The sequence below is a fragment of the Capra hircus genome, chromosome 8 (assembly GCF_001704415.2).
Source record: "Capra hircus breed San Clemente chromosome 8, ASM170441v1, whole genome shotgun sequence".
Classification (NCBI taxonomy): Eukaryota; Metazoa; Chordata; class Mammalia; order Artiodactyla; family Bovidae; genus Capra; species Capra hircus.
The window spans coordinates 59,648,948-59,766,688 of NC_030815.1; the positions used below are offsets into that span (position 1 = coordinate 59,648,948).

General features: G+C 50.1%; 9 protein-coding genes across 24 annotated transcripts; 4 read left to right on the forward strand and 5 right to left on the reverse strand.

Moving 5' to 3' along the window:
• Positions 540-3,082, forward strand: CCDC107 (coiled-coil domain containing 107). Of its 2 annotated transcripts, none has more exons than XM_005683836.3 (6): positions 540-726; positions 816-970; positions 2,298-2,358; positions 2,446-2,536; positions 2,634-2,746; positions 2,830-3,082. In XM_005683836.3, exons 1-6 carry the CDS (start codon positions 621-623, stop codon positions 3,075-3,077), a joined length of 774 nt encoding a protein of 257 aa, XP_005683893.2. In that variant the 5' UTR covers positions 540-620; the 3' UTR covers positions 3,078-3,082. The 2 variants fall into 2 exon arrangements, with proteins under 2 accessions (XP_005683893.2, XP_005683894.2); XM_005683837.3 differs by having other exon boundaries at positions 2,301-2,358.
• On the reverse strand, positions 3,236-17,329 carry ARHGEF39 (Rho guanine nucleotide exchange factor 39). 3 transcript variants are annotated; one of them, XM_018052135.1, is made up of 9 exons: positions 6,774-6,999; positions 6,539-6,633; positions 6,034-6,154; positions 5,663-5,781; positions 5,024-5,094; positions 4,646-4,774; positions 4,244-4,473; positions 3,904-3,992; positions 3,236-3,717 (listed from the first exon to the last, which is right to left on the reverse strand). In XM_018052135.1, the coding sequence occupies exons 1-9, from the start codon at positions 6,909-6,911 to the stop codon at positions 3,705-3,707; spliced, it is 1,005 nt and encodes a 334-aa protein (XP_017907624.1). In that variant the 5' UTR covers positions 6,912-6,999; the 3' UTR covers positions 3,236-3,704. The 3 variants fall into 3 exon arrangements, with proteins under 3 accessions (XP_017907624.1, XP_005683895.2, XP_017907625.1); XM_005683838.3 differs by having other exon boundaries at positions 3,236-3,720; positions 6,774-6,997; XM_018052136.1 differs by lacking the exon at positions 6,774-6,999 and adding an exon at positions 17,209-17,329 and having other exon boundaries at positions 3,333-3,720.
• CA9 (carbonic anhydrase 9) lies at positions 15,295-21,717 on the forward strand. Of its 3 annotated transcripts, none has more exons than XM_018052132.1 (12): positions 15,295-16,252; positions 16,388-16,462; positions 17,050-17,079; positions 17,323-17,493; positions 17,618-17,760; positions 17,842-17,934; positions 18,976-19,042; positions 20,257-20,414; positions 20,569-20,713; positions 20,842-20,868; positions 21,277-21,358; positions 21,486-21,717. In XM_018052132.1, the coding sequence occupies exons 1-12, from the start codon at positions 15,622-15,624 to the stop codon at positions 21,550-21,552; spliced, it is 1,689 nt and encodes a 562-aa protein (XP_017907621.1). In that variant the 5' UTR covers positions 15,295-15,621; the 3' UTR covers positions 21,553-21,717. The 3 variants fall into 3 exon arrangements, with proteins under 3 accessions (XP_017907621.1, XP_017907622.1, XP_005683896.1); XM_018052133.1 differs by having other exon boundaries at positions 16,424-16,462; XM_005683839.3 differs by lacking the exon at positions 16,388-16,462.
• Positions 22,671-30,226, reverse strand: TPM2 (tropomyosin 2 (beta)). Of its 4 annotated transcripts, none has more exons than XM_018052138.1 (9): positions 29,880-30,226; positions 29,314-29,439; positions 26,263-26,396; positions 26,047-26,164; positions 25,882-25,952; positions 25,345-25,420; positions 25,103-25,165; positions 24,866-24,935; positions 22,671-22,817 (listed from the first exon to the last, which is right to left on the reverse strand). In XM_018052138.1, the coding sequence occupies exons 1-9, from the start codon at positions 29,991-29,993 to the stop codon at positions 22,735-22,737; spliced, it is 855 nt and encodes a 284-aa protein (XP_017907627.1). In that variant the 5' UTR covers positions 29,994-30,226; the 3' UTR covers positions 22,671-22,734. The 4 variants fall into 4 exon arrangements, with proteins under 4 accessions (XP_017907627.1, XP_017907628.1, XP_005683899.1 ...); XM_018052139.1 differs by lacking the exon at positions 25,345-25,420 and adding an exon at positions 25,667-25,742; XM_005683842.3 differs by lacking the exon at positions 25,345-25,420 and adding an exon at positions 25,667-25,742 and having other exon boundaries at positions 22,671-23,906.
• TLN1 (talin 1) lies at positions 35,800-67,343 on the reverse strand. 2 transcript variants are annotated; one of them, XM_018052141.1, is made up of 58 exons: positions 67,024-67,315; positions 61,003-61,165; positions 60,662-60,759; positions 60,290-60,419; positions 60,055-60,207; positions 59,657-59,799; positions 59,423-59,550; positions 58,643-58,703; positions 57,918-58,022; positions 57,447-57,602; positions 56,593-56,694; positions 56,342-56,418; positions 55,938-56,118; positions 55,683-55,796; positions 55,463-55,571; positions 55,055-55,263; positions 54,836-54,934; positions 54,377-54,427; positions 53,670-53,837; positions 53,181-53,475; positions 52,447-52,613; positions 51,498-51,626; positions 51,179-51,295; positions 50,965-51,078; positions 50,627-50,761; positions 50,333-50,461; positions 50,075-50,177; positions 49,722-49,930; positions 49,281-49,400; positions 48,878-49,075; positions 48,552-48,691; positions 48,273-48,366; positions 48,063-48,152; positions 47,823-47,945; positions 46,470-46,613; positions 45,837-45,998; positions 45,453-45,593; positions 45,182-45,363; positions 44,851-44,983; positions 44,581-44,682; positions 44,328-44,498; positions 44,095-44,244; positions 43,886-43,987; positions 43,681-43,800; positions 42,807-42,953; positions 42,510-42,676; positions 42,237-42,420; positions 42,021-42,146; positions 41,804-41,920; positions 38,598-38,783; positions 38,366-38,473; positions 37,761-37,866; positions 37,441-37,565; positions 37,213-37,338; positions 37,042-37,104; positions 36,750-36,932; positions 36,469-36,597; positions 35,800-36,357 (listed from the first exon to the last, which is right to left on the reverse strand). In XM_018052141.1, the coding sequence occupies exons 2-58, from the start codon at positions 61,130-61,132 to the stop codon at positions 36,232-36,234; spliced, it is 7,677 nt and encodes a 2,558-aa protein (XP_017907630.1). In that variant the 5' UTR covers positions 61,133-61,165; positions 67,024-67,315; the 3' UTR covers positions 35,800-36,231. The 2 variants fall into 2 exon arrangements, with proteins under 2 accessions (XP_017907630.1, XP_017907632.1); XM_018052143.1 differs by lacking the exon at positions 54,377-54,427 and having other exon boundaries at positions 35,803-36,357; positions 67,024-67,343.
• Positions 67,414-71,774, forward strand: CREB3 (cAMP responsive element binding protein 3). Of its 2 annotated transcripts, XM_018052145.1 has the most exons (9): positions 67,414-67,866; positions 67,982-68,129; positions 68,205-68,272; positions 68,389-68,478; positions 69,946-70,052; positions 70,161-70,229; positions 70,833-70,917; positions 71,015-71,099; positions 71,181-71,774. In XM_018052145.1, the coding sequence occupies exons 1-9, from the start codon at positions 67,729-67,731 to the stop codon at positions 71,495-71,497; spliced, it is 1,107 nt and encodes a 368-aa protein (XP_017907634.1). In that variant the 5' UTR covers positions 67,414-67,728; the 3' UTR covers positions 71,498-71,774. The 2 variants fall into 2 exon arrangements, with proteins under 2 accessions (XP_017907634.1, XP_017907633.1); XM_018052144.1 differs by having other exon boundaries at positions 67,982-68,272; positions 71,181-71,771.
• GBA2 (glucosylceramidase beta 2) lies at positions 71,634-82,818 on the reverse strand. The gene is made up of 17 exons (XM_005683846.3): positions 81,947-82,818; positions 78,423-78,514; positions 77,996-78,111; positions 76,117-76,335; positions 75,577-75,816; positions 75,247-75,349; positions 74,942-75,095; positions 74,729-74,854; positions 74,360-74,532; positions 74,043-74,147; positions 73,738-73,845; positions 73,487-73,638; positions 73,255-73,361; positions 72,976-73,118; positions 72,786-72,901; positions 72,496-72,687; positions 71,634-72,221 (listed from the first exon to the last, which is right to left on the reverse strand). Exons 1-17 carry the CDS (start codon positions 82,273-82,275, stop codon positions 71,940-71,942), a joined length of 2,757 nt encoding a protein of 918 aa, XP_005683903.1. The 5' UTR covers positions 82,276-82,818; the 3' UTR covers positions 71,634-71,939.
• RGP1 (RGP1 homolog, RAB6A GEF complex partner 1) lies at positions 82,868-88,458 on the forward strand. 6 transcript variants are annotated; one of them, XM_018052152.1, is made up of 11 exons: positions 82,885-83,005; positions 83,159-83,234; positions 83,334-83,468; positions 83,837-83,973; positions 84,254-84,337; positions 84,439-84,588; positions 84,851-84,997; positions 85,180-85,307; positions 85,510-85,699; positions 86,233-86,384; positions 87,803-88,458. In XM_018052152.1, the coding sequence occupies exons 3-11, from the start codon at positions 83,353-83,355 to the stop codon at positions 87,818-87,820; spliced, it is 1,122 nt and encodes a 373-aa protein (XP_017907641.1). In that variant the 5' UTR covers positions 82,885-83,005; positions 83,159-83,234; positions 83,334-83,352; the 3' UTR covers positions 87,821-88,458. The 6 variants fall into 6 exon arrangements, with proteins under 6 accessions (XP_017907637.1, XP_017907638.1, XP_017907641.1 ...); XM_018052150.1 differs by having other exon boundaries at positions 82,886-83,005; positions 87,104-88,121; XM_018052148.1 differs by having other exon boundaries at positions 82,868-82,984; positions 86,233-88,092.
• MSMP (microseminoprotein, prostate associated) lies at positions 86,680-87,663 on the reverse strand. The gene is made up of 3 exons (XM_005683848.3): positions 87,514-87,663; positions 87,224-87,332; positions 86,680-86,860 (listed from the first exon to the last, which is right to left on the reverse strand). The coding sequence occupies exons 1-3, from the start codon at positions 87,641-87,643 to the stop codon at positions 86,680-86,682; spliced, it is 420 nt and encodes a 139-aa protein (XP_005683905.1). The 5' UTR covers positions 87,644-87,663.

Consider the following 117,741-nt stretch of genomic DNA (forward strand, 5'->3'; position numbering starts at 1 on the left):
GCGCGTGGAGGCGCACTGCCTGCGTAACTGTTAGAAGCTGACGGATGACACACCCGCAACACGCCGCTCGGCTTCCCTACCCCCAGGGTAGGATCGCTTCTTGGCGGACTTAGTCGTGAGAAGCGGGGGAAGTCTACGTGCAGGGTAGGCACGTGGCACTCTCTGCCCAAGGTCCGGGGACTTTCCCCTAGGCGCAAACAAGGAACTAGTCCTCCGTGTGTAGCCTAGGAAACAGGCCTTCAGCACGAACCTCGCTTTCAACGGAGCGTTCAAGCCCTTTATAGCTCGAGGAGGAAATTTATATTCTAGTTAGGGTGAGGAGATTGGTGGCGTGGCACATAAAAACCACTTCCCTGTATAACCTTCTAAGAATGTAGTCTTCTGGAGACATTTGGCTAACAGAATACCTATATAGAGATAAGAAATGAACTAGTTTCACAAATGAACTCAGCTAAACCCACAGTCCTATGCAAATAAGACCTGGCCCCGCCCACACGCTAGGTGGGCGTGACCTCCCTGGGAGGCCCGGAGTGGGAGTAGCTGGGGGACGCGCCTGCGTGCGCGTGCACCGGTGCGTCCGGAAACGCGGGCGCCTAGCGTTCTCCCGGTGTTGGCCTGCTATGGCGAGCGTGGTGTCGCTCGCGGGTACGGTGGGGCTGCTGCTTGTGTCTGCGCTGCCCGAGGTGCTCGGAGACGGCCGCAGCCCCGATCACCGGGCACACCCAGGTACCAGCGAGGGCTGCTGGAGGGAGGCTGGGACTGCCCCTGGGCCCCAAACGCCAGCTGTACTGACTCGCCTCTGCCCTCCTCCTCAGGCGACGCCGGCCAGGTCGGCCCTGGGGCCGCGGAACCCCGGCGGCAGTCGCCGCCGTCCAAGAACCAGCGCGAGCGGGCTCGGTCCGGGGCGCTGCCCTTGGGGGCGCTCTACACCGCGGCCGCCGTGGCTTTTGTGCTGTACAAGTGTTTGCAGGTGCGGGACGACCAGAGGTGGGGATGCCCCGGCCCTGAATCTCGATGAGGGCGCCATGGTACCAAGAACAAGACACGTTTTCCCGACATTCTGTTAAAATGAAGACAGGAGTTCCCTGACTTTCCAACATGATGGGGTTAGTTAAAGCATCCAGCGAGGTAATGGATGTGAAGGGCCCTTGGTTAATTTTAAATAGTAACCATCACATTTAATCCTTCCAACAATCTAGTGAAGAGGTCACTTGCTCAAGGTCACTCAGAGATAGTAACTGGTGGCCCTAAGATTTGAACCCAGCAAATGTGTATACTATAGTAAGGGTGGTTCATAGTGAGTTTCCAGGCTTGGCACGAGCAGTTGATTACTGTAGCCAGAGTTTTTAAGAGTTCAAGGAACTAGGGAGTCTCAAGTTATCCTCGGGAAGGAGGCCCTGAAATGTGAACTAACAGTACATTTTGTTGGATTAAAACTGTTGAAATGGAAAGTAGTACCTCCCAGGGCTTTCTCTTGCCCTATCACTCACGTTGGGAAATAGAGGACTGAGCCAATTTAGAGACGACATGAAACTAGGAGGGCTAGCTAATCATGATCCATAGTAGACTTAACAGGCTAGGATGAGGGGCTGAATTTAATGGTGAAATTTAACAAGGATTGATAAATTTATTCTTGGACCCAAGTATAGCTTGAAAGAAACTTAATTCTCAAGGGCACTGTTTTAAGAGGATTGTTGTGGTTCAGTCACTAAGTTGTGTCTGACTCTGCGACCTCATGGACTGCAGCGTGTCAGGCTTCCCTGTCTTTCACCGTCTCCCAGAGTTTGCTTAAACTCATGACCATTGAGTCGGTAATGCCATCTCTTAAACCAGAGTAAAGCACCCAGAGAAAACCATGTCAAATGAGCACTGACTGAAAAACATTGGTGCTATTAAATCAGAGAAGACAGGGAGTACGACCGTTGCCTTCAAATTCCTGAGGGGCTGTCATGTTGAAAAGATGATTTGGGAAGGCTCTGCTCAGCACCATGGAAAGAAGATAGCGATGGACTGTGTCTGGATTTGTGTATAAACTAAACCAGAGATTTATCAAACAATAGAGCTTCTCCTTCCTGGAGGTGTTTTAGTAGATTGAACAGCAACCACTCATGGGGTGTACCGACATTGCTTCCTGTCCTGAGTGAGGAGCTGTAATAGGTATGATTGTGATTCTCTGAGAGTATAAAAAACCCACTAGTTTTGTCTATCTGAAATTATCCTTGGCCTTTATCTGGCTTTGGAGACTGAGGTTATTGAGGTCCTTGTTGCTGCAGTATCCCCCTTGCCTTTTTCCACAGCAGGGGAAAGATGAGGCTGCTGTTCTCCAAGAGGAGGCAGGCAAGGATTCATTGCAGTCAGGTGGGTTTTGCAGAGGTCTGTGCTTGGTTGGGGATTAAGGGACAGCAGAAAGTAAGTAACCGTTGCTCTTTTCTCCCATATCCCCAGAGCAACAGCTGGCGCAGCTGACACAACAGCTTGTCCAGACAGAGCAACACCTGAACAGTCTGATGGCCCAGCTGGACCCCCTTTTTGAGTGGTAAGGAGAGCAATGACCCTGTGGCTAGAGAGAGCTTGTGGTAGGTGGAAGAGGTGGGGACAGAGATTGGGCAGCCTCTGAATGGACATATCTGCAGTGTGACTACCCTGGCTGGAGCCCAGCAGGAGCTTCTGCACATGAAGCTACAGACCATCCACCAGCTGTTACAAGACAGTAAACCGAAAAAGGGTGTGGAGGTTCCAGAACCAGGTACAGGGTTGGGAGGTGAGAGTCTGCTGGAGGTAGAGACAAAGCCTCTGAAACTTGAATATGCCTGATCTCCCCCTTCACAGAGGCCAGCATACCCTTTCCCGAGGACTTCTGTATAGAGGAGGATGAGGAAGAGGCTGGTGACAATCAGGCCTGGGAGGAGCCCCTAAATTGGAACACAGGGACAAGGAACTTAACTCCTCCCAGGGAAATGGAGCCCGCGCTAAGGAGAAGATGTAGGAAGTCTGCAGCACAGGGCCTCAGTCACAGCCTCCATTGGAAAGAAGGAAAAACAGTGGATGGTTTAGTAAAACAGAGTCTGTTCCTGTGACTGGATACTCCTGTGTGCTTTTTCCATTCCAGCTGGACACACACACCCACCCCCCCTTACTAGGTGCCTAAGAACAACCAGGCCTTCTTGAAAAGCTTCCCTTATTAGGACATAAAGAGGCCGCCTTCCAGTGAAGGAGCCAAGAAGATAGAGGGAGCTCCAGTTCTTCTATTTGTATTCCTGAGGCCACAGTGGTGCCAGCCTTAAGGGCACAAAAATCCCTTTTCTCATATTGCATAGCTAAGACAAAATGGCTTCTTCAAAAAAGAAAAAACTTTACTAAAATCCGGTGGGGAAATAAATTATAGAAACTATATACAACATAAAAACAGCCACACTTGCAAAGCTTCAAACTTGATAGATAAACAGCTGTCCACAGACACAGCACCATACCTATCAGTCCCAAATCCCCTCCTCTGTATTGGCAGAGCTGATTCAGCTGAGTCGGACTTGAAGTCCTGATTCTTTAAGAGCTGGTCAAAGGACATGGTGTGTCTTGGTCTCAGGCAAACACAAAATGATTCTTCTCAAACCGTGAAGAGTCTGTTTTGTTAGTAAGATTCCTTTGTACCCCTGATGCTGACCTATCCCCACAGTATCCTGGACTCTGGAATTTGTAAGATTCCTCTAGTTCTTCTGGCTGCTGTGGAGAGAAAACAGTTCAGGCACTGGCATGAGCACTCTATTCTGACAAAATCGCCTGGGGTGTTGGACAGGGGCGTGCTTGGGGGGTGGGGGTGGGTTCCAGACAGGAAATAGGCTCAGAAGTGCCATCTCCAGCTCCTGGGCCTCACCACAGCACTCTTCCTGAGGGAAAACAACTTACCTGATGGCCAAAGTCAGACTGTGGTACCAGTGCGACAGCTCCTCCTGGTCTGTGGACATAAGCAGTAGCTTCTCATGGGGAAAGGACAGCTAAAGAGAGATCACCTCTTAGCACATGGCTCAGAAAGGTCCAGCCTTAAGCCAAAGGCCTTTCTATTTCCATGGCAGTGATTTAGGGCTGAAGTGAGAACCAGGTATGAACCCCAAGCCCTGGTATGCTCTGAATGCAGGTGGCTCAGTTCCTATGAGGGGGGCTTAGGCCAAGGAGATGAGTGGTGCACAGGCACTTGGTATATCTTGGGCCCTTCCTACCCTGCCAAGGGCTCTTGCCTGTTACTTACGCTGAGCAGTCCACCACAAGGGCCTCCTGAGTGGCCAAAGACCCTGTGGAGTTGACACTCGGCCATTGGGTAGAGGGCCCGGCAGGCAAAGGTGCCACTCTGCAGCAGATGCAATGGGGGTCGAGGCTTGGCCATGAGGAGTGCATCAGAGAAGAGGAAGAACATTCGGGGCCGAGGCTCCCCTCGGGGAGGCACCACCAATAGCCATCCCTGGCATAGGAACCAGCGACCTGAGAGGTGGGAGATCCGTTATTCTGGTGCAGCTTCAGGACTACAACCCACAGAATAAAAGGAAAGGGAGGCTGAGAAAATGGGAGGCAGGTGGTATGTGCTGGCAATAGAGAGGATGGGGGTGAGAAAAGGGCAGTTTGCAGATTGAGGAGAAGCATGCCCATGGACTACCTGAGATAAGCCCCTTTGCTTGCCGTCCACTGAGCAGAGCCTGGATGCGCTGGAGATGCTGTTCATTCTTCTGTTTCTGACCGATGGTGTAAACTCTCTGGGCAGTCTCACTTATCAGCTGGGCAGCCCCTAGAATGATATTCCACGCCCCACTCCCAGCACAACTTTGACTTTGGGTGAATGGTAGTGGTGAAAGACAGGCTAATCCAGACAGGACTAGGGTCAGAGTCTAATTTCTTGAAGAGTAGAGGTAGGGCAATAGGAACATTGTATACACATCATTGGGAGATTGGGGCATATCATACATGGTTGGAGGTCAGAACCAGAAAGGGAACAGAAGCAATTTCCAAGAAATGCTGTGGAAGAGCAAGAACATACTTGTGAGCTGTTTGTGTTCAGGGCTGTTGGGGCCTGTGTTTTCAGCCAAAGCAACAGCAAGATTCTCATACCTGAAATTAGAAGTCTATGAGGGGAAAGAGCTGGGTACAATTTTCTCTGCCTGGCACAGATCACCCCCTGTACAAACTTCAGCTGGGGAACCAGGAAAGACCTGCCTGTGGCTGTTTTATCCCCCTCTTCCATCTGGGACTCAGATCCAGGTTCACTCCATATGGCCCTCTTCCATCCCACACTGAAGTCAGGGAGGCAGACCAGATCCCAAGGTGAAAGTTAATCAACCCAAGGAGGATGCTACAGACAACTGACTATAAGTTCTTAACTCATTCCCAGGGACAGAAATTCTAAGCCTTTCATCTTCAAAAACCTTATTACTAGCCTTATCACAGACCCCTCACTTCAGCTAAGTCAGTTAAACAATCCCAGCTAAGGGCCTGAGGCTGCACAGCCCAGGTACTCCAGTAGGTTCACATTTACACTGGCAGAAAACTTTGAGGAGCAATTTGTCCCAGGAGAGAGACAGTGGGACAGATCCCATGAAATCCCACAAAGATTGAGAGCAGCCATCGTACAGACGCAGAATTGTAAGGAAGTTAGCTGAGTCAGGGTGAGTTCACGCACTGCTGGAGCCTCTGCAGAGGCAGAGGGAGCAGGTCCTGGAGCTGAAGGCCCCCAAACTCAGGACGACCTTCCTGAAGTCGTACAAATCTCCGGAAATGTTTGTTCTTCTTTAGTTGCTCCTAGAATGATGAGGAAAGGGTTGGCAGCAGGGAGAGAAGCCGCCTCCTTATATTGCATTCTTCTGTGTATACATCCCAGGCCCTCAGGAAGCTGTATGCTCCTGAGAGAACCCCATCTCCCTACTAGAAACTTAAGATAGGGCTGGGCACCTACAGGGCTCTATAAATGCAGGAACAATATGAAGTTTGGGTCTCCAGATAAAGAGGAAATGTACAAAGGAGGAGGGGAAGGATTTGAAGTTACCAGGTTACCTGCAGGATGGTCCGGGACCTCTCAACATTGGCAGCAAATTGGGTGTAGAGCTCCAGGTGGTTGCAGAAGCCCTCCAACCCCTGTCCCCAGCGCCCTCCTTCGAGGTAGGGAAGCAGCTCTCTGTGTGGGTCAGGACAATAAAAGAGCAGCCCAGGAACTACTCAAACACCACCTCTCTTAATTCTCCTAACCCTGCTCCGGAGGTAGTACGGCCCCATTTTGTGGGAGGAGACTGTGGATATGAATCTGAGCAAACTCGGAGATGCTGAAGGAAGGGGAGCCTGGCCTGCTGTAGTCCGTGGGATCGCAAAGATTCCCACACGATTTAGCGACTGAACAGCAAGTGGCTGGAGAACTGGGGCAGATTAAGGCACTGGGCCAAGACCACAGGGGAGGTAACTGGCAGACTCTGGATGTGAATCTGGATCTCCTCTACACTGAGTTCTCTGCACTGCCAGAAACCAGGTCTCCCTCCTCCTCTCTCCCCACTTCCCTTCTACTCACTGGCTGGCGCCGTAAATGAGTTCCCAAGCACCAAAGAGGGCCTGGCGCTCTGGTGGTCGCAAGGTGCCTTTGGCTCTCAAAATTGCCACGAAGTACTGCGGAAGGAGAGAATACCGGTACGTAGTCCGCAGAGAGAGGAGGCTGGTGCCAAGGCGCCGCTAGGTCACCGACCTAGTAGGCACCCTCCCACTCCCTGGGGTCCCCGCCCCCCTACGGGAGACTGTGGGGTTCGCACCGTGGCCACCAGCCCCAGCTGTTCCTGGTAGCGCCGCTCTGTCTCCAGCAGCTCCCGGGCAGTGCAGGCGCGTTTCCGCTCCCAACGGGCACGCTGCTCTTGCACCGGGCACCGGGCACCAGGGGCCAGGCTCTCCATGCCGGACTGAGGGGTTCCCACTTCCGGACGCAGCCCGCCGGAGATTCAAATCCAAACGGACCCGGGGGCGGGGCTGCTGGGGCGGGCCCTTGAGGGGAGTGCGCCCCCTGGCGCCTGGAGGCTGTGCGCAGGCGAGGGCATGCGCAGCGGCTCGCTAAACCGCATCAGGTCGGCGCCAGCGAGGCGCTACAGGTAGGCGGCTCCGGCCAGGGCAGGACAGGGTGCGGCAAGTGGGTGGCCCTCCTTTGAGTGGCACTAAATTGGAGCAGAGACATTATTTTGCCAACAAAGGCCTGTCTAGTCAAGGCTATGGTTTTTCCAGTGGTCATGTATGGATGTGAGAGTTGGACTGTGAAGAAAGCTGAAAGAATTGATGCTTTTGAACTGTGGTGTTGGAGAAGACTCTTGAGAGTCCCTTGGACTGCAAGGAGATCCAACCAGTCCATTCTGAAGGAAATCAGCCCTGGGATTTCTTTGGAAGGACTGATGCTGAGGCTGAAACTCCAATACTTTGGCCACCTCATGCGAAGAGTTGACTCGTTGGAAAAGACTCTGATGCTGGGAGGAATTGGGGGCAGGAGGAAAAGGGGACAACAGAGGATGAGATGGCTGGATGGCATCACCGACTCGACGGATGTGAGTCTGAGTGAACTCTGGGAGTTGGTGATGGATAGGGAGGCCTGGCGTGCTGCAATTCATGGGGTCGCAAAGAGTTGGACACGACTGAGCGACTGAACTGAACTGAAGTTGGGACAGCAGCCTGGACTTTCAGTCAGGATACTTGGGGGTTTAGACACTGGCAAGGTCGCAGTGTCCCACCTGTAGAATTGAGCCTCTGTCGTGGACCCGTGCCAAATGCTGGGGTCCAGCTGTCCCCAGTCTTTCATCATTTAGAATCCTCACAGGTCACCAGGTTTTGAATATTTTGGCCGCTGGACAAAAGTTCCTCGGTTTTAAGTCACTAACTCGTTTTCTCCTTTCATACTGATCCAAAGCCCGATAGCCAGTTAGCTTCCCATCAGCAAATGTCAGTAACTAACGTGGTGGGTCGGAATTGCTGTAATTCTGGCCAAAGGTAAAAGCCTGGAGCTGATTAATCTGTGTTACCTAGTCAGAGTTAAAAGGTACTATATTTTCCTTACTTAGTTAGGTCTTTGGAAAACTGGCAATAGCCCTGGAGGGTAAATTAGCAGTGCCATTTTGTCAGTATGTATGAGATATCTTAAAATGTGCCTACTCTTATGACCCAGCAATTCCACTTCTAGTAATGCATCCTAAAAAGCAGATATGAGGACAAAAATATATATACTAGGATGGGTGGCAAAATGTTTGTAACAACAGAAAACTGGAAGTCACTTAAATGCCCAATGGTAGAGAATTAGCTAGGAAAATTATGGTACAGCCATTTGAAGGAATAATATGAAAGCATTGAAGATGATGTAAAAAAGCCATTAATTTTGGGAAACACATAGTATATTTCCAAGAGGAAAAAAGCAGGCTATAAAACTATAATACGATCTATTTAGGTATAATCAGGGAAGCCTGGCGTGCTGCAATCCATGGGGTCACAGAGTCAGACATGACTAAGCAACTGAACAACAACAAAATATATGACTGGAAGGATAAACAATTGAAAGGTAGTTGTGGTTTTTATCTCTGGGTGATGGGACCAAAGGTAATTCATTCAACAAATATTTATTAAGCACCTAAGCTGTAAGAGGTACTGGATCACTAAGGTTAAAGGGGTGAATGGGATTAAAAGGGTGATTTTTAAAATTTCCTTATACTTTTTTGCTTTTCCCAAGTTTTCTGCTTGAGCATGCATGTGTTACTATGTAAATTAGGGGGGAAAAAAGTGCTATTAAAAACCACAATGTTAGTTAGAAACCTTAGGCCCCATTACTACCACTGAGGACTCATAGGAATCCAGGCCCAAAGCCAAAGACCAGGGTATTGTCAGGGTTCTGAGGTCACCTCTAGCTCTCTGACATTCTAAGAATTCTGAGGAAAGAGAAATGCTGGACTTAGATCAGGGAAAAACAATGTGAAGGGCTTGGTGGAGGTAAGAGAGTTTGGGTCAGACTGTACCTTGGACAAGTCACAGGGGAGCTGGTGATACCATACAGGTGGAGCACTGGTTAGACTGCCTCAGGTGAATGTCGGACAGTCCACACCAAGAGCTGCAGGGTGGAAGGGGACAGGTCCTCTCATGATAACTGGCATCACCATGAGCCCAGGTGATGAGAAGAGAGCATAACCCCTGGGGGCGCAGTCGGTGATGAGGGTGTCTGGGTGTCCTGCCAGTGTGCGTGTACTTTAGGTGGATGGAAGAGGAGATGGGAATAGAGTCAACTGTGAGCTCAGGTGGGGAAATCATTCAACTGTTGAGGCAGAGGAGGGCAAAGCCAAGCAAGACACACTGAGGACACTTGGAGACAACTGATTCCCTGGGGACCAAGCGTCCCACAGAGCAAGTCAGGCACAGCATAGTCTGCCTGGAACTGATTCCACCCACAGTCTCCCCTAAAGCTAAAGGAAGGGGCAGGGGACAAAGAGGAGGATCAGAGGGCAGCCAACAACCTATCCTTTAAAATTTATTTTTAAAAATAAAATCCTGTGGCATGTGGGATCTTAGTTCCCAAACCAAGGATTGAACCCACATCCCCCTCATTGGAAGGTGGAGTCTTAACCACTAGACCACTGGGGAAGTCTATTCTTAAAAAAATATATATATATATTTCTTTATTTAAAAAAATAAAAGTAAAGGAGTGAAGGTGATTCTTTGGCAGTCCAGTGGTTAGGACTCAGCGCTTTTACTGCTGGAGCCTGGTTCAATCCTTGGTCAGGGAACTAAGATTCTGTAAGCTGTGTGGCACAGCCAAAAAAAAAAATTTTTTTTCCCCTCTATCATTTAATTACCCTTAACCTCTGCTTTCAACTAACTGGCTGCTAGAGAAGCTCTCAGGATGCTTTAAACAATAACCACCAGTCATTCCACAAAAATCAAATGCCTTGGGACTTCCCTGGTGGTCCAGTGGTTAAGAATCCACCATGCAATGCAGGAGACATGGGTTTGATCCCTGGTTGGGGAACTAAGATCCCACATGCTGCAGGGCAACTAAACCTGAGCACCGCAACTGCAAAGCCTGCACACCAAAACTAGAGAGTTCATGGATCCCAACGAAAGATCCTACAAGAGGCAACAAAGATCCCACGTGCTGCAACTGAGACCCAAAGGAGCCAAATAAATCAATATTTAAAAAATATTAAATGCCTCTCATGCCTCAGGTCCTATGCTAGGCATGAAGATGGGGAGTAAGAGAAATGTGACCCATGCCCTTATGAATGCTTTTAGTCCAGCACGACAGACAGGGAAGGAGTCACCATAAAGTGAGATACACATTACAAAGGAAATACAGGCTTCTAAGCATGCAAGAGGAAGGGACTGACCCTAATCTAGGGGTCAGGGAGGCTTCTCAGAGGAAGTAACATGTGAACTGAAGGATGCCAGGAGAATAAACAGAACAAAACTTGACTAGGCGGAGCTGGCAGTGTGGGTGAGGTAGACAGAAAAATAGCATGGATAAGGGATTAGAGATAAAACACACACACACACGTGATGCATTCAAGAAACTGCTAGAAGTTTAGTAAGACTGGAGCACAGATTGCAAAGGTACGTATGACGAGAAAGGAGACTGGAGACATAGACACAGGCTATAGAGGGAATTTATATCAGTAAGACTATGTCACAAATAATCAATTCAAAGTGGCTTAACAATAATTTATTGGCTCATGTAACTGAAAAGTCCAGATACAGGCTCTAGGGTTAGTTTAGCCCCAAGGACTGCTTTCCACAGTTCCTCTGTCTTTCATGGTTTTATCTTCATCTTAAGGCTGGCTTCCATTCGGGTTACAAGGTGGCTGCCCACAGTTTCAGAGGTTGTCTGCTTCCTTATCCATGTTTGGACAAAGTGAAAGTGAGTTCCCTCAGTCATCAAATACTGGAAACACAGAGCTTCATTCTGATTGGCCCCACCTAGGTTCAAACCCATCAAGGAAAACAAGGCAACGGCAGGCCTCTGAAGGCCATGTCAAATACTATGGACTTTATCCTAAGGGCAACGGGAGACATTCAAAGGTCTTAAGTAGAGAGTGAGATGATATGTGCATTTTAGAGAGATCACCCTGGCTAGCTGGACTCACCAAGACCCATTAGGAGGCAGCTGCAGTTATCCAGGTAAGAGGTGATCGAAGTGTAGATTAGGATGAAACACAAGGATGAAAAGTTTAGAAGGTAGAATCCGTAGGGCTTGATAACAATGTCAGAGGTGAAGGAAAAAATTAAAGAAAAGATGGTACCAGGTTTCTGACTCACACCACTTGGTAGAGGGTGGAAGAAGTAGTTTTGGGAACAGAGGAATTTGGCTAGAGGCCTGTTGAATTTGAGATACTTGTGGGAGATCCATGTGGGGACACACATTAGGTAGGTGGTTACATATCTGAAATGAGCAGAGTCCAACCTGGGGATACTTGGCTGTCATCAGTTTACAGAAGCCATGGGAATAGATGAAATTGCCTACAACATGAAGAGAGAGATAGGCAGAAGGCACGAAGGTCTCCAACACATCACCCTGTGTTCAGTTCCAAAACAGCTGATGGTACAGTGGGCTAAATGGTGACCCCCATAAAGATAAGTCCATGTCCTAACCCTTCAAACCTGTGGATGTCACCCTATTTGGAAAAAGGGTTTTTGTAGATGCAGTTAAATTAAGAATCTTAAGATCATCCTGGATTATCCTGGTGGGCCCTAAATCCAATGATAAGTGTTCCTATAAGAGACAGCCAGGGCTGCTTTCACGTTCTGAGACGGCCCACACTCCGTGGAGTGTGTTCCTTCTAAATAAATCTCCTTACCCGTCAAAAAAAAAAAAGCGACAGCCAGTAGAAGACGCACGGACAACAGAAGGCCATGTGAAGTCGGAAGCACAGATTGAAGTTAGGCAGCCACAAGCCAAGGAATGCCTGGAGCCACCAGAAGCTGAAAGAGGCCTTTGAACCTTCAGAAGGAACAGGGCCCTACCAACACCTTAATTTCAGACTCCTCACCGCCAGAACTGTGAGAGAATAATCTTGGTTGCTTTAAGCCACCCAGTTTGTGGAAATTTTTTACAGCAGTCCTAGGAAAATAATATAGATGGTGAGGTGGGCTCGAACTACAGGGCAGTCCCCAGCACCCCAGAAGGGCTATGATTTGTCTTTGCTTCCGGTCCATGTCTGGGGAATAGGGGGATTTTTCTTCTGCTTCCCTGGTACATAGCTCCCTTCTCTGCAGCCATGGGATAAGCAAGAGACATGGCTCTCGATGTCTTAAGACACAGACCCTAATGACAAAAGTCTTGGCCCTAAGCAACCACAGAGAAGTGTGTGCCAGGCCAAGACAGGAGAAGGGGGGTGACCTAGTCAATTAGCCCTGAGTACACTCTGTCCCAACCTAGGGAGACCCAGGAAACAAGACTCTGGGAGCTCAAACCTGTTCTAGAGTTTGGCAGACTCCCAGTTGCAAAGGCCAGATCAGAGTCCACATTCCCCACCCAGACCAGAGACATAGTCACACAGAGACGGAGAGCTCAAGAGACAGCACCCATGGAGAATGGCACTTGGGAAATTAGGGAGCCGGAGCACAGAGCTGCACCTCGATGTAGATCTGGACTCTGAAATACTGAGGAAAAGCAGCAGAGACAGAGGGGAGACGTGTGGAAACACCACAGAGAAGTGTTCAAGGAGACCCTGACAGAGATCTAAAACAGAAAAAGATGGAAACATTCAAAACATTTGGAAAGGGAATATGGAATAAAACTAGGATTGGTGTTGGAGAAAGTTCTGGACATGCAAACTCCAGACTTCAGGTAGCATGGTGTTCCTGTTTTCTGTCCTTCCCATGACCTCCCCCATCTCAATTAGATTAGTCATTATCTCCTTCTGTCTTATCCAGGCCTATCCAATTTAGATATTATCATGTACCTTCCATGTGTCTGGGTCCAACCAAGGTTCTGACAACACAGCTGCCCAAGGCAATGAGCTGACCATCAGGAGTGCCTGCTTGGATTGCCATGGATGGCTCTTAATTTAGCTCCAGAAATGGCAACCTAGACTGGTAGACTGACCGACTCCTAAGATGACTGCTTGGAGCACAGCTGTTGTTGAACCATACAAGTTTTGGCATACAGTATGACAGTCACTCTGACAAGGCACACAGTTTAGGGTGCTATATAAATGTGATGCCCTACTCCTGGAATAATTGTGGTTTGACATACACAGGTCATTGTCAATGGGCTCCCTGAAGGCAGGGAAGCTATCTTGGTCTGGTTTTTCTTAAGCCCTGGCACAGTGATCTGAAAAGAGAAAAATGATCAATAATAAAAGACAGTTGAATATAAGATGGACTCAGTCAAATACTGGACCCTGTCCTTATGAACCTCGAGGCTATTAGAGCAGATATAATGTCATAAATCACCTTAATATGAATTGGATGGTAAGCAAGATTATTAGGGCAGGCAAAGAACTGTGGTGGTTCAGTCACCAGATATCTCTTCCTGTGGTGTAGAGTTGGTCAAGCAAGACTTCCTGGAGATAGCCTTTGAGGTGAGTCTTTTTTTTAATATTTGGAGTATAGCTGATATACAATGTTTTGTTAGTTTCAGATGTACAGCAAAGTGAATCAGTTATATATACACATATATCCATCCTTTTCCATATAGTAGTGTTCATATGTTAATCCCAACCTCCTATTTTATCCCTCACCTCTACCTTTCCCCTTTGGTAACCATAAGTGTCTTTTCTAATTCTGTGAATCTGTTTCTGTTTTGTAAATAAGTTCATTTGTATCTTTTTTTTTTTTTTTGGATTCCACATATAAATGATATCATGGTATTTATTTCTCTGACTTACTTAACTATGACAATCTCTAGATCCACCCATGTTGCTGCAAATGTTATTGTTTCATTCTTTTTTATGGCTGTGTAGTATTACACACATACACACACACCCCACATCTTCTTTATCTACTCATCTATCAATGGATATTTGGGTTGCTTCCATGTCTTGGCTATTGTAAATAGTGCTTCAGTGAACACTGGGGTGGTGCATATATCTTTTTGAATTATGGTTTTCCCCAGACATATGCTCAGGTGTGAGACTGCTGGATCATATGATAGTTCTATTTAGTTTTTTAAGGAAGCTCCATACTGTTCTCCATAGTGGTTGTATGAGCTGAGTCTTGAATAATAAAAGGGATTTACACAGAGGAGATAGTAAAACTATATAACACAGTAATGGGTATATAAATACTGATCCAGAGTGGAAACTGGATGGGACACTCAAGTGGTGTCCAGAGCCTGTGTTGTGCTAAGCATTACTTCTTTAGATAAGAGGTCATAAGGCTAGGAGGGTCCCCAGAGGGGAGTGGGGTAGCAGGAGCACCCTGGAGTTAGGGGCTAGTTACAAACCAGATTATAAATGTTCAACGTATTTTATTAGCCTATACAACCGTAATGGTGTACATACCTACTGAATATGAGCCCCAGAGAAGAATCTCCTGAGATGGCCTTACTGTCTTCCGGTTTGTCGAAGCCACTGGGGCCTTCCTAGAATGTGAGCTACAGAACAGCAGAGGCTGTTCTCCAGGTGAGCGCTGCGTCCCTACGGCCTAGAACCATGCCTGGAGGACTGGAGGGGGCTCACCAAATGTTAAGTGAATAGGCAGACTGGGAACCCCCAGCCCATTCTTGGGGTCCTCTCACTCTTCACCTCTTTGCACCCACTTTCCCCCTCCAATCCGTGCTCCACACCACCCCTCAACATAACCTAGTGTGAGATACAAATTCTGTCACTCTCCTGCTCAAAGTATTTGATATCTCTCTTTTGCCCAGGATCCCATTTCCCCCACTTTTTTTTTTTTAACCAATTGAACTGCTACTTCTTTAAACCCTGACCAGATTTGCCAACTTCTGTGTTACTTTCTGAGGAAGAATTCATCTCTCTCCTCCAAATATTATGATAGTTTTGCCCTCACTCACCAGACAGTGAGCTCCTCACGACAGGGACTGTGTCTTGTTTCCATACCTCTAGCCTGACATATGGTAGATGCTAAATAAACAGAAGAGTGAAAGAAAGAAATAGATGAACAAAGGTTTGGATAAAAACGAATAGTTTAATTTTGCTAGAATATGAGGGAGAGTAGTAGGAGATAAGATGGAAAAGTCTCTTGGGTAAGATTTTGAAGGGACTTGAAGTCATCTGGAGGGAGAAGATAGGCAGATGGAAGATACTTTGCAGAGTGTGGGAAGCCAGTGTAGGTTTTTGAGCAGAGGTGTAATATGATGAATATTACATTCAGTTTTAACCCATCAGAGACTCATGAATATATGCAGCTGTCCATTCATATTCAAATTCACATCCCACCTATTCATCCATCCACTCTCCCACCCCCAGACTCCCCCAGGAGCCTTCCCTACCCCTTTACCTGCTCTCTGGCCCAGCCAGGAATGTATATATGGGCAGCTTCCCCTCTCAGCCAGAGGATGTGGGGGCCCCAGCTGCCTGGGGCTGGGAAGCAGGCCAGGGTTAGCTGAAGCTGGCTGACTAGCAGTCGGGCGGTGCCAGGGAGAACCTGTATAGTGCCAGGTGGTGCCTTGGGTTCCAGGCTGAGCCCATGACCCCGATAACCTTCTGGCTAGGCACATACCTGCCCCTCACTCCACCCCATTCCCACCTTGCTATCGGAGAGGGGGCACAGGGCCAGTTAGACCCACAGGACTTTGGCTCCATCTCCAAAAGGGCCTTCTGTGAGTCAGCCTGCTCCCCTCCAGGCTTGCTCCTCCCCCACCCACCTCCTGTTTCCGATGCACGTACAGCCCATGCACGTACAGCCCCAGCCCGTACACACCGTGTCCCAGGACATCCCACAGTCAGCCGCATGGCTCCCCTGGGCCCCAGCCCCCGGCTCCCTCTGTGGATTCCGACCCCTGCCCCAGGCCCAGCTGTGCAATTGCTGCTGTTACTGCTCCTTCTGGTGCCTGCCCATCCCCAGAGCCTGCTCTGGATGCAGGGTACTCCCACCACGGGAGGAGATTCATCTGGGGAAGATGATCCACTTGGTGAGGAGGACCTGCCCAGTGAAGAGGATATACCTGAAGAGGAGGACTCACCTGGAGAAGAGGACCTACCTGGATTGAAGACGGACCCAGGAGAAGAGAATTCTCTGAAGTTAGAGGATCTACCAACTATTGAGGCACCCAGGGACACTGAAGACCCCCAGAATAACGCCCACAGAGACGAAAAAGGTAAGTGGTCATCAGCTCTGCAAACCTAGGCTCCAGGAGGTTGGTGCTTCCCCCACATTAAACCCCAGCCCAGGGAGGGATTATTCAGGGAAGAAGAGGAGCCTGTGCTCTGACAGTGATTTTTCCCAACCCCAGGAGCTCCCTTGCCACTAGCCCCTTACCCTCTTTCAGAGCTAGACGAAGAGACGATAAAAAGGGACACGGAGAGAGGTAAGCAGGAAGAGACAGAAAAGAAAGGGGGAGGTTGGAGAGGAGAAGAGATCGGAATGTGGAGAGCAAAGTATGAAGAGACAGGAGAGGAAGGAAGGGGGCTGGTACCAGAGGAAGAGCAGGAAGGGTTTGTAGAAATCACCGCATCTTCAGTCTACAGATGAGGAAAGTGAGACCTAGGAAGAGGGAAACAGCAGGTAGAGGAACCTGGTATCTTGACCCTCAAGCCAGGAACTTTGGAAAAGGAGATGGAGATCAGAAAGGAATCAGGGAGAGTGGGGAGGAGGGATTTCTAAAGGAGAAAGATGGTCTACTAACCTGGGCCTGGGAACTGAGGTCTCCACCCACTTTACAGACCCTAAGACAGTGCAAGCGGGGCTAGTAGAATCTTTGTGTGGCCCATCAAGCTGTGGCGTTTTATTTGGCTGCAACCTCTTGTGCCTGTTTGTGGTGTTTCTGTTACCTGCTGTGCTTTTGTAAGAATCTGAGTTTGTGAACGCTGCTAGTGAGGATGACCCACCTCTTTTTGGCCGCCGGGGAGGAACTGGGCTCAAAGATCAGCCTCTTCATTCTTCTCATTTATGCAGGGGATGGCCACAGTCATTGGCGTTATGGAGGTGAGACACCCACCCACTAAAGAGACCCAATCTGGGCACCCGGCTCTGCTGATGCCCGTACACGCATCCCTCTCACCCCGCATCCACGTCTGCCAGTCCCCCGCCAACCCCGACCCCCGCATCCTTTACCTCTGTTTCCCTTCCGGATCCCTCCTGACTCGACAGCATCACCTTTTCTACTCCGCTTCCCTAAAAGTTCCTGATCTTGTCTTCAAACTTCCTGTACACACTTGCCCACTCCAGGCGCTCCGCCATGGCCCCAGGTGTCCCCAGCCTGCGCTGGCCGCTTTCAATCCCCGGTAGACATCCGCCCGGAGCTCACTGCGTTTTGTCCAGCCCTGCAACCCCTGGAACTCCTTGGCTTTGAGCTCCCGCCACAACCAAAACTGCGCCTGTGCAACAATGGCCACACCGGTGAGGCGGTCTCGGGGCGGAGCCTCAGGGAAGGGGCGGAGTCTACCTGGAGATGAGGGGACGGTCATTGGAAGTTAGGCTGAGGGTGGGGCGGGCCCTGGCTCACCTGCCTCTCACCACACAGTGCAGCTGAGTCTGCCTTCCGGGCTGAAGATGGCCTTGGGTCCCGGACAGGAGTACCGGGCCCTGCAGTTACATTTGCACTGGGGGGCCGCGGGTCGCCCGGGCTCGGAACACACGGTTGATGGTCACCGTTTTCCTGCCGAGGTGAGCGCGCAGCTGTCCGCGAAGTGTCAAAGTGGAGTGCCGGGTAAGGGACCTCGCCCACTCCTACCGTGTCTTCTCCAGATTCACGTGGTTCACCTCAGCACTGCATTTGAGGAATTTGACGAGGCCTTGGGGCGCCCAGGGGGCTTGGCCGTCTTGGCCGCCTTTCTGCAGGTACCAGCCCTGGACACCCCCCACCTCTGCTTTCTTACGCCCTCGGGCTCAGAGTATCTTGCCCCAGAAGCTCCCATCCCCGCACCTGACTGTCATCTTCATTCAGTTCTTTCGTTAACGCCCACTGTGAGCCAGGCTCTGGGCCACAAAAAAAAAAGATCCCGAAACAGTTGATCCTGTCTCCCCACAGCCAGTGAGGGAGGCTGACAGGGTAGACATATACACAGGACACATAGTCAAAGAGGTAGTCAAGGAAGGCCTCACAGAGGAAGTAAAACTTGAAGCCTTTGCTAGTGGGAAAGAAAAAGAGATATTCCATGCAGAGCAAACAGTACACGCAAAGACTCAGAATATGGCCCATTTGGGGAATGACAGGTGTGGGGAATGGTCAAAAGGAAGAGTCATTTCTTTAATACCTTTATAACCCATAATTTCCCCTTTGCAAAATGCACTGAGTCTAGAGAAGCATTTGACTTCTTTGTCCAAACACAATGATTAGAAGAGGCTAATAGGAAGGAAGGGTGGTGAGACACCTGTGGATGGTGAAACACCTGTTAGACTCACTGTCTCCCTGACTCATTAACACCAGCCTCACACAGCAGTGCAGAGAAGTACCTTGGAAATAGCATGTCCTGGATCCAAAAGTCAAACTCATGAATTATTAAGGTGAATGCAGAGGTACCATGGATACAAAGGTTATTGGGGTTGTCTGTGGCAGGACCATGGAATATGTATAGAGTTAGTGATAAGTGAGCCTGGGAAAGTAAGTAGAGCCCATTGTTGACAGCCTTGTATCCTAGTAAAATGGCCCAGCATCCTCCTCTTCCTCCAATTTGCCACTGAAAATGAGTCCACCTAGTTAGGTCAGTTTGCAAAGAAGAAGTAAATGGACCTTGAGTAATAATACGTAAGATTTTGTGTTTCCCCAGCATTCTCAGAGGTGGGAAATGGGAGAGGATTATGGGAATCCACATCACCTACAGGCCACCAGCCATGACTCTAGATACATGTATTCATCTGTCTTGCACGGTCATCTCCTAGGAAGGCCCAGAAGAAAACAGTGCCTATGAACAGCTGCTGTCACATTTGGGAGAAATCACTGAGGAAGGTCAGTTTGTTGGTCTGGCTCCTACCCTTGATACCCTTGTCATAAAGAACCATCCTTGGGGAGCCTCAGGTCTGAGGATGGAGAAGGGCTCCCTCCCACAGAAAAGGGGATTGCAGTGTGAACTGGCTTACTGTGACCTTGATAATAACTATGAAGCTGAACACAGCAAACAGGCAAAGCAAACTGCTGCCCACAGATTTTTTTGTTTAAAAACCAAACAGAAACCAAGATAAGATGAAAACCAAATAAAACCAAAAAACAGTGTTTGGAACTCCAGAGTCTGGAGAGCTAAAATTTTTCTGAGAACTATTACTCCTTCAAAGCATCAAATATTTGACTTAAAAAAATAATAATTTTATTTATTTTTGGCTGTGCTGGGTCTTCACTACTGTGCAGGCTTTTTCTAGTTGCAGCAAGAGGGGGCTCCTCTGTAGCTGCAGTATGCAGTCTTCTCATTGCAGTGGCTTCTCTTGTTGTGGAGCACAGGCTCTAGGGCATGTGGGCTTCAGTATTTGCAGTGTGCAGGTTCAGCAGTTGCGGTTCCAGGCTCTAGAGCACAGGCTCAGTAGTTGTGGTACACGGGCTTCGTTGCTCCACAGCATGTGGGATCTTTCCCTGGCAAGGGATTGAACCTATGTCCTCTGCATTGGCAGGCATTCTTTTACCACTGAGCCACCAGGAAGCCCAGCATCAAATATTTTAAATTTGTAAATAATGTTGGAAATCTTCTTTTCCTTCTTAGTCACTCTAGGTCATTTTAAACCTCACCCAGCTGGATCCTACATTTTGCTAAACTGAAGAGAACTATGCTTTTTGAGTTTTTGTGTCTTTTACAGTTATAGGTATTTACTTACAAATTATTATTCAAATTACAAGCTATTCAGAAAATTACTCATTTTCTCTTTTGATTCACTCTGGGCTTACATCTGCATTCCAGCATGTTATCACAGTATGCAAAGTAAGAGTGAAGACCCAGAAGAAGGGCCAGGGTAGCAGTTCTCTTACTCTGTGAGCCCCAAAACCTTTTACTTTCTACTGAGTCATGTCCTGTGCTGAGTTATGGGAAGGGATACACTCAGTGAATAAATAGTCTGAGGGAGTTGGGTCAACTTGGTTTCTGGGATTTAAAAATGTATCCCTCTACCCCTGAGCTTTGGTGTGTGTATGAGGGGAGGTCAAGATAGGTTGGACTTCAGGACACATCCTCTCCACAGACTCTGAGACTTGGGTCCCAGGATTGGATGTATCTGCACTGCTGCCCTCTGACCTCAGCCGCTACTTCCGATATGAGGGGTCTCTCACCACACCCCCCTGTGCCCAGGGGGTCATCTGGACTGTGTTCAACCAGACAGTAAAGCTGAGTGCTAAGCAGGTGACACTGGGGATGAGGAGGCAGAAAGAGATGAAGGGGCCGTGTGGGGGAAGTGGCGGACTTGGACAGTGGAGCCCTGAGGTGCTGGCTGTAAGCCTCTGACCCTTTTGCTTCTGTGTTGAGCCCACCCCCCACTCTCTGCTGTCCTCCCCAGCTCCACACCCTCTCTGACTCCCTGTGGGGACCTGATGACTCCCGGTTGCAGCTGAACTTCCGGGCTACACAGCCTTTGAATGGGCGAATAATTGAGGCCTCCTTCCCTGCTGGCGTGGATGGCAGCCCTAGGACTGTTGAACCAGGTGCCACTTTGTCTGCTGATGCTGGGACCCCCTCTCCAGCCACAGGGCCCTCATCCTCTCTTGTGTCCTCACTTGTCTGTCAGTGGTGGTCACAGTCCTCAGCTCTAACATCTGCTTTTTCTCTTCAGTCCACCTGAATTCCTGTCTCGCTGCTGGTGAGTCTGTGCCCCCACCCTTGGCACTGTTCAGCCAGGGGCTAGTCAGGACCACCATTGCTACCTCTGCGTTTCTGTAGAACAGACTCCAAGCCCAATAGGATAGTGTTGGATCAAGGTGGGGCTTACCCTGTCATCCCCAGAGCAAGAGTTGGTCAGAATGAAGCTCAAAAAAACTCCAATCCTCCTTCCCAAGCCACCTCTTTTGTCTTTAAGAAGGAAAAGGGTGCTTATCTTACCCCTCCTTGTGCCCCCCCCCCTTCCCTTAGCTGGCCCCTGCTGGGGACACAGGGAGTGGCAGAACTTCGGACAGAGCTGGTGGGGTGGGGTGCAGGTGGAAGCAGCTCTGAGGGAATCCTACAGGCTCCTATTCACTCCCTGAAGCAGTCTCTTTCTTCCTCCCTCCAGGCGACATCCTGGCCCTGGTTTTTGGCCTCCTCTTTGCTGTTACCAGCATCGCCTTCCTTGTGCAAATGAGAAGGCAGCAAAGGTATTATACTGACCCTCTCCCTCAGGCCCAGCCCCCACATCCCCAAGTCCAGAGCAGCTCCATGCAAATTGCATGCAAATGAGCTCATCCCTGGTGAGATTTCTGATTAGGCTTCCCTGTTGTGTAGACACCCAAGTGAGACCAAAGGGAGTGTTAGCTACCACCCAGCAGAGGTCACAGAGACTGTTGCCTAGAGGCCTGCCACTTGGAGAATACTTAGAGAAGCTGGTCAGAGGAATCTGAAGGGCAGCTGAAGACTGTCCTGTTCATTACACCACTTCCTTTTAAACCTCCAAAGATATTTTTAAAATTAAATATTTCTAATAAAACCTGTGGAAAGCAAATCCTTGTCTCCTAAATCAAAAGGATGGTGCGTTCATTTCCTATCACTGCTGTAACAAACTACCACAAACTTAATGGTAACGGAAATTTATTCTCTTAAGAGTTCTAGAGGTCAGATGTCCAAAATGAATCTTACGGGCTAAAGTCAGGGTGTCGTCAGGGATGGTTCCCTCTGGACACTCTTGAGGAGAGAATATTTTCCTGCCTTTTTCAGCTTCTAGAAGCCAAGCATTCCTTGGCTTGTGGCCCCTTCCCTGCATCACTCCAACCTCTTGCTTCCATTGTCACATCACCTACAACTGCGTGAAAGGGCTCTTGTGATTATGTTGGGCCCACGCAGATAACCTAGAATAATCTCCCCATCTCAGAATCCTCAACGTGACTGCAAAGTCCCTTTTCCCATGTAAGGTGATATTTCATAGGATTAGGATGTGGACATCTTTGATGAGGCAGCAGGAGTCTGCCTAACATAGATGTCTGACACTAAGCGGGCAGAAATGACCTATAGTGTTAGAATGACCGTGTGTGTGTGTCTGTGTCTGTCTATAGTGTTGGAATGACTTTGTGTCTGTCCCTCTGTCTATAGGGCAGGCTCAGCCTCTAGGCTTAAAATCAGTGAGGCTTTTGGGCTTTCACCCTGCTCAAGTGAAACCAATGTAGTTTTGTGGTTTTGCCTTCCAGTTGTGTTGTGCCCAGCCACTTGCTGGAATGGGGCAGTGCCGCTGACAGCAGTTCCTCTGCCCTGTGGGTAATAAGGGCCAGAATGCTCCTCCAGCCCTGCCAGGCTTCTCTGCTCCACACAGCCCATTCACAACCCCTCCTTGGTGACCCTAGTGCCCCCATCCCTCTGGCTCACTCAGAGCTCCTTCCAACTCTACTCTTCCCCTGAGGCATCCTCTCCGCCTTCTCCACTTTGGAAAATTACCACCACCACTGCCAATACCCAAGAAAGGCTTAACGGGCCCCATAATGCTGGTAACATCTGTTTTATTGGTTGGGGTGGCAGCTAGCCTGGCTGGGGGCAGGGCCAGCCCTCAGAGGTTGTTGAGCTCCAGCAGTGTCTGGTCGAGGGTCTGGTGGATCTCCACGTTCTCCTCCTTGGCACTGGCCAAGGTCTCTGTGAGGGGAAGCAACCCGTGAGCAGGGGTGGGGTGGGGAGGCATGGACAGGGGATGTAACAAACAGACACGGAGTGGGTTGGAGGCATACAAAGACACAAACATTCAAGGATCTGAGGACCCCTTGGGTGGGACAGACAGACAGACTGACCAAGACAGGGATGCCTCACTCAAGGCTTCGGGGTCATGGAGGTGTATGGGAAGGCCCAAGTCATAAACTAATTTACCCTCCTTCTTTAGAAGGTTCAAGAGAGTTGGAAACAGGAGGAAAGACAAAGACTGAGCCAGGAAAGGGAGTGTCAGACAGATAGACAAACTCGAGGCAGGAAACAGACCTGCAGCGAAAGCCCCCACGTTGCTGGCATCCAGTGTCATTCCAAACGTCATCCTGGACCTTTAACAACCTTGCACCCCTCCCCTACACCTTACCAGCCCACTCCCCTTCCAGTCATTCCTTTATATCCTGGAATCTCAGCTGAGCGCTCCAAGGGCAGTGACATGCCTGGGTTTGCAGAAGGGCGTGTATCTCAGAGGCACCAGAGGGCCTGTGGTGAATGACACAGTCATACGTGCCCACATGCGGCAGAGAGAGTCATGCAGAGGGGGTTCTAGGGTGGGCCTCAGTGTCCTGTGGGTGAGCTCAGTAGGGGAGGGAGTCACAAGATTAGGGGTGCCCATAGGAGCCGGGGTCTCAGCAGTGAACCAGTGCTCTGTGGGGGTGATGGCAGTGCTCTTTAGAGGGCAGGAAAACAGCATGGAGACCAAATGGAGTTTATTAAGCAGCAGAGAGTGGTGGAGGCCGGCGGGTAGAGGGAGGAGTGGATGGATATAGAAGGATGAAGCAAGTGCCAGGATGGGCAGCGGATGTGGCGGGGGCTCTCCTAGGCTGCACCCAGCCTGGCTGTGCAGTGTTGGCAATTTCTGCTCCTCCTGCTGGCCCTGCTTCCCATAGAGAAAATGGAAAGGAGAAGAGAGAGGGGGCCGAGGGCCACACTGGTAAGGGGCTCAGAGGGAGGTGATGTCATTGAGCGCGTTGTCCAGCTCCTCACTGATGGCCTTGTACTTCATCTTCTGTGCATAGACTTCATCTGGTGGGGGGTCCAGGAGAGGGGGGCCAGGTGGGAGTGTGGGGAGAAGGAATGGAGGGAAAGAGGAGTGGAAGGAGAGAGGGTAATAGAGAGAACAAGAATCAGAGAGAGGTGGATGAAGATGGAATGAGGGAGACAGGCCAGAGAACAGGCTGGACAGCCATCAGGGGCCCCTCGTCTCCTCTCTGTACCCCTATGTCTTTCATCCTTCTCTGTACCCCAAGTTGGTGCTTCCCCAAGGAGCTCCTGCCTCCCCCCAGGGACCTGGGGGCACAGTGGTTTGCCTAAGCAGAAGTGCTTGCTGCAAGGGGAGGACACTCAAACTAGAAAGGTCTAAAGTTGGAGAGAAAATTGAGGCTTGCCTGAGAGGGCTGGAAGCAAGAGATGTGGGAGTTATGAAAGTGAAATAAAAGGGAAAGACAGTTTTAGGCACAACGTTGTTGATAAGAGTGAGAAGCAGCTACAGACTAGCAAATACCTGGATATTTGTTTTCATCAAATCTAGCTTAGAATAGTATTTTCCATTAATGTTTTCATGAAAACCTAGATATTAAAGCAAACAGCTCTCTATTTAATAAAGAGGGTGCTGTACTTGGAGACAGTGTTATCAGATCAGTGCTACTCAGAGTCTGGTCTGAGGACCAGCAGCATCTGCATTGTCAGGGCGCTTGTTAGACACAGATTCAGTCCAAAGTCAGCAGTCACTTCAGAGCAGGACCCAGGAATTTGTATTTTTAAAAACTCTCTGAGGGGATTCTCAAGTTTGTGAAGCACTGGGGTTGATGGGGCTACATCATCTATCTACTTGGACAGGAGGCAGAGACTGCCAAAACCTGTGGAGTCCTAGGGGACCCAGTCCTAATTTACCGCTGGCAAGTCTCATGGGCTAGGAAGATAAGTCATGCGTAGTACAGATCTATTTCGAAAGTCTCGGGGGTACAGAGGAATATCCTTTTTACCTTCCAGGTCATCGATGGTTTTCTCCAACTTTGCCACCGACCTTTCAGCAAACTCTGCTCGGGTCTCAGCCTGGGTGTAAAGGCAAGATGGGGAAAAATAACAAAAATTTAGGCCCTCCCAGACACTATCACTTAAGTCAACCTTCTGTTCTGCCCCCGCTCCCAATTCCCTGCCACAGGAGGTCTCTGGTAGGGATTGTGGGGCTTGAGGGTCATTCAGACTGGAAGGACTCTCACCTCCTTTAGCTTCTCCTCCAGCAGTTTGATCTCCTCTTCATATTTATCTTCTTTGGTGGAATACTTTTAGGGACAGACACCAGTCATCAGTACACCACCCCCACAAAACCTTCATTTCTTCACGGAGCCCCACAGGCTACTCCTGATTTTGTCTCCATCAAACACTGCACCCCGCCCTGCCTGGGCCCATCGCCTCCCTCCCTGAAGGAACCCATCCTCACTGCCCCTCTGCCCCCCTCTACCTTGTCCGCTTGGGCTTCCAGGGATTTCAAGTTGTTGGTAACAATTTTCAGCTCCTCCTCTAGGTCCCCACATTTACTGCAGGGGGGTGTGTGGCAGGGTGGGATGTGAGGGCACAGTGGGGGAGACAGTGGAGGTGGCACAGTGGGGAAGGGGTGGAGGAGAGAAGAGAAGAGCAAAGTTGTGAGAGTGACAGCAGCCAGAGACTGGAAGCCCCAGGCCCCTCCCGACCCCCAGCAGGTTGAGAGAGGGCAGCCTGAGGTGGAGGGGAAGGTGAGCTGAGAGAAGGTGCCATTGGCCAGAAAGGTCCGGAGAGGTGACTACCTCCTCCTCTGAGGCCATCAGGGACTTGAGGGCCTGATCCATGGTTCGAAGCTCCTCCTCCAGCTGCCTGGCTCGGCTGGGGGCAGCAGGTAGGGGTCAGAGGCAGGACCTGTCCCTGGGGTCCCCTGCCTGGGGAAGCACCTCCCCACTGCACAGAGTGCCCCACAGCCATGGGCTCAGGCCGAGGTTCACTTGCTACCCTGGGGTGTCCTTACCTCTCAGCCACCTCAGCTCTCTCTTCTGAGCGCTCCAGCTCTCCTTCCAGGATCACCAGCTTCCTGGCCACCTGTGGGGATGGGGGAGCGAGGAGGAGATTCATGGTGAATGATTGGGGGTGCCTGGGGTTCAGGTATGAGAACAAAGTGGAGCAGGGCTGTCACCTCCTCATATTTGCGGTCTGAATCCTCGGCGATGTGCTTGGCCTCCTTCAGCTGCATCTCCTGCAGCTCCATCTTTTCCTCATCCTTCATAGCTCGGTTTTCGATGACCTTCATTCCTCTGAGAGGCAGGGCGAGTGGTGGGGGTGGGGTTAGGCCCAGCAGGGACAGGCTCCCGGCTCCCTCCCCGCCCCATCCTCTGAGGAACCCCCTGCCCACCTCTCGCTCTCATCAGCTGCCTTCTCAGCCTCCTCCAGCTTCTGCAGGGCTGTAGCCAGACGCTCCTGTGCCCGGTCCAGCTCCTCCTCTACCAGCTGAATGCGGCGGTTCAGGGAGGCCACATCTGCCTCAGCCTGTGAGTCAAAGGTCAGAGGTCAGAACGGCTGTGTCTGCCTTGGATGAGGATCAGAGAGGCATCAGAGGATGGTTAAGATGCTTGTCAGAACAAAGCTAAGCTTTCTGGCCTCCAGACATTCAACCTTTTTTTTTTTTTTTTTCACTAAACCATCTTCTTCACAGATTCTGTGTTCCAGCCCAAAACATGCACTCTTGGACAAGCTCCATTCCCCTGCTGCGGGGCCTCTTCTAGCACTGTGCAGAGTCTCCAGTGGATATCTGCACACAAATCCCCCCGCCACCCCCACCCCCCACCCCGTCCTGTCTGAGAGCGCTCCTACTGCTGGGATCAGGTCTGAGGTAGCCCTGACTCCTTGGCGGAGTCTGGCTCAGGCAAGGGGTGGGAAAGAATCAGGCCAACCAGGCCACAGTGCTGCGAAAATCCGCCAATCACAGAATCAAGCTCTGTGATGTCACTGGCGGCCAGGCAGACTCATAGCAGGAGGCTTAGGCGGCAAGCCAGGCTAAGGGACCCACGGCTGTAGCAAGAGGCTCTCTGCCAGTGCTGGATGCAAGTGGGGGCAGTGCAAGCGCAGTGTGAGTGGCAGATCCGCCACTGATCCTGCAATATAGAGGCAAAATCATGGAGGTTTTGGAGATGGTCCATAGAAAGGGATGATACCTTTAGAAAAAGAGGACGGAGCAAGAAAGATCCCAAAAAGGCAAAGCAGAGAAGCAGCGCAATTTGGTGTTAAGAGCATCCACTCTGAGTGAGAATGCTGTCTTTGAGCTACTTGTGTGACCTTGGGTAACTTATTTAGTTTCTCTAAGCCTTGGTTCTTCCTTTGTAGAATGTTCTGAGATAATGCAGTGCTTCTAATGCTGGATTAATAACAGACCATTGGGAGGTAAAACAAACAAACAAACAAAAATCCAGGTTCTTTAGCTCCATGCTGGAGCCACTGAACTGAGATCTCCAGGGCAGGGGCTTGGAAATTCTTCTTTTTTTTTTTCTTTTTAAAGCTTTCACGGGATTCTGAGGAGCCTGGCAGGGGGTTGCAGAGTCAGACATGACTGAGCGAGTATCACTCATTCACTCAGGGATTCTGATAATAAGCAATCTTGGGAAATAGTAAAATAACACACACAAAGCACTTGAGCATTTGCCTGCAGAGTCCCCATCCCATAAACATTAGCTCATCCCTTGTCTCTCCCTCAAAGACAAAACATAGAGACCCTGAGGTTCAGGACTGGAAAGGAGAAGGGTCCAGTGCAGGGGAAGAAGAGAGTGAGAGGGGAGAGACAGGGGGCAGCGCTGGGGGTAGGACAGGGGAAACAGCACCATGTGTAGAAAGCAGTGTTGCCTGTACACTCCAGGTGCTGAAGGCCACCTAGTGACAGGAACCCATCCTGGGCGCAGGGCTGGGTGACTCCACGTGGAAGGGTTCTGGGGACCGCACTGGGGGTTGGGAAGAATGACTCAGGAATCCTGGAGGTCTGGAGAGAGGTGAGACTCTGTAAAAGGGAACCTCTCTTCATGCTCATAGGGTAACAAGTGACTCTAGAGAACCTGGGAAGTCCTGGGGCCTGCATCACAGGACTGACTTTTGCCGTTTTGTGCTTCTCAAGTTTTTCCCAGTTATGGATGCTGCTCTCTTAACCACGGGACAGACAGTGCTGTCCCCATTGCACAAACGGGAAGCAAGAGAAGAAGGAGAGACTGAGGCAGTGCGTGAGTTAAGTGCTGTGTTCAAGGTCATACAACAAGTCTGGGCAGTGCTTCCTCTCTACTCCCTCCCTACTCTGCTGCCCCGCTTCCCCAGCTCTGTCCCTGTCCTCCCCTCCTCCTCTTCAGCCCCCACCCAGCTCCTTGGGTTTCCAGGCCTGCCTCCAGCTGCACTGGGCTGCAGTTATTTATAGAGTGTCAGATGCCCAGGGTCGCCTTCACCAGCAGCTGCAGGTCAGTTCCCTTCCAAGTGCCAGGGCGGGTGAAGAACCAAAACCAAAGACTGGAGGTCAGAGAAACCAACCTTGGTGGCAGAGGGGGATGGGGAACATGGATAATGGTCAACACAAACAGTAATGTCATCTCTGATCTCAGATGTTCAGACCATGCTTATGCTTATCCCCCCATCCATCCAAGTTGAAGCCTCATTTTAAACTTAATCCTGGGTGGAAGGCAAATAGGGAACAGGAGGCAGAGAAAGTACCAAGTCCAAAGTCTTATGGCCATTCTCCTACCTCAGGGTGGGGGTTGGGACTGCCAGGAGGTTGAGATGTCTGGTTAGGAGGTGTGGGGTGGGCAGAGAAATCTCAGAGTGAGCAGGACTTGCCAAGGTGGCTGCCCTGGCATTTGTGGCCTTGTCCCTCTGCCCTGTGGCCTGGCATGGTCTCAAGGCTGACAGCTTAATGAGGGTAAATAAGGGACCGACAGAACCTGAGCTGGGGCCCTAGTGCACAGCAGGGCCACTGGAGCCAGAGGTCAAGGCCAGGGAATTTCTAATGGACCCCAGGGGTGTAACTCAAGTCAGGGACCATCTTTGGATTCGTTTTCTCTCCCGCTGCCCACAGCACCTACACCCACAGCCCACACCCCCCAGAATGTAGCTGCAGTCTTCTCTGCATTTTCTTCAACTGGAGGATTAGTTGAGATGGAGGGTAAATTCTTGTACTACCCACCCCCACGATGACTCATTGTTTGATCACTGTACATTCTAAGAGCTGGAACCCAATGGAATTGCAATGCTATGTCCTCTGGGGGAAGTGGTAAGTGGTTTTGATTTACCCACTGTCTTGAATTATTTGTGCCAGCTTGCTCTAGCCTGGGTTCCTGCAAGGAAACCCTTTTAGTCCTGGTGAAGAAGCTCCCCTCCATCCCCATCTGGGATCCCTTCCAGTGCACTAATTCTCCCACACCCCCAGGTCCACACTCACGTCAGTGGCTTTCTTCTCAGCCTGCTCCAGTTTCTCCTGGGCATCCTTCACTGATTCAGAATACTTTTCCACCTCGTCCTCCGTCCCTTTTAGCTTCTTCTGGAGGGCCTGCTGCTCCTCTTCCAGCTGGGAGAGAAAAACCTCAGTCAGCCAGGCCCAGGCCCAGGCCAGAGTCAGGGGGTGTGTGAGGGGGTACTGAGATATTTAGAGGCTGTTAGGGAGGAGGAGGGACATCCGAGGACAGTGGGGGACAGTGTAGCTAGGGGTGTGTAGGGATCTGGTGGGAGTAGAGAGAAAGTTCCCAGCCCCAAGGAGAAGGCCCAACATGGCTCTGCAAGGGCAGCAGTGGAAATCTGGGGACTGGGGCTCCCCAGGCTAAGGTGGGTGGAATGAAGTGTGGCTCCGGTGATGGACCCCCCAGGGTACTGTGAAGGCCCAGCAGCCCCCACACTGGACGGTAGAGAGCATTGGAGAGCAGGCCAGTGGCTGGGGGGCACAGGGCAGGGCCGACCCTACCCTCATTGTGGGGTGGGGTGGGGGCTGCGCCGGGCCTGGGACCCCCCCACCTGCTTGCAGCGGTCCTCAGCTTGCTTCTTGTCGGCCTCGGCCTGCTCTGCGCGGTCGATGGCATTCTCCTTGTCCAGTTTTAACATCTGCATCTTCTTCTTGATGGCGTCCATGGTTGCGGTGGGGGACGGGCCGGCCGGCGGGCAGTGCGGACCGGGAGAACTGGGCTGGCCTCGCGGACTGGGCGCACGGGTGGCGGGCGAGGAGCACCAAGCGGGACTGGGATGTCCCTGCCGCGTGGGCGCCTAAAAGGCGGGGAGGGACCGGGCGGAGCCGGGGGCCAAGACCCTCCCCCACTGCGTCCCAAACCTTGTAGGGGCAGAAGAACTGCAGGGTCGGGGGGGCGCGGCCACCCCCTGCGCCCACCCCCTCGGGACCGCCCCCTCAGGGCCCCGCCTCTCCCCTCTATCCCACCCCTCTCCATCCCACCCCCACCCCGCCCGCAGCCGTCGGAAGGGAAAGTAGATGGATAGTCGGCTGGAAAAACTAGCGCCGCGGAGGGGAGGGGACCCTGGGGCTGGGGGCTCCGCACTTCTCCTGAGTGACAGCGCGGCCCTGTGGCAGCTGCGGCTGGGGCCCCTGGGGCTATTTCGGGGCTTGAGCTCACGGCAGCTGCCCGGGCACAAGGACCAGAGTGCAGAGTGTCCCCCCCTCAACTGCAGCAGCCGCTGCCCTTAATTTAGAAGTTTCCTGTAAATCCCCTCGGATTAAATGTCTCTTGGGAGGCGGGGCTCGTCTGCCGCTTTAGTGCCTCAGTTTACCCTGAGTTCCAGACTCTGGCTTTGTGTTACCGACACGGCAGTGAAAACGATGAGTCTCGCCAGGGACTTGGGGAAACTGAGGCAGGAGGGGAGCCCAGAAGCCCGGTCGCAGTGCAGATCGAGGCCGGGTTCGCTGCCCCCGAGGGCGGCCCTGACCTCTCTTCCCCTCGCTCCCCGCTTCCATCCCCTACCCCCGGAGCCAGGGCCCCTCCTCTACTGCCGACCAGCCTCGGATCCCAGCTCCGCGCCCGCCCGCCCCGCCCCCCACGTGCCCCGCATATTTTCCACGTGGCTTCTGCCAGGCAGGACGCTGCGCCTTCCCTACCCCCATCCCCACCTCCACTGGGACGCGTCCCTACGGTCCCTTCCCCGTCCCTCCTCGGGACTCCCCCACCCCCACCGCCCTCCGCTCACCCTCACCCACCCCCGTTTTCCCGTAGCTTCCGCGGCCGCCCTCCCTTCTCCTCCCCTTCTCCCGGCGGACTCTCCTCTCTTCCCTTATGAGCCAACTTTACGCTGAAATTTCTTTTCTGCCCTTTTTTGGGATGTTTCCCGTGGGGAGGCGGGGCCAGGCTGGGGCGAGGAAGGCAGGGGCAAGGGTAAGAGTTCTGAGCTGCTGGGCTGAGGGGCGGGGGAGGTGTCCCCCCTGACCGCGCGCGCCACAAACGGCTCTGGGAGCCGGGGCCCAGGGTCGGGAAATCTGGGGCACGGGCGTGAAGCTGTTTGTTTTTGTTTTCGTTTTTTCCTCGGGTTGGGGTGGGGGGGTGGGTGGAGAGGAAGCGGAGAGCTGCCTTGGAGGGGGGAAGGGGAGACCAGGCGGAGGAAGCCTTGTTCCCGAGGGGCAGGCGGGTGGGAGGCCTGGCTTTTACTGGTGGGGTGGAAACCGTGGGAATCCTGGGTCCTCGGCTTGGGCGAGGTCGGGGCGGGGAGGTAGGGGGCGGGGAAATGTATAGATCTGCTTAGCCGACTGCTGCTACATATGGACAAAACTGACTCCGTTTCCCCCAAACTCTTAAAAAGTCGCTTCTAGCCACCCTGTAGCCAGGGTCAAATCCAGGGGAGTCATTAATAGCTCCCCTGTCCCTCACTCCCCACATCCCCTTAATCCTGTAGGAGGTACTTCCTCCAGATAAGGAAGACTTCTCAAACTTCTCTGGGGTTGCCTTGGGCAGTTCCTTATATTACCTCCTGCCTGAGTCTGTTGTGGTCTTGCTCCTGGTTCCCCAACTCTCCTTGACAGAAAAATCTTTTTTAAAGTTGATGCGAGTGGGACCCTAAAATCCTTGCCAATGCCTCCCTTAGCTCTCCCTCTTTTGATGTTAAGAATCCACATCTCTTAATATGGTATACAAGGCCCTTTGCTTTGGCGCCTGCCTGCTTCAGCTCTAGCCTACCTTCTTTCACTTCCAAACTCACCCCCAGTGCGCAGACTTGTACTGGTGTAGCACTCATACTGAGCTCAGTGCAGGAGCAGGACATCACCATACTTTTCTTAAAGCTTCCACCTTTTATGCATTCTGTTCTCCCTCCCTTCCCTTGGCTGATTCCTGGTGGCTGTAAAGACAGACCAGGTGTCAGCTTTTCTGAGAAGTCTTCTCTATCGACTCCTCCTTCCCACCCTCTCCACCTCATAGGTGCATGTTTTTCCTGCAGGCTCCTAACTAACATTCTCATCATAGTCCCCCTTAAGTATAAGGGTACTGTTCTTGTACCTGTTTGCTTCTCCACCAGTCTGTGAACCCTCCAGAGAAGGGACTCTGTTTCAGTTCTGAATGCCCACTGTAGCATAGCATCAGGCATAAAGTTGGCACTGATCAACATTTGCCAGGTGAATTTTTTGTGTGCCAGGTTCAGAATACATGCAGATACTTTGTGGATAACTCATGGTCTAGTGGGGCAATTCTCAAACCTTTTCATTTTGGAACCCTATACACTCTTAAAAATTGAGAGTGGGGTTTGAAGATTCAAAAAGCTTTTGTTGGAGTAGGTTATATCTAACAATACTTATCATGTTAAAACAAAAAATTCAATGTTTATTAATTCATTAAAAATAAAACAAACCCATTACACATTACTGTGTTAACATACTTTTAATGAAAAGTATATTCACATCCCCAAATTAGAGCATGGCAGTTGTTTTACATTTTTGCAAGTCTCTTTAATATCTGCCATAATAGACAGCTGGATTCTCAAAACCTACTTGTGCTTTCTGTCTGTTGCTATGTGCTGGTTGTTTGAAGTACTCTATATGAAGAAAATCTAGTCTCGCACAGATACGTAGTTGGAAAAAAGAATATAATTCACTGACCCTTGAACGTGACAGGGGTCTGTGGAGTTGAAAATCCATAGCTTAACCCTCTGCTTGCTTCCTCCATATACATGATTCTGCATCCCTGGATTCAACTAACCACTGATCATGTAGTACTGTAAATATCTAGTGATCCCCATACAAATGTAACAACCCATGTTGTTCAAGTCTCAGTGGCATGTGTAGCTTTTGGGGGGCAGTTGTGGATAGTCTTCTTTGATACTACATCAACACTTGACTATTCTCTTAAAGGTTAGCTGCAGGGAAGAACCTGACCATATCAATAACCTTCCTGTACAATGTTTCAGTAAAATCCATTGGTCTGTATTGACTTTGGTTGGATCATTTTTTTTTACTCAGGGATAATTTTGTAAGCATGCATGCATTGGTCATTTGGAAAATGATTCACTGAGCTATGCAGGTGTTCCAAATGTCAACATATTTCATTATATATTATTTTAAAAGTCATGGTTTCAACAGAAAAGCTTGTTTTAAGTTTGGGGAAGCCCTAAAGCTCATGGTGGCAAATACAAGTTTTCTAAAATTTTAGTTGTCACTTGAAACCTTGAATTGTATCATTGGCAACAAGTATTGGCAGGTTTTTCCTTGAAGTGACACTTTGTTTTTGAGAAAAAAGTCTGCCAGCTACCCAAGTCTGATAACTGTGGTTTGTCTGTCAGTCATTCCTGCAGGTAAATGTGGCCTATGAAAAAAGCAGCTAGTTCAGCTCAAAGAACTGTCTAGGTGCGTTCCTTGAGACACCATCATACTTTGGTGTGCACCAGCAAAGTTCTACACGCACTCCCCAGTTCATCACAAGGAATATTGAAACACTTGTTACTACAGGACTAAGACTTAACAAAACGAATAATTTTTGCTGCTTCATCAAGGACATTCTTCAGGAAGAAGCCAGAATTTGTATCGTACAGTTAGTGGATGGTGGTGAAGCGTACAGTGACTACAGTGCAGTTTGGGCTACTGCCTTGATTTGCACTAAGGCAGCTTACCCGCCAAATGTTCTTTCACTGTCAGTGCAAATGCTGACACTCTGAAAAAGGAAAATAGTGTCTTAGTATTACTATGAAAGTAGTCTTTTTTCTATTTATTTTTGGCTGTGCTGGGTCTCCATTGCTGCATGGCTTTTCTTTAGCTGTGGCAAGCGAGGGCTGCTCTTCCTTGCAGTGTGTGGGCTGCTCACTGCAGTCAGTGGCTTCTCCTGTTGTGGAGCGTGGGCTCTAGGGTGCATGGGCTTCATTAGTTGTGATGTGTGGGCTCAGTGGCTGTGGCTTGTGGACTCCAGGGCACAGGCTTAACCGTTGTGGTGCAGGGGCTTAGGTGCTCTGCAGCATGTGGGATCTTCCCTGACCAGGGCTCGAACCTGTGTCATCTGCATTGGCCGGCAGACTTCACCACTGAGCCACCAGGGAAACCCATATGAAAATAATCTTGACCTTATGGACCCCTAGAGGCCTGAGGGTCAACTGCATTGTAAGAACTGCTGGTCTAATAGGTATTTGAGTCTCTCCCCAGAAGACTCCCTGAGGCATCAGTATCAAGAGGAACGTGATTGGTCACAGTTCCTGAGGATATGGCAGGGAAGTGGTAGCAGGGGTCAGCAGCTGTCTGGGCTCATAGCTGGAGTTCAAACGGTCTGGACTACCACTTGTTGGGGAAGTGGTAAAAGGGATTTGATCTCTAAGGTCCTCAACGATGCCAGGACATGGAATCTGGGGTTAGGGGGCCAGAGCCACATGGACTGCAGTTGCCAGTCTGTGTCAGAGAGGTGATAATACATCTGTTTTCCAGTGCTTAGCCTGGGCCTGGCTTAGTAAATATTGAATGAATTAATCACAGGTGACACGAGCGATAGTAGGAAGCTGGCACCTCCCCTGATGGGCTGCCCTGGGGAGGACAAAGTCATTCTACATTACACCTACTTTAATGGGCTAGGAGTAGAAGATGTCATGCCTTTAAGGAGGTGACAAGAATAGCAGCAGATTGGGTGGTGTTTGTGTTCTACTTGGAGGGAGAAGCAAGGAAGTAACATACTGAGCAATAGGGCTGGTTGAAGAATCATACATGAAAACAGTGGCAGATCTGAGAGGGCTGCCAGGTGGTCCAGGCAGCGTGGGCCATGTGGGCAGATGTGGGAGGAAGTGGAAGCACATGGCAATCCCCACCTCCCCCACTCAACCTTCAGGTGAGCGGGGCAGCTGGCACAGGGCTCCTGGCACCCGCCTGGCCATTAGGGGAGCTCTGGCCCCTGATGATGCGGCCTCACGCTTGGGTCTGGCTTTTTCAGTTGCTTCTCTTCTAGTGCTGTTCTGGGCAGGAGTGGCAGCAAGGCCAGGGAGGGGCTGGAAGTGCCCAACCCAGTCAACAGTTGAGCCTACCTGAGGCAGCCTCAGGCTGGATTTTTGGCTTGTTAACTGCCTCAACCAAATCTGGCCGTAGTTCTCTTAGGCTCAGATACTTGTATCCATAGGCTTGTTTCAGCAAAGCTGCTTCTTGAAAATTCGGACTTGGTGAGGGACTAGGTTTGTTCACATGAATGGTGATGAACAGAGTGTGTCCCTGATAGCCACAAAGAGCACTGGCAGCTGCTGTCCCAGGAACAGAAGAATGACATTTGGTGTGGCGTGGGAGCTGGCTGGAGAGGCAAGGGACAGCAGCAGCATGCCTGCTCAGGGACAGCTTCCTGACTAGGATGACTTACGGCTCTGCGTGTAGTGGGAGCAAGGGGCCTCGGGGCAGACTTCTGAGCCCATCAAGCTGGGCCACAGTACTCCATCCCATTCTCTCCCCGCCTGCCCTCGGGGCGGGTATCTCCTCATGAAGCCAGGCTGAGGCTGCAGGCAGAATCACCTTTATTGGAGCATGACCTGTTTGGGGCTTACACCCCCGGCCCCCACAGGTAGTTGGGGGTGGGGGGTGGATAGTATAAAAAAGGATGAGTAGAGCGGAGGCTGTGGGGACTGGCTGGAAGCTGCTGGCAGGGTGGAGCGGGCTGGGGCCCTGGCAGGTTCAGACTGAGGTACAGCAGCGTTAATAATACTCTGGGAACGTTAATATTCTGGGGAGGGGCAGGCACTTAGGGGGCCCTAGGGCATGAAGGCACTTGGAGTCCGGGAAGGGCCAGGGAACGTGCGGCAGGACCAGGCCCAGGGTCTGGCAGGCACTTGGGGGTGCTGGGGTTGGGCAGGCTGGGCCCGACAGCCCAGGAGGCTTTGGTAGTGAGGCACAGTCTCTGGGCTGGGTCTGTGATACACACAAGCGGCTGCCCTAGTGCTCGTCTCGAAGCTCTGAAGGTAAGAACTTGTACTGCTGCTGCCGGATCTGCGCCAGCTTCTTCCGTGCCTCCTCCAGCTCTCGTTCCTTCCGAAGCATCTCTTCCTGGGCGGCAATGATCTGAGGGACAGAGATCAGGGACTCAGTCAGTGAGTATGTGCATCAAGGTCTGGGGGAGTGGGAACGAGTGCAGGCATCGTGACTGCCCCGCTGATGTCCCTCAGAGCTTACCTGGGCAATGCCCCCGACCATCTTCTCCTTCACCACCACGGTCTCATTCTCCTGTTCTTCAAAGGCTGCAGCCTTCTGGGCTGCCTTCACCAGGTTGTCTGAGGCTCGCTTCACTGCGTTGCCGGCAGCCTTGGCAGAGAGAGAGAGCAGGCAGTGTGAGATGAGAACTTGGGAAGGTCCCAGCTGAGCAAGGCCCCTGTCTCCCTCGCAGAAAGCATGTCAGGGATGACAGTTGAAAGCAGCTCAGCTCAAGGCACATGAGATGGGCCAGGGGGCCTCACCTGAAGCCTCTTCATTGCCTCAGAATCCTGGTCGGCCTTGACCTTGCAGGCTACAAGGAGCTGGGCTGTGGAGGCGGCGACCTGCTTGGCCGATGAGATGAGCTTCTCCTGGCTGGCGTGGCCTTGGACAGCTGCATTGGCCGCCTCACACAGGTTGTTGGTGGCCGCGGCCACCATCCGGGCCTGAAGCAGGGAGATTAGGTTAGAACGTGCCTCCTGCCCTGGTCCATCCCCTCTCCAGCCTCTCAAGTCCCTGAAGTGCAGAGGGGCACAGGGGCAGTTGTACACTCACAGCAGAGATGAGGCCCTGGGACCACTGTCCATCATCCAGTGCGTTGGCTGGAATGGCGCCCACCTGTGGAGGAGGGCAGGAGTCTGCTGAGACTTGTGCCCTCCTGAGAGCCTCCTGGAGGAGACCATCATGCCATGTGGAAGGCAAAGCTGCTGGTATCCAAGTCCTTACCTTCCCCTGGGCCACCAGTTCCCTCTGCGCAGCTGAGGCAGCCTTCACCAGGGCGCTGGTGGCTGCTGCGATGGACTTGGCAGCTTCCAGTATCTGCTCCTCAAAGTTCAAGGACTCGTCCGCCTCCTGCAAAAAAGAGACAGAAGTGGCAGACAGAGATGCAGGGTAAGGGGAGGCTGAAGGTGCAGACACTCTGAGCAGAGGGGAGAAGAAGGGAGCAGGGCTGACCTTGGGTTTGGCCCGGGGCTTCAGCTGCTCCAGCTTCTTGGCCGCAGCCTCAATGGCGGCCGCGGCTCCCAGGAGTTCATTCTCAGCAATGACTGTGGGGTCCTCTGGGTCCACCCATTCTGTTCCTGGTGGACAAAGCAAGGAGGGAAGGGGCTAAGGCAGAGCAGGGAGATCAGGAGCACCGGGCAGTGTGCTTACTGTCACCAGGCCCTGGCATCTGTGAAGACTCTGCAGAGGCCATCTCTGAGCAGCCTCCCAGAAGCAGAGTTCTCCCCAGAACAAGGGTTTCCCTTCCCTCCCTGCCCCTGGTCACCCCTTACCCTTCATGGCCTCAGCAGCCTGGATGAGTTCAGTGACTGATCCAGCCACACGCTTTGAGTGCACCGTCAATTGCTGCTTCAATTCTGGGCTTGGCTTCTGCAGGGTCTGGGGAAGAGGGAGCAGGGGGCAGAGAGCATCAGATCTCAACTTCTACCTTGACCCTTGAAACAGGGGAGAGCCCACCCCCTCCCGCCACCCCTACCCCAGGCCTCTCCACACCACAGCCTTAAACAGTACACAGTCTATCCAGGAGCACGCCAGACATCACATTGCATGCATGGTGAAGACAGTGAGGCTATGTGTCACTCACCGGCTGACAAGGAGCCAGGAGAAGGATGAAATGAGAAGAAAGAAGAGATGAGGAGGTAGAGGAGGGGGAGGGCAGGCGGGAAGAGAGGAGACAAGAGAAAGAGGAGGAGGTGAGTGGGAGAACCAAAGATGCTCAAACTGATGGAGCCCCAGAGGAAGGGAGATATGGAAACAAGGACACACTCGGGGAACAGATGGGGGGTGGGGAGGAGATCTGAACCAAAGATTAGAGTGCAGGCCTGCGGCCTGTGTATTCAGGGAGGCCGCTGTGAGGAACAGACACCTCCCGCCTTACCAGCAGCACGTGGTCCAGCAGTTCCAGGTAGCCATTGGCACATTCCTGGCCAAAGTGTAGGGCTCGGAGCCGCACGTCTGGAGCCACTTCCGGGTGGTAGGCGGCTTCCTGTAGCACAGAGTATACATTAGCCTTAGGATCCCAAAGAGCTCCCAAGTCCCTGCAGGTTCTCCCCTACCATGTGCTGCCCTCAAGCTGCCTTACACTCCTGCCTCACCGCCGGGATTTCTACCTTGCAAGCCCGGAGCATATCTGCAATAGCACGGCGACTCAGATTGGCTGTGGCAATGACATCCTCCTGGCGACAGGAGTTCCCAGCGGCAACGGCCTTGGCGGTTGCCATGGTGATACCCTTGGTCATGCGGATGAAATCTTCAGGGGTAGAGGTCTTGGCAGGTGGCTCTGGGGAGCAGAAGACCTGTTGGGGTAGAGCAAGAAGAAAAACTCCACGGTGAGGGAGGCTGTGAGATGGTGCAGCACTTGTGTGACTGGTTCATTCATCTGCGTACTCAGTCAACAAGCAGCCACTGAGTAGTTACTGTAGATCAGCGCTAGGAGACTTTCACACGTTCACAGCTAATACAACAGAAGGCAGTTGGTCCTCATTTCTGACTAAAGTGATTGGGGAAAGTGTATTTGAAATTAAGCAAGTACCTTTGTGCTGGCTTTTCATTCCTAAAGAGAAGTCTTAATGTGGCAAGTCGTGAAGGTGGGTAAGGAGCTGGGTCTTAAGGATACAGATAACAGGAGTGCACTGACATAGTGGCAGAGCACAAATAACCAGGATGTCAAGTGTGAGAGAGTATTAAGAAATGTTCTAGAGCACAGGGATGGCAGAGCAAAGGCTGTTGGGACCTTGGATATCAGAACAAGGAACTTAGAATTTTACACAGTATGTAAAAGTCATAAAAATATTTTGCTGTATGTGTTCACCCAACAAATTCAATCCCACTAAAGATCAGCTAGGTGGGAGACTACGTGAGGTGCTGAGGGTGCAGCGGGGAATAAGCTAGACAAGGTCCTGTCCTCATGGACCTTACATTCTGGTTTTGGGTACAAATGATAAATAGGTGAATGAGCAGGGAAACTACACTGTGAAGGGGAAAAAGGGTGCTGTGATGAGAAAAAAAAGGAAGTTCTTTTTTAGAAAGGTGGTCAAGGAAGCCTCTGGCAGAGGGGATGTTTAAGCTGAAGCCTGAAGGATCAGAAGGGGCCAGATGTTCAAAAAACTGGTAAAGAGTAAGAACAAGGGTCTGCAGTGGGTGGAGCTGAGACTGCAGGGGCCTGGCCCCTGGCCCGGAGGAGAGAAGGGTGAGGAGAGACTGGGGAAGGCAGCAGGGGCCCTGGAGCCTGGAAGGCCCTGGTGTGGAGAGCGGACTTTACCAAAGATGCCAGGGCAGTCACTGGAGGATTGTAAGCACTGAAGTGACATAACCTGATTTATATTTTTAAGAGATTATTCTGGGAATTCCCTGGTGGTCCAGAGGTTAGGACTCAGCACTTTCACTGCCATGGCCCTGGGTTGAATCCCTGGTTGAAGAGCTAAGATCCCACAAGCTGCATGGTGAGGCGCCCCCCCACCCCCCAAAAAATTATCCTGTGTTGAGAGGATTGACTGGGGAGGGGGAGGTAAGTGGAGAAGCAGGGAGTTTACACAGATGCTGTCACATAAACACAGCTAAGGCCTGATGATGGTTTTGACAAGGTGCTGGTAGCAGAGATGGGAAATGAGAAATTGAGGTCTATTTGGAGGGAACACTAAAAGAACTGCTGATGAGCTCAGATGTGGGGAACAATGAGAGAAAGATGTTAAAACGGAGTTTCTGGCTTAATAGGAACTGAGTTACTGAAAGGTGCTATTTAGCAATATGGGAAAGAGGAGGGAATGAATGATCAAGTTTGGTAAGTAGAAAGGAATTTCAATTTGAACATCTCTGAGGAGAAGTGAAAACAGAGGATGAGAAAGATAAATTTAGAAGTGAGAAAGATAAATTTAGAAGTGAGAAAGATAAATTTAGAAGTTAGAAAGATGGGGACTGCCCCAGTGGTCCAGTGGTTAAGAATCTGCCTGCCAGTGGAACAAAGGTTTGATCCCTGGTCTGGGAAGATCCCATATGCGGGGGAGGAACTAAGCCTGTGCACACAACTACTGAGCATAAGCGAAGCCCACGCGCCTAGAGCCCGTGCCCCACAGCAAGACACGCCACTGCAGTGAGCATAAGCAAAGCCCACGCGCCTAGAGCCCGTGCCCCACAGCAAGACACGCCACTGCAGTGAGCATAAGCGAAGCCCACATGCCTAGAGCCCGTGCCCCACAGCAAGACACGCCACTGCAGTGAGCATAAGCAAAGCCCACGCGCCTAGAGCCCGTGCCCCACAGCAAGAGACGCCACTGCAGTGAGCATAAGCGAAGCCCACGCGCCTAGAGCCCGTGCCCCACAGCAAGACACGCCACTGCAGTGAGCATAAGCAAAGCCCACGCGCCTAGAGCCCGTGCCCCACAGCAAGAGACGCCACTGCAATGAGAAGCCTGTGCACCACAAGGAAGGGTAGCCCTGGCTCGCCACAACTGGAGAAGGCCCACGTGCAGCAAAGAAGACCCAATGTAGCCAAAAAATAAGTCAAAAAAAAAAAAAAAAAAAGATGAAAATGACAAAGACTGAAGGCAAGGAGACCAGGTCAAAACCTGGCACAGCAGTCACAGTGAGGGGGAGTGCTGCCTGTGGGCTGGGAGGGAAGGAAGGAGAGGGAGAGACTGGAGGAGGGCGGCACAGGACCTGGCGATGGCCTGCAGGTTGTAAGCGAGGCTGTGAAGTCACAGGCAATGGGGAGGGAGCCTGCTGCAATGGCAGGCTGTGGCCATGCTTAGTAGGAAGAGTAGCTGGTGGGAAGGCACTGTGGCTCAGTGCTAAGGTCAACCAGGAGGCTGAAAATGACTAAGCGCAGAACTGGAAGTCTGCTTGTCAGAGAACAATGATGAGAGGGTTGAACCTGCCAAAGAGGAGTACGAAGGCGATCGGTGCAGTTTCAGGAAGGCCTCTAAGATTTATCTGGTTGAAGGTGAGTGCAACTATAGAGGAGATGTGGGGGGCAACAGAAAAGCGAGTGTCACAAAGGCCAAAGGAAGAAAGGCTTTCAAAGAGAGGCTTGTTAGGGGGTCCGCTGTTTTGGAAATGACTGAAGAAGGTGAAGGCTAAGAAGTGACCCCTGAATGTGGCAACTGAGAGGCCAGAGAAAGTAGAGGCGGGGATGAAGAGGGTAGGTGTCAAACGCCAAGGAGGAAACAGGTGAGGAAGGGGAGACGGCGCAGCATGCACAGGAAGTCTGGCAGGGGGAGGAGGCTGAGCGGCAGCGTCTTTGTGCATGCGTGGGCGGCGCACATTCACAATCCACCCAGACCCCGCTCTCCAGCCCAGGCCCGGCTGCAGACGGGCTCACCGCCAGCTCCTGCCGAATGTGCTCTGTGGTGGCCTCCAGGGCGCGCGTGCCTTTGGTGGCCTCATCCTCCACCGCCTTCACGGTCTTGAGCAGTGATGTCACATTGGTTACCATGACCTGTGGGCATCAGAGGAGGGAGGGCAACATCATTTGACGGGGCGGGCAGAAGCACACTGGTCTACTCCCCGCCTGGGGAGCTTCTCTCTTTTCCTCCCACCTTGGCAGAGTTCTTGAGCTGCCACACAGCAGGGTCGTCACCGACTTTGCCAGCTGCAGCCTTGGTGGCACTGATGAGGTCTCCCAGGGCCTTGGCCACATCTTTAACTGCATTGATCAGCACCACCTGTGTGCGAGAGCAGAGGCTCTGGTCTGTGGGAGGAAAGGGGGGATCAGGAAGTGGTTCTGGCCAGAGTGAGGTGTGTGGGGCAGATACCTGGGTCTCTGGGTCCTCAGCTCCCAGGCTGGCTGCACCCAGCTTGACCACATCGGCAAGGCGGGTGATGGTGGCCACGGAGGACTGGGCTGCCTGTGCCAACTTTTCCTGGCTGCCAGCTGCATTCTGCACCAGGACCTTGGTGTCTTCCACCAGCACCTTGGCAGTCTTCAGAATGCCCTCCCTGGGGGACAGCCCAGCCCAGTCAGCTCTTCTCAGGCCTCCCCCAACCCCTCTGGCCCCCCACAGCTCAAGGCCCAGTTCCCTCCTCACCGGTGGTCAGCGAAGGTTTCAGCCCCCTCACGGTTGAGCGTGCCGGCAGTGGCGAACATGATGGTGGTGTCCAGGTCGGCGATGATGCCGGACACAGCGCTGGCAGCTGTGATGCAGGCCTGGGTGCCACGATTCCCAGCCTGGAGCGCAGCCAGCACGTGGGAGACCTGCGGGAGGAGAGTCACGTGGTGACTGTGGTAGGGGCCCCGTAAGAGGATAGGTCCTGGGTCTGGGAGAAGGGACAGAGGAAAGGGCTGAGGAGCGCAGCCCCCAGGCCATGGGGACGGGCTCAGTCACCTTTTCAGAGACTCTCCGGGCACACTCTATGAGCTCCTTTTTGGTGTAGGCGTCACTGGGGCTGCACTGCAGAGCGCCTGCCTTGGTGACCAGAGCTGCGCAGCCGTGTCCCAGCTCCTGAACCCGGTGCTTGATGTGGGCGCCTATCTGTGAGTAGATGAAACAGGGAGATGGATTTTACAAGAGGATTCGGGGATGTCCACTGCACTTAGAGGAGGCACTAAGGACCGAAAAAAACACTCACTGAGCACTAAATAGGTAGTGAGAAGTACTCTGCACAGACTTGTCCTGTTTCACAGCCTTTAGTCAGGAGGTCTCCTCCCACACATGGAAAATACTAGCCTGTGGGCACCAGCTGTGAGGACCGTGCTAATAAGCACAGCGAGGAGGAGGGGGAGAAGCCCTCATGCTGGGGTATCTGAAGCAGAGGCCACGGCTTACAGTTTGGCGTGTGTGGCTGTGGAGGGGTTTGGGCTGGGGATTAGGTGTGTCATGCTAAGATCCAATTACTTGCTTTCTTGGAAAGCCAGGAGCTTAGGGAAGGAAGCGCTTCAGGGCTTTGCAACATGGAAGAACTAGGAAGGGAAGAAAGGCTTGCAGCACAGCCGAGAAGCAGCCACAGGCAATCAGGGCCAGCAGGGGAAATAGTGGCAGCCCAGGCAATCTCTAGACCCTGGGCTACTCCTTACCCCTGTGATGGAGGCTTTGATCCCACCCTTTATGGAGCCCTGATCACTCTTTCATGGAGCAGCCCTGAGGACGAGTTCCCCTTTCTATGAAAGACCCGAGTGGCCGAGGGTAGGACAGCCTCAGAGCTGACATCATGGGACAAGGGGCACGCCTTGAGTTTTCTGTCAGGGGCAGGGGAAGTTACCTCTTCATTTTCAGCAGCCACAGCTGCAGGCTTGGCCTGGGAGGCGAGACGCCCATAGTCACTAGTCAGCTGGTTAGCGAGAGGGCCCAGCTCCTCAGGGCTGGTGTTTGACTTGGTTACCTGGTGACAGGAGGAAGTGAATTGATATCCAAACTCAATGTCCAAACTCTCCAAGAGCAGGCCTCTTGTATGCTCCCAATCTCACCATCTCCTGAACGGTGACAGCAATGGCCTTGGCTGTCCGCACCATGGTGGTCTGGTAATCCACGAAGGAACCCTCTGGTTCACCCATTGGTCCTTCATCTAGCTGAGGGGGGAGAATGGCAGAAGGGGAAAGACTGGGCTCAGGGACACTGGTCCACAGGCACCTCTGTCCACAGGCACCTCCATCCACACACTTCCCAAGACTCCAACCTGGTTGATGGCCTGGGTGATGGAGTCCACCATGCCACCGACGACCCCGGCAGCACTGGCTGCCTCGTTGAGGGTGGTTGTCAGGTCCTCCACGGCCTCTGTCATCATCTGCACAGCCTCCTCCAGGGCTTCCTGGGTGTGAGCTGCTTGCTGTGGGGCAGAGCAAGTGAGCTGGGGCAGGGAGTAGTGGTTCCTGCTTCTCTTACTATAGTAGCAGCGCCTTAGCTCAGTACCTTGGGGTTACCGCCAGCTTCCTTGGCTGTGTACAGCAGCTGCAGGGCAGACTCAGCCAAGGTTTTGGTCTGGTCCAGGAGCGCCATCTGCTGTGGGTGGCTCAGGGTTTTGGAGGCAGCACCCACGGCAGCCAGAGTGAGTGGCTCAAAGTACTGGGCCATCTGGGACACCTGTGGCAAGGGGTTAGGATGGTGGTCAGCCTGGCCAGGTACCCTGGTTCAGCCTACAAAGCCCATGTGTTGCCCCAGGTACCTTGTGTCCCAGCTGGGAGGCTTCAGCCCGGGCAGCGCTGGCCAGCGGCTCAATAAGATGGGAGATTTCCTGCACCGCAGTGAGCATCTGGGTGTGCAAAGCCTGGGGAGGAAGTGGACTTTAGCCCTGACTGTGACCTGCACAGGACCCCACTCTTCCTTCCACACCCAACCGACCCAGTACCCAGCATGTTCCATACCCTCTATGTGTCTATGAGCTCACTCCCAGATCCCCCACCTTCCTTAAGCCTGCCCTCCCTCCTCCCCTTACCTCCTGAGAGATCCCCTCACGGGGAGCGAGCTGCTGGCTGACCGCAGCCAGAGAAGCCTGGTCAAGGTCCCGCAGACAGCTGTTCAGAGCTGCAATGGCTGTCTCACACTCCAACTGCCCTGGAGCCTTGTCCCTGCAGACGTATCACAGTCTCCAACATCAAGTACACCTCTTGAGCACAAGGCTGGCCCACCTTTCCCTGTACCCCGAATCTTGGACCACAGCTGCCCTCCAACACTAGCCCATCTCACTGCACCACAGTGCCCATCCCTCTGTTCTGTCAGAGGGATATGCATCCCTCAGGCACAAGGTTTTCCACCCTGCCTCCTACCTCATGCTTGTAATCAGCTTCTTGATGGAGTCCGAGACAGTACGGGAGTGGCCAGCCAGCACGGACCAGCGTGGTGGGTCCCGCGGATTGACCGCCAGGGCTCGGGCTGTCTGGATGAGGCCCCCAGCACTCTCCAACATTGTCTTGGCAGAGATCACAATGGGCTCCATGGCAGCCCGGCCCTGGGGAGAGGGGAGGCCGAGGGGTGAGTCTCAAGACTCCTGGAAACAAGATGAGGTGGCCAGCAGTTCATGCCTTCACCCTGCCTCACCTCAGGGCTGATTTGGGCAGGAACACTGGAGAACTCAGGGTTGGATGCAAAGGCGCTCAGATTGTCCACAGCCTCCAGCAAAGGGGCTGTTGCTGCTCGGCACTGGGCACGGTTCTCCTCTGTGAAGGCCCCATCCAGCGCCTGAAGTGGGAGTGACAAGGAGGAGCTCAGGATGGACTGTAGACAAAGGCAGTGAAGCCCAGGTCTCCCTCCTGAGCTCAAAGGGCACGGGGCAGGGCTGGTGGTGACCAGTGCAGACAGGAAAGACCTTGGGCTTAGGCAGGTGGGACTGGGTGAAGGCCTCAGGGAATGACGGGGTGTAGGGGTCGGGGGAGAGAAGACTGAACAGGTCAGGGAGAGGTTGAGAATTCAAACACTGGGAACCTTGATGGTCTTGACAAGATTGGCCGTGCTGTTGGCCACCTCCTTGGCTGATTGTACAAACTGGCGCTTGGCGGTGGGATTGCTGGTTCGGGCAGAAGCTAGGCGGCAGCTGTTACACAGTGCAGACGTGTGTTTGGCCACAATGGTGGCTGCAGAGAGCACCTGAGGAGGCAGAGATGTGGAAGAGCCATGTGAGGGCAGGAGGGCCGTGTCTACACCGGGGAGCAGCCCCTTCAGCTTGGGGGATGGACAGCAATCCTTTGGAAGCCTCATTAGGAAAAACAGAGTCACCTGAAAGTCAAGATCTGGGAGACAGATACCCAAAGATGCGCAGGGTGTAGGAGAAAGGAAAATGAAAAGCCGGCACACTAATGGAGAAATCGCTCACAGGCTCAGAAGGAGAGAGAACTCAAACCTCCATAGAGAAGTCATGGAAATAAAGGCAGTAACGGCAGGAATGATGAGAAACACAGCCAGAGAAGACCGTGGCCCAGAGAAGCTATGGGCAGGAGGCCAGCACTGGGGCGCCACCCAGCGCTGCACGTCCTGCACCTTCTCCCACCACGGGGGCGGCCTGTCCTGGCTCAGCAGCCTTTCCCAGGCTTGCTCACAGTGACTGCACCCCCGAGTTACCTGGGCCTGGGTGCAGCCAGGCTCCCCCAAACTCTGACAGGCCATCTGAATTGCCTGGTTTGCTCGGGCAAACTGTGTGGGCTCCACCAGCCCTTGTTGTCCAGCTTGGCTGTTGGGGTCAGACACGCCAACCAGGTATGCAGCCTGTAGAGAGAGAAGAGTGGGGTGAGGAATAAGGAATATTCCTGAGGTAGGACTGGAATAGCCACAGTGGGGACAAGGGAGCAGGGGTAAGTTCAGTGGCCAGGGTTCTACGTGAGTGGAGATACATTAGCAAACTGCAATTATAGTATAAAAGAGGGAAAAACCTCTCTTGTTTTGTTAAATGTGTTCAAACATCTCAGATTAAAAAATGAAAAAAAAAAAAAAAAAAAAAAGAAGCACAGTAAGCTTTTTATCAAAATTCAGTTCACCTGTTTCTGTGTTTGTATGTTGGGCCTTAAGGTAAAAAGTAGTGCTTATTCTAAGTGCTGGTAAAAAAAAAGTTTGAAAGACACACACACACACAGCCTCTTTTAGAGGCTAATAAAACTGTGGGTGGTGTTAGGCTAATTAACACATAACGCCTCCAAGCTTCAGAGATTTAGAAAGAGGGAAGGGATGGTTGCCAAAAACTGTTTCTGCTTGGAAGATCATCGTAAGGTTTGATTCTTACTTCACCCAACACATGATAGCTTTGCATTTTCTTCCTCATGCTTCTCCAGAAATATGTCAAACCATATACAGCAGCCCACCCAACAGAACAGGGCACAGGGAAGCAGGGAGATTGAAGGAAACAGGCTGAAAGGATGAGCTCTCAAGTCAGTTTGTTTTAAGGATTCATAAATAAAAGCAAAATACTCTGAGCTGATGGATTGTTTTATACTTCATAATGCAGAAAATGGCAAGTTAGGTGGTGACTCAAGTAACTGGGAATTTAGTGTAATAATTATGTGTGGACTTCCCTGGGGGTCCAGTGGTTGAGACAGCACTTCCAAACTCAGGGTGCATGAGTTCGATCCCTGATCACGAAACTAAGAGCCAGCTTGCCGTGTGGCTCAGCACAAAAAAAAAGTACTAATTATATGAAAATAATTTGCATATGCTAGGCAGAATATACCAGGCAAGCTGGGGCCAGATTCAGTGGTTGTTCAGTGTAATCACAACTGAAAGCACCAGGGCTCAGCGGTGACAGTGATCAGAACTGTTGGTGTTCTATGCTTGCTGACCAACACCTCTACTTTAGGTGGGGAAAGATCCCCATCGTCCACACAGCTGGCTTTATAACTTTGTCTTCTGTGCATGTGGGTCAGAGTCCGAGGAGGTGGGCTAGAGACAACAGGGGAGTTCCAGGGACCATCCCAGGAGGATAACCTGTGCAGCTGCCTCGGTGAAGCCGCAGAGGGCCTTGGAGGCTGTGGCGACAGCCTCCCCAAACTCTGGCAGGTTTCCGTTCTTGGCATTTTGGGAGATGCCGGTCATGGCCTCACCCAGCACCTGGGGAACAGAGGGTATAGGGAGAGTCAGATCTTGTCCTCAGGGGGAGAGGGAAGCCCCTGGCTGGCTCATTTTCCTACCCTCTCCCCTCCTTGGGAGGGGACTGGGTACACCTACCTTTGAGTTTTCCATGACGCTGTCCAGACAGCCGAAGTAGGACATGTCATTGATGGGCTGGACTGGGTTCTCAAGGAGTTCCCGGACAGTCTGTCGGGTGGGGGAAGGGGGTGCAGTTGGTGGTGAATTGAGATCAAGACGCCCCATCACTGCCCTTTAGCCAAGAACCCTTTCCTCAACTTCAACCCCATTTAGCCTGCCAAGGCCCACCTCCAATTCCCGCAGGGCATTGTCACACTCCTTCTGGCCTGGCGCCTGCTGGGTGCACATGCTGATGAGCTGATTGATGCTGTCGGTCACTGCCCTGGGAGGAACAGGAAGTTGAGTGAATGAGTGCAGAGGTCATCACTTCTACATCCTGCTCACGTAGCAAGTCTCTAGCCATTTCTTTTTTGTCTGGAACAATTCCTGAGCCAGAGACTTCTTACGAAACGTCCCCTCCCCAGTCTGCTTAACATGCAAGGGCTTGGTTTCCCAACTCCCACTTACCGGGCAGCTGCAGCCAGCTGACTCTTGAGGGTTGGGGCTGCAGGGTCTGTGGACAGGGCCTTGGCAGCGAGAAGAAGTTTGCTTGAAGACATGGAGATGCCCTTCAAGTTGGACACAACCTGGGCACGATCCTCCTGGCTCTGTTGAGGGCAAGAAGGGCAATGCATTGTTCAATCTTTTCTTGTCTGTCTCTAAAAGGGATTCTCTGTCTCAGACACCCAAGTACTGCTAGAGACTGGGGAGGGGAGGGGGCCAGGAGCAGGTCAGGACTCCTTGGTCACAGAGACACCCCTGACCCTTGAACCGTACCCAGCTTCCCTTCATACCGGAGCCTGGCCTGCCATCTCCACGCCAGCTTCCAGGAAGGTGCTAAAGTCCTGTCCAAATCGACCTGAGGCTCGGGCCAGGTCCTGAGGGGTTCCCCGAGAGGCCTGCACCAGCTCTGTGGCTGCCTGATTCAGCCCGGCAGCGGCTTCATTCAGCCGGCTCTGAGCCTCCTGAAAGGTCCCAGTGCTGGGGGGAAGCTGCAGGATCAGAGAGAGAGTCAGGAGCAAGGATGGGAGATGACATGAGAGGGAGCCTGGTGAGGGAGCTTGGGGAGGTGGGCACAGGCCTGGGGGAGCAGTGAGGGGAGAGGGTGCATCTGGGGAGTTAGGGTGATGGATAGGTCTAGAGGTAGATACTTGGAGTCCTTTGTCCCCATGTCCCCTCACACCCCTGTCCTCCTACCGAGTCACTCAGGAGTCGCTTGCTGGCATCTCCCACTGCCCTCAGGGCATTGTCCACATCACGCTGGCCAGGTAGGCAGCTGACGCAGCGGTTCAGGGCCTGGGTCACAGCTTTAGCCACCTGAGGTGGGAAGGGAGACGGGTTGCCAAAGCAGAAACAACTGCAAGATCCCCGCCTCCACCCATGGGAGCCTCTGAAAGTGAAAGCAGAAAGGGGGTGCTATAGCTGAACAGCCAGAGTATCGAGTTAGGGTATCAAACTTCCCCAAATGTGGTGTTTGGCTAGGCCCAGGCCCCGCTTTCGCTGAGACTCTTCTACTCAGACTGAGAAGGAAGGGTGGAATCCAGAGAGGAGCCACAGTGCCGATGAGACACCCCCTCGAGGCAGCCTTCTGAGGGGGTCGGGGGAGAGGGAGGAAGCAGCCTCAGCCCAAAACCGAACCTGGGCAAGCCGCTGCTGGCTCTCAGGGTCCCCAGGATGGCCGGCTGCTTTCTTCGCCTCCTCGATGAGGCTGCTGGCCTTGTCCAGGACATCGCTGGCTGTGTCGAGCACAATGGCTTGCACTGCAGGATCTGACGTCAGGGCAGCTACGCCCCTAGCAGCTTGGGCCAGTGACCGCAGCCCACCTGCCACATCCCGAGCTGCAATGCCTGGGGAGACAACGAGAGAGAAAGGAGGAAAAAAGGTACCTTCACTGCCAAGCCCTGATGCTGGGGGCTTCCTGTGTTGCCCCACGCCTCCTACAGCTCCCATTCCTTCTCCCTACAGGCCCCATCCTGGCCCTAACCGCGTACCTGCGTAATTCTCATTGCCCTGGGCAACCTCCCCCAGCAGCTGGGCAATGGCGGAGCTCACGGCTTTGGTGCTGTTGCCCAGGTCCTGGGCACATTTCTCCATCTAGGGATGACAGGGAGACTCGGACTCAGCCACAGGAGAAACAGGGAAGAGAGAGCTTGAGAAGCTACTGAGAGTCAGCAGGCAGTTTCAACCAAGGTTCAGGGCAGCTCTGGGACACAGGTGAGAAGGAGACTTCAGATCTCACAAGTACTTACCGTCTCCCCAGGCAAGGGCTTCAGCTTGCCGTCTCGAGCAGCTGCCTTCACTTCCTGCAGGTCTCTCTCCAGATTCTGCACCACACTCAGAGCAGAATCCATTTCCAAAGGCCCACACGCTTCCTGAGCCTACAAACACACGGGGTGAAGGGGGAGAGTTCGAGGGGTAGGAGGTACACAGGGTCTCACTTGTGGCTCAGGTTACAGTTATCCATTTTAGGATAGCCTGGAACAGATTCTCCATCATCCCAGGATACCCCCTTCATCTTCCAAAAATATAGCCAGCTTCCATACCTTCTGGGCAGCAGTACGGAGTTCAGCCAATGCGGTGCCAAGGTTTTTAGCACACTGACTCAGCTGCATGGCCGATGCCTGGTCCTGAATTGTTGGCACGGAGGCCTTTGCGGCCGCCACCATCTTCCCACCTGGCTGTTGGGGAATAGGTGGGCAGATGAAGCACACCATATGCCCTCTGGGCTTGGGTACAGGGATGGATGAGGGTCAGGATGTGGTGAGCACTAGGGTTCAGTACAGGGAGAGCGACTAAGGGCAGAGACTTAAACTGATGAGATCTAGAGACCCTAAGAGGAGTGGGAAGGGTGTGGTCTGAGTGGTCAACAAGGGGGCCTTGCCTGCAGGAAGCTTTGGCTGGCGGCGATGAGGGCTAGCTGAGCACTGGGGCTGTCAGGCTGTGCTTGGCTCCCTCGGACACCCTGCACCAGCAGTGGAATCTGCTCTGCCACAGCCTGTGGGTAAAAATGTCATGAGCACCACCTTCCCACAGGCTGGGGGAAGTCCCCACCTCCCGTGCCTCCTCCGGCCCCCATGTGCTTCCTGGCGTCTCACCTTGCAGCTCTGCACCAGCAGGGGCTGGGGGCCAGCAGAGGCCTTGGGGGTGGAGGTTGCATGTTGGGCTGCTGCGATGGTCTGTGTAGCCGAGGCTGCAGCTTGTTTGGCTGCATGCTTTAAGGACAGAACATTAAGGACAAGGCTCAGACGTTCCTGTTCCCCGTCCCTGGCTTACCCTGCCCCTGCTATTCCCTGAGGAAATAACCGTTGGCACTGAGGATGCCAACATGCACCAAGGACACGAGCATGTCCCCGCACATGCTTCCTGATTCCATTCCTCCCATAGCACCTACACATGCCAGTTTCCCAGCCTTACCTCAAGGCGCTGCACCAGCTTTTTCTTGATGGCGTTCTGTGCAGCGGCATTAGTTGCCATGCGGAGACCCTCTGCTGCCTCCCGCAGCCGCTGCTGTTGCTCTTCACTGTCAGGATTGGCGGCTGCTCCCTGAGAGGTGGTGACAGAGACAGTGACCACCCATAATCCCTGCGAATCCTAAGTAAGCACTTCTCTATGTCTCCATACTCACACTTCTTTTCTTAAAGTCACTTCTAACCATTCCTGCTGAAAGGTAATCATGGTTGAGACAAATTCCCTCAGGTGGGTAAATGGGGAGTCGTGTGGGCCCTAGCTTCCTTCTGGGATGCTGAAAGCCCTTCCTTAGGCAGGACTGTTTCTGCTTCCCCTCCACGGAAGTAGCCTTCTTTCTTTCCCCACTCCCCAAAAAATGCCACCAGCAAAGGGGAGTGAGGGGCTCTTGGGGACAAGGAGGACACAGTTTAGAGCAGGGATCTCAGAACACCAGAGCAGGGGCCCTGGTTACTATGCAAAGTGAAGAGCCCAGTGTCCAGGGACCCAAGAATCTTTTGGCTTCTTCCTGCTGCCTTCTACACCTGGTGTTTCTGTGTCCCACTGCCTGGTCCTTCTCTGTGCTGCTAGCAACGGACCCCCTGGGACTGAACGCCCATGTGCAAGCATTCAGGGAGCAGGCAAGCAGTAGCCACATAGTAGGGAACAGCTGGAACCATGGACCCTAGACTTAGAGGAAGCAGAGGGGCATGGTCTCCTGTCTGTAAGAACTCTGCGAGTCACACTGGCTGAAAGTCGGGTGCCATCCGCTCACTGCCAAGGGGTGCGTCTACTTCCTCAGTGCTCCTGTATTTGTTCTCTTGTATCTTCCGCTTTTCCCAGGTTGCTCCCATAGATGAGTGATTATCTGGACCCTTCTCAGGGCCCAGTCTGGGAGTCTGCACAGAAGGCTCCCTACCTTGGCGGCCTCCACCATTTTGGCTGTGGCATCAGCCAGGATCTTGGCGGCACTTAAGAGCTTGCGGGAATTCTCCAGATCACTCTCCCCCTCGGCATCAGCCTTGATGGCGTTCACCAGGTCAGAGGTGGCTTGGGCAAGGATGCGGGCCTGTCGCACCATCTCACCTGAGAGCATAGGCACAGTCAGCAAACAGAGCCAGAGATGCTCAGAGGGTGTCAGGGTGGAGAAAGAGATGCAGACAAGGTAGATGAGGCTTTTAGGGGCAGTAAGCAGACGCAAAAGTTCTTGATTTCCCTGAAGTTATTGTTTTCTGGGTTCAGGATCTTGGAAAGGGACAGATCTCTTGGTGGGTTTTGATGGGGGCAGGGGTGACGGGGGTGGGGTGACAGTGGGAAGACAGTCTCCAATGAGTATTTTCCACAGTCTTAAGTGGAAGAGGCTCTTTGTGAAGGATTTTGGGAGTGACGAAGTGGAGGTGGGACAGCTCTCTCTTATAATGCCACTTTCCATCTATTTTTGTGTATACTTTCGTATGCTCTTTAACTGCACCAAGGAAGGCAGGGCAGTGATTCTATTCTTGCCTAACAAATGGGCAACTGGCGATTTCAAAGACTGAACACTCAGCCCTGTGCTGAGTGCTCAGGGGTGTGGTGGCAGGTCTGCAAGAAAGAGTCCAGCAGGCTCAGAGAACCTCATTGGGGTTCTTTGTCTTCCCAGGGGGGTGTCCTTACCAGCATCACCCATGGAGCTGAAGATGTTCTCGGTGACAGTGAGGATGGTGTCAGTGGCCTGGTCGTAGCGGCCAGCAGGCCCAGCCCCTGTGGCATGGGCCCTCACGTGCTGCAGCAGCTCATTCAGGGCCTGGGTGACAGCTGTGGCCGCCGCACCTACCCCCCGCAACAGCTGTGCGTCCTCTGTGGCGGCCTGGGAGGCGGACACACAGCCCTCCACAGCCTTGGCCACCAGTCGCCCAGCCTCCACCAGCTGTTCTTGGCAGACTGGGGAGCTGATAGTAGGAGCCACCACCTGTGGGCAAAGTGAGTGTCAGAGAGGCAGGCGAGGGAAAGGAGTCATGAGGTGTGGTGTCTGTGGTTCTGCGGTATTCACAACAGTGGTGAGGTTGGACAATGAGGCCTTGGGGGCCAAAGAGACTAGATGAGACGCTCTTGTGTGTGGAAGCATCACCTCTTGGCGCAGGCTGGCGCACCGTTGGGGCTCACCTTGGTGCAGGCCACCAGCTGGGAGGTGGACAGGGCACACTGTGTTGCTGCAGCGATGACCTGGGTCTGAAGCCCTGAGTCCTCTGTTCGCTGGGCCACACTCTTGGCCTTGAGGACCAGGGCAGCTGCAGCGCTTGCCACGGCCTTGGCTAGCTGCATGAGCACATCCTGTGAGAAACCAGCGGTCAGCGTGGCCCGAGATCCAGCTTGGGGTCCAAGGGCCCTTCTCAGAGGCGTAAGCTGTTTCATTAGTCCCACTGCCTCCAATCACAGAACGGTGTGCAGAAGCAACCAGAACCTACCCAAGCCCCTGCCTCGAGCACCAAGTACGACAGAACCCCCACCAAAGAACAAACCCACACCGAGAGATACAGTGTACACCGAAGGGAGGCGGATACACCCGGACGGCAATGGGGAGGGAGGGCGGGCGGGCAGTGCCTTTACAACAGGATGGTGGGGGGGATCCCTCCCACCCCCAGCATTTTTCCTCTATTTCTTCTCCGCCTTTGGTTGGAAGCAGTCACCCTGGAGTCTCGGGAGCAAGTCCCTTTATGACCCTCTGGATCCCATTTTCTCAGGTCCTGCCTGTGCCACGCCTCCCCAGCTCCCGTCGTGCTCTGCTCCCCGGAGGCCAGGGCAGGGGGCAGAGCGAGTGTATGCGGCTCAGAGAGGACAAAGCTGGGAAGGCCCAGGCCAGAGGCCATTACCGTGGGGGGGTCGGGGGGAGATGGAAACCCAGCCCCGCTGGGTGCACAGATCTGCATGGGAAATCCAGGATGACAAGTCAGCTGAGGAAACTGGCATGGGGTGGGGAGGGGGCAGCATCCTCTGGGTATGAGGTTAAAGGATTAGAAGGGCCCTCAAGAGGCCCTCAAGTTGGGGTGAGGGCTACATATGGGGAGGCCTGGGAAAGATGATAGTGGCCAAAAAAAAAAAATTTCACCAATAAGGGCCAAGGGTGAACTAATAGGTTAAGTTGGGATTCAGGAGTTCTGAATTCTTAGCCCCCCAGAAAGGGACTGGGAGGGGGTTCCCAGTGTGATTCCTGGAAAGAGGCTCAGGTTGGTTCTGAGGGGTCAGTTTATAGTAGCTGGACTAGAGCTGGATTCAGGATCAGAGGTCACCTCCTAGAAGCTGGGGTTCTGGGGGCTGGGGGAGTCACCAACCTGGAAGTGGGGGTCAGTATCACTTTCCCCAATTTGTTGCAACAGCTCCCCACTGGCCTGGCCCACGTTCCCAGCTGCTTGCAGCAGGTTCTGACGGGGCTGTGGAGAGTGAACACCGGTCAGAAGCTGCCCAGTCTCCACCAAGATGTCCAGGGGTCCTACACACCCATGGTTCCGTTTCCACCCTGCGATCCCTGGGCTGGGACCCTGGCCCCTGACCTCGGCACTGGCTGGCTGGGCGCTGCGCAGCAGCTCTGACACTGCCCCCGCCAGGCCCTTGGCCGCCTGCAGCAGGGGCCGGCCGCTGCCGCCTTCATCCTCCAGCAGGGCGGCAAGCAGCTTCACGCCACGGGACATCTCCGTCAGGTTGGAGGAGATGGTGGTGACTGCACAGCCCACTGCCGTGTAGTCTGTCTCAGCAGGGTCCCCTTGCGGGAGGAGGAAGACGAGATCAGTCACAGGCAGTTAGTCTCACACACACACACAGACACAGACACCCACCCCCACCCCCACGCTGAGGGAGACGCCCACACAGTCCCTTCCGTGAGTCAAGGTGCAGTCACATTCCTGCTTGCACACACCCGCCCTCCCACCCCCACTGCCCAGAGAGCTGGGCATCCAGCCTACCTGCAGTCAGGTTCACCACAGAGGCGGTGCCAGCGGTGATGGCGTCTACCTGGGAGTGGATTTCATGCTTGGATTCATCCATCTTGTTCTTACGCCAGGCCTTTGAGGCCTGAGGGGAAGAGAAACCAACCTCAGGATTGGCTCTGCTCCAATTCACCCCAACCCTGGTCCTTGGAGTTCTAGCTTCAGCACCACTGGCCCTCCTCCATCCCACACTCACAGCGTCCTGGCCCAGAGGGGGCAGAGTGTCAAAGTCATCCAGTGTGGCCTGGGCAGCCTGCACAGCCTGCATGCTGGAGTTGATGGTCCCAGTGAGCGCCTGCTGGGCTGACGTCTACAAGACAAGGAGGAGTAACAGGGAACATTTACAGGGAGAAGATAAAGGAGAGCCTGAGGCCAAGGAGAGGAATATGAGTAGCTACCTAACTCCCAGGTGGGCCCAGCAGAGTCATGGCAGCAGTAGGGGCACTCTTACCAAAGGAGGCATGTGTCCTCGGTGCATCTGGCCACTGGTAATCTGCTGCTGGGCAGGTGGCATGCTGCCCACCTGGAAATTTTCAGGACCCGAGGCTCCGGAGCGCATGATGGCAGGCAGGGCCACGGAGCCATGCTCCACCTTCCCCACCCGGTTATACTGCTGCTGAAGCACAGTGGACCTGAAGAGGAGACGATCAGGGAGCATGTCGAGGACCTCCTCCTCTCATCCCCTTCCTACCTGCTCTACTGCCCCTGCTTGTCCTGTGCTCTGGGGGGGTGCGTGAGGCCTCATCACAGCCTGAGACTTGACAGAGAGACATCCTAAGGACCCCCCACCCTTCCAGTCCTTGGGGTCATGCCGTGCCTTCCCTGCCCGAGGAATGGGCCCAGCTTCCTTCGTACTTTTTGGGGGACACAGAGTCTTCCAGCATAGTAGACTCCTCGTCTCCCTCCAGCCCGAAGTGATCCTTGCTTTTTTTCTGTAGGAGAAAAAAGGAACAAGCATCAAAGAAGAGGGAAGTGGAAAAGGCAGCCTCTAATCTTTCCCCAGCCAGCCATCTTCCAGAACCTGGGTCTCAGTTTCTAAAGGACCTGCACGCGGGCAAGGTACAGGAAGAGATGGAGGAGGTGCGGGTCGGGGAGCCAGTGCTCACCTTCTTAAGGATGATGTCGATGTAGCCAGCGATGAGCTGAGCGATCTGCTCCCCCTCAGTCGTCTGCACCGAGTAGTAGCCATCTTGGTAGTCCCCGAAATCCTAGGGGGACAATGGGGAAGGGGCTCAGTGGGGAAGCCTGAGACAACCTGGGACAGGAACTGGTGGGGCAAGAGCCCAAGGCCGAGCTGTTGAGGGTGCCCTCCCGTGCGAGCAGCCTCTGGGACAACAGCCTTTCTTCGTCTCCTAGTTCTCTATTTCCCTTGGAGGGAAATACTTTATTTCTAAGGAGTATCCTTTACACTACACATTTTCAAATACATGGCATTTAGGAAGTCTCTCTTCTGTCACCCTGATGATAAAATTGGGAGGACACATTCATCATTAAATGACCAGAGTTAAGGATGAGCACTAGTATCCAAAATGGAAAAATCGCCTTTACTAATTTCCCTTCTCAGTGGGGCACTTCCTCAAGGTGGGATCAGTCTTCAATTAGTAATGCCGAAACACAAAGCTAGAGGCGGGCTACTGTAAGGAGTTGCTGCTGAAAGAAGGGAGGCTTATTTTTCTATCATCTTTTTCTTCCCTCACTCCAAGTGGCCTGTGATCTCAGCTTGCTGGTTACAGTTTGGTTCTGCTGATTTTTAAATGTTTCATTTTAGCTTCTCTCATTCTCCAGTACAGAGTTTCTCCTCTATTCTAAACTCCAAGTTCCTGCAGTAGCTCCAAAGTTCTCCTTTTTTCTGGAATCATTTTCAGGGTACCTACCTCTGCACAGAGGGGTTGGGGAGACCCTGCGGCTGCCCCTTCTTTGAAAACTACACAGCTCTTTCTCCCCCAAGACCCCAGCTCACCAGGGTGAAGCTCTTGGGAGACGCAGCCCAGCGTTTGATGTTGGTGAGGTTCCATTCCTGGATCACCTCCTTGGTCTTCTCATCCACTCGCATCACACACTCCTTAGTGATGCCCAGAAGCCTGGGCACCAACTTGTTCTTTCCTTTCATCTTTTCCTATGAGGCAGAGGTCGTGGATGTTATTAGTCAGGGGATCAGATCCAGACCACAAAGGGGTGCTGATGGTGGCAGGAGAGCTAAACTGGGTTGTCTATGGATGGACCTGGACAAGGCTACATTAGGATAAAGGGAAAGGGAGGAAAAACGCAGGGCAGGGAGGGATGTGCTGACAAGGGGGCAAGTTTTCACAAGGAACAAAATGAAACTCTTGGGGAATGGCAGAAAATGTGACTCAGGGCAGGGCAAGAGACTCAGAGAGGAAAGGGTAAGAGCAGAGATAAGGGTGGGCAGGGAGAAGGGTCAGTAACCCACCTTGACCAGGAAGAAGGAGACGCCATATGTCTTGAGGGAACGGGCCAGCTTCACGTAGCGTACTTTGGCCTCAATCTCACTCATCTGTCCACAGTTCTTGTGCGCCTTCGAGTATGATATGGGGAAACTTTTAGCAAAATCTGAGTAAGATGACATTGCAGACTAGAACTTAAGGTGGGATGTGAACTATGGTAGGAGAGTATTATGGGAACACAGAAAAAGTTAGGGGATGCAGGCTATGAGAAATGAGAAGGTGAAGGGATGGGCTGATATAGAATATGCTGAAGCCATGGTTCAAGAAGCGAAGGATACAGTTAAGGGACTTGGACATGTTCTATAGATGTGAAGGGATAGTTAGGAAGTAGAAGGTCAAACAGAAGGCCTTTTGGGCTGAGGATTCAAAGAGCAGAGATAACACCTTCCGTCTATACAAAGATCTACTCTTCACAGTGATTCCCTATCAGTCCTCTTCAGGGGAGACAGCTATCCCATGTTAGAGGGAAAGGAAAGGAAACAAGATTATTGAACTGAGTTCCACAGCAGATGCAGTGATGCAGCGCAGGCCAGAAGCCCAGGTCTTTTGCTTTCTTGGCACAGGAGAGGTAGGAGAACAGCTTGGTGGGCGGAAGCAGGGTAGGGGTGACGAGGAGGGGGTCCATTCAGTCAGTAGGATTAGGCAGCAAAGCTCCCAGGTCATCCCAAACATGTCCCTTGCCCCCATTCACCTGGAAGATCTTACGCTCTCCCTTCTGCTTCACATACTCCTTGGGCAGGAAGTCCTTCAGGCTACACCAGAAAAGGGAGGGTCAGCATGTAGTGGACAGCATCAGGGCTATGTGGGCCATGGACTGTGGGCCTGGGGGTGTGAGGAGATGTCTAGGAGAGTGTTATCTTTGGGGAGAAGGAAGATTCAAGGCATGAGAGTCTAGATTGTCCCTGAAATTGAAGTGACTTAGTACTAACTCTTGAATGCAGCCTGCATCTCTCTCTGCAGGGAAAGAGACTGTGGGAACTTGAGTTGGAGGCTCATTTCCTGGGGAAAATAAAGACTAGATCACAATTTTAGGGACACAAGAGCAGAAGGGGCTCACTAGAACGATGACCATGCTTGTAGGAAGCTGAGAAAGCCACATCAAACTCTATATATTCTGAGAAATATCAGTGGATGAGACCTATGAGACTTCTGAAATCTGATGTTTCCTGTGACAAAAATGTACCCTGTTTGCCTCTGGCTATTGCAGCACAATTCTTCAGAGACTCTCAAAAAAGTGACATGCTTGCTTCAGAGGTAGGGGGCAGGGGCAGAGTCTGGACTACTTTCACATTCCACATGGAAAGAGACACGTGGAGGACGGAAGTTGAAAAGGCCCCCGTGGGGGTCAGGCCCTGGGAACTCAGAGGAGGAAGCAGGGGAGAAGGCCTGGGACGGAGACAGGCGCACTATGCTAGGGCCGCAGTGGCAGGGAGTCCTGGGCCCTGACAGGTATGGGACGAGGGTCACTCACTCAAGGAAGCCGGCCTTGTGCTTCTGCTCATTGTGGGGTCCGAACTGGATCTGGCATTGGAAGCCAGCAAACTCACAGGCCTTGTCGAAGGAGACGGGGTGGGAGCCATTCAGGATGTCATCTCGTGCCTGGAAGCACACAGAGAGAAACAAATGCTGTGTGGGGAGCAGGGGCGCCCCACCGCACTCCTGCTTCTCTCCCTGCCGCCCACCACCCGGCCCATCCTCTCCCTACCTGCACGTAGAGAAGGTTCAGCTGGACGGGGTCCCGGGAGTCCACGTTCTGGTCTGAGTAGAAAAACTTCCTCCGGAGCAGAAGCGTTTCATGCTCCTCTACTCCCTGCTCCCTCAGGGTCCGGCCATGGTCCAGCCAGTTCACTGGGGCACAGAGGGTCCCCTCAGTGCCAAGTCCCTGCAGCCCTTACACCGTCAGTCTTTGATTTTTTGTTTCTTCATGTCCCACCCTCTCAGTAATACGTTCCATTCCATGAGCATAGGACTTTGTTTTACCACAGATGCAGCCCCAGTGTTTAAACAGTACCTTGCAAAAGAAAACTCAGAAAATAATGCAGAAATGGCTGCCCCCGACACCCCAGTTGTTTCAAATGCCCTCGCCAGTCCCCTTCTGCTTACACTCATCATCTGTGTGCAACTTCTGCTTCAGTTTCTCCATCTTCTTTTCATCTCGCAGCAGTGTCTTGTCCTTTCGTAAGGTCCCTGTCACCTCCTCCTTCTTCTCTTCCATAATTTCTCGAACCAGTGAATATTCATCATGGTTGGTGATGCCTGGGGGAGGGGGTGGGTTGGTAGCATCCCCAGCAGAGTTTTTAGGCCTCCTTCTGAGCCCCCAGCCCCGCACGCCCCTTACCAATGCGGGCACAGATGGTCATGAGCATGTCGGTGACAGTCTTCGAGTCGTCCACCATGACAGTCTTCACGGTGCCATCCAGCATGCGGATCTTCAAGGGCCTCTGTTTCTTCCTGTACTCCATGGTGTCCTATTGGGTCAGGAACAGGAGAGGCCCACTTTAAGCTAAAGATATTACTTTCTTTTTAGGCAGCCAGAGAGGGAAGGAAAGTAGATTACTAAAAGGAAGACCGTGTGAAAACAGTCTTATGACTGCCTATTATTAGAAAGCATGGGAGAGCTCAAAGACAACAGATATGGGTGCTGAATAGGAGGCAGAAGGAGGGAAGTGATGGCAGAGGATATTGGTGGTCCTTGTGAAGTGATACTCACCCCATTTCGGAGCATGTAGTAATCCAAAGCCTTCCCGGCCTCCAGCCATATACCCTTTTTGGGGTCATCATCTGACAGAAACAGCCCAAAGTCGCTGGCTAAAAGAGAAGATGGGTCAGCTTAGGCTTAAAGAAAAACCCCAATGTAGCTGAATGGCTACTCCACTACCCCTTATTATCTTCCCAGTGATCCTGGGCCTAAAGAGGAGGGCGGGGCCCAAGGAACACAGACCTGAGAGATGAGAGGCCTTGGGGCCAACAGAGTCATCTCCCAAGGCCAAGAGCCTGGGAACAAGAAGCGTCCAGGGCTCCCGCCCCAGCCACCTGGGCAGTCAGACTCACGAGGGCCAGACAGGGCCTCTGGGATCCGTTCACGGATGATCCGACAGGCGTCATACACCATGGTAGACGGCTCGAATTGCATCGTCTTCACCACATTTCCAATGCTGATCTTCAGCGAAAGCGCAACCATGGTGGCGGCTTCTTCTCTCCAGCCTGGCTATACCTGGCCCATGGCATCAGGGCATTAGAATACACCCTCACTGGAGGAAAGGAGGCCCACCACATGGAGAACCGGGAAAGGGAGTCACCAAAGCAGAAAACAGTGAGTGTGTTCTTGTTTTATTTAATGATATTAAAGAGTGAAAGATAAGCTGTATCAAAAGGACTAGTCTTAGGTGTCTGAGACCTCTGAAGGAGAGGTTGGTCTGCAAGGTACAAAGGCAGGTCTGAAACAGTGTTACCTGAGGACACCACCCCACCCCCAGCACTGGAATCTGGGCCTCCCTTCTTTCTTCCAAGTGTTTCTCTCTTACCCTTGTCTCTGCTCACCTCCTTTCCCAGTCCTGTCTCTGCCCTATTTTCACCCTTCCTGGTTCAGTCTTTTTCTCTTTGTCTCTTACTATATCCTTCTGACTTCTCCCTGTCTGGGATTTCCAGAGCGCTGCCCTGACTCATCACGTGATCTTTCCTCTCACAGCTTTATTCTCCTTCTTTGCAGAATGAAGACGTTATATTAGATAATCCCCAAGGGCTCTTGAGCCCTGCAAACACTGACTTGAGCTAGTCTGGCAGGGAGGCCCAACACTGCTGTTCAAGCCATCCTGGCTTACGTGTCTCAGCTCTCCAGTAACTTGACATGCTGGGGGCCTCCCAGAGCAGCTCGGTCCACATTTGGCTCCCCCAGCAGTCAAGCCAGAATCATGGTTTTTCTAATCCAAGGGGATCTCAAAAGTGATCTAGCCAACTCTTTAATTTTGCAGAAGGGGAATCAAACTGGATATGTGTGTGTTTCAAGGCAGCTCAGAGAGAGAGCCCAGTCCCTCTTAACTCCTCAGGCCTTGCTCCTTCTAAGATAGCAGGCTAATACCCAGTTCTCACCATAACTCCTCCTATGCTCTGTCCTCTTCAGTAAGTCCTTCTCAAACACTGCCCTCCAGCTCAGCTGCCTCTCCTGACAGTGTCTTAGTCCCACCCAGCTTTCCCCCGCCCTCCAGGCTCCACCCTCCATGGAGGTGGCACACAGAGCACCAGACAGCAAGTCTGCCTGGCAGCTGATGATGTGACCAGCTCCGTCCAGGGATTGGTGCCTCCTACCTAAGAGAGGTGCGCACACCCAGGCAGCCCATTCCCCTCTCTGCAAACTGCTAGCCCCAAGGGGGAGAAAGTACAGCTAGAGGGAAGCTTGGAAGCGGAGGTTGGGGTCTTAGAAGCAGAAGGTGGGAAACAGAGGCAGCAGCTGAGAACCAGGGAAGCTGGGGAGGGGTGTGTTTTTGGAGGGTGAAGAGATGAGGAGAGATTGAAAATCTAGGTAGAAACAGGAGACAGGAGGCAGATGTGGCAAAGGTCTGGATCAGGAGTCTGACAGACAATTTCTGACCTTATAAATAATCTCGAGTCTCCAAAAAGAAGAAACCATAGCTCGCCCTCAATCCTTACTCCCAACAAGAGGGGACCCTCCCACTCTCCCCAGTTCTAGGTCTCTGCCCCCCTCCCCATCCCTGGCACACCTCTCCCGAGAGCTGGACAGACCTGGCTGTAGGGTCGCTGGAAGGCTGGAAGGTCTGTCAAGCCAAGGACACACTGAAAAGACCTTCCACCCTCAGCTGAAACTGCACATCTCCCCCAATTTCCTCCGGATATATGGACACCCCCCTTCCTCCTTAAGCACGGAAACCTCTGTTGAGCCCCCGATAAGGGAGTTGACTCATGGCTACCATCACTTTCAAGCTGGTCCTGAGTGGACACCCACACAGCTACAAGTGGGTGAAGGAGCAAAAGGAATCAAATGAGTTGGGGGCAATGAGAGCACAGAAGCAGGCCCCTGGAAGTAAGGGGAGAAGCTATCCAGTTCCTGTTCCGGCTGGAGAACTTTGCTCCCCTTTCTACTTTCTGTCATGTTTTATGGAACAGCAACAATTCCCCCCCACCATGTCCCCCTCCCAGAGAGCTCCTCCTCCCTCAAGACATTCCTGAGATGCATTCCAGAGGAGTTGGGCAATTGGGGGGGGTGGGGGTGGGGGGGAGGATAGAGGACAGAGGTCAAATCCCAGCAAGGAATGGAATGTAAGTGTACTGGGGGTAAGGAATTTGGGGGACATAGAGAATATAGTCAGAGCAGATACCTACAGAGGGAGCTGCCAAGAGACAGGGAGTTATAGAGAGGGACAGAGGGAGAGAAAAAGCTGAAGACAGACTCAGAATGTAAGAGGGTTGGGGGGAGTAACACTCAAGTCTGTTACCAAATTTGGCCTCTGAGTCTGTAACCGCGGGGAGGAGGGGAGGGCTGTGGGTGAGACTGACATATCCGGCCTCAGGCTGCGGCAGGCTCATTTAGGGCTGGACTGGGCAGCTGAAGGGCTGGACCTGACCTCCCCCAGCATAACCCTTGCCTACCTCCATCCTGATCCATGAATATTCATTCTCCCTAAATGTACCCCAGCCTATGCACTGAGCTCTTTCCTACAAAGTTACTTATAGTCTCTACATACATACACATTATCTCAAGCACACAGCCCCTACACAGCTCCATCACAACAATGCTATCTTCCCATAAAGACTCCACCTCTGTCGTCAAGCACACAACACTCAGCCCCAATGTCTCTCTTGTGGGCTTTCTCCTTCCAGTCTTCCAGTTAGCAGTTCTGAGGGTCTGTTGTGGGGAAGGCCCTGGTTCTCAGTGGCTGGGAACCAAGAAGGGTAAGCACTCACGTCTGCCCTCAGCAGAGTGGATAGCTACATACAGAGTTATAATAGAAGGCAGGATGAGGTAAGAACCAAACAGTACGCGCTCATAGAAGAGATCCCTTTCAGGTCAGGCAAAGGGGACTAAAATGTCTCCATGAAAAGTGTCATTTGAAGTGAAGATTTAAACAAAAAAAGATAATAAGAAAAAACAATGATCTATCTTTTATTGACGATATGTCAATTGCTTTGTGTACACAATTTCATTTAATCCTTACAACAACCCTGCAAGGTAGGTGTCATTATTTCCATTTTTACAGATTAGGAAACTCAGGCTCAGAGAAGTTAAACACTTGCTCAAGGTGCTTGTCCAAAGTCACACAGCTAATAAGTTGTGAAGCCAGGATCCAAACCCAGGTCTTTCTGACTCCAAAGCCCAAGCTCTCTCCACTATTCCAGCCAGCCGGAGATGAGTCAGGGGTGGCATTCCAGGCAGAGAGAATAGCATAAGCAAAGGTGGAAAAGCAGGAAATCACGGAGGAGCATTCAGGGAAGTGAGGAGCAGGCTGGTTGAAGCACAGGGTACCTGCAAGTAAGCAGTGATGGGGAAGTCAAGGTTAGGATGGAAAGGCAGGGGTGGACTCAGGAGGAAGATGCGGGATTTCACCTACAAGAGGGCAACAGGAGGCCAAGGGAGGCGATGATCAGAAAAGGGGCACAACCAGAACTAGACTTCAGGAAACTCACTCTGGCAGCTACCTGGGAGGTTAGTTATAAAGACCCTGCACTGGCACAAGTCGGAGGTAATGAAGCCAGAATTAGAATGGAGGAGAGGATGCCACTCATCAGAAATTTGAACAGGTAGAACCAACAGGATCTGATGGCAAGCTTAACTCAGGAACCAGGGCCCAAAGTGAGGCTGGAAGCCCACAGCTTCCAGTCATCAGCAGGTACTTCAAAGTGCCTGAATTTAGGTAAGGTACTGGGGAGAGGGGAAAGAAAGGACAGGAGGAGGTAAGAATGCAAACATGAGGCTGCCTTAGGGGATGCAGTTAGCAGTCAGGTAGGGGCAGAAAGGATGGGCTTAGTGACTACTACCAGACTGGAAATGGGGGAAGAGAAAAATGCAAGGACAAGCTAGGGAAGATAACAGTAGGAAAAAATATAGATATAATAAGTTACTGAATCAGCCTGGGGGAAGAGGAAGAACAATTACGTGAATCCAGGCTAAGACAGGGAATGAGGTCAGAGGCCAGGTCAGGCGGTAGGAGGTTGAGAAGAGATGTGTGGTCAGTGGCTAAATCAGGTAAAATGAGTGGAACAGGGGGACAGGGAAGAGATGCTGGCAGTGTCTAAGTAAAAATGGAGTTGAGGGGGATGGGCTGACGCCAGTGGCTGGGTCAAGCTGGGTAGGGGACAGTGTTGTGGTCAGCGGCAGGGTCAGGCTGGGAGTGAAAGGGGGTGTGGTCAGTGGCCTGGTTGGGCGTGGGATCAGCAAGACCCAGTTTCCTCTTTGGGTCTCATTTCCTCTTTTCTGTTGGGGGAGTGGGGGAAGGGGATCTATAACTGGACCAAGAAATTAGGAGGCTTAGAATCAGGGAATGGTATATAGCAGGGACTGTGAGGGCTTGGCAGCAGTGTTGAGCTGGTGGTGGGGTATTTAGCAGATAAACAGGAGATATGTAGGTGAATGAGCAGGTAACTATATGGTGGGAGAGTGCTTTAAAATGATGGGAAAGCTCAGATGTGGATGAGGGTAAATGAAGGTGGGATGTGTGGATTATGAGGTGGGAAGGGAGGCAGAACTGAGCTGAGAAGGTAACGTGGACCGCATGGGAAAGCTAAAGGCAAGGGAAGTGTTCTGTCAGTGGGTACGCCTGAGGGTGTGAAACGCAGCACCAGGGAGCAGAGTTGGAGAGGAAGGCTTAATTTCGAGGGACTGGGGAAAATGGAGGCAGTAGGGCTGAACTTTCAGAGAATTAAGCCATCCTCTTCTTGCATGGTAACAGTGTCCTTGGTCTGCTTCCCCCTTAATTACCAGTCCCTTCTCCCCTAGGCAGTCCGCCACGATTACTAAGCCCTGTACATGTCCTGGGTCCCTAACTCTTTTCTAACTCCTACCTTGTAAACAACAGGATCCAAGAACCCTCGCCCTCAACTGTGGTGGTCACAGCAAGAGCCTGAGGCTTAGAAAATAGAATTAAGCTGGAATCCCTGATGCCAGCAATTCCAGCTAGCCCAGAACCCTAGCCTGAAATTAGTCTGTCATTTCCCTGGGCCAAAGAAGCCTTCCCCACAAAACAAGGGCATCTACCTACTGCCAGTCTCTTAAATTTCACCTGCCTGAGGTCAACTACCCTGATCTCAACTACAGCACAGAAAACTGCCTGAAATTTCTAACATTAATGCTGACCATAATTTGTCTCCTGATTCCCAGTACTGGATTTGACAGGCATCCCTGTCCTACCACATACCTGAATCCAATCCCTGATCCCTAATTTTGATCTAATTTTTACCTGTAGCATCAACTCTGGACCTTTACCCCTGAATCTTCATCCCTAAACCTAAAGTTCATTTGTCACTTGATTCCTGATTCACCCCTTTCTTGTTTATCCCCTGTACTGGCTATGCTAACCTTCTCTAATCCCTAAATGTGGACTTCTAACTTAGTTTCTGTTGTTGACCCTTAACCTGAACTCTGACATACGTTAACCTGAACTCTAACGTTGGTCGTTATAGAAAACAAAATAATGCCCTTAATCCAAACCTCACCTACACAAAACGCACCTCACACTAATAAATCTAAATTTTAACCCCAGCTGTACACTCCTAAAGCTAACCTTAACTCCTAAAACCCAACTCCACTTAATCTCCAACTCACCCGTTCCTGCTCACGTACCCGCTATCAGCTAACCTCAAAGCCGATCCCCGCCCTGCGTCACACTGCCACCCACTCCTCACCCTCCCTCAAAACTATCCTAGGCCGAGGACTGCTCCAGGAAGGGCCTGGCTGCCGAAAAACGGCCTATTTAACTCAGAGCACAAGCAGAGATACACCGGACGCGAACCTCTCCAACATGACCCGAAACAGACGCAGAAGTCAGGGGCCCTGCCCGCCCGCCTCCCAGGCCTGGTGTCGCGGCCCCACCCTGAGGCCCCAGTTCGCCCGGTCCGGCCTACCTGTGCTGCCCGGCTCTGTGCCCCGCCCGCCGGCCCGCTAACCCGCTCGTTCTCCCGGTGGCTCTCGGGCTGCGGCCTCGCCCTCCCTTCGACACTCTCGGCCACTTCCGTCCCGGGAACGTCCCCCACCCGCGGGCGGCGCCCTGGGCCCGCGCTCTATGGTCGCGGGCACTGCAGGAAGCTGCTCTGGCCCCAGCTCTCGATGCTCGGGAGCCCGCTGACGACCGGCAGCCCCTCCCCAGCCGGAAACGAGGGTGCGGTGCAGTCCCGAGGAAGCGCCAGAACTGCGCCCTAGTTCCCTTTTAGGCTCTAATCCTTCCTTTTTCTAGCCCGGGGCGGAGCCGCTTCCTCAGAATGCCCGCCCTCAGGGACTGCGGGGGCGGAAGGCACGTCCCCTCTATTTGCATCGCGCGCTGGACGTGGCGCGTACAGCGGCAGCCTCCGCGTCGGGGTGGGGTGGGGGACTCCAACTCCCGGCATGCCTCGCGGGTAGGTGCGTCACTTGTGTTCTGTTGGAAGTCTAGCGGGGAGCGGAGTCTGGAAGGCGGGTCCCGGTTTCAGAGCCTTCGCCAGCAGCTAGGAGGAAAACGCCGCTGGAGAGCCGATAGGTGGGGCCGACTGACAGTCCGTCGCGGTTACGCCTGGTTGGGGATAGGGTCCGGGTGGCGAGGTGAACTCCTGTGTTTCTGCGCATCTTTTCCATAAATGTCTCATATGGAGCTGGCGTTGGACCCGGGTGACCGTGACCTGCTAGGCTTTCTGCTAGAGGAAAGCGGTGGTTTGGGTGCGGCGCCCGACGAGGCCTTGGCGTCTCCGCCGGATTGGGAGCTGCCACTTTCTGAGGCGAGTGGCGGGCTCTGAGTCGGGGAGGCGTGAGGCGGGTTTGTGGGCGGGGTGGGGGTGTCCCTGAGGCAGGGGGTGGTGATGGTCAAAGCCTGTTAATTTGAACCCTGTGTAGTCTCTGAGCGATTGGGACGTGGAGGATTTCCTGAGCTGCCTGCCGAGTCCCCCATCATCGTTGAACGTTTTCAGCAGCTCTAACTCCTGTCTTGTCCAGCATGACCACACCTATTCTCTCTCACAAGAGCATGTCTCCATAGATCTAGGTAAGCCTGAAATAAGTGAAGTTTGGGAAAGGAGAGGACTCCGAGGCCTGACTACTCATATTTTCCCTTTTGCAGATAATGAGAGCTATGGAAAAGAGGGGGCTCAGATGACTCCACTGTGTGTGGAGGAGCCGGCAGATCAGGTACTTGACTTGATTTATAGGAGGGTTATTTCCGTATTGCGCGGGTCGGGGCAGTATTCCGCGTTACTTTCTGAAATCCCTTTGCAACTCTGCTGCCCATCTCTCCGGAACCGCAGGAGATTGCTAGGCTGATACTGACTGAGGAGGAGAAAAGGCTGTTGGAGAAGGAGGGGCTTACTTTGCCTGGGATGCTTCCACTCACTAAGGTAAGTCTCCCATTGTGGGGACGGGGGTTGTGAGTTCCAAGTAGGCCAGTTCTGTTAATTTTGTATCAGTAACTTGAAAAAGAATTGAGGTGAGAGATTAGCACAATTTTGAGTAGGAAGCTGGGGCATGTGGTTAGTATACTGCTTGCAAGGACAGATCCTGGTTGGTAGTGCTTTTATAAATTTTGGTGTTCTTTTTAACTAAGAATTCAAAATTATCAGGGTAATGTTAGTAAAGGGATTTGGAAAGTACTGTACAAGCGCGGGGCTCTGATACTTATATTTCACTGGTTTCATGCTACTTTACTTGTAGCTGAGTAGTAGATCAAGTATTAGAGTAGTATAACAAGTAGTATAACAATTAAGTAGTATAACAAGAGTAAATGTGAAATTTAGAGTTTCAAGCAATGAGTGGCAGCTTCACATGCACGGTATTGTGATACTATGATGAAATCAATGTCTGTTAACAGAAAGGTTAACAATTTTAATTTCTCAAAAATATAAGTTGAGGCAATCCCCTGGCAATCCAGTGGTTAGGACTCTGTGCTTTCACTGCTCAGGGTCAGGGTGCAATCCTGGTCTGCACCAGGGTGCAGTCCCCTGGTCTGGGAACTGAGATCCCACAAGTGCGAGGTGTGGCCAAAAAAAAGTACAAGTTGAGTCAACAGTGTGATATGGCTACTAAGGAAGAGAGTGGGGTTTAGAAGCTGTATCATCAGATTTAGTTGTTGTTTGGTCGCTAAGTCATGTCCAACTCTTTGCAATTCCATGGACTATGGCCCCCAAACTCCTCTGTCCATGGGATTTCCCAGACAAGAATACTGGAGTACGTTGCAATTTCCTTCTCCAGGGGATCATCCCAACCCAGGGATGGAACCTGTGTTTCCTGAGTCGCCTGCATTGTAGGCAGATTCTTTACTGCTGAGGCACTGGGGAAGCCCAGTTGTATCATCAGATACCAGTTATCTAATAGTGTTGCCACTAGAAGGGCAGTAACTATCTTGTTTTCTTTTACATTGGCCAAAAAGCTTCTTAAGTTTTGAGCCTATTATCTTTGACAGATATTAAGAAGATGCAGTCCATCCTGAGAAGAGATAAGATGATGAGTTAAAATTTTTGCCCAGTTTTTTTTTTTTTTAAACTCTGAAGAAATGCCAAGTGCTTTAAAATAGCTGAAGACCTTTGTTCTATTATGGCCCCAGAGATTAGGTGCTAGGTAAGTCCAACAGGTAGAAATAACAGAGGCAGATGTTGGCTCATAAGGAAGGTTTTTTAAAAAAATTATCTAACAAAATTGTTACAATGGTTTGGCTTGTGAGGACAGAAGCATTCAGACAGAAGCAGAGTGCCTATTGGTCAGGGAAATTGTAGAAGGAATCTCTGCTTTGAGAAGATTGAACTCGGTTGCCTTCAAACTCTTTGGTCTAATGTTCCTCTGATGGGATCCCTTTTCCTGTCTTCTCCCAGATGGAGGAACAAGTCCTGAAACGAGTGCGGAGGAAGATTCGAAACAAAAAGTCTGCTCAAGAGAGCCGTAGGAAGAAGAAGGTGTATGTGGGGGGTTTAGAAAGCAGGTATGAAAGGGAGCTGGACTCGGGGGTGGGAGAAACAGGTAATTGGAAGTGTGAGGTTTTTGAAGGGAGGATACAGGCCATGTCCCCACATCCCTGTTATTCCTCCAGGGTCCTGAAATACACAGCCCAGAATCTGGAGCTGCAGAACAAAGTACAGCTCCTGGAGGAACAGAATCTGTAAGCAGCTCTTTCACATCAGGGTTTGCTCATCCCTCCCGCTTACTACTGTCTCAGTCTTTCTCCTGCTCCATATTTGATTTGTCACCGGGCATCTCTCACATATGTCTGATGCTTGGTCTTTAGTGGGTCTCTGATTCCATGAAGCTCATAGTAATGGGGAATAAATTCACAAGTATAAGTATCAAGGAGGAAGAGAGGGAGTAAGACCTCATGTGGCAGATGGCATTTGATAGAAGATATGATTCTGGGATGGGGGTGGGGAGCATTCTAGGCAGAGAGGACACAGCCTAGTCCAGTCTGGCTGGAACCCTAAAATAGGTGAGTTGGGCCAGAAGATAGAGAATATAATCCCTGGTGAGGATTGTATACAGAGTTGATCAGGCAGTGGAGAACCACTGAAGGGGTTTGCAAAAGAAGTTTAAGTCAGGGCAGAGACGTGTGTGTTTGTGTTCATGAGGTCTGGTATTTTGGTCACAGAAGGGATCACTTGCAAAAAGTAAGAGAGGATCCAGTGCACACATGGAGGGGATGGCCTTAACAGGAGGGTTTTGTTGTATGGCAAGGTGCCAGGCTGGGGGTGCTCACTGTCCCCTCTTCTAGGTCCCTTTTGGATCAGCTGAGGAGACTCCAGGCCATGGTGATTCAGACAGCCAACAAAGCCAGCAGCGGCAGCACCTGTGTCTTGGTGAGGATGGTGATGGAAGGAGATATTCTTTTCTCAGGTGGCAGGGAGAGGGGTGCAACGCAGAGCCCTTCTTCATCTCTTTTCTCCTGTGCTCCAGGTTCTACTGTTCTCCTTCTGTCTCCTCCTCGTACCTGCTATGTACTCCTCGGACACAAGGGGGAGCCTGCCGGCTGAGCACAGAGGTGAGAGCACCTTGAGGATACCACTAAGGAGGGGCTAGGGGAGAGCCCCAGCCTGCCCCTGAATAGGCTTTGTCTCCTCAGTGTTGTCCCGTCAGCTTCGTGCCCTCCCCAGCGAGGACCCCTCACAGCTGGAGCCACCTGCCCTGCAGTCAGAGGTACCAAAGGACAGCTTGGACCATGAGCTCCAGGCTGCTAGCAACTCTTGCTGCCTCTTCCATCTCATGCCCCAGGCTCCTAGAGCAGTGCCTCCCCTGCAATTGCCACTGCCTGATAGTTTCTCAGAGTGCTCCTGCCCAGAGTCCATTTCTCCCCTGCATGCAAATCTCACAAGAGAGGAAGGATGGCTCCCTACTCCCAGGCCCACATCTGTTATCTTGCAAGGCAGATACTCAGGCTAGATGTGAGGATGTGGGGGCCCTCTGTCAGTGTCTGGTGCCCCCTAGTCTGTGTGTGGAGGAAAGGGAATGGGAGAGGGCTAGCCTCAGGTCCTGTGCCCTGTCAGGAAGCCTGAGGACTCAAACACACCACACTCACTGGTTTTCTGGGTCTTTTATTTGAACCTGTGTATGTCTGTCACCCCATGAAAGGGCCTAGGAGAATCAGATGACCTCCCTGAACACGTCATGCAGTGAGGGGATGGGGTGAAGAAAGAAATAAATAAGTGATTCTGATACATGGTTCACCCTCAACCCCTCTTTACTGGCACGGTGGGTAGGTAGAAGGGAGGGCATGATTGTCCTGGTGGCTCAGGGTTGCAGGAGACTGGAGGTGGGGTGGTGGCAGAGGAAAAGTCAGGCTAAAGGCTGGGCTGTGAGCGCCTCCTTCCCCGGTTCACACGACTCACTCTGGGCTCGGGTTTGCCATGGCTTCCTTTGGTCCATGTTTGGGCCTGGTGCATAGTCCTGTGCCCCGTTTGGATATTGGCCCAGAGGCCTTTATATGTTGCTGCTGCTGCTGCAGGGCCAGCTGCATGGCCCAGATGCTCAGTGGCCGCATGTAGGCCAGTGAGCGGAACACCCGCCGCTGGCAGTACGCCTCAGGGGTCTGGAAGGCCAGGCCCAGGCGCTCCCACACAGTACGATAGCAGCCTTCAGCTGTCCGGAAGCCCTCCCAAGTCAGGCCCTGTAGGGGAGAGAGGGAAGTCATTACTTGGCAACCCTTGAATAGCTATTTCAGCTGGACAGATGGAGATAATAGGGTCTCTGCCCTCAGGGAGTTCCTGGCTAGTGGGGGAGATAAATTTGGCTCACAGGCAGAAGCCTGAAGACAGGCAATAGAATGCATGCCAAGGAAGGGGGGAGGCTCTCTGGATGGATAAGATGGCATTGAATTAGGTTATTAGGAGTCTGATAGCCAAGGTACAGATGGCAGAGAGCCGGGGAAGGGAGTGAATTACCTCCTGGATCATGGTGGCTGCCAGCCCGTAGACCACGCCCACCCAGACTTCATCAGACTGGACGCTGGATGTGTCAGGAACACCACGGGGCTGCATGCCATTCACGGCCCCCATGGCCCCTCCTGCAAAGGCCTGGACATTGAACTCAAAGATTGTTTGGAGAGCACGGACCACCTGTTGGGTAGGAAACACCTAGAGGGACAGGGAAGAAACACGGTCTTTTATACTTGCTTCTCTCCCCCAGGAAAAACCCTTAGTTTTCTCTAGGATTTCTCCTCCTAGTCTCTCACCTCACTGTCTCCTTCTCCTAGGCCACTGGCCCTTAGGAACCACTGGCCAGCACACTGGTCAGACATGATGCTATAGGACTGAGGCTGAGAGCTGCAGTCGTAGTTGTAGTAGCGGCCTGGAGAGGGAGAACACAGTAAGTCTCCTGCCTCCCAGAGCTGCCTTGAGATTCTTTAGGATCCCCCAACTCACCATTCCACAGCAGCCGATCATAGGCTTCCTGGCCCCGGCTAAGGATGGAAGAAAACTTATTCTGGGCCTCCTGTGCCCCACACAGAGCAGCCATCTGGACCATCACAGCCACGGCCGCCAGCCACAGTCCTCCGCAGTAAGCACTGATGAGGGACACAGGTTGGGGGAATCAGCCTGGCAGCTCCAGCCACTCTTATACAATATAATAGGCACACTGAGCCCACAATCCCTTGATGCCCAGTTCCCCACCTTAGGCCCTGGAAATCCCTACCCCCCAACCTGGGGCCTGTGGTGACCCATCCATCATAGGTTTGGTCTGCATAGCCTCCATTCTCGATGAGTCCATCATGGTCCTTGTCAAACTTCATTTCAGACTCCATCACGGCCTAGAGAGGGATCAAGATACTGAAGACCAAGATACTAAGAAAAGACAACAGTAGCCAGCTGGGCTTTCCCCAGACACCCAGAAACATGCCCCTGGTACACAGACCACTGCACACGTGTCCCTTACCAGACACACAGGCCACATGTCCCTCAAGAAACACTGGTCACCCGTCAGGTAATAGTCCCGATAGACCTGCAGCACAAACTTCAGGTTCAGGTCCTTCCAGTCTCCAGTGTCGTGGATCTCGTACGCATTGACCCGGAGCCATGGCTCGTCATCTGGGGAGGGGAGGAAATGTGGTCATCTGCACTGCGGGCTCAGGTGGAGGGTGCAGAAACGGAGGGAGCGACGCGCCCTTGTGCTGGAGGGACTTGTACCTGGGTCCCCAACATCATGGGGGATGACGTTCCTCCTCTTCACAGGCGCTGTTACCCCACTCATCAGGAACCGCCGCTGTGTCAGGTCCTCCCTGAGAGTGGCCAGAGCTGGGGGAGCAGATACACAAGGGGGGGTGCGGGGCAGGGAGTGGGTAGGCTTGGGGTCGCACACAGAACTGTGTGTGTGACTCGAAGGGAACTGGTGAGCAGGATCCACATATATCAGTGGAAGAGAAGTCAGGGACCACCAAGGTTCAGGGCTGTGGGGAACTGAGAAGCAGAAGGGGCACAAAAGGGACTCTCACCCATGTCATACTGCAGGCTAAGCTCAAGTTTGGGCCAGAGCATGACGAGGGCGAAGGAAGCATAAAAGTGGACATCGTATGTGTTGTACATGCGGTATTCCTGGCCTGGAGAAATGAAGGAGATAACACGTTGCCAGGATTCCTGTTGCTTCTTCATACTGCCCTACCTAGCCACACCTCTAGAATTGGGGTGTAGGGCACCATCACACTTCATGTTCTAGCCAGTACCCTGGGATAGGCAAAACCCATCCTCCTGCCGTGGAACAGGGCACTAACTGGCCTCATGGACACAAACCACGCCCCTTGGCAGCTCGTACCTTCAAGGTAGGCAAACCGGCCATACTCCTGCAGGAGGGGGCGGAGCTGACCCATGCTGCCCACCAGCGCCTCTGGCAGGGAGTCTTCAGGAACTTCCAGCCATACTGTGCCCCCGTCAGCCAGGAAGTAGAGTTCATTGAACAGTGCAGATTTGTACCAGGCAGGCAAGGATCTGGGGAGGCAGGAGGAGGTAATGGTCTTATGAGGTGGCACTTCAGGAAAGGAAGGATTCTGGGGTTTAGTGAAGTAGGGGTCCCAAGTGAATCCCAGACCACCTCTGTTGACTTTGGTGGTGGAGAGTGAATCAGGGAGTCTTAGTGAAAGTGTGAGGGTCTGGGAGAAAGGCAAGAAACGGGCTCCACTGGCACCTGTCCTCCAACACCGGGCTCTGCCAAGCCGAGATCTTCTCTTCCCAGTCGGCATAGTGGCTGAGGGCATAGTGGCTGAGGGCGGGTGCTGCATCACCATCTGGGCCAAAGAACCTCGTGTACCGCCTAGGTGGGCAGAAGGGGAGGCATGAGAACATGGGCTCTACTCAGAGCCCCAGCACCATGATCCGTGCACACTCCTGTTCCCGTCACCTGTAGTAGACCCGGCCCTTTGCTCCAAACATGATTCTGGGCATGTCCCAAGCCAGTGAGAACTCTAAGCGCTGCCGGCCTCGCGGTGGCAGCTTGCCCGAAACACACACAGCCCCAGCGATGCCCACTCCTTTCTGCGAAGGGAGACTTTTTCCTGAGAGAAGCACAAAATGAGTGAGTACCCACTTTGGCCACAGAGATCCCTGACATAGGAAGAAGGCTGTTGGTTACCAGGCCTCCCAGCCCTGCTCTGAAGACAGGGACATTCTCTCTTCCCTCCACCTCCCCGTGAGACCCCCCATCACCAGTGAGGGAGTCCAGCTGTCCATCCAGAAGTAGATCCTGCCACACCTGCTGCCCGGCGCTGTCAGGGTCAAAGGCTGTAAGGTGGGTTACCGTTGTGTCTGCCTGTTAAGGGGTCAAAGACTTTGTGAGGATAAACTCCATAGGTGCGTGGCTCCTGACTAACTCCCCTCTACATCTTCCCACCTCCAAGTTCCACCGGCTCGAGGGCTATGGTGAGGGTAGGACTCAGGAGCTGAGGAAGTGAAGAGATCACAGTGGTATGGGATTGGGCTCGGGTCAGGCTGACAGCAGGGCTTCAGGGCAGTGCTATAGGGCAGGCACCCCCATACCGAGAGTCGTGCAGCCACAGCCATGGTGTAGGGGTTTGGGGGGGTTGGATGATGCAGCAGCAGCCCCTGAACCGTCTCTCCATCACGCTCCAGACAGAAGGGCTCATTCCACAACCCCCCGGGGGCGTCGTCTTCACCACCAAGTCCATTCCGCATGGAGAACATGATGGACACTTCCAGGGCTTCATCCCCTTCATTTTCCACATCCCATACAAAGACTCCTACAGGCAGGCTGCTGTCCTGGGAGCAGAAGGTCAGACTCAGAGGGTCCCTGTGTAGCCCTTTGGCCGCACTTCCCAGGATCAGTCCTTGGCACCGAGGAGCTGACTCAGATACCCGCTAATACAGTGTCTTCCACTTGCATCTCCCCACATTGCCTGGCAAGCTGTCTACTAGGAGACAGAAGACCAATCGGGTGATGGTCCTAGGAAACCAGCGTGAAGTTCACGCCCCACCCCGTCTTGCACAGGTCATGACACTTCCAGGAGAGAGAGATCCTGGGGAAGGGAGAGCACAGAGGAAACCAAGAGGGAGCCTCACCTGGTAGTCATGGGGCAAGATGGGTGTGATCTGGCGGCAGGTGAGGGTGACGTTCTGGCCAGGAAGCTGATAGACAGTCCAGGCTCTGGGATAGAGGGCGTGGTAGAATGCAAAGTACCCACACAGACCCCAGTTCCAGCTGCGCAGGACACTCGGGCGCTCCACCGACAGGACTTGCTGGTACACCGTCTGTCCTCTCCGGCGCAAACACACTGTGAACTAAACCAAGAAGGCATGTGGGCTGGAATGGGGTAACAGGTATCTCAAATGAGACCCCTTCTCCTCAGAGTAGCTTCTCCCCTGCAGACCCTGCAGTGGTGACCCGCGCCCCACAGTTTAACTCCATCTCCCCCAGGCCTTCCACCTACACTCAATGAATCACTGAAAATCGTGCCTTCTCTATCTTTCTCCCTGCTTGCTCTCCCTTCTCACTGCTCTGGTCTTAACTGCCCTAAGACAGCCCCACACCATCTCTGCCCCACCCCATCTGGATTTCAGCCTGATCTTTCTTACAGAGAACTCAAGATATGTTAGTCTGTGTTTATAATATTTCAATGACTTCCGTGGCCCTCAGGCTAAAATCTAAACTCACCTACCTGGCTTTCAAAGTTACATTCTTGAGGTGGCCTCTCCCTGCCCATCAGATTCATTACTTGTTCAAGCCCTTATATTCTGGTCGTATCAAATACTGTTCCTTGAGCACAATACATTTCCTTCTCCATGCTTTTGCATGTGTTTATTCTCCTTTTGGTAAAACCCCTCATGCTTCAAGGCCTAGATCAAATGCCATCTCTCCCCTCAAGCAGTGAGCCATTCTCCTGTGTGTCCCCCTACCCTTCCAGTCAGCATGTGATAATGTGTTTACGTTCTGACTCCCTGACTGCTCTGGAGGGTACGGGCTGTGAGGGGTTAATATCTCCTCCCTCGGTTCAAAGTACGCCTAATATCTTTAATGTATACATCAAATAATTTATGTTGTTGGAATAGTAGGTAATGGTTAACATTACAGGCTTATAACCACAGAGAAAACTGGTTCTGAATCCCAGTGCTTCCATTTACCAACCACGTGACCTTGGGCATGGTACTTAGTTGCCACATGTGTAAAACGGGCATAATAATGGTACTTCCCTTATAGAACTATCTTTACATATTAAATATTATACAAAAAAAGAGTCATGATTCTGGAAGGCATTTGCCTCAGGATACCTCAGGGATGAGCCAGAGAGGAAGCCTGGGGCCTTGGACAGGGCTGGTGAACCTGAACTAGGAAAGGCAGTGTCATTAATAGAATTCAAGGTCTGCTAGTCATTTCTCCTTTGAAGATGAGCTGGAGGCCTCCCTCAGACAGGAAATAGGAACTTGGTGGACAACTCAACATGGGAGGGCACTAGAGAGTGATGATGAAAGGTAGCCCACATGCCTCTGGCAATCAAAGGCCTAGCAGTGACAAGTGGCTGACGGCTGGCAGATCAGGGCAAGCAGTGGGTGCTCTGTGCATGCATGTTTTCCGGTGCATTTGCAGACTTTCGGTTTGTTTTCCCTTCTGATCTTTCAAGCAGGTTAAGTGATCCCGGAATTGTCTGACTCTCTGTGGCTGGGGACAGGCTCAACCAGTGGAGCTGGGGCAGCAAGGCAGGTAGGAGGCATTTACTAGAGAAATAAAGGGCATAGGGGTACCTTTTTTCTTTCAAGGAACATGAACTCTGAGTGTCTCATTCCTATAGTACATCCCAGCACAGGGCTTGGCACACAGAAAACATCATGAAAATACTAGATGGAATCATGTACATCTCTAATCGCCACATCCTACACTAGCCAAGAGACCCTTCTTGCCTGGGAAGTATTGTCCGGGACCTCTGCTCTACCTCCTGGCTCTTACTTGGTTAGCGATGACTGTCTGGTGCTGGTACATTCCAGGATTAAGCTGCCAACGACAGAACTGGCCTCTCCAGCCTCTGGTGATAGTGCCTCCCCCGATGCCACCCAAGGGACAACCTAGAGAAAGAATTAGGATGTCAGAGGGGCATGGGAGATGAAAAAGAGCCCATTTATCACTTTCTAGACTATAGAGATGGGTTCCCCTAAACCTGGGATGGGGGGTCAGGGGAGAATATCAAATTCACACATTGTGCACTTTAAACTTATACAGTGTTCTATGTTAGTTATATCTCAATAAAGCTGGGGTGGGGGGGAAACCCTAGGGAATGGGTCAGTGCAATTTAAAGAAGCTGAAGGTTTCTTTGCCTAGCTCCACGTGGGCCTGGATGCTGCCCTCTCTGACTGAGCAGGGCTAGAGTGAGGCTCACCGTAGATCTGTCTCAGGGGCACAGAGTTGATGAGGTCGATGAAAGGTTTCTTCTTTTCCACCTGGGTCTTCCGGTACCACCACTGCAAGTACCTGAGGAGCAAGGGGTGCTGTGGGTCAGGGCAAGGGGCTGCAGTCACCTCCCTCTTTGGACACCCAGCCGTGACTTCCCATGTTTAACTATTCCAAGGACCCATTGCCTTCACTTCCAAACTTCTTCTCTCGACTTTTCTGTAGTTCAAGGTCTTCTCATCTTCCCAGTCACCCCCGGTCATGGCATGGGACTATCTTTGTTTCTCCTCTCTACTGTCCTTAGAAGGAGCTCTCTGATGTTTCCTCACCTCTGACTCCACCACTGGTTTAATTTATTCCAGGAGCTTCTGTCTGAGGTGCTGAAAGGGCCAGTTAGTTTCCTGACTTATAATCATCCCCACCCCATAAACAAGCATAGGCTGCTGCAATAGCTTCCTTCTTTTTTAAAATGATTTTTCTTCTGATTATGAAAGGTTGAAAATCTGGAGAATGCACTAAGTGGAAGGTGAAAAAAATCCCACCCATATACATTTTGGGCCATCTTCTTTTAGGTCTTTTTCTTTTTTTTTCCTTTTTCTGTCTCTCTTTTTAAGTTCAGCATTTAAACTGTAAGCTTTCTAATTTGTTCTCTTATTATATCCCAGAAAAGCCTTCTAAAAACCCCAATATATCCTGGTCTTATCACAGCTCTGTATCCAATAGGAAAATGATTCTGTTTGGGATTCAAGGCTTTGACCTCTGTCTCAGCCGTGTGTGTGTGTGTGTGTCTGTGTGTGTTTCTGTGTGTGTGTGTGTCTATGTGTGTGTCTGTGTGTCTGTTTGGGATTCAAGGCTTTAACCTCTGTCTCAGCTGTGTGTGTGTGTGTCTGTGTGTGTGTGTGTGTGTGTGTGTCTGTTAGTCACTCAGTTGTGTCTGACTCTTTGTGACCCCACGGACTGTAGCTCTTCAGGCACTCTGTCGATGGGATTCTCCAGGCAAGAATAGTGGAGTGGGTTGCCATTTCCTTCTCCAAGGTATCTTCCCACCCAGGCATTGCAGGCAGATCCTTTACCATCTGAGCCACCAGGAAAGCCCCAGCCTAATACTTCTACAGTTTCCATTCAGAGTGGGTCCTCACTAAGCAACCCCTTCCTGCCGGACTCTCTCCCAATTCCACTCTCCTCCCTCGGCAGTTCGTTCATTTATCCCCATTGTTCAAGCACACTGCTTATAGCTATGTACTGGGGTAAGTAACCCTGCTGAATCTATGGGGATACTCTTGCCCTTCCTACCTCAAGGGATGGTTGGAAGGGCACAATAGATAACCTTCTATTGGCACATTTGTGCCCTTCTAAGGTCACAAATGACACAATAGATAGGAAAGCTACAAAGTGGAATATCCATGTCACATATCATCATTACTTGTACGCACACTATCTCAGCTCCCAATCAGACACTGTCCTGTTACTTTAGTGTTCCTCATGTGAGTCTGACATACTTTTCAGTTCCCTGGGGAAAGGGACAGCGACAAAGACTTGTTGCTTATTACCCACAGCTTCAAGCACAGGGCAGGGCACCTGGTCTGCAGTCAACAAATATTTGCTGGGTTTATAAAGAACATATGTACAAACAGTGGAACATAAGAGAAATAAACAAGGACAGGAGCAAGTGAAGGAGAAATATGATTAAAGAACAGGAGGGTACATTCTGGGAGTGAGGGGAGACGGAGGGAAGACGAACAGTGGGAAGGCAGCTCTTCTTTGCCAGTTTAGAAGAAACTGGACTTTGAAACTGGTGGCCAGAAAGGATTGCCAAATGGAGGGAGGGCACAGCTCCGATTAGGGTGGTGAGGGAGAAATGCAAGATGTGAAGATAGCAGAACAAAGGTGTGTCTAGCACAGAACAAGCACTCAGTACATATTTACTGAATGAATGGATTCGGGCTGAAAGGGAGAGCAACCAAAATTGAGTTCTTACCATTCTGAGGCCAAGAGAACTCTGTCTTACTGGGGCTCCTGATCAGTGTACCCCCAATTCAGCTCCCTCTTAGGGCCTATGTTTCTCTCACACCATTGAGCAGCTGGCTATTCCTGATCTATTTGTCCTTTTCCATGATTTCAACCTCAACTTAATCATTCAGAATTCTTGTCTCACCCCTGCATTCTCCTCAGTGCAGGACCTCATCTCATCTCAAAACCTCTGTGTCAGTGATCCCCACCCTGTCCTAGGATGGGGATCTGAGTCCAGGGGGTGAGGACAGCTTCAGGCATCTGTGATTCAGCTTATACTTAGGGATGGAGGGGCTAAGATGCCCATGGACAGGTTCTTGACCTCAGTGTTCCCACCACATGCACCCCAAGGTGCTTCTCTCAGTACCCTGGCCCCAGATCCTGTTTTGACCCAAAGCCTTTTAGGGTCAAAACTAGCCAAGTCAGTTTCAGAAGCAGCCTGGAGGAATTACTGTGCTCTAGTACAGGCCACCCAGAGGAACTGTCAAAGGAGTCAGACACCCAGGCAGCAACAGGCCCTCCCCACTGCCGAGGGCTTGGGTTAGGTCCATGGGCTCTCCACCCCAACCCCACAGCACTGACCGCAGAAGAGAAGGAACCTCTACTTAAGAGGCTGGCTCAAAGCTAGGTTTCCCATACTTGAAGCCTCCCTCCACAGTTCTGTGTTTACTGTGGCAACTGACTCAGGATGACCTCAGGGTGATGCTTTCTGTCCTCACAGGCACCTGTCTCTGTTACTGGGTCTTGGTCCCAACACTCAGTGAGGATCCGGAGGAGTCCTACAGCCCAGGATAAGCTCTCAGCCTGTCTGCAACCCTTTGCTGGGGCAGGGGACCAGGAAATGCTCTGGAAGATTATAACTAATCTCTAGGAACACCTAAGGCAGGGCCATTCTGGTCAAAGGTCTTCTTTGCTTTTTATATCAGGGGCCATCTATTCCAGAATAGAGTGAATATTACCTTTCATCACCCTCTCCTTAGGGTTGAGAGCAGGCAAGTTCTCAACCACTCCCTGGAGCCAGAGTTTGAGGAAAGAAGCCAAAGGGTGTTGGGACTATAAAATGCTGTGCCTAAGTGAGTGAGGTTCAGTGAATACTCCAGTTGCTTAGGGGGATCTGGAGCTGAGAACCCTCCCCTCCAAGAAGACAACATTGTATCAATACCGAAACAGCCAGAGTATCTTTTCTACCTTGTCACAAAGTATAACTAATCCCAAAGGGCAGTCTTCAGAGAAGAGAGAGCACCTGAGAGGGAGCCTAGATGTGTAAGGCTTACTACAAGGCTCAAATGCCCCTTCTTGCTAAAAAGACAAGTTACTGGAAGGAAGTGGGTTGCAAAGAGACCTGACTTGGTCTCACCCTCCAAAACTATGGGCTTAGATGATGTTGGGTATAGATAGGGGCCACCTGACCAGGACAAGGCACCCTCCTGCTTTCTTACCCTTTCCTGCCTCTGCTGGAACAAAGTGAGGCACAAGGTCCTCTAGGCAATGGGATCGACTCACCTCAAGCCCATGCCCAAGTGCTTTATCAGGTTGCTCAGCGAGATGTCATTGGCATTAAAGGGTTTCCTCTTCTCTGCAAACTCGTGAGCCAGGCAGATGCGCCAGCCAAAGGGAGGCACCTGGTAGCCCTTAGCTTTCCCCTCGTAGGAAGCCATCAGCTGCCCGGAGTCCTCCGCACTGCTGTAACCCTGTTCATGCTGGGGTAGACTGTCCTCAGGGATTGGACAGTCTGTAACCTGCACAGCCTCCGTGCCATTTTCAGGGCAAGAAGCCTGTGGATCCCCTTTGGCACAGCTGGTCTGCTCCGAGGCTGGGACTCCGGTTCCCATATTCCCTGGATCCTGGGTCTCCAGGACCTCGGTGGTTTCAGTTCCCGAGCTTTCTGGTACCAAGTATCTGGCCAGCCAAGCCCAGATGTGGACGTGGATGGTTTTTAGGTGTTGTCTCGGAAAGCGGGCCACTGGGGAAAGCTGAGGCGAGCCGGTGTCTCTGTGCAACCAGGTAGCTGTTGCTGCTGCGGCGGCGGCGACAGCAATAAAGCCGCCACGGTCTCACCCTCGGTTGTCTCTCTGGGACCTGGGCGGGAAGGATCGGGTCTCGACGTCATTGGGCCGCGGTGATTAGCTGGCCCGGCCAAAGGGCGACTGGGCCCGCGGAGAGGGGAGGAGCCCCCAGGGCCGGCCCTCCAGGCACCGCCCCCGGGACCGGCCTGGGAGTTCGCCGCAGCCCAGGCCCCGTCCCCGGGCCGCGGCACCAGGCCCCCCCGCGGTGGGCGCCGGGTCCCGCCGGCCGGTGTCCGGGGCGGCGCCCGCGCCCGGGTACCAGCCCGTGGGAAGGTGACCCAGGGCGGCCGGCCCACCCGAGCCCCTTCCGGCCTAGCCGGCCCGGCGCTTCCGGCCGGAAGGGACTCGGAGGGAAGTCCCGCCTCTGCCGCGGCCGCAGCCACGCACTTGGCCCGGGCCCGGAGGGGCGGGCGGCCGAGGCCTTCGAGGCACCGAGTACCCTGTTTCAGTCTGGTCCCCTGTTTCGATCTGAGGGGTATCCGGGCTTGGTTGCGAGGTGCCGGGCGGCCGGGGCCCCGGGCTGGGAGGTGGAACCTCCAGGGAAGGGGTCGGGGGTGGCCTAGGGGTCCCGGCGGGGAAGAGAGGGGATGACCTGGAGCCGATAGGGGCGGGGGCCTGGGACCCTAAGCGGCTCCATCTCCCTCTGCAGTGCCCGGTCAGCTGCCGCCGTACCTGCCTTCCGCCTTCCCGCACTCCAAACCTGGGCGCTTCCCTCTGACACCGTGGTACTGAACGCCCGTTTCCTCGGTCCTCACCCCCAGGCTCGCCCGAGACACCCTTCCCTGCCGTGGTACTGACCTCTGATACCCCTTGTTTCCTTCTAGATCCGATCCCGGAGCTGCCATGATTGAAGTGGTAGCAGAGCTGAGCAGAGGTCCTGTGTTTCTGGCAGGGGAGGCCCTGGAGTGTGTGGTTACAGTCACCAATCCTCTGCCCCCCACGGCCACTTCTGCATCCAGGTGGGGACACTGGTACTGAAGAAGACGGCCCTTCTGGGAGGAAGCCTGCTATCTGTAGTGCTGAGCCAGAGCTCAGGCTATCCTGTGGCTACAGCACCACCACTTTGTTCATTGTGCTCTCATTGTAGGGAAGGGCTAGTTAACAGAAGATGTGGGTGACATAGCCCTCAGCTCGCCTTTCTTCTCTCCTCCCCCTGCTACCTATGGTATACTTCTCTGTGTATAATGGTTTCTCTTTGGGGTTCTGGATTCTCTGATCCGGACGACAGCCACCTCTCTGTGCTGGTCTTCTCAGTGTGGTAGGGAGTTTGGGAGAGCATTTGTGAGGTCAGGAGCTCCTCTGATGCCCTCTTTTCCTCCTCCCATAGTGAGGCTCTGGCCTGGGCCAGTGCCCAAATCCACTGCCAGTTCCACGCCAGTGAGAGTCGAGTGGCACTTCCTCCCCCCGACTCCAGTCAGCCGGATGTCCAGCCTGAGAGCCAGACTGTCTTTCTTCCACACCGAGGTTAGAGATGGGGCTTTTGCCTTCAGAGGGGGATGGAATCATTGTTACCCAAGGGTGAAGTTGTCAAATTGTTCTGGTGGGTCATTACAGTCTCTGTCCTATTGGGGTTGTGGTGGAGTGTAATTATTGCTCTAGGGGGCGTAAAGCTGTTCCTATCTCACCTTGAGGAAAGAGGAATGGCTTGCCTCGTGTTGGCAGTGCTTACTGTCCCCACTTGCTGCGCTAGCCTTCTCCAGCGCTAGACAATGAGGTTATTAAGTTGCAGTCTTCTATTTTTTAGGTGAGAGGGGTCAGTGTATCCTTTCCACTCCACCAAAAATCCTCTTCTGTGACCTGAGGCTAGACCCTGGAGAGTCCAAATCATGTGAGTGACTGCCCCTGGGCCCCTGGATTGCCTTCTGCGGCTCCTGGAGGGAGGACCTCTCCGGCTACTTCTGGCTGCCCTGACTACTGCTTTCCAACCAGACTCCTACAGCGAAGTGCTGCCTGTAGAGGGACCACCCTCATTTCGGGGTCAGTCAGTCAAGTATGTCTACAAACTGACCATTGGCTGCCAGCGTGTCAACTCACCCATCACTTTACTGAGGGTCCCTCTGAGGGTTCTTGTGCTCACTGGTAAGCAAGGGTTCCTGGAGGGAGGGGCTGGGGAAGAGCCTCACCAAAGCAGTAATGCTCTTTAGAGAGTTTGTGAAAGGGGCTGGAGGGAAGCTTCCTGATCTTAGTCACGGTGTGAGGGAGTTGGGGAGAGAATGTCCTGGAGCACAGGTGAGATGCCTACCCCTCAGTTGTGGCGCCCTGTACCTTCAACCCTGACGGTTGGCATCTAAAACCCTAACCACTGCTCTTCTCTCCCACCACCTCTCCACACTCTCTCTAGGCCTTCAAGATGTCCGGTTTCCCCAGGATGAGGCTGTAGCCCCATCCAGTCCATTCCTAGAGGAGGATGAAGGTGGGAAGAAGGATTCGTGGCTCACCGAGCTGGCTGGAGAGCGCCTCATGGCTGCCACATCCTGCCGGAGCCTCCGTGAGGATCCTTCCAGAATTGCCCCGCCCCTTCCTCCCCTGTAGTACTCCTGTCTCAGAGCCAGACTTTCCTAACTGCCAGATTCTTCTGAGGACCCACAGATAGTTCATGATCATAAAGGCAGGCCCACCTTTTGGACTCCCCAGTATGGACCCAGGTTTACTGTGTCCGTCTCTCCCTAGATCTGTACAACATCAGTGATGGCCGAGGAAAAGTTGGGACATTTGGCATCTTCAAATCTGTATACAGACTTGGCGAGGATGTGGTGGGGACCTTAAACTTAGGAGAAGGAACTGTAGCTTGTTTGCAGGTGAGAGAGGAGCAGGAACTTTGGGGGAACTGGGCCTGAAGGGTTAGGGTGGAAGGAGAGGGCCTGCAGAAAGACAGGTGGCATGGAGAAGTGGGCGTCACCCAGGGCCCTCTGATAAAACAGGGTGAGGTTGGGCTGCCCTCCCGTCCAGAGTCAGCACGTCCCTGTGCCTGCCTGCACACCCTTGTCTTCTTGATCGCAGTTCTCAGTGAGCTTACAGACGGAGGAGCGTGTGCAGCCTGAGTACCAACGGCGCCGCGGGGCAGGAGGTGCCCCCTCGGTGTCCCACATCACTCATGCCCGGCACCAGGAGTCCTGCCTACACACGACCAGAACCAGCTTCTCTCTCCCCATCCCTCTCAGCTCCACCCCAGGCTTCTGCACAGCCATTGGTGAGACCCTGACCTTGTTGGGGGCGAGGGGAGCCCAGGGTAAAATGCTGTGCTTTGGTACAGTATAATGGATCCTGGTTCCTAACACACACCCAGAAGTTTCCACATCCAACCTCTGACCCTTAACACTTCCTCTGAACTTCAACCTGTTTCTTAGGTGCACGCACCCATAAATTCTTAACAGCCGTGCAAATCTCCTCTCCCCCTGCCCACTGGGACCCTGTGGTACACTTATCTCTGATTCCACAGAGCATTTGCTTCAAGCTACCAAGTCCTGACTGTCCCACACTTGGGTTCTTAGGTGCTTGATGCTCTTGTCCTTATTGTCACGTTTCCAGTGACAACACACTAGATTTCTTGAGCGAAATCCTCAATCCTGGCTCCCTGCCCCATGACTTCCCCGCTCTTCCTGAATACAGGGTTTCGTTTTTGTTTTCTAATTTGCTAACCACATCCTGTCTTTGGCTTTTACTCCTGGCCTCTAATGCTTCTGCCTTTATCTCTCCCCACCCCCCCCAACCCCCCCACCACAGTATCCTTGAAGTGGCGTTTGCATTTTGAGTTTGTCACCTCCCGAGAACCCGGTTTGGTGCTCCTACCTCCCATGGAACAGCCCGAGCCCGCCACCTGGACGGGGCCTGAGCAAGTGCCTGTGGACACCTTCAGCTGGGACCTGCCCATCAAGGTGCTGCCTACAAGCCCTACCCTGGCCTCCTATGCGGCCCCCGGCCCCAGCACCAGCACTATAACCATCTGAAACTGCCCCATGTGGCACAGCCTTCTTCAGGATCCTGAGAACTCAGCCCCTGGGCTCTAGTAGGGCCCATTGTTTCCACCTGGGGTCCAGTGGCACAGATAATGAGAGGCAGGCTTTCGGCTGAGCGTTAACTTATTTATTCAGAATAAATCCGCAGCTGCTAGTGGTTTCCCTGGAAGTGGCAGCAGCAGTGGGCGGTCAGCAGAAGGGCAGTCAGTTGCGTTTAGCTGGAGTGGGGAGCAGGCGCCGCAGGCACAGGGGTGTTAGCTGAGCCCCACTCTGGGTCGGGCCCTCCCCCTTTGCAGGGCAGCCGAGGGTCAGATTTTTGCACGAGGGAGAACTGGCATGTTCCTGCCTCCTGGCGTACCTCACAGCCCGCAGGGAAGTCGATAGGATGCTGGGACCTGGGGAACCGAAGGACGGGGGAAGGGTCAGGACAGTGAAGGTCCACCTCTATCCCTGACCCGAATCCCCTCCCCGGCGCTCCTCCCATGTCTCCCCAGTGCCCCTGGCCCTGCAGTATTTCTCTTGCCTGCCATATATGGATTTTTTTCATTTCAGAGCAGGAATATTTTCCCTCCAGATCCACCTAACTCCCCTCACTCTGTAACCTGAAGCCTCTCACACCTTCTTGTTGGTATCGTCAGGTTCAGCCAGCCTCTTACTGCTACTCCGTTCATTCTCACGTCAGAGCAATCTAGTCACACCCTGGCCAGCTCAGTCCCTCACATCGGAGCCATTCTCTCTGGCCACCTTTGGTCACTCACGTATCACAGCAGCCCACACCGACCGGATGCAGACAGGTGCAGTGGAAGCAGTCCTTGCGCAGCCAAGACTCGCCCAGGGTGAAATACTTCCCCTCATAGTGGCAGGGGGCTGGGGAAGAACAGGAAACGTTAGAGCCAGAGCGGAGCAGTAAGGGCACGCTGCCCCTGCGTGTGGTCTCTCCTATGTCCCCGCTCCAGGGAGTCTGCGTTTGCCGCCACGGGACCATCTCTGAGCCCTTCCTCCCAGTGCCCTCTGCACCCATCCTTCCTTAGGCCTCACGCAGCTTTACCTTGAGCTTGGAAGTAGCACTTGCTGTGGACTCCTGGGTGCTGGAGGAGCAGAGATGCTACCAAGTAGATGACCCCCCAGCCTCCCCGAGTTCCCGTAGCCTGTCCCACCCAGAGTGTCCTTGGGGCCATTCTGGCAGCGCAGCTCTTTCGGACCCTTCTTGGCTTCCGTTCAGGCTGCTCTGGCCTCGTCTCCTTGGCTCTTCTCTGTTCCTCTCCTTGAGCCTTAGCTTCGGTCTCTCTCCCCTGGGCGCCTGTCTTACACCATCTCCGTGCCCTCTGTTCTCACAGGCTTGGGGATGTTTATAAAGTGAGGACCCTGGCCCCCTGCTGAGTGGAGCTGGAAAAGCCGTAACTCTGTTTCCTGAGGTGAGGGCATGAAAACAAGAGGTCTAGCTTTAATAAGCTGTGAGAGCTGATTCATGCCCCCGCACAGCCAAGGGGAGGAGGGTGGCCGGGGAAGGGGCGCTGGACTGGGCACTTCCCCAGCAAGGAGGGGGCGGGGTGAGGGCCCCCAGGTGGTCCCCAGGACCCTCCCTGGCCTGGAGAGAAGGAAGCATTCCACATCTCCCCCCGCCCCGTAATACACACACACACACACACACACACACACACTGCAGGGGTGTGTACGCTGGGATCCCTGCCTGGACCGGAGGGAGGCATTTCCTGGGGATGGCTAATCCTGTGCCCCAGCCAAACCAAGGAGATGCAGTAGGGTGCGACGGCCAGAGGCTCCAGGAGAGCAAACAGGCACCTGGTGTGGAGAATGTTTCTCTCAGACCCTAGGGCAGGGTCTCCTTGCAGTGTCCTAGGGACATGGCTGGCCCTCAGAGGTTAGGGGTGGGGGGCTGGGGACAGGTGTCTCCTTTTTTTTACAGGCATCCCAGAGATAAGACTATCCATTGTTCATCACCCCAAACACACAGCAAATAAAAGATCTTGCCATATCTGGGAGTGGTTCTTTTCAAAGAGGAACATCTCTAAGTGCCCTTACCGTATGGGTCATTCCAGTTTTCACAAAGAGAGGCCCTTCTTTCCTTCTGTATGTTACGGAATGAGGATTTAGGAACGTATCCTCTGACATCCTCTTTTGGATTTCCTGTAGGTTCTGGAGAACCTGAAGATAGGTGATTAAGAGTCAGACTCTGGATTTAGATCCTAATTCTACTAAAAAGCTATGTGATATTGAGCAAGTTAGTTCACCTCTCTAAACCTGTTCCCTTGTCTGTAAATTGGGATAGTGATACCAGCTCATAGGATCATCAAGAGGATTCCATGAGATAATGCATGTCATGCTCCTCGCACTGTGCCTGGCACATAGCCCTCCAGAAAGAGTAAACTGTGGTCGGTGTTAGATGTTCCATTCTTTGAATGATGCGGAGGAGCCCTGTGTGCATGGCCCACGGCTTCTGTTGGGGCTGCTATAGACTTCTTTCACTTGCATGTGTATGCTCCTTTCATCCTACCAGTTCCTGCAAAAATTACCTCCAGGATGGTTTTGGTCCTTGTGTCCTTGAAACTCTAAATGTCCACTTTGAGAACAGAGTTGCTGATAAGCCTCCTTTTGCTAGGTCAAGACCCCTCACTTCTTCCTGGGAAGACATATCCTTTCTTTTTCCATCCTTCCGGCTAACTTTGGGACTCCTGCTTTTCCTCATAAGGTTTCTGAACTATTTCTTCCCATCCTCCTGTGAACTCTCAGGTTCTCCTGTCTCATGTGTCTAATGCTGGCCTTTGGTATTAATTGCCACAGCCACACCGGATTACTTTCTCTATTTCACACTCCGAAGACCCCTGTTCCAGCTATCACTCTCCTACCCACAGGGTCAGCACTTTGGCACTTATTCTAGTTTCCTTCTAAGTCTCCAATTCCATTTACCTCTAGACTCCCGCTGCCTGTAACCCAGTGGTTCCAATCCAACTACTTCTGGCTGACTTCTAGAGGACTGCCCTCCCTCTCACCTTGTCACCATTCAGAAACAGCTTCATCAGTCCTCCGAACTCCCTATCCTTTTCCAAGAAGACAGCTTACATGGCCGGAGATGAGGACTGTACCGCACCTTCACCCTAGTCAGGTCTGATATGCTTTCCATCTCAGAGGAGCAACAAGAGGAAAAAAAAAACAAACCAGGAGCGGGGTGCCCTGATGTAGGCTGGCATGTGGGGGGCATGGCCTTGGAATTCTCTGGGCTGGAGCAGGTGGATTCAAAGGCTTGACCAACACAAGGGCCCGGAAATCGTGTCAGTGGCCAGTAGCTCTGCTGCTGCCTTTGTGGGGACAGCAGCTGACACTCTTGGTGCTTGGACCATAGACTTCCTTCTGCTCCTGCAACTTGCCGCCAGCCCCGTGGGGGCCAGACACTAGTGAGAGAGCTAGAGAGCCTGAAGGGAGTGGTGGTCATGCTGTAGGCAGAGGGGATTGGTGTGTGTGAGGTCATGGGACAGGGGTGCGAGTTTCCACCTGTAGTGAAGAGGAGGTAGGCACACAGGGGCAGGAGTAGGGGGCTGCTTCTGCAGGAAGTCTGGGGCGGAGACAGGAGCCCTCTCCAAGAAGTTGCGGGGTAGGTGTGTGGCAGGGTGGTGTTGCTTGAACCGGTTGCTTGCAAGCCTGCTGCTGTGCGGGCTCATGTGTGCACCTGTGGAGCTTCTCAGGACCAGGGCCACCCTTGCTGGTGTGTGTGAGTGTGCGCGCGCGCGGGCGCGCGTGCCTGGGGCATGGCTGTCGGGGATGCCAGTAGTGGGGGGCGCGGCGGTTGGCTTTCGGGCCGAGAGGGACGGCTGGCTCGCGCTGCCTACGCGGGGACAGAAAAACATCCGCCGGAGGCCCGGCCGGGCGGCGCTCCAACCGCGGCAGGCAGGTGCGCGCCGGGAGGAAGTGAGCGCATTCCGACGCCCCAGCCGGACAGGACAGGAGGGACTGGCAGCGGCCGTGGGGAGATCTGGGGGCCAGAGCCCCAAGGGGCGGCCGGGAGTGAGGAGCCCGGGGAGGGTCGTGGAAGCGCCGAGAAAGAGTTGGGGGGAGGGCCCCCGAGGGGTCGGGGTCTGGGTTTCGCCCAGGGCTTGAACACCCAACAGACGCCCACCGACAGCCCCCCGACAGCTCCCGAACCCTCGGGAGAACTCAAACCGAGGGAGAGGGGCCCAGGGGCAATTGCGAAGGTCGAAGAGGAGAGGCCGGGAAGGGCAGCGAGGAGTATGGGGCTGTGGAGCGAGATCGCTGTTGGCTGGACAGGCTTGGGCCGCCAGAGCATTAGATGGAAGACCACCCCCCCACCCCGCCACCCCCAGGTGGGAAGGGAAAATGGCCACCCCCCAGGTGCCGGTGCACCCCGAGAGTGAGAAGCAGGTTAGAGAGGAGCGGGAGTTACAGCTCCAAGGGTCCCATTGTGACGCAGTCGTTAAAGACCTTGATTAAGGCATGGCGATAAGGAGTTCGGATTGGCCTCTTAGGTAGAATCGATGGTCTCTTAAGTAATAATGAGGAGCTTAGAGGCAAGGTTATCTGTGTCTAGCACTGCTACCATCTTTGGTCTTTGCCAAAGGGCTAAGCATTGATCCTCTAATTTTTATAGTCATTTAAAATTGCATGGCTACATTTGTCAAACAGCTTAAGTTATTTGAATTTTCTTAAAATAGAAAAGTTGAAGAATCTGATTCAGTATTTGATTTAAAACTCTAAGGTTGGTTACATGGCATCGAGTCTTGTGTCTTGGCATCCTGTGTCTTGCTTTCATGCCTTGTTCCTGTCACTGGAAATTCTTGTGTTGTTAATGCCTCAGTTCTGTGTCAGTGGCATAGAACTTCTTTTCCTGTTCCTCATCTTATGGTCTTTATTTTTAACTCTAACTTTTGTCTGTGCAGCCCTTTAACCTGCAACTATATATCCTAAATCTATTAAAACATTTCATTGGCATTCAGTATAGAAAGACAAGTAACAACTTTACCATATATGTTAGGTTACTTATTATCTTCTGTGGACATGTGTGTAACAAAGTTTCTATATTTACCTTGTGGCTGATAAAAAGAGATACAGCTAAAGTTGTGTTATCAATAATATTTATATAAACATAGCAATTTGTTAGTCTGATTTCTCTTCTAAAATCAACTCTACAGTGTCAGAAACTTACACTAATTCTATCATGATCTTTTAAATTTATTTTATCCTGGGTCAAAGGCAATTGCAAGGATTAGGATCGTTGTAATTTATTTTAAAGATCCTTAAATTCCAGTTACTTTTGGCCCCAAATGAGGAAATCTGGGTTGGTTAATTTTTTTTAAAGAAAATAATTTCCTACTTTGGGCTCTGTTCCTCTCTCCCGCGCTGTTTCAACCCCAGCCCTACCTTATTCCCAGTGGCTTTTACCTTCATTCCTTCTTTGCTCTGCTGGGCATCTTTAGAGGAAAACTTCACACCAACTTCCTCTACCATAAATTCTCTCCCTCCTCTCAACTCTACACTTCTCTTTGCCAACATACACCACTGCTTCTTCATTGATTTTTTTTTTTTTTTTAGCCTGCAGCCCTTTCTGGCTCTTTTCCATCTTAAACTCTAAACTCTCTCATATTGAAAATCTTTTTCTTCCTTTCTCTTCGGTAAAACCTGGGATTTTTAAAGGGTTAGGCCTTATTTACATGATCCACTTCTGTCTTCTTTCCTCTTCTATCACCTTTTTCTTACTCTGAATTCTGTACACTCTATTATGCTTACTTTCAGCACAGGTTCAACCTTCTCCTTGTGACTAAACATTCTTCCAGTAGATATAGGATAAGATTCTTTTTTTTGCCCATTATATTTCCTACAAGACAAAAGAAGTTTTCAAATTCACTTCTACTTCAGTCTCATCTTCCCTCATTTTGCATCCAGAAGCATGACTGGGCTATTATTGGAAAGTCCCTTGAGTGACCACTTAAGCTTGGTGTTGTGCTAGGCAGTGTATAGTGCATTTCATTAGCGTGGTGCCAGATTCCTAAATTCTTACCAGTAACAGGTGTTATCATGTGTGTGTGCATGAATGTTCTCATATACGTGCACATACCAAAGTACACAGACAATAGAACCATAAGTCAGTATATGACTATGAATATGTCTATTCAGTATATTTTACATTATGAGCAAGCCAAATACATTTGGGAGTGGAAGGTGAGCATGGGTAGATTCATAGCTAGGATAGAAGGTTAAGAGACAATATCCTTTGCCATTCTATATTAAGATGAGGAGGAGAGGAATCATTCTTCTGGAGAGGAAGGGACAGTTTGAAGGCGACTGAGTTTCAAGAGTTGAGAGACATGACTTGTAAGGCTGTGGTGAATGGCGAGAGGATGGGATGAAGGGGCCAGAGTCTGAAGAATAAATAGTTGCTGTACTCAGACAACTCATAAAGATTCTTTGGTTGTAGTACCAATTTCAACCATAGGCAGGTTTCCATTGATAACCTATATTGAAATTGCCCTGTGTTGTCGCTGTACCATTGGAACTATTACCAAATTTTTCTTTTTAACTTTTTCTGCTTACGAATTGCTGTGTAAATGATACCCTCCACCACTAATAATTAACCCCCAGCTAAACACTATTAATTCTGAGTTTCTCATCTATTTAGATGGTTTAATTTTTCAACCTTGCCCCACAGTCTACTTGTGATAATAGTAACCTTTGAAATTCCATTTATGACTTTCATTTTTATCTCACTTGTGAATTGCTCTTTGCTTAAAGTTATAGACTCAAAACTAGATACTGAGAAGGCATCTGCTTCTTTATTATCTCTGAAATATGACCAAGGAGGTCTCTGCTTGACTGTCTCTACTGAATGGAATGGATTACTGCCACCTGTAGTGGAAGTGGCCATTCTGTGGTCAGCTAGCTTTAAGTTACTCGTGGGTTGTTCAGCCGAAGTCTGCCTTGCTAGCATCTCATCCATTCCCACAGTTCTGCTCTTTGAAACAGTATGGGGAAATTGACTTGTTTTTCAATGCAGCAGCTCTTTAAAGATTTGAAAGAGTTTGTTTTTTGTTAGCTATTTACGCTTTTTTCCTTTACTCTCGCACAGTTCAATAGAACTTTTCTATTATGCTGGAAGTGTTCTCTACCTGTCTGCCTAATCAGTAGCCAAAGCCACATGTGCCTGTTGAGCACTTGAAACGTGGTTAGTGTGACTGAGGACTGGAATTTTAAATTTTAGCTAATTTAAATTTAAATGGCCAGATGTGACTCTTGTGTTAGTGTAGTTCCAAACTCCACGAGTTAGTACACTGTCACACGACTGGCTGTCTTTCGGCTGCTCCAGGAATCTTATGGTCACCTCAGACACAGTAAAACATGTGTAACTGAGCTCTTTATCTGTCTGGAGGCCAGTCTTACATGTGGTCACAACTGAAAAAGAAACACAAACCCGACCCCAAAGCCCTGATGAGTAATGTCAGTTTTACTGGACGTTTCTTAGAAGAGATAGAAGAGGAAGGTTATATCTCATCTCCTATATTTCAAAAGCAACAATGAAAACAAAAATCCCTCCTTTAATCTCTGTCCCTGAGAGCCCCTGAAGTCCCTCTCACTTACCTTTCCCCTTCCTTCTCCTCTCTGACCTTGCTCCTCCCTGCTCTTAGAGCACCACCTTTGCCCCCTTCTCCTTGAAGAAGGGTTCCTGGGCGTGCACTTCCTCCAGCTCCCCTTCCCTTTCATTGTCTCTGCTCAGTGAAGCCAGGGAACTTTTTCTGCATCCAGCTTTCTTGGGGGGTGAGTAGGGCTAGAAGGTCATAAATAATTGTATTTTCCCTTTCTTCACATAATTCCTGATTTCTTTCTAAGGGTCCTCTCTCTCTCTTTTTTTTTTTAATCATTGCTGAGAAATCCTTATTTATCACTGTTTAGAAGAAGTGTCTCTAACATTTTGTTTTCATTCCAGATCTATTCTTGGCAAATTCTAAAACTACTTTTTCACAGTTTCTTCATCTTCTTTCTTTTTGCTTCTATGATATTCTGATAGATTTATCTTCTCTTCCCTGGTCTTCATGGCCTACATCCACCAGGAGTGCAGCGTTCGTTTCCCGCTGTGGTCACTCTGCCTTGTCCTCCCTTGATTCCCCTCTTAGCTCACCATTGTTGTCCATACATGCCTCTCTTTATCATCTGTTATTTTCATCTCCTCCTTATCTGCATGTGTACTAAGTCGCTTCTGTCATGTCCAGCTCTGTGTGACCCCATGGGCTGTAGCCCGCCAGACTCCTCTGTCCATGGGATTCTCTAGGGAAGAATACTGGAGTGTGTTGCCATGCCCTCCTCCAGGGGATCTTCCCGGCCCAGGAAACGAACCTGTGTCTCTTATGACTCCTGCATTGACAGGCGGGTTCTTTACCACTGGCACCACCTGGGAAGCCCACCTCCCCATCTGCATTCTTTTTAAATCACTATTTAAAATAATCATTTAGGGGTCTCAAGTGATTCCAGGGGGTCTCATCAGTCTCTGTACTATGACCTAAGAATATGTAGGTAGCATTGATTTCTGTGGATTGGGAGGTGACGGGGTTGAGGGGCAGAATATCCTTTCAACCATGGCATTGCTGTTTTGGGCTGGATAATCCTTTGTTGCAGGGGTAGTTCTGTATACTGTTGGATGTTTAGCAGCATCCTTAGCCTCTACCCACTGCATGTTAGAGATACCTTCTCAGATGTGACAGCCTAAAGCATCTCCACACATTGCCAAGTGTTCCCTGCAGGGAAATTCTGTCCGTCACTCCCACCACATACATGCTAGAACTACCATGCTAGAATATCAGCTTTCTGAAATTGATCAGTGGTGATACTTTTTCTCCTCAACTGCTGATGTATTTGCTTAGCCCGAGTTTTCAAAAGTGTGATCTTTGTCTTAGGAGGTAGCTTCTTAAAATTTCAGGTTCGTGAGCTCTTCCTATATCTCCTGAATCAGAAATGCTAGAAGTAGAATCTGGAAATCTGATTTTTATAAGATACTACCCCCTTTCCCCAAAGTCTGGTAATTCTTATGCCCTAGGCTTGACCCTCTGTGGCATAACTGCTGCATTACCCGCATTTTTTCCCTGCAAGTCTTCCTGGTACTTCAGCTTTGCTTCCGCTCTTGGCCCCACAATGCCAACACAAATAGGGAGGCCTCAGGTTACTAGGACAACCAGGGCACAGGAAACCATAAAGTCTCAGCACTCCCACAGGCATCACAGACTGGCTATGCCAGCTTGCTTTCTCCTTAGGGACTCGGTCCTACTTCCTAATCCCCATCCCCAGATTACCCAGACTGGAAGAAACACAGGCCTAAGCTACACACCCTGATTTTGCAGACCTCATGGTAGAATATGGAATGGGTGGATGAAGAATTGTGAATGAAGCTTTCTTACTAACATTGGTATTCCAGGTCACCTTGGCGATAATTAAATTTTGTTACCTGTGAGAATTACATTCCCCTGAGAACTGATGAGATTACAAGCTTGGAGTCAGGCTGCTTCCATTTATTTATGTTATTTATACTTGTTTCTTTGGAGCTTGAGTCTTAGATCTTTTTGAATCCCTAGCTAGATGTTTTCACAATTTGCTTTGGGTTAAAAGATTTAGCAATCTACTTCTGACATACTGGGCCCAGCTAATGGTTCAGTTCAGTTCAGTTCAGTCGCTCAGTCATGTCTGACTCTTTGTGACCCCATGAACCGCAGCATGCCAGGCATCCCTGTCCATCACCAACTCCCAGAGTCCACCCAAACTCATGTCCATTGAGTCAGCGTTGCCATTTAACCATCTCATCCTCTGTCATCCCCTTCTCCTCTTGCCTTCAATCTTTCCCAATATCAGGGTCTTTTCAAATGAGTCAGCTCTTCGTATCAGGTGGCCAAAATATTGGAGTTTCAGCTTCAACATCAGTCTTTCCAATGAACACCCAGGACTGATTTCCTTTAGGATGGACTGATTGGATCTCCTTGCAATCCAGTGGACTCTCAGGAGTCTTCTCCAACACCACAGTTCAAAAACATCAATTCTTTGGTGCTCAGCTTTCTTTACAATCCAACTCTCACATCTGTACGTGACCACTGGAAAAACCATAGCCTTGACTAGATGGACGTTTGTTGACAATGTAATGTCTTTGCTTTTTAATATGCTGTCTAGGTTGGTCATAACTTTCCTTCTAAGTTTAGTAAGAAAATAATGGTTTGCAGATAATGAATGTAGGTTCTATTTACACTTTATTATAGAGCTAGTCATTTGTTTCAAGGAAGACCATCTGATTTGATTAACTCTTTAAAGCCTTGAAGAAGTGCAGATCTCCTTTTAGGTAGATGCTTAGAAAATGTTGATTTGATCCAGAAGTGGAGCTAGCCACCTTTGTGGAACATTCCTGGCAGGCCAGAACAAGAGAGAATAAGTGGGGTGGTAGGGGGTGGGAATAAAGTAGACTTGAGAGCTCTTCTCAAGAAGAGAGCATAGACAGTGTCAGACTTTATTTTTGGGGGCTCCAAAATCACTGCAGATGGTGATTGCAGCCATGAAATTAAAAGACACTCCTTGGAAGGAAAGTTATGACCAACCTAGACAGCATATTCAAAAGCAGAGACATTACTTTGCCAACAGTGGTCCGTCTAGTCAAGGCTATGGTTTTTCCTGTGGTCATGTATGGATGTGAGAGTTGGACTGTGAAGAAGACTGAGCGCCAGAGTGCCAAAGAATTGATGTTTTTGAACTGTGGTGTTGGAGAAGACTCTTGAGAGTCCCTTGGACTGCAAGGAGATCCAACCAATCCATTCTGAAGGAGATCAGCCCTGGGATTTCTTTGGAGGGAATGATGCTAAAGCTGAAACTCCAGTACCTTGGCCACCTCATGCGAAGAGTTGACTCATTGGAAAAGACTCTGATGCTGGGAGGGATTGGGGGCAAGAGAAGGGGACGACAGAGGATGAGATGGCTGGATGGTACCACTGACTTGATGGACCTGAGTTTGAGTGAACTCTGGGAGTTGGTGATGGACAGGGAGGCCTGGTGTGCTGCAATTCATGGGGTCACAAAGAGTTGGACACGACTGAGCGACTGAACTGAACTGAGCTTCACAAGGTGGAATAAGGACCTTCATTTCAGATGACAGTGATGGGGAACCAGTTTTGATTTAACAGGGAAGAACATTTGAACCGTTAGAGGATCTCAAATGGGAGTGAGTGGAATTGTTAGGCAGTGACTAACAATTTGTGACTGTATTGCTGGCATAGAGGTTGGATTACCATTTGCACAAGATGTGGATGTTAAGCTGGATTTGCATGTAAAGAGAAACAGGTAGATTTATCAGAAGTCAGTTCATCCTTTCTAATTTGATTCTGTGGTAACTATTAAAATCATTACTGTTTTTCTAGACATCTCTGCCAAACTTACCCCCTTGAGTCATTGAATATTAGAGTTAAGTAGAGCCTTTAAAGATTTCTCAAATTTGTATCCTAGTCCTCTTGATTTCTCAAGAATGCCTCAGAGGTGTAACGAAGTGGCTGGGAGGTATAATTAAGGAGAGCTGGGGCTGTGAACCCCGTCCCTATGCGAGGAGCAGGGGTTTTGCTGGGAAATAAAAACCCTGAAACTTAAAGCCCTGCTATTCGAGGTTCTTCATTTTATTGGCAGAGAAAAAGATATGGAGCATGAAAGTATATTACCAAATATCACACAGCTAATAAATTCCAGTCTTGGAACTGAAGTCTAGCTCTTCTAATTCCAATCATTGTTTTTTCCACTCTACTAGTCTACCTTCTTAAGAATTCAGTAAAATTTCTCTCCATTTTTCTGACCACCACTGTAATCTAGAGTGTTATTTCTTTAGACCTACTCCTCTATTAGCCACTGAACTAGTCTCCCTGCTGCCCGGGGTCTCCTTCTTGTCTATTATACTTGCTGTTGCCGTGTTATTCTTCATGAAACATTGTCTTCATCATGAGATTTCTCTGCTCAAGAACCCTTATGTTGCCTGTAAGAACTTCAGAGCCTCACACGTAGTTGGCATTCTTTAGCATCCTTGTTCAGCCAGATGAACTTGAGCCCATTCTCTTATGAGTAATAAATGGGCTATGTAATAGATTAACTGAGTCCCACCCTATCCATAGACTCCAACTTTGGTATGATTTTTGTGTACATCTTTAATCAGAAATGATGAGATGATACAAAAGAAATAGAAGATCGCAGCCCAGGAAAAGCGTGTTGTGTAACAACATGTATAATGTAATCCAATTTATATGACACATATATGCATTTTTTAAAAACAAAAAAGGGATATATAGAAATTGGAACAACAATAACAACAACAACAACACCCAACTGGTAACAGACATTAACTCTGATGTGGGGGGGAATTAAAAAAGGATGAGGGGTAGGGGAGGGAGGTGGGAAACTTAAAATATGTATTTCACCACGGAGGAAAGCCTCACAGGATGGATGGGAAACCTAAGGAACGAGGCTTGGAACTGACAAGAGAAAGAAACTGCTTGGTTGTCTTGCCTGGCTCCACTGCAAGCCATGTCTTTGCTTCTTGGCAAAGAAATAAAATTCCGTGAGATTATTTGATTGGCCAAGCTTAAGTCAAGGGCCATCTCTATCAGGATAGAGAGAGAAAGAGTCTAGGGGAAGGAGTCCCTAGCATATCCCTTGGTTTCTGTCAAGGGAGGACAGACATTTAATTTTATTCTCCCAACAGGGCTTTGTACAGAGCAGAAGAGTTAATTGCTGGATAGGACATTAGTTTACTATTATGCAATGGCAACCCACTCCAGTACTCTTGCCTGGAAAATCCCATGGACGGAGAAGCCTGGTGGGCTGCAGTCCATGGGGTCACTAAGAGTCGGACATAATTGAGCGACTTCACTTTCACTTTTCACTTTCATGCATTGGAGAAGGAAATGGCAACCCACTCCAGTATTCTTGCCTGGAGAATCCCAGGGACAGAGGAGCCTAGTGGGCTGCCGTCTTGGGGTCGCACAGAGTCAGACACGACTAAAGTGACTTAGCAGCAGCAGCAGCAGCAGCAAGATGCTGAAACTAGAAATGACAAGAGTTCATTGAATTCAGTCACCCTCCCCCACTTCTTATCTATCAATACATCCAGATCCTAGGCCTTCCTTTTCTTTAGGTTCAACCAAGCCCCCTGGTGTGGTTTTAACCTTTACTAGTGGAGGAGTAATGAGTTAAGGGGATGGGGGAAAGGAGAAGAGTAAGGTAAGGCAGGTGGAGAGGGAAGTTAGCAGATTTACTTTGCTTTCTTCCCTTTCTGTGCTTGCAGAGAAAGCCTTTTCAGTGACTGACAGTTTTTTGTTTTTTGTTTTTTGTTTTTTTAAAGATCATAACAAACATTTGTGAGCCTAATTACAAATAAAAACCTTATCCCTCTGGCTATTCTAACAACCTACTCCTCTGATGGAGAAACTATTCTTCCACTGTGTACCACATAGAGTATGGTCAGGGAGGCATTTCTGTCCATCTGCCTGCCATGTGTGTGTGCTGCCCTATTTGGAAGGTCCAGGCGCCAGTCAGAGTATATGCCAGAAGAATTTTTTCTCACAGTGGGGATTCTTTACTTTTGAAGCATTAACCTGATAAAAAATACCTTTCTTCACTTTTTAACATGGGCTTCCCTGGTGGCTCAGCTGGTAAAGAATCTGCCCACAATGCGGGAGACCTGGGTTCGATCCCTGGATTGGGAAGATCCCTTGGAGAAGGGAAAGGCTACACTCCAGTATTCTGGCCTGAGAATTCCATGGACTGTATAGTCCAGGGGGTTGCAAAGAGCTGGATATGACTGAGCGACTTTCACTTTAACATAGCTCAGGCCTGACTTTTTGAAAATTAACTCCAGTTAATCCCAAGAGGGTGTACAAATTCATACTCTAACTTCTGTGAATTGCAAAGCAAATTCCTTGATTTTCTGCTGGTAAGAGAATCTGTTCCTCTGGTATGTTTCAGAGGCTGATGGATCGAGGATACCCTTATCCTACAATGGAGTGATTAACTTTTGTAATGACTTGTTGGCCAGCCACTATTGATAACAAAAAAGACTTAACTCCTTAACTGTTGTAAAATAATTATTTTTTCAACTTTATTGAAATATAATTTATATACAAGATGCGCCCATTTCATTTTTTATTTTATTTTATTTTTTTGCTTAAAATTTTTTAAATTGTCTATCAGGTGAGTGTGACAGAAGTGTTGTTAACTTTGTGAGAAAAACATGCTAGTAATATCTGGTGGCTCATAGCCAACTTTCAGTGCTTATAGTCTCTTCATATAATTACTCACAGTAATCCCTTTTATATAAGCATCTTAAAAACCTGCTTCTCTCACTAACCAAGCCTGACCAGTTAGAAGAGTTTTAAAAGGACAACAAATCTTTTTAAATTACAGAAGTAATACGCATCTGTGAAAAATTCAAACAAGATGAACCCATTTTAAATGTGTACTCAGTGAGTTTTGACAGGTATCTACGTCTGTGTAATCACCTCTGCAGTCAGTATGAAGAACGTTTCCGTCACCCTCCCCAAATCTCCCTCTGCCCATTGCAGTCGTCTCTCTCTGCCCAACCCCAGACATCCAGTGATCAGATTTCACTGCAGATCAGTTTTGCCTACTGTTGAGCTTCATATAAATGGAATCATATGGTATGTATCCCGTGTATGGCTTCTTTAATTCAGCGTTATGTTTTTGATATCCATCCCTGTTTCTGTGTATATCAATAGTTCATCCCTTCTGTTGTGCGGTAGTATTTCATTGTTGAATATACCACAGATTATCCATTCACCTGTTGATGGACGTTTGTTTCCACCTTCCAGTTTTGAACATTCCCATACAAGTCTTTGTGGATATGTATGCACTTTCCTTGGACAGAACTTGGAGTGAAATCTTAGATCCTGTGGTAAATGAATGTTTAACTTGATAAAAACTGCCAAATTTCTCCAAAGTGGCTGTACGATTTTATAGTTACCAGCATTCTGTGAAAATTCCAGGTTTCTGCATCTCCGTCAGCACTTGGTATTGTCAGTTAAAAAAAATTATTTTAGTAGGTGTGTAGTGGTATCTCATTGTGGTTTTAGTTTGCATTTTCTCAATGACTAATGATACTGAACATCTTTTCATGTGCTTAGTTGCCACCTATCTTAAATTTGGTGAAGTGTTTTTAAATCTTTTGCCCATTTAAAGAATTGGCATGTTTGGCTTCTTGTTACTGCATTGCAAGAGTTCTTTATATATTTTCTTTATTATAAAGGTTTTAAAATAGTTTGGATACAAGTCTTCTGTGAGTATATGAATTGAAAGTATTTGCCCATGTTAGTGACCTGCCTTTTTATGGTATCTTTTGAAGACCAGAAGTTTAAATTTTTAATGAAGTCTAATTTCTTACTTTTTCCTTATCTAGTTAGTCCTTTTTGTGCCTTGCATAAAAATTTTTTGTTTATACCGAAGTCACAAAGATTTTCTCCTGTGTTTTCCTCTGTATCTAGAAGTTTTATAGTTTTAACTTTCACATTTGGGTTTGTTGATGTTTATGATCCATTTTGGTCACTTCTTAACTTTGTCTTCACTGCACAGCAGATGCAGTAGGAAAGGAAGAATCTAAAATAAAGACCTCTCTCAAAAACTGATATACTCTAGGACAGAATTGTTAAACTTTTCTTCTGTGTCTTGTTGTCTTCGTCTAATATTGTGTACTAACTATTCACTAGTAAAATATGTATCATCACCTGCTGTGTGAATCAGGCACTAGAGATACATTAGTAAACACACTAGACAACATCCTTGCTCCACAGAGTTCACGTATTAATGGGAGAGGCTGTGTTTTAGTGAGTAGCCACTGTGTGCATGGCAAAGTCAAGAAAACATTACTGCCTCCATCTCTGATTCCTCAAGTATTAGATCCTTGGCAATATACTTATTATATGATTGAGCAAGAACCTCTTTCCACAAAGGGTCATTGATCTGTAGAGAAAAGGGAATCTCAGGCTGTATACAGCCTGCTACAATGCAACACAGGAAGGAAACTTGTAAGCAGGCTCGCGCTCCTGTTACTACTAAGGCATAGTGACTGCACTTAACGTTCTCCGCCTTGGTTTAAGCTGAACAGTATCTTGGCGTATCTTTGTCTCCAGTCCTACTTCTGATGTCTTTGCCAAAAGAGTTCAGTAATTGTATCTTCAAATAACTCCTCAATCTCTTTCCTGATAGCCAGAGAGCCAGATATCTTCTATAACTAACCATTCATATGTCCTTTAAAACTAGTCATAATTTATTTGTGTTAATTATTCCACCATTGTTCAAGCCACTGCAAACATCAGTAATAATTACCGCTTACTATGAACATTTATAAACTAGCACTAACATTAGATAACCAGAGAGGAAGTGGTATTAATTCAGAGCAGAATGAGATCACTCTGGCTTGTTGTTGTTTAGTCACACAGTCATGTCTGACTCTTTGCGACTCCATGGACTGTAGCACGCCAGGCCTCCCTGTTCCTCACCATCTCCCGAAGTTTGCCCAAGTTCACGTCCGTTGCGTCAATGATGCCATCCAGCCATTGCATCCTCTGACACCCCCTTCTTCTTCTGCCCTCAATCTTTCCCAGCATCAGGGACTTTTCCAATGAGTTGGCTGTTCACATCAGGTGACCAAAACACTGTAGCTTCAGCATCAGTCCTTCTGATGAGTGTGCAGGGTTGATTTCCCTGAAGATTGACTGGTTTGATCTTCTTGTTGTCCAAGGGACTCTCAGGACTCTTCTCCAGCACCAAAGTTCAAAAGCATCAATTCTTTGGTGCTCAGCCTTCTTTACGGTCCAGGTCTCACAACCATACGTGACCAGTGGCTTAGGCTGACCTTTAAAGAAGAAACAAATCTTGAACTAGACCTGAAAGATAAGTAGGAATTTGGCAGATATCAATAAGGAGGGTTGATTAATTTGGATTAAAGGATTCAAGAAAGAAGAGATTAAGGACCAGCACACATACCATGTGTATCATCAATCGCCTTCATCTATCAATAGTGGATGTCTAGACCATTGTGGCCCTCATTCTTACTGAGCCTGGACACAGCCCAGTAGGACTGGAACTGTATAATAAGGGGGAAAATGTAGACATTAAGTGGAGAGAAGCTCAGTGAAAATGTTTGACCCTGGAGGTTAAGATGTGGGTCATCTCCATGTGGAACAGAGAAGCCCTTGGTACAGAGACTGTGAACGGTTCCTGTTGCATCTGTGCTGAAAATACAAGTATCTGAGAACTGTGATAGGCTTTACAACCAGGCTCAGGAAGATAGTGCTGGGAAAGACAATGCAATTTAGTCTGCCAGAGGGTGCTACTCAGGCTATTTCTAGGCTCAGAATGACCCAAGAGTTGCACCAGTCAGCAGAATATGCAGCAAACAGGGGCAAAGGAACATTGTCCTAGAGATGTAGGAAGCCAGAGGATCACCTGCTCAAGGAGTTCAACTCTATCCTGCTGCTATGAAGTCCCCTTCCATCTAACATCCAGATCCATCTCTGGTTAAAGAAGCAGGGAGAGGCAACTGTGTGAGAGACGGAGATATTTTCATTCAAGAGAGTCTCAGCAGTATCTTTGTTATTGTTCAGTGGCTAAGTCGTGTCTGACTCTTTTGCAAATCCATGGACTGTAGCCCACCAGGCAAGAATACTGGAGTGGGGTTCCATTATCTGCTCCAGGGGATCTTCCCAATCAAACCCATGTCTCCTGCATTGGCAGGTGGATTCTTTAGCACTGAGCCACCGGGGAAGCCTGAGCAGTGCGGGACTGATTGTGGGATGATGCAGGCCTGTGTACATGTTTCCATGAGGGGCTGATTGGGCCCATCTGAGGTAGGTTAGGATGGATGCTCTGTGCGCTCAGATGCCTACCCATGTGCACGTGCCTCAGCACCACCAGTGACTCAGCACTGGTACGCTCATCGCCAAGGAAGAACCATACAGCTGGAACACGTCCACTCACCTAGCCTGGTCAGACACGGGAGGACAGATTCCTGTGATCTGCTATTTCCACTGGCATCTACATTTTATCTGATCTGACTCACCTTGAGGAGCCCACTTTTTGAGGAGTCATATCCAAATTACTTAGATTTTGTCACTGACTCATTTTCTCATTTATTCTAATATTAACTGAGTCTTTTATGCCATACAGTGTGCTAGGCACTGAGGATATAACCTTTAGTAAGAGATAAGGGAATAAGCACAAGTAACTATAATAAAGTTTGAGCAATATTAGGTTTGGAAAATATTACTGAGAAAGCACAGAACATTACTGGAATACACATTTTTTGGGGGGGGATCTTGTCTACAAAGGAAGCAGTGATGTTTACTCTGTGATCTTAGGAGTGATTCTGAGGTGATCAGGTGAGAGGTGGGAAGAATGCTTCAGGAAGAGGGAACAGTATGTGCAACGGTGACAGATATGAAAGGCATGAAAGTTCAGTGCATCTGGAGTCTAGACGGGGAGGGGGGGGATATGATGTGAGATGAGGCTCAAGAGGTAGGCAGAGGTCAGATCATGGTGCACAGTGAGATCCATGAGTAGGTGTTTGTGGTTCATCCTTGTTCTACACGGAGGAATGACATTGCCAGCACTGCATTTTGGCTGTGTTACACACAGAGGACTGGAGAGGATCAACACTAGATGCTGGGAGACAAGTTGAGGGGCTGTTACATCAGTCCATGTTAAAGATGATGGTGGTTTGGACTCTATAGGGTAGAAGCAATGGAGAAGTGGATGGATTTGAGGACATATTTGAGGGTATATCCAGCAAGACATGGATGTGGAAAGTAAGGGAAGTGGAGAATTCAGTGATGACTCTGGTTTTTGGTTTGAGTGTGTGAGTGGATGGTAGTATCATTTACTGAGTAAAAGAACACTCTGGTGGGAAGATATCTGGTGAAGAAATCATGTCAGGTTTTGGACATCAGAGTTCAAAGTGCTTGCAAGGCCATCAAGCGAAGATATCCAGCAGACAACTAGATATATTCATTTAGATGTGGCAGAAATGGACTGGTGATTCATCCTTAACATGTAGAAATGGTCATTGGAGTTATGAGTATAGATATAATTGTAGACAGAAGGTTGGGTGGAGAAAATCAGAGTAGAGCCTCAGGAGACACTAATCGACCCAAGAGAAGAAGAGTCAGTTAGAAACTGGGAGAGAACTGCCTGTTAGTTGGAAGAAGCTCGCAGTGTGGTGTCACAGAAGGTGTGCTATTATAGTTGACTCTAGAGACGTGTTAGCATTTGGCTGGACTTGGGAAAATGCTGAGGCTACCTATAGTGTCTGATGGGGTAGGTGGCCTACAGAGGACCAGAAGGGCACAGCTGGAGCTCCTTGCCTACCTTAGTGGCCTGGCAGCCTTCTGCCTGTCAAATCTGAAGAAACCTGGACTCCAGGAGATAGCAGGGACTCAGAAGAAGGAAATCATTCCCACACAGGTGTGTGCCTCTCAAGGCTCTGCCTTTAACTTGGTGAGAAGTTCAGAAGAATCAGAGTGAATCCTGGTCTATGGACCTGAGACCTCCCACAGATTTTGCTGCATTCTTATCACTTCCTAGAATTGTATTCTCATTTTTTTCTCTGTCTTCACCACTCTGACCTGATGCCCAGGTGGTTCCCCTGGATTCTTTTTTTTTTAAATAATTTTATTTATTTATTTTGCACACAGGCTTAATTGCTCTGTGACATGTGGGATCTTCCCAGATTTGGGATCAAACCTGAGTCTCCTGCATTGGCAGGCAGATTCTTTACCACTGAGGCACCAGTGAAGTCCTCTCCTTGGTTCTTGATCTTTAATTTAGTTTAGCTAGCTTGCCCTTTCTGAGAAGTAGCCTCCATATATACATACTTCTCTTTTTAAAAAAAATTTATTTTATATTGGAGTATAGTTGACTAACAATGTTGTATTAGTTTCAAGTGTACAGCATTCAGTTATACATACACATGTATCCTTTTTCAAATTCTTTTCTCATTAGGTTATTAATACTGAGCAGAGTTCCTTGTGCTGTACAGTAGGTACTGTTGGTAATCTATTTTAAATGTAGCAGTGTGTACATATATACATATTTCTAATAACCCCTCTGCTTGGCTGGCCAGCCCTGGAAGGTACCTCCTTATGCACCCCTAATGAGCAGTCACCGCAGAGCACAGCCCAGTTCTATGGACCTAGGTAATGTAGATGTTTCCTTTACCCTCTCTGGGGGTGCTGGTGGCTCTGGGCCTTGATAGTTCTATTCTCAGTCATCTCCTTCTCTTCTGCTTTGCTTGACTGAAACATATTTATTATGTTAAAGTGGTTCTACTTTTCAGTGAAACTTGGCTTTTATATCTATTAATCTGGATTAGTATCTGGGCCCAGTCTTCATTTATTTTTTCATTTATTTCTGCTCTGATCTTTGTGGGGGGTGTTGTTCTGCTTTTTCTAACTGCTTTAGGTGTAAGGTTAGGTGGGCTCAGTCTTACTCATGGCCTTAAGGCTTTTGATGACTTTTCCTGTGTAGTAGTATTCTGTGGCACTTTCTATCATGTGCTTTCTTTCCTGCCAGGATTATTCAAAAATTGGCCCCAAATTGCCATCCTCCTATTCCAAAAGTCTATAATCTCTATGTTCCATGCACTGGGTCTGAGGGATGCCTGTAACCCTTAGCTTACTTCAGGACCTATGATCTACATACTCTGGGTCTAAATAATGAATCTATAAGCCCAGTGGTGGCTTACAATTTCTATATAGAATCTTAAGGGAAGAAATCTGGTTGGAAGGGGATGGAGGCAGTTAAGATTTGTTTTGAAGCTGAATCCATAAGAGTAGTGTGGTCAGTCAACTATGACCAGCCACCAGAAAAATAAAAACCAGAGTTATGATTAATAAAAATATATACTTTGTTCATATAAGTGAGTTTTTTAAAATTTTACTTTACAATAAGTGGGTTTTATAAATACAGAATCTAAGGCCTTTAAAAAATATTTTGTTGGCTGATTGTTTCATTTACTTAGTTTCTTCCTTCTCCAAATAAAAGTATGATATCATTAACCCGAGAGTTTTAAACACATGCTTTGCTGACTTTTTCTATTTGTGTATTGTTATTTGGTTTACTTAATGGCATGGAGGAAGGAGTTTACAGCTGTTGATGCCAACAACTCTTCTTCATATCCTCCAAACAGTCTTTTCCTTGGTGAGTTATACTGTAAAATTCTAATCATCAGTGTTGTGCAATGTCAAAATGCCTTGTATATGTAACAATGGCAGCACACTAGCGCACACCCAGGGAAACAAGGTCATGTTCCACCTGAAACTGAGGTGATAGATAACGCCATGACTGTGGATGAACTCACCGAGGAAATGATTTATGGGAAGAAGAATGCAGAAAGCGGCAGGCTAGGGCATGCGGGTGGCATGGAGCGGAAGAGCACAGTTCCAAGGAGGAAGAGGATCCCCACCACAGTGAGCGATCAGTGGACACTGAAACGGAAGGATGACTGGGAGGATGAGCTGCGATGGAAGCCATGGTAAGAGATTTAACAAGAAGGTGATGCTGACAGACAGTGCCAGGTGTGTTTGAAGTAGAATGGAGGAACTCATTGTCATCTGTAAAGTATGAACTTCACTGGGCTCTTCCTCATCTCAACCATCTATAAAAATTTTACACTAGATGATTCAGTTCTATTCAACAAGTATTTATTGAGCTGCATACTAACTGTGGTGGGGTTGTATAAAAGAGGCAGAAAGTGTCTTAAAGTAATATGTCTTTTTTTTTTTTAAAGGTTATTTTTACTTATTTATTGGCTGTGCCAGGTCTTAGTTGTGGCATGCGGGATCTTTAGTTGTGGCATGTGGGATCTAGTTCCCTGACCAGGGATTGAACCCAGGCTCCCTGCTTTGAGAGCTCAGAGTCTTGACCACTGCACCCCCAGGGAAGTCCCAAGTCATATGTCTTTATAAATAAATCTCCTGGTTAACTTGTAAATTAAAAACTCCATCAATTTTGACTGGTGTATTGGTTAAATGCAAACTACAGACATAGTTCAGTGACATTTAAAGAACATCTTTTGGTATCGTTTCATCCCTATGGTACCTTTTTTTTTTTTTAAGAAAATTAATTTTTTTTCATATAATTTTTTTCTTACTACAAAAGTGATACATAATCATTGAAAATTAAGTTATACATAAAATTTATAAATTATGACATAGTATCTCCCCAGAATAGTCATCCTTAACATTTTGATTTATTCTTCCCAAGTTTCTACTAGGTATGTATATGTGTGCATGTTTAATGAAGCTGGGCTCATTCCATACATTTTTCAACTTTCTGTTTTCATGTAATGATGTATGGTGAACAATTTTGATATCATACATCTCTGAAATGGTGTTTAGTGGGCTGTGTGGATCTTAATGTTTGAGTATAGTATACTTTTTAAAATTTTTATAGGAGTATAGTTGATTTACAGTCTTGTGTTAGTTTCAGGTATAGAGCAAAGTGGACCAGTTACACCTGTGTCTACTCTTTTTTAGATTATTTTCCCATTTAGTTCATTACAGCGTATTGAGAAGAGTTCTCTGTGTTATACCATGTCATTATTAGTTACATACTTTATATATTAATGTATTATACTATTATATTAATAGTATTATTAATATATATTATTGATATATATTATAATGTATAGTATTATTAATATATATATGTCAATCCCAATCTCCCAATTTATCCCTCCTCCCTCCTTTCCCCTCCTGGTAACCATACCTTTGTTTTCTACATCTGTGACTCTATTTCTGTTTTGTAAGTAGTTCATGTGTACAGTTTTTTTTAGATTTCTCATATAAGCAATATTACATGATATTTGTCTTTCTATGTCTGACCTACTTCATTCAGTATGACAATCGCTGGGTCCATCCATGTTGCTGCAAACGGCGTTATTCCATTCTTTTTTACGGCTGAGCACCCATAGCTGACTCTAAGAAGGTGATGCAGTGGTGGCTTGGTGGAGGGCTCATAGATACCCTCTTGGAGACACATCCGCTGTGCACCTCACCACCGGCAGGTGAACCCTGTGCGTCCTCTCGCTCTTTCAGAGACTCTTAGGGTTAGCGCTCTGGCTCACTTTCCCTTCTAAAGCCTTCAGTTTTCCCAGGCACATATGAGTTTTAGAATTCTCTACACTCCTGGGTCCTCAGGACACTCAGCCTCCAGCACCTCACACCCCCATAATAATACATGCACCATCCCTGAGAGGCTGGCCACTGGAGCTCTGGACAAGGCAGGCTGCCCAGGCCCATCCCTGGATGATCCAGTGGGCTGACTAAGTGTGTGCTTAGGACAAAGCAGGGCCCCCAAATAGATTTGGAGGAAAAGATTTTGAGATATATATATATATATATATATATATATATATATTTTAATGTGCAAGAAGTTACTATGGGAAAAAGTCAAATTTATTGTACTTAATATTCACACTTACCTTGTGTTGTATTATAAGTATAAAGGATTGACTTTTGGCAGGTTGGAATACCATAATCTAAATTTTAGTGTTTAGGGTTTCTAAAGACCCTAAGCTAGCTGTGTGCAGGTCCATTCTCTTTAATTTATCGGAATTTTAGGAGCGAGGGAGATATTCCCTGTCCTTGTCAGCAGCCTCTTCCTCAAATTATCCTGAGGACAGGGAAGTAGTAAGTCCATAATGCTTCTTCCTCTCTCTTTCCCCCAATTCTTTTTCTCTCTTACTCTTGTGTGTTCTTTTGGGAGAAGAGGAAAATCAGTTCTGTCTCTTCATTCCTCTGTGTAATTCAGTCTGGACCCACACCAATAGCAGTGAGCTTTGAATTTAGCAATGGTAAAATCAGGGTCTTTGCTCTCGATAGCAGTCAGCTCACTTTTGGTTTAGCTGCCACATGTCATGTTCAGCCAGGAGAACAGAAACTACTGTAAGTGTGTTAATTAGAGGGAATTTCATCCAGAGAACTAGCTATACAAGTGAAGGAAGACCTGGGATGTTATTCAAGGGAAGGCAAGGCAAGCCAGAGATTAGCAACAGCAGAAATCTTCTGTCATCCCTAGGCTGGGGGAACAAGGATGAGTTCGAAGCTGGAACTCGGGAGCACCTACCTGAGGGCAGCGGCAGCCACAGGGAACACACAGCTTCTGCAGAAGATGCTGGCCAAGGTGGAAGGAGAAGGGAAGGAAGTACTCTCGCTCTCTCACTTCCTACTGAGTTCTGTTCTGCCAGTGCCCTTCGCTGACGGGATTCAGCAGGGACTCCAGGAGCCAAGGGCTCAGTCTGGGAGTGCCAGACTTGCTGAAGAGGGAGCAGCGTGGATCTGATAAGAAATAGGCCAGGACAAAGGGGTGAGTAGGGCAGGAAGGAGCATGTCAGCACTTTGCCGCACCAACTGGTGTTTGTCCTTCCTAGGTAGCACACTGCTTGTGGCGGGTAGGAGGGTCAGGCAGGGAGCTATATTCTGACTTCGTTTGGCGTCCTCTGAAGACCTCTCAATGAAATATTTGTTATATTGAACCAAATTTAAACTGAAGTTTCTAACTCTTGGTCATGTTATCACTGACTGGCTCCTTTTCTTAGGCTTTTCAATGAGGAGATGAAAATTTTGAAAACCTTTGCACATTTGTTATGAAAACAAGCAGACTCATTCTTTTCAAAGATTTCACCTTTCTAGAATATGACCTCAAACTGCTGATGCTGGGGTCTAGTTCCTCTTCTTTGGGTAGGAAATATCCGTAATGATTACCATAATAATGAACATGTATACCAAGCTATACAACTTACAACACACTTTTACATTTATTTTCATCATGAGTAGGTTTTAATCTGGGGATCCTGGAATCCGTTTATTTGTCCTCTGTCAGATTACCATAAAGTTTAGGTTTGAAAGAAAAACACCAGGGTTCTCTTCTTGTTTTCTTCTGAATCACAGATGGTGGACCATCTTCTTGCCCTTTTTAATAGACAGTCTGATTACTCTCAGTAGTTGGTGGGTCATGTTCTCAGCTGCTGTTTGGTGGGAGAGACTGGAATCACATTACTGCTCCATCTTTCTCTCTCAGATCTAGCAGGTGTTTGAGGATAGTGACTGTCTCATATACTCACATAGAGTCTATGCAGTCATATAAAGCACACCTGTTGTTTTTAGAGCCCTATTCTCATCCAAATATGTATATATGTACAGTTGACCCTTGGATAATGCGGGGCTTTTGGGAGCCAACCCTGCAGGCAGTCTAAAATTCATGCATAACTATATAGTTGGCCCTCCATGTGTGGTTCCTCATCTGTGGTTTCAACCAACTGTGTAGTACTGTAGTACCAATATAACTGAAAAAAAAAAATCTGCGTGTAAGTGGATATCATGGCATGATACTGAAAAATAAGTTGAATAGTGTTAAGCAATCAGAACAGTTTGGATTAAACATTTCATTTAGAAAACTGACATCTAGCACAGACTGCTTCTGAGTGTATGCCCGTCCCTAAATGTCTGACCGTCCAGGATTTGCTTTATCTGCACAGATACCACTCCTTCATCCTACATATACAACAGTGAACTGTCTCTTCCTGACTGCTTTCTCTTAGCTTAAGATTTGTTAATCTGGGGTCCTTTGGCCTTCAAGGGTTTCAGAAGATCCTGGGTCCATGCGTCCCCAAAATGATCATGCAAAATTTTGTGTGTAATATGTATATGTGCCTTTTTGGGGAGGGTGGGGGTGAGGAGAGGTGTCCATGGCTTTCATTCAGTGTTCTGCTCCCAGCCTATCTCTGTCTTCTTTCTTTATTCTGCCTAAACCTTCAACTCCCAGTTCTTTCCCTCACTCAGAAGATAGCTCTGCATCTTCATTTTGGAATGCAGTTGAGCTCTTTATTTCGTATAACTTTTCCTTCACTTCAGCATTCTGTAGAAGATATTGAGTTCCTATTGCCCTGGAATTGGTGACTAGGGTCAAAAATGAGGACAAAGAAATACTAAGCATCACACATCCTGGTAAGAGGTGCAAATGGCCTGGGTTAGCCACCCTCTTGAGGTAGCCAAACTGGTCCTGGTACCTCCAAGCACTAACCCCACCCATCCCTCATCACGTCATCACCTCACCTCGATTCCAGTCTGTGTAAGGTGTTTGATGACTCAAGGGAGGGAGTCATGAGCCGAGCAGCCAATGCCTCCCCCCTCTGCCCCCCCAGACCAAGCAGGAGGGTATCAAAGAGAGTCTACAGAAAGAGACTAATTTCTGTTTCCCTGGCTAGACTCTCTGTTTGGACAATGGACTTATTTAGCTCCGCATTTATCTAAGAAGAAAGGCAATTAAGTGTGGAAAGACAGAGAAGGGGCTTAGCAGCAGAATAGCCTGCATTCCTTCTGTTTGTCTTAGCATGGGCATGTGAGTTTCTTGTGGTTCTGGGGACATGGAGGAAGATAGCTGGACTTGAGCCATTCTGCTGGTAGTCCATGCAGGAGGCTCCCTGCTGGACAGAGGCTAAGAGGGTTAAAGGGGCAGGATGGTCCACACTGGGGCACAACTCAGTGGAGAGGTCTCACAAGTGCCATAAGAGGTCTGGCATTTTGATGTCTGTCAAACAACAGGCTGGGCTGGCCTGTTACCCACAGCCAACAGTGGTCTGCAGTAACAATTACCTAGAAGCTAGACCCCCTTCTAGAGAACCTTCTAGAGAAGTAGAAGAGGAGGTGGAGAAGCCATAGGAGGGAACAGGCTCTCTACTTCAGGGTCCTTCAGCCATGGCTCAGGTTGGGCTGGAAGAGGGAAGGACATGATTTCTGTGTTGGATCTGAGACTGGAGTTTAAATGAGTTGGGTTGGACCAAGCTTTCACATAACTAAAAGGGAGCAGAGAGACGTGGAATCTGTTTGTGCTGTTGTGAGACATGTCAAGGCACAAAGGAAGACTCTTATGGGGTGGGTGGGAGTGTTTATACCCATCTGAGTTCAATGCTCAACCAACAGTTACATTGATCTATCACTAAACCCATCCTTGAATCCACTGTGCCATCCTCCCCTGCAGTCTAAGAGGAAATAATTCTTTTTCTGTAAAGTGAATTCCTTCATCTGTATTCTTGTTTGTTCATTGAGAGAACATTTATTTGATGTCTTAAATTTATTGCCAGTGTTGAGGTACAAAGGTTAAACATGAAGGAATTCCTTCCCTTGTGGAATGCACAGATTAGTGGGGTAGAGTAGAAGGTAACTACTTGCTTTAAAAACAATGTATTAAGGGTTATTAAAAGTGGGCTGGAAGGTCTCAAAGAAGAATAGTGGTCAGAAAGCAAAAGAAGACAAGACAGTTCAGGTTAATGGAAAAACAGTGGGTATGGATTACATGGACTGTGTCCACTTAGGGAACAACAGACGGTTCTGTGTGTTGGGAAGGCAGACTTGGCAGCAGAGGAGGCTGGAGAGAAAGGCAGGAGGCAGATCCTGATGGGCTAACCTGCTTGTTCCCTATCCTGCAGATGATGGTTCCTCATAGCAATGGTACTGCCCTGGGAGGGGCGCTATGGACATTTGTGGGTCATTTTTCATTGTGATGTGATGGAAGGTGGGTGCTACTGGTATTTTAGTAGTTAGGGGCCACAGATGCTAGACTCTACAATGTGAGAATAGTTCCGCATAGTTAAGAATATATTGTTTTAAAGTAGATATCTGCTTCTCCCACTAGGTCATATATTTTATGAGAGAAGTACTTTTATTTATTGATTTTTTGCCACACCGCACAGCATGTGGGATCTTAGTTCCTGACCAGGGGTCAAACATTTGCCCCCTGCAGTGGAAGCCTGGAGTCTTAACCACCAGACCACTAGCAAAGTCTGAGAAGGACTTTTATCCTGTTAATCTTTGTACTTCAACACTAGCAATATGTTTTTGATGTCAAATGTCCTGAGTTCAGCATAATTTTGAATCTGGGCTATTGTTACTAATTCAATATTGATGTATAATCTAGGATATTTTTTAAATGATATGGCTTCTGATCTTACTTCTTTTAAACCCTAACTTACTCATTCCGTACAATTAGGTACAAGAAACTGAGTGTTTCAGTAAGTCTTCTATATTTCATCATAAGCTATTGTTTTTTATTTCTCTTTTGTGTTAGATTTAGGACGTTGTATTGGTGTTTTGAAATTATGTGTATAGATCACTTATGTATTCCATTCTAGGATAGTAAGGGTGCTATTATTTAAAATGTTTGTTAGAAGAAGGGAGACAGGTCTGATAGGATCAAGAGACACTATCATTGGTAGCCATCGGTTTCCAAAGTATTATTTGAAGCCACAGAGCTCAGATGTTTTGCTCACGAGCTCCCTAAAATAGCAATAACCTCCTTACACAGCTTTACACTGAAATCTAACATTTACTATTCAAGTTAATAGGAGACAGAAAATACTAATCACTTCATAAGTTGGGGACTGATTGTAATCATAAAAAAATATTTCATGATGATTTGATGAAGTAGATTTTAACTATCTTATGGAATAACTCATGCCAAATACAAAATAAATTACTGAACTTTTTATCCATAGATATTTTTCAGTGTATCTGAATCTTTTGGTGGCCCATAAAAATTTCCAATTACATTTTTTATTGTTTTTTTTAAAGTCAGGTTATTGAGGTATAATTTATAGATGGTAAAATCCAAATGTATACTCTGGTTACTTTTAAAAGAAAGTATGTCACTAATGTATTTTCCTTTGGCTATGCCGATTGTAGGAAATCCCAGAATAGGCTTAACACCCCATTTCCAATGCCAGGTTTTATCCATAATAGAAGTCTGTATCTGGTGAGGAAGACAGGAAGCCGCAGTAGTTTAAGGCACTAACTAGCCTTTAAATGTCTCCCTAGACCAATGTGTTCATTTACATACTTGTTTGTTGGGTGTATTTACACTCTAGAACAATTCATCATAGTAAAGGCTGGTGGGGTGAGGGACAGGCCTTTCTTTTGTCAAGTGGGGGAAGGACTGTATGAGCACAAGTTCATTCTCCGGCAGGTGAAGTTTTGGAAACAGTACATATGGAAGATGAGGATCTGGAAATGAGTTCCCTTGAAACCATCTGTACAGACATGGCCCGTGGAACATCCTTCTGTCCTCTCCCTGTTTGGAAGCTTCCGTCCAGAGGTTCAGGGCCTAGGAGCTCTGTCTGAGAGGCACTAAGGGCAGAGGGTAAGGAGTTTGGGAGTTTTGAGTTTTGAGTTTTGACTCTGGTTTTGAGTCCAGGTTCTGCCCTTACTCACTGTGGGACTCTAGACAAGTAAGTGATCACATTACTTGATAATCAAACTCCTTACCCTCCCAAAACTCCTTAACTGCTACTTCACCTGGAGCACCTGGGCTTCTTTTCCATTTTATATTTAAACTTGTGTTTGAAGGCAGGATTTTGCTGCTAAAAACAAAGTACAGCTTCCATGGAGAATCAGAGATAAAAGTGTATGGTGGCTTCTCCCGACAATTCTTAAATGGCTTCGTAGGAAATCACTGGCTCGCCATGAAAAAAACTATTCTTCTGCACCATCTTTTCACAAAACTTGTGTTTGTGACCCTCACAGTATGTACCATTTCAGCTTTTAGGATACATATCCTGATAGGTATGTTAGAAGCCAGGGTTTGACTTGAAAATATTTTAAAACATTTTAACTTAGAAAACTGTGTGTAAATTAAAAGTAAAACCCTTTGACCCTTTAAACAATAATAGCTGTTTGAGAATATTGCATATGATGAGACTGCAGCCTACCAGGCTTCTCCATCCATGGGATTTTCCAGGCAAGAGTACTGGAGTGGGGTGCCATTGCCTTCTCCATATGATGAGAAGGTGACCTCAAAGTCTAGAACCATGCTGTATGGAGGGGGAGGGGAGTCAGGAGGGGGATGGGAGTGGGCCACATGAGCAAAAATGGGGGTTTGACTTGTTTTCCGGATTGTCTCCTTCCCTCACTGGGGCTATAAGAAATAATGTAGAATTATAGTGAGGTCTTTTTTGCCTTTAATATGTTTCACTATTATGTTTTTCTTTTTTGGGTTTTTGGCTGCAGCCACAAGGCCTGTGGGATCTTGTGGGATCTTTGTTCTCAGACCAGGGATTAAACCCACACCCTTGCGGTGAAAGTGCAGAGTCCCAGCCATTGGACTGCAAGGGAATTTCCACTATGTTTCTTTTTTTACACTGCCTTCTCCTCTCCCTCACCAAAATGCTGCATTTGAAAATGTATCTTCTCTGTCTTATTTTATCTTACTTTCCATAACTGCTCTCTGTCCTCAGCAAGTTTTTTTGGCCCTATCTTGTGTGCAGGTGACAAGCACGTATAAGTCAAAGCATTTTTCTGCAAATGAGTTTGGTTAAGCAGAGAAAAGGAGTGCGTCAAGGCTGTATATTGTCACCCTGCTTATTTAACTTATATGCAGAGTACATCATGAGAAACGCTGGGCTGGAAGAAACACAAGCTGAAATCAAGATTGCTGGGAGAAATATCAATAACCTCAGATATGCAGATGACACCACCCTTATGGCAGAAAGTGAAGAGGATCTAAAAAGCCTCTTGATTAAAGTGAAAGAGGAGAGCGAAAAAGTTGGCTTAAAGCTCAACATTCAGAAAACGAAGATCATGGCATCTGGTCCTATCACTTCATGGGAAATAGATGGGGAGACAGTGGAAACAGTGGCAGACTTTATTTTTGGGGGCTCCAAAATCACTGCAGATGGTGACTGCAGCCATGAAATTAAAAGACACTCTTTGGAAGAAAAGTTATGACCAACCTAGACAGTATATTCAAAAACAGAGACATTACTTTGCTGACTAAGGTCCATCTAGTCAAGGCTATGGTTTTTCCTGTGGTCATGTATGGATGTGAGAGTTGGATTGTGAAGAAGGCTGAGCGCCGAAGAATTGATGCTTTTGAAGTGTGGTGTTGGAGAAGACTCTTGAGAGTCCCTTGGACTGCAAGGAGATCCAACCAGTCCATTCTGAAGGAGATCAGCCCTGGGATTTCTTTGGAAGGAATGATGCTAAAGCCGAAACTCCAGTACCTTGGTCACCTCATGTGAAGAGTTGACTCACTGGAAAAGACTCTGATGCTGGGAGGGATTGGGGGCAGGAGGAGAAGGGGATGACAGGATGAGATGGCTGGATGGCATCACGGACTCGATGGATGTGAGTCTGAGTGAACTCCGGGAGTTGGTGATGGACAGGGAGGCCTGGTGTGCTGCGATTCATGGGGTCGCAAA

Excerpts from the sequence above, each read along its gene's own strand:
- CREB3 (XM_018052144.1), top strand. The coding sequence starts at position 67,729 with ATGTCTCATATGGAGCTGGCGTTGGACCCGGGTGACCGTGACCTGCTA. Across the intron at positions 70,230-70,832 it reads CTCCTGGAGGAACAGAATCT|GTCCCTTTTGGATCAGCTGA; the intron begins GTAAGCAGCTCT and ends CCCCTCTTCTAG. Across the intron at positions 70,918-71,014 it reads GCGGCAGCACCTGTGTCTTG|GTTCTACTGTTCTCCTTCTG; the intron begins GTGAGGATGGTG and ends CCTGTGCTCCAG.
- TPM2 (XM_018052138.1), bottom strand. The coding sequence starts at position 29,993 with ATGGACGCCATCAAGAAGAAGATGCAGATGTTAAAACTGGACAAGGAG. Across the intron at positions 25,421-25,881 it reads AGAGCTGAGGTGGCTGAGAG|TAAATGTGGGGACCTAGAGG; the intron begins GTAAGGACACCC and ends ACCCCCCTGCAG. Across the intron at positions 24,936-25,102 it reads TGGAGGAGAAGCTAAAGGAG|GCTGAGACCCGAGCAGAGTT; the intron begins GTGAGAGTCCTT and ends CTTTACACCCAG.
- MSMP (XM_005683848.3), bottom strand. The coding sequence starts at position 87,643 with ATGGCCCCAAGGACACTCTGGGTGGGACAGGCTACGGGAACTCGGGGA. Across the intron at positions 87,333-87,513 it reads GTGCTACTTCCAAGCTCAAG|CCCCCTGCCACTATGAGGGG; the intron begins GTAAAGCTGCGT and ends GTTCTTCCCCAG. Across the intron at positions 86,861-87,223 it reads GGTGTGGGCTGCTGTGATAC|GTCCCAGCATCCTATCGACT; the intron begins GTGAGTGACCAA and ends TCGGTTCCCCAG.
- CA9 (XM_018052132.1), top strand. The coding sequence starts at position 15,622 with ATGACCCCGATAACCTTCTGGCTAGGCACATACCTGCCCCTCACTCCA. Across the intron at positions 17,761-17,841 it reads GTCACCGTTTTCCTGCCGAG|ATTCACGTGGTTCACCTCAG; the intron begins GTGAGCGCGCAG and ends TGTCTTCTCCAG. Across the intron at positions 21,359-21,485 it reads CAAATGAGAAGGCAGCAAAG|ACACCCAAGTGAGACCAAAG; the intron begins GTATTATACTGA and ends CCTGTTGTGTAG.
- TLN1 (XM_018052141.1), bottom strand. The coding sequence starts at position 61,132 with ATGGTTGCGCTTTCGCTGAAGATCAGCATTGGAAATGTGGTGAAGACG. Across the intron at positions 48,692-48,877 it reads AGATGGCAGGCCAGGCTCCG|AGCCAGGAGGATCGTGCCCA; the intron begins GTATGAAGGGAA and ends TGCCCTCAACAG. Across the intron at positions 43,988-44,094 it reads TCACCCAGGCCATCAACCAG|CTAGATGAAGGACCAATGGG; the intron begins GTTGGAGTCTTG and ends CTCCCCCCTCAG.
- RGP1 (XM_018052148.1), top strand. The coding sequence starts at position 83,353 with ATGATTGAAGTGGTAGCAGAGCTGAGCAGAGGTCCTGTGTTTCTGGCA. Across the intron at positions 83,469-83,836 it reads ACGGCCACTTCTGCATCCAG|TGAGGCTCTGGCCTGGGCCA; the intron begins GTGGGGACACTG and ends CTCCTCCCATAG. Across the intron at positions 85,308-85,509 it reads GAACTGTAGCTTGTTTGCAG|TTCTCAGTGAGCTTACAGAC; the intron begins GTGAGAGAGGAG and ends TCTTGATCGCAG.
- ARHGEF39 (XM_005683838.3), bottom strand. The coding sequence starts at position 6,911 with ATGGAGAGCCTGGCCCCTGGTGCCCGGTGCCCGGTGCAAGAGCAGCGT. Across the intron at positions 6,155-6,538 it reads CTCATTTACGGCGCCAGCCA|AGAGCTGCTTCCCTACCTCG; the intron begins GTGAGTAGAAGG and ends TGACCCACACAG. Across the intron at positions 4,775-5,023 it reads TGAACACAAACAGCTCACAA|GGGCTGCCCAGCTGATAAGT; the intron begins GTATGTTCTTGC and ends ATATCATTCTAG.
- CCDC107 (XM_005683836.3), top strand. The coding sequence starts at position 621 with ATGGCGAGCGTGGTGTCGCTCGCGGGTACGGTGGGGCTGCTGCTTGTG. Across the intron at positions 2,537-2,633 it reads CTGGACCCCCTTTTTGAGTG|TGTGACTACCCTGGCTGGAG; the intron begins GTAAGGAGAGCA and ends ACATATCTGCAG. Across the intron at positions 2,747-2,829 it reads TGTGGAGGTTCCAGAACCAG|AGGCCAGCATACCCTTTCCC; the intron begins GTACAGGGTTGG and ends CCCCCTTCACAG.
- GBA2 (XM_005683846.3), bottom strand. The coding sequence starts at position 82,275 with ATGGGAACCGGAGTCCCAGCCTCGGAGCAGACCAGCTGTGCCAAAGGG. Across the intron at positions 75,817-76,116 it reads TCTTGCCCCATGACTACCAG|GACAGCAGCCTGCCTGTAGG; the intron begins GTGAGGCTCCCT and ends TTCTGCTCCCAG. Across the intron at positions 74,855-74,941 it reads AAGGGCCGGGTCTACTACAG|GCGGTACACGAGGTTCTTTG; the intron begins GTGACGGGAACA and ends CTGCCCACCTAG.